Source organism: Lagenorhynchus albirostris, chromosome 5, assembly GCF_949774975.1.
Source record: "Lagenorhynchus albirostris chromosome 5, mLagAlb1.1, whole genome shotgun sequence".
Lineage (NCBI taxonomy): Eukaryota > Metazoa > Chordata > Mammalia > Artiodactyla > Delphinidae > Lagenorhynchus > Lagenorhynchus albirostris.
The window spans coordinates 46,582,793-46,726,971 of NC_083099.1; the positions used below are offsets into that span (position 1 = coordinate 46,582,793).

The 144,179-nt window shown below is 34.7% G+C and overlaps 1 pseudogene; it reads left to right on the forward strand.

Annotated features, from left to right (window-relative positions):
* The first annotated feature begins 6,867 nt into the window (after nt 1-6,867).
* Nucleotides 6,868-115,693, forward strand: LOC132520213 (dysbindin-like; annotated as a pseudogene).
* The last annotated feature ends 28,486 nt before the right edge of the window (nt 115,694-144,179 follow it).

Here is a 144,179-nt window from a genome sequence, read left to right on the forward strand (position 1 = left end):
AGAGGTGAAGTACCTCTTAGGAAAACATTTAGCCAGTAGCACAGCTAAGTCTAAATCGGACATCCTGACTCCTAGCACAGTAATCCTTTCTGCGGTTCCCTTTTTATTCAGGAACTTTCTATTATGGCTCTTCACATTGCCTAATTAAGATATATCTTAAAAGTTTGAAAAAGAAAGTAGGCAAATACCAATAAAACATGTACTCATTTTAACATCAAATAATCCAATACTTTGTGCAGTGTTATTGGCTTTTAACAGCCCAGTGAGATTCATTCTGCCACTTTATTCTTCAAAGTAATGTGTCCTAATTACATGTGAAATGTTACACTGCATTAGTATGAAGGTATAATCAATGAATGGCCAGTTCATTCAGTATTTTGAAGACTTTTGCAGAATGGAAGGTCATGCCTGATGAGAATACAATAGCAAGAGTGTCACCCAGTGCTTATAGCAATTCCACAGTAATTAGAGTATTACTTTTACTTAGATGCAGTGTTTTTTTGTTTTTTTGGTTTTTTTGCGGTATGCAGGCCTCTCACTGCTGTGGCCTCTCCCATTTCGGAGCATAGGCTCCGGACGCGCAGGCTCAGTGGCCATGGCTCATGGGCCCAGCCTCTCCGTGGCATGTGGGATCCTCCCGGACCGGGGCATGAACCCATGTCCCCTGCATCGGCAGGCAGACTGTCAACCACTGCGCCACCAGGGAAGCCCTAGGTGCAGTGTTTAACTGGGTTACTACCTAAAGTAAAACTTAATATCAAGCTGTTCTTGCTTTAAATATTTTATCAGCAACCCAATTCCTAACTGAAATGTAAGACCAGTACCTAACTATAAATGTCCTTTAAGTGTAGTCCATTTTATGAGTCTATTAGAGCAGTGAGTATACATCTTTCAACAAGTGATATTGTAAAACACAGCTAAAGAGGCATATAGTCAAATTTCTGAGAATTTTTTTCAACAAATACTTATCGTATATCTGAGCAGAGTGCTGAATACAGTGTGGTAGGAGAAGCAAATGAATGCTGTGACCAACAGGTTTAAAAAATACTAACAATAATAATAATAACATAAATGATACCACTTAATTGCATGAACAAGCTTTTTCCCTGGACATTATAATCTCAATTTTATAAATGTGCAAACTGAGATAAAGTTAAATTACCTGCTTAGTATCATTCAGCTATATGAATGTACATGATTTTAACTCGTTTATTTGCCAGAAAAGTATTCTGCATTTATGTCAAATTTGAGAACAACTGGTTCCTGCTCTCAAAGCTTTCATTACTTAATGATAGATGGAACTCACAATTAACAACACAACTAGGTACCTTTAGGAGAATATATACAGGTTTAAACACAATGATTAGCGGGCTCTATAGAGTTAGCATTTAAATTTGACTTTAGCAAATGTAGCATGAGTCCCAGATAGGGTAATATTTGACCCTGGATTTGCATGGACAAACAAAAAGTTAGGTTACTTCAGTGATATTGAAGGCTGTGAGTAAAGACAAGTCAAGAAAGACCCTGGCATGTCCAGGTGTTAACAAGCAGTTTGGTACCTACAAAATACAAAATACGTAAAGAATAGCAGAAGAAGAGGGTTCAGTATCAAGAGATAAGATTATATGAACTTATAAGAGGAAATCTTATGAAGTACTCAACTTGCCATGCTAAGACATTTTAAAGTTTTTCTACTGGCAATAAGAAGAAACATAAAAAATGAACAGTGAGGGAATGGTCTCAGGTGAAATGGCATGTGGAGTGACTGAAATCAAGGGAGTCATTTGGGAGGATATTGTAAGGATTTAACTGCAGTTAGATACACTTCTCCACATATCTAATGAGTAAGTATGTATCCAGAATCATTCTATAAACTGGATGGTTAATACTACTTATGGTAATGACATCCATTTTGATATCACTCTATAGCCTAAATTTATCTCATATACTACCATATTCAATGCTAGGGGTGGGAGACATGAAAAAGGCAATGCAGGTATTCTATCAGCGTTCTAAGATGCAGAATTTGTATTAGAAAAATAAAGATACCTGCTCAGACTCATACGAGCAATAACTGAAGAAAACAAAAGGAGAGCTTGAGGCTCCTAACCCTATTCGTCATGTCTTACAGCAAGCTCTAAGTAACAAAGGCAAATGATATCAAATTTTAATCTGCATAAATTAACACCATACTAACAGTTAATGGAATAATTATTTATTGCTAGCACAAATGAATCACTGATGAGAAAAGCTACCCATCCTTAATCAAATCTAAAACCTTGCAGAGAACACAGAAATCAACATAATAATTACTAAAACTAGTAATTCCTCTTTAGCTACTACTTAATTTTAAAAATCATAGTAATTTACATCTTTAATTTATACCCCTTCATCCACAATGCAACAGAACACATTGAGGTAAAATGTCTTGTTTTAAATGCTATAAATTACTTGAAATCTTGTCAAAAGTATGAGTCCAGTTCTTATAATTTCTTTGGATGCAGTCTTGGTAGCAAGATTTTTGGAAATAGACTTCAAAAACTCTGAAATCAAAGTTTTACTGAGTAAAGAGGGCTTATGAAAGAACAAGAAGAGGATGAAGGATTTATAGCACAGCTTCCCCACATAACCTCACAAAATAAAATCAAGGAGACTTTTCTGTCAAAGGGAATGGATATGGTTCAATCATGATAAAGCTTTCAAATGTATCTCTAGACACACCTAGATCAAAATGACAAATGGCTGAGCATTCACCACTGTAGAGTTTCCCAATTTTTTATGCATGGATATATAGAAAAATGAAAACTCTCAGCAACTTGGAAAAAGAAAGACTGGCAGACAAATTGACAATATGAGGGGGAATCTCTTATTAATGATAAGATATGGCATCCAAATCTGAAAAACCTAACTGAAATTGAACTTACAGCATGTACCACAATTGCTTCATGAGAAGACACTAAGGAAAAAGTTAGAAAGTTGTTTCATTCTTATATCTATTACCCACCATCTGCTGACCCAGAAATTTGGGGCACAGAATGCTCAGAGAAGATGGCATTTACTTCCTCACATAGGGAATTGACTTATAAGTTAAGATTATCCCTCCCTTCAACCTCTGAAATTCCATATTCTCCACATTCACGGTGTATTTTAAAAGTAGGGTAGGTAGTTGTAAATATCACAAGTCACACGCTGAAATTAGGAACTGACTGGTGGTAGCATTGTATATTTAGAGATGTCCAGTCATGAAGTGGGAGAGAATTATGACTTTGTGTACCCACAAAAGAACTTGAAAGTCAGGCAAACAGAATAAAAGGAAGACACCAGTAGAAAAGAATAAAAAAATTAAAGTGCTAAAATCAAGGAATTGTGCTAGAAGTTTGGCATTTCTTGAGTTCATTTGTAGCTGGAGAATTGAAAAACAAAGTTAAAAAGTCCAGAGAAAACCATAATTCAAAAAGACACATGTACCCCAACATTCACTGCAGCACTATTTACAATAGCCCGGACACGGAGACAACCTAAATGCCCATCAACAGAGGAATGGATAAAGATGTGGGACATGTATAAAATGGAATACAACTCAGCCATAAAAAGGAACGAAATTGGGTCCTTTGTATAGACGTGGATGGACCTAGAGATTATCATAGAGTGAAGTAGGTATGAAAGAGAGAAACAAATATCGTATATCAATGCATATATGTGGAATCCGAAAAAATTGGTATAGACAATCTTATTTACAAAGCAGAAATAGAGACACAGACGTAAAGAACAAACATATGGATGCTAAGGGGAAAAGGGAGGGGGTGGGATGAACTGGGAGATTGGGATTGACATACATACACTATTGATACTATGTATAAAATAGATAACTAATGAGAACCTACTGTATAGCACAGGGAACTCTACTCAATGGTCTGTGGTGACCTAACTGGGAAGGAAATCCAAAAAAGAGGGGATATATGTATATATTATAGCTGATTCACTTTGCTGTACAGTGGAAACTAACACAACATTGTAAAGCAACTATACTCCAATAAAAATTAAAAAACAAAACAAAACAAAACCTTGTTAGGAGGTTGAAAGGTAAACAGGTACTCCCTATTATTGGATAATCTTGTAGTCTTTTTTCTTTAATAGATAACAAGAATGTGCTTCAATGCATAACATCTAAAATCACCAGGAGAAAGCTGGCTAATATTAAAAAGCAAGAAAATATTAAATACTCAATAGAAGAAATAAGGAAAAATGTCATGGAAATGACAAATCTATTCAAATCTATACTAAAAAGAGTAAAGAGCAGAATTAATCCAATCAACACAAAAAACAAACTAAGAACAAAACAAAAGAAACAACAAAAAATGCAGTAAACCACTAAAACAACTCATCAGTTGTTGAGCAAGTTTGAAGAAAAGCTCTTAGAATGGAAAAGAAAGGACAAAGAAATGAACATTATGAGAGACAGAATATTATCATTATAGATAATTGGGAACAAAAATCCAAGATGTGAATATTGAAAATAACAAATCATATTACACAGAAACTAAGCTACTTGTGTACAGGAGAGACATACAGAGTCAGGCAAAAACAATAACAACAGCAACTGTGCAGGCAAATCTTAAATATTAATAAGTATATTGTCTACTAAAAAGCAGCAACCAACTATATAAAATGCCCAAAGTTTTAAACAAAAGTACTACCCTTAAACAATATCTCCTTTGCAACTAGTAAGTAGATAAATGTGTCCCTGAGATGTAATGCATAGCATAGTGATTATAGTCAATGATACTGTATTATAAACTTCAAAGTTTCTGAGAGACTAGAATTTAATTGTTCTCACCACCAAAAAAGTTATAATTATGTGACGTTAGAGGTGTCAGATAACTCTATGGTGATAATTGTATTGCAATATATAAATGTATCAAACCAAGATATTGCACATCATAAACTTACAGAATGTAGTATGTCCATTATATCTGAATAAGAAAATAATAAAAAAATAAAATTACTAGACATGCAAAGAAACAGAAAACTCTGTCCCACCTTGAGCAGGAAAAACCAATAAATAAAAACTTAATTTCAAGAAGACTCAGATTTTGAATTTAGCAGTAAAAGACTTCAAGGAAGCTAATATAAATGCATTACAGTAACACAAGAATGAGGCAAAAATAAATAAACAAATGTTAAACTTATTTGAAAAGGAGTTTTAAAAAACTATATTCAAAACGCATTACTGTATATGTAGAAAATACTAAAACAATTACAAAATTCTACTAGAATTAACTAGATTTAGTAAATTTGTAGAATAGGAAATAAATTTACAACAATTAATTTATTTATATATACTTGAAGTGAGTATTCCAAAATAAATTATAATTAATGTTTTTTAACCATTCATAGTATCATTAAAAGAAAATAAGAATAATTTTAGCAAAGATGTGCAAGTCCTATACACTAAAATCTACAAAATATTACTGAAAATAATTAAGGAAGGCCTAAGCAAATGGCAAACTACATTCTTTTCATGATTTGTAAGACTTGGTTTTGTTAAAGTGATAATTCTCCCCAAAGTGATTTATACATATAACACTATCCCAAACAAAATCTCAGCAGCCCTTTTAAAGAACCTGACTAGCTTATTCCCAATTTTTATAAATAAAAAAATTGACATTACAAAAGGCAACATAAATTTTAAAATTAAAAAACAAAGTTAAGGAGTTGTAGTACATTATTGTTATACTGTAATCAGGACAGTATGGTATTGTCACAAGCATAGATATTAAATATATAAGTTATTGGAACAGAAAGGAGTGTTTGCATGGGCCCACATGGTGACCCACACATATATGGATTCAATTTGATTTTATTAAAGTGACAAGATAATTCAATGGGAAAAGTACGGTCTTTCCAACAAAAGATACTGAAGTAACTGTATACTCATGTGGAAAAAAATAAATAACCTTCGGGCTTCCCTGGTGGCACAGTGGTTGAGAGTCCGCCTGCCGCTGCAGGGGACACGGTTTCGTGCCCCGGTCTGGGAAGATCCCACATGCCGCGGAGCAGCTGGGCCCGTGAGCCATGGCCGCTGAACCTGCGCGTCCGGAGCCTGTGCTCCGCAACGGGAGAGGCCACAACAGTGAGATGACACATATAAAAAGTAATTTCAAACGGATTATACAGATTTGTATATAAGAGCTAAAGTCAGAAATATCTAAAAGAAAACTTGGGGGAAAAACATGACCTTAGGTTAGCAAATATTTCTTTGATAGAACAGAAAATACACAAAACTTAAAGGAAAAAAATGACAAATTAACCTTTGTCAAAATTAACTTTTGGCCATCTGAAGGCACTATTCAGAAAATGAAGAGAGGGACAGACAAGGGACAGGGATTTCCTTGCCTCTGAGACGTCCGGGTTCTCGGCTCGGCGGCGTGACTCGGCGCTCCGCGAGCTGTAGTTCCGCGGGACGTACTGGGCGCTCTCAGCTTGCACGACGCGCATGCGCTCAGTGCGCCAGGAAACGGCGGCGACGGCGCGCTTTTCTGTTTTTCCTAGTGGAGCTCTGGGATCCTGGCTTTCCCGCAAATGCAGCCCCTCACTCCCACCCCTCCCGCGTTTGGCTCCCTGCATGGGGGTCGGGGTTCATCTGTGACCGCCTCATGAGGAAATGGTGACAGTTGGCACCCCAACAACTTGGAGCTTCGCTGGCCTCCAGGCCGCATGACTGGCCTCACCTGTACACCTGGAGCCAGTCGGCCCAGTGGCCCGTTCCTGCTCAGCAGCAGCAGTTTGGCTGGGCTCAGCTGCTCCAGCTGCTACTGCTTCTCGAAGCGCTCCAGTTCTTCATGACCTTTGGACGAGCGAGTTCAAATGCAACAGCATGAGCATGATGGAGAGCTGAGAAGAAGGTGCAGCAGTGAGGTGCGTCCATTAGGCTGTGGCTTCCTCACCACTGGTTGGGGTCTGTGTCCTGGGACCCCTGGGCACCCCGAATCACGGCTGTCCCAGCACGGAGGAAGTGGCAATGGCTTCAGCTGTCGTGCTGCAACCCCGTGAACCCCATGCCCCAAGCCTAGAACACCTCACCAAAGGGTAACCCAGGCCAGATGAGGCAGGCAAAGGGGAGCACCTACCAGCTACCCACCCTTGTTCTGTGGCAGCCCCTCCAATTGACATGACACAGATGCACCCCAAGGGGTAGATGCTGCCGGCCCTTGGGTGGTTAGGGGAGGGTTTGGGACCATGGGGGGCCCCAGAAAGACCAGGGGTAGGGTGCCATTTTTCTCTGCTGCTTGGCACCCATCTACGTCCCAATCCAAGCTTCCTCCTGCAGAAGGTCACTTTTGTAAGCTCTTCCCATGGTAACTACAGGGCTGGATCCTACCCCACCTCCAGAAGGGCCTGGGGGTCAGGGATAGCACCCATATACTCCCTTCCCCAGTGAGGCTGGCCTCGTGTTCAGCAGGTCCTGCCAGCTTGTCCCCATGAATCCTGGGAACCATCAACCCACTACTGATACTATTGCACTAAGTTTTTCTTTGACCACAACCTGTTGGTTTGCTTCTTAAAATCTACAACCATCACTTCTCATGTCTCATCCTGAGCATAGGCAGTACCCTGAGGACATAGCATGATCTTCCCATTGGGAGATGGTACAGGAAAGCATGGTCTGGCTGGGAACCTAAGGACCCACAGGATCTTCCTAGTTAGACCTGAAAGCTCTTCTGTGAAGCTGCCCTGGGCGCGGTACAGCTGTCCCCTAGCCTGTGCTGCCTGGCCTTGCCCTACCAGTGTCAGCATTACTGTCCTTTCCTCTGAGACCAGGGCTACAGAAACAGGTCCTGACCATACCCTATTCCTGGGAGTTGAGTAGCTTGCTGGGACCCCAGTTAAATCTGTCTCCAACATTCCCCACATGTACTTTCCCCCATATGCTCAACTGTAAATATTACTCCCTTTCCAGAAACAAATTCCAAGGAAGCAAGACCTAAGTACTTACCAGGGATCCATCTTGGGTCAGAATGCAAGCCTCAACTCCTTCAGGGAGACACACCATGGTCAGCCTGGCCAGGAACTTGATGAGGCGCAGAGACGCTGGCCCAGCTGGCAAGAAGCTGAGTAAGTACAAGGAGTTTGTTATTCAGCACCTAAAACATGCATCTGCTTAGGCCACTGGCACTAGGAGGCAGAGGCAGGGCTCTGCACTTTCCTCTTGTAGCACTGTCCAGTTGCCACACTGATCCACACTTCTCTGTGCAGCAGATATGTGTGGAGCCCTGCTTAGTATCAGGTCCAGGGATTCCTACCTCCAATTCTCCAGCCCTTTCCTCAGCCCCACCCATCTGCCACCCAGCTCAGTGACCCCTCTGTAAACCTGGCAAGTCACTCAATCTCTCAAAGCCTCTAAGCCCAGTTTCTTCATCTGTAAAATGGATAAATGTAGGAAACTCACTGAGGTCAGCCCCTGGCTGTGATCACTGTGGTCTCAATCACCACTGCTTACTACAGGAGCTGTAGAATGTTGAGGAGATGCCACTAAAACACAAACAGCACAGGGCTCAACACATGACACATAGTGTGAGGTCTTTAGCTTGACTTGTTAAAACACATTGTCACCATAAACCCTAAGAAATGTAAACACTCACAAAGAAAAAAAAGAGAGAGAAGGAAATCAAAACAGAATACTACCAGAAAATTAGCATGAAAGCAGTGATGGAGAAAATGAGGGACAAAAAGGTATAAGACATACAGAAAACAAATAGCAAAATGGCAGAAGTACTTCCTTATCAGTAATTACTTCAAAAGTAGATGGATTAATCTTGCCAGTCAAAAAGCAGAGATTGACAGAATGGATAAAAGACATGATCCAACTACACACTGTCTATAAAAGACTCACTTTGGACTCATACAAGTTGAAGGTGAAAGGATAGAAGAAATAGCCCGTGAAAAATAGTAATCTAAAGAGAGCTGGGGTGGCTATACTAATATCAGACAAAATACACTGTAAATAAAAAGTTATAGGAGGACCTTCGAGATGGCAGAGGAGTAAGATGTGGAGATCACCTTTCTCCCCACAAATACATCAAAAATGCATCTACATGTGGAACAATTCCTACAGAACACCTACTGAATGCTGGAAGAAGACCTCAGACCTCCCAAAAAGGCAAGAAACTCCCCATGTACCTGGGTAGGGCAAAAGAAAAAAAAAAAAAAACAGAGACAAAAGAATAGGGATGGGACCTACACCTCTGGGAGGGAGCTGTGAAGGAGGAAAAGTTTTCACACACTAGGAAGCCCCTTCGTGGGTGGAGACGGGGTGTGGGCGGGGGGAAAGCTTCGGAGCCATAGAGGAGAGCACAGCCACAGGGGTGCGGAGGGCAAAGCGGAGAGATTCCCTCACAGAGGATCAGTGCCAACCAGCACTCACCAGCCCGAGAGGCTTGTCTGCTCACCCGCCGGCCAGAACAGGTTGGGGCTGGGAGCTGAGGCTCCGGCTTTGGAGGTCAGATCCCAGGTAGAGGGCTGGGGTGGACTGCGTGAACACAGCCTGAAGGGGGTACTGCCACAGCTAGCCGGGAGGGGGTCCAGGAAAATGTCTGGAGCTGCCGAAGAGGCAAGAAACCATTGTTTTGGGACGCGAGGAGAGGGGATTCAGAGCACCGCCTAAATGAACTCCAGAGATGGGCACGAGCCGCGGCTATCAGCGGGGATATCAGAGACGGGCGGGGCATGAAACGCTAAGGCTGCTGCTGCCGCCACCAAGAAGCCTGTGTGCAAGCACAGGGCACAATCCACACCTTCACTCCCCGGGATCCTGTGCAGCCTGCCAGCGCCAGGGTCCTGTGATCCAGGGACAACTTCCCCAGGAGAACACACAGCGTGCCTCAGGCTGTTGCAACATCACGCCGGCCTCTGCTGTGGCAGGCTCGCCCTGCATTCCGTACCCCTCCCCGCGCCTCCCCCCCCACCCCCGACCCCAGCCTGAGTGAGCCAGAGCCCCCTAATCAGGCACTCCTTTAACTCCATCCTGTCTGGGTGAAGAACAGACGCCCTCAGGTGACCTACACGCAGAGTCAGGGCCAAATCCAAAGCTGAACCCCAGGAGCTGTATGAACAAAGAAGAGACAGGGAAGTTTCTCCTAGCAGCTTCAGGAGCTGCAGATTAAATCTTCACAACCAACCTGATGGACCCTGCACCTGTGTAATACCTGAATAGACAATGAATCATCCTAAAACTGAGGCAGTGGACTAACAACCTGACTTTACACATAAAGCAATTAGAGAAAGAAGAACAAAACCCCCCAAAGTTAGCAGAAGGAAAGAAATCACAAAGATCAGATCAGAAAGAAATGAAAAACAAATGAAGGAAACAGTAGTAAAGATCAATAAAACTAAAAGCTGGTTCTTTGAGAAGATAAACAAAATTGATAAACCGTTACCCAGACTCATCAAGAATAAAAGGGAGAAGACTCAAATCAACAGAATTAGAAATGAAAAAGGAGAAGTAACAACTGACACTGTAGAAATACAAAGCATCATGAGAGATTACTACAAGCAACTCTATGCCAATAAAATGGACAGCCTGGAAGAAATGGACAAATTCTTAGAAAAGCAGAACCTTCCAAGAATGACCCAGGAAGAAATACGAAATATAAACAGACCAATCACAAGCACTGAAATTGAAACTGTGATTAAAAATCTTCCAACGAACAAAATCCCAGGACCAGATGGCTTCACAGGCGAATTCTATGAAACATTTGGAGAACAGCTAACACCTATCCTTCTCAAACTCTTCCAAAATATAGCAGAGGGAGGAACACTCCCAAACTTATTCTATGAGGCCACCATCACCCTGATACGAAAACCAGACAAGGATGTTGCAAAACAAGAAAACTACAGGCCAACATCACTGATGAACGTAGATGCAAAAATCCTCAACAAAATACTAACAAACAGAATCCAGTAGCACATTAAAAGGATCATACACCATGATCAAGTGGGGTTTATCCCAGGAATGCAAGGATTCTTCAATATACGCAAATCAATCAATGTGATACACCATATTAACAAATTGAAGGATAAAAACCATATGATCATCTCAGTAGATGCAGAAAAAGCTTTCAACAAAATTCAACACTCATTTATGACAAAAACCCTCCAGAAAGTAAGCATAGAGGAAACTTACCTCAACATAATAAAGGCCATATATGACAAACCCACAGCCAACATCATTCTCAATGGTGAAAAAGTGAAACCATTTCCTCTAAGATCAGGAACAAGACAAGGCTGCCCACTGTCACCACTATTATTCAAAATAGTTTTGGAAGTTTTAGCCACAGCAGTCAAAGAAGAAAAAGAAAAAAGAAATCCAAATGGAAAAGAAGACATAAAACTGTCACTGTTTGCAAATGACATGATACTATACATAGAGAATCCTTTAGATGCTACCAGAAAACTACTAGAGCTAATCAATGAATTTGGTAAAGTAGCAGGATACAAAATTAATGCACAGAAATCTCTTGCATTCCTAAACAATAGTGATGAAAAACCTGAAAGAGAAATGAAGGAAACACTCCCATTTACCATTGCAACTAAAAGAATAAAATACCCAGGAATAAACCTACCTCAGGAGACAAAAGACCTGTATGCAGAAAACTATAAGGCACTGATGAAAGAAATTAAAGGTGATACAAACAGATGGAGAGATATACCATGTTCTTGGATTGGAAGAATCAACACTGTGATAATTACTACACAGCCCAAAGCAATCTACATTTTCAATGCAATCCCTAACAAACTACTAGTGATAGTATGATAGGAATGATAGGAACTAGGATTTTATAAAACTGTCTAGTAATCTACAAAATATTAAGGTAAAAATAATTAAACCACTGGAGAGCCAAACCACACATCTGGGCACTAACATCATTCACTGGATACCTTGTTCCTGGACTCTGCAAACATGATCACCACCAACTGTGTGACAAGATACCCTCTTCATGAACAGCAGTGTCAGGACACATACATTCAGGCCCCTTTTGTCACATCTGACTCTGATATTACCCTGCACCCTGAAGAATGTTCCATTGTAAAGAAACTCTTAATCTCTGTTTTAGTTGCTCTATGATCCACAGTGATGTCCTCAACCAAGGTAGTTTTAGTTGCTCATGCCATAACCACGTGCCCCGTTCAGTTATCAGTTGAATTCTGAAGGCTAAAATAAACATTGCCAACATCTATTGAGTACTGGGTGCCAAAGACTGTGCTAAGATTTTTAATTTGTATTAGCTGATTCAACAAAAAAATGAATATATGAACTATATATCATTGTTATCCCCATTTTACAGATGAGAGAATGATGCATAAAATTTAAGATTCTTTATAAATAAAGTAAGGAGTAGAAGTTATAATTCATAATTCAAATCCAAGCAGTTGAATACTTGATCCAGCAATGCTAAGGCTTCATAGGCTTTCAATTAATCCCACGGTAACATGAAATGACAATGTCCCAAAATTTTATCCTCAGTGCACTGAATCCCCAGGCCCATTATGCCAGTTCTAAGTTGAAACTTTTAGTAAAATGACACATCTAATTATCAAACTGAGGCTCTCTTACAGAAATAAAGATACACTGAAATGTCCTCAAGGACAGCTTCTTAAACAACATCTAGAACTGTATCCTTTAGTTTTATTTATTTTTAAATTATTTGTTATTTTGCTGTAACAAACGGGTCTCCATTTATTGATAAAAATACAAATGCTTCCCACTTCTTTTTCACAATTTGACAGATAAACTTATCTGAATTTATGAATCAAGGCCAAGATCACTCTAATGTTTTTTAAAGTCCAATGGGAGAGCAGAGAACGGTCAAAGCTTACGCCTGCCCCTCTCTCTCCATAATACATGGTCTCCTTTGTTTCTCTCATCTGTGCTGCTGTACTGGCCTGGTGTGTAGGGGATAGAATTTTTTGCCACTAAGAAAGGAGAAGGGTCAGGAATGGCTACCAGTGCAATCTATTCTAGAAAATCAGTCTTAGACCTGATAGAGAGGAAGTTCCTCACAAAGCAGTGTCATCGTTGAGATCAAGACTTAGTAAGTAACCATATCCAGAGAAGAAGCAGCCTGAATGAAACAGCAGGAACATGTGTAGAGGACTGTTAAACATCCTGAATTCTATCTGAGTCATAAAAATATTTTGGAAGAATTAAGGCAACAGCTTAACGAGGGACTTGCTAATTCAGATCCAGGTTGTTAAAACAGTCAAACCATAGAACAGAACAGTGTTATTTTGTTTTGTTTTGTTTAAATTTTCTTGTTTTGAACAAAACATGCAAAACAGCTTTGTTTTCAGCATTTTTATAAACACCATCTACCTTTGTTTTTATATTTCCTATGCTACTTTTACAGGTGTGTGAGAATTCTGTCTTATTTGTTCTTCAGTACATTGCCAATCCTTTCATTATTTGTTTGTATAACTTAATCATGTGAATTTTCAGGAGAGCCACACAAATTGATACATTGTCTCTCAATCCACCTCTCCATCCATTAATTAATTTAATTGGTAAAAGTTAGACACTTATGTTTCAGACACCTTGATAGGTAAGCAGAGGTAGTGAATAAAAGAGATTCCATCTTTATGCTTAGGAAGTTTACAGTTGAGGGCATCTGATGTTAAACAAATAATCAAACAATAAATAATTACAATTGTGGTGGAAGAACTATGATGGAAAAATCCACTGAATATGAATGTTTATTAAAGGGTTTCCAAGGAAAATCTGTTAAGGAAAAGATTTGAAAAATTATAAGAAAGCATAAGTTTTGAAGGAGAAAACAAGTATTTCAGGGGTAACATAAAGACCCTAGAGTAAGAACAGGCATGGTATGCTCAATAAACTGAGAGACAAATGTGAATAAAGAGTTCATTATTCTCACTAGCCATGTAAAGACTATCTCCACCTAAACCTGCCAGAAATAGCATACAGCCAGCAGGAGAGTAATAGCTCCCTTATCTAAGATGCTTCTGAAAAGAGTCAATATCTCCACTAAGAGTTATGGTCATGAACATTAGAGAGAGAGAGAGAGGAAGACAGCGAGACAGAGAGAGAGAGAGAGCTCAACCCTCGAAGAGCTCTTTACTGTTCATTGAGGACTGGCCAGTTTAAACAGTTATCATTTATGCCTAAGTCCCCAAGACTTGACTTCTCTGCTAGTTTCCCAGACTTCCCTACGTATACCCCTATACTAGAAACAAAAGGAGGTGGGGAAAGAGGAAAACTGGAACCTAGAATTGAAAACCAAGTCTATCACATCAGAGGTTAAAATGCACGTCTATCACATCAAATTTCTACTTACTCAATTCCTAACACTGTATCTTGCCTCTGGTGATTTTACATTCTTTGCACAGGATTTTCATCAGTGCACATTAAAAACAATTTCTGACTAGCATCTCATAATGCTGCAGTTCACCAAACTTTCCTCCTTGATTTGTTAACCCATTTTCTATCATACCTGCAAACTCATGTTATTCCCTGAATCTGATTTTAATTATCATATAATACTTTTATTCTTCTCTTTCCTTTATTCCTCTCTTCATTCCTGTCTCCTTTCCTCATTATTTCTTCTGTCCTTCACTCCTTTTTAACCATAAACATTTATTACATAAAAAATATGTCAAGTCCTTGTGGTATTGAATGTGGACCACCAATTGTCTTTTCAAACTCTGAAGCAGGTACTCTTCTTACTTAAATATTTCCTTCTCCTTAGCCTCCAAAGGCTAATTTCCCCTTTGATGAGAGTCACCAGCATAGGGGGTCTGGGGTCTGTGCTTATATAGTCACAATTTATTTTAGGTATGGCCATATCAATATGGGATTTTTATTATTCCTGTTTTCCATGTTTGTTTTACTTGTCAGAATAGGGCCAAGAAAATCTGTACTCCTTAAAATTTTTCTATCTGTCAGAGAATCAAATTCTTAGAAAATCTGTAATTAATTAACAGATATAAACTAGCAGAAGCCCTGAATTTCAAAACTTTTTACATATATAAAATATTACTATACTAATTACATAATCTATATCAAGTATTGGATAGGTGGTCTGACATCTATTTGCACTATAATATAATTTATTTCTCTTCCTCTTGTCCGCTATATCTCCCCCCCCCATTCTCCCTTTCTCTCTCTTACTGACTTCAAAATGTTCTTTATGTTGCCTCTAAGATCCGTCTCTCTTGCTTCAATTACAAGGCTACTTGGCCTCTTCATCTACCTCTTCTTTTATTTCAAATTATGTCTCTTCTTGGCTCTGTTTCAATTGTTAGGTTTTCTTGTTTGTTTGTTTTTCCGGTACGCGGGCCTCTCACTGTTGTGGCCTCTCCCGTTGCGGAGCACAGGCTCCTGACGCGCAGGCTCAGCGGCCATGGCTCACCGGCCCAGACGCTCCGTGGCATGTGGGATCTTCCCGGCCCAGGGCACGAACCCGTGTCCCCTGCGTCGGCAGGCGGACTCAACCGCTGCGCCACCAGGGAAGCCCATTTGTTAGGTTTTTGATAATTTTCAAATCATTGATTTCATGGTTTATAACCTGTGGTTAAAAATCTCATTTTTCAGTGTATAAGCTAAGTATTAGCTCATTTTCCTAGTTTTAGGTTCTCTGAACTAGTAGTAAGCTTTTCCATTGTCACTCTTTTGTATAAACTCTAGCAAATATCATTTGAATATCATAAATTATCTCATAGTTGTATGTGAAAATTCTTTCTCATTCATGTGTAGTTTTAGTTAAAAATATAATTCTATTCTTACTAGTCTTAAATGAATATATATTAATAGTATTTATATGATGGAAATTTGATATATAGATAATAAATTAATATTTGTTAGGTTTTTTGAAATGACTAATCACTTCTCTCTTGAAGGGGAAAAACGTGTCTATAGTAAATAATACTGAGTAAAAGCAGTGACTTGCACATACATTGAAAGAAGTGGAAAGAATTTGTAATAAGGAGATAAGACTATGAATAAAGTAATATAATAACAAAATAAAGAGATAAAGTAATACATGGGTATATTAATTTCCTACTGTAGCTAAAACAAATTGCCACACATTTCCATAGGGAAACACAAATTTATTACCTTTAGTTCTGGAGGTCAGAAGTCCAAAATCAGTCTTACTAGACTAAAATCAAGGTGTCACTAGAGCTGGTTCTTTCTTGAGGCTCTAGGACATTCCTTTTTCTTTGCTTTTTCAAGATTCTAGAGGCTGCCAATTTCACTAGCTAGTGGCCACCAATTTCACTAGCTAGTGGCCACATTACTCTAACCTCTGCTTCCATCAGATTTACTTTTCTTCACTTTGACCTTCTTATAGGGATCCTGTAATTTTACTGGGCCCATCTACATAAATCAGAATAATCTCCTTGTCTCGAGATGCTTAATTAAATCATATATGCAAAGTATCTTTCAGTATGTAAGGACAAATATTTATAGGTTCCAGGGATTAGGACATCGGAACACTTGTGGAGCCATTATTCTACAATAATATATGGGAAATATTTTTAAAAATTAAAAGCAAAATTCAAATGTTAAGTTTTAGTATTTTCATGTCAAGTGACCAAAGAATCACAAGTATGATACAGACCCCAAAGAGTAATTTCCATAGTTTTCTTTAACTTGATATTATGTTCACTTCTATTTGACCTTCACAGAAATTCTAGTAATATGTGTGACAAATACCATGATTTCCACTCTCTAGAAGAGGAAATAGATACAGTGTATTCTCGTCACTTGCTTAAGTAGCATGTATAATTAGAGACAAATTTAGGGCTAAAATCCAAATTCCTAAAACTTAGTCAAGTGTATTTCCTATTATTGTCAATATTTTTTCTTAAAAGAAAAAAAAAATCAACCACTGTAAGGATAGGAAGAATGTCTAAAGAGTCTAATCCCAATTGCACTAGTTCTTCAAGTCAGAAAGTATGTCATTTTCATCCTTGTAACCACAGGAGTACACACAGTGACTAACACATAGTAGGTGCTTAAAGTATGCTAGAGAATAATAATGGACTGAGAATTTAGATTAATAACATGAGTTTATTTGTAATTTTCCCTATATATTTGATTTATTTAGTACAGATATACAATGTTTAGTGCAACTAAAATATTATTTTTAAGGGGAAATATTAATACGTACTCATGGATATTTTACTTTGCTTTTCTGGTTGGACACCTTCCTATACATTTATTTCCTGCTGACAGCAAAACATGAAAAATCAAAGTCAGAGTAAAACAAGGCAAAAAGTAAATAAACCCTACTATGTACTCCAGGTTTAGCTGAGATTCTGTAACATTAGCTGCACCTTCACCCAGTAGTTATCATGGACAGTTCCTTCAAAGATTCTCTATATTCACCTGGTGTAATTGGTTTGTGTTGAAAATAAAATCAATGCAAATCTTGGACTTTCATCATAGAACAAAATGTTCAGTGAACCAATTTCTTCACTTTGCCTGTGATTTTCACTGCAGGTAACAAAGACCCATTTAAGGGTGTGTTATCTGTTTCCCCCATGAAATTCTGTTCCAATCTATAGTATATTGTATGACTTTGTTTCCTAGAGTCCCTATGTTTTAAATAGGGACTCTAGGAAACGCCTTCAGCACCTCCTCTCATTATAGCATAGTGTACTTTCTTATTTCTCTGATTTGGGCGTTGGCCATGAGACTTGGTTTGGCCAGTGGATTAGGAGTGGTTGTTGTATTTTCAGAACCTGTAAATGTGCTTGTGTAGTTTGACCTGGCCCTTGCACTACCACTATTCTAGAAGAGAACATGTCTTGGTTAGCCACTAACCAAGGAAGATAAAAAATACATGACAGACGTGAGCTCCACCCACAGGCTGGATCTAAGCTGAATGTAACCACTGCTTGAGGTAGAACTGCCCATTCAAGCCCAGCTGACATTACCCAAGCTTTCTTCCAATCCACACACCTGTGAACATGAGAATAAATGTTTGCTGTAATAAACCACTGAATTTTGAGTGATTTTTAACAGCATTTTTGTTTCAAAAACTGACTTATAACCTTTCCAAATTAAGCTCGAAGTTCACCCAGTCTGGCTAGTTGATTCCTATCCCCATCCCTCTCCCTCTTTTCATAACCTGTGGCTCTCACTTCTGTTATAGCAAAGCCACATATTTGCTTTTAAGTTTCTTCCTTAAAATGTTTAAGGAAAGAGCTGACATTTAGAGATAATTTGAATGTTAACTGTATTGGAAGATCTATTTTTTGCACTCCTTTTCTTTAATGAAAGGCTAAACACTACCTAAATAATGAATTAATTTTCAGGCTATGACTGTGTGGTATGCAACATCTTACTGAATATATTACCTTTTTGCTATTGGTTACAAAGTAGAGTGCACTTTTGATTTAGAATGCCTTTCTTCTCCTTATCTTTTGAACTTTCTATCTTCCTGCTCCATAAGTGAGCTAATGTAGACAAATGAGAAATATTGGTTGAACGTGAATGTTATACTTTTATTTCACCATCTTCTAGTCCTTGCTCAGACTTTGCACTGTGTAAAATAGCCATAATTAAAAATCTCAATCATTTGAAGTCATACATTATTTTATTACATTGATTATTGCTTTTTAATGATTACTATCAAGTTTCCATTAAATTCCTTTATATTCACTGTTATAAGTCTACTGATTATATATGTTGACTTCTTCTGTGAAGAGTTTTCTGTTTACTAGAGCAGAATATGCCCATGTTTTGCTGGTGATTCTCTAATGAGGACTAGCAAAGTCATATGCAAACCATTTATTTCTCAGACAGCATTTATATTTTTGTCACAAAAATATTAACCCCCTTTCAATATTATAGCTATTACTTTACTCCTAAAGGGCTCATATCTAATGTCCACCAAATGCTAGTTTTGAGGCCATTAATCCTTAACTGTCTGATTCAGAGATACTAATTCTCTCAAATATGTTTGTTAAATCGCGATAATATAACTTATTCATGCAGTAGGTCCTAATTGTTTCTAGAAGATTCGAGGTAAAGGAAGGATCTTATTGTTCATGTTTCAATTTCACACATAATCTCTGTGAAACGGTTAGATTATCGTATACTGAAAAATCCTCCCACTAATCAAGCATGAGAAGCCAAAAAATATATACTGCACAGATGGGCAGTTAATTTCTTTCCCATTGAGCTTGCAATGTGCTCCATGATTTTGCAACAGCTGTGATGAGAATGGTGGATATCCCCAATCTATGCTTCATTTAACTTCAGGAACTCTAAGAGAGTGCATTGTGTAGGAAATAAAACTGTATTTTTAAGCAATGGAGCTTGTTGTCCTGAAGGAGCATTTCATTTTTAACAGCTGAAGTTTTAGCACAAATGTTGATAATTGTATATTTCTTTTTTCTGACAACTTTATCTTCTGACAACTTAGATTGTATTTCATCACTAAACACATACTGTCGACTTAGTCCTAGACACACTAGAAAATCAATGGGATCTTGATGCAGTAAATGGAAGAATTGTACAGTAAATATTGTGTTTCAATTGTTTACCACTGAAGTTTAGTTTTCAAAGACATTGATAATGCCATATTACATTTGTATAGCACTTTTTGTATTCAAAAGCATTCTCCTGTCAAATGGGAATAAAAATGCCTATCCTACCCTCTTCACAGAGCTGATGATATGATTACATGACATAAAAGAAATAAAATACTTTCTAAAGTATGGGTTTATCATTGTCATCATGCCTGAGGAAAATTTTAGTCAGTAAAAAGTGCAGAGGCTTGGAAACAAGAACTGGATTTCACTTCTGGTTCCACTACTTACAATATGTATAAAACTTGGTAATTTCCTTACTTTTACACTGAGCCTCAGTTTTTTTGATGTGTAAAAATTTTGAATAATTATAAATTAACAGATAAGGGGTGTGTGTGTGTGTGTGTGTATACACGCTTGAAAATTACAGGAGTTTATATATGGAAAATGCATAGTTCAGTGTTGAGTTAATGTATGTCATTTAAAATTTTTAGATACCATAAAAGCCATTATTTTAAAAGTATCAACTGTGGATAGACTGGTAGAAGACACATTTTAACAACAGATATTAAGGGCCTACATCAAATCCAAGAAAGAAGAGGAAATATAATGGCTGAAGGAAATCTTGTGTCCCTTGTCCTCCATTTAGTATGCCTAAGTGGTATATTTAGTATTTCTGCTTAGACAGAGCCATTTGATGGTCATATTTCTGGTGGATCTGTAACTGCTAGATTATATATCATAGATCATAATCCCTTTAGAAACAATCCTTGTTAAATTTCTAGAGGTAACTCAAAACTCCTCCATAGCATCCTCTTCCAATCTCCAAGAATTGGTCAAGTCACTTCATCCCCAGAGAGTAAAAGCGTTATTCAGGTTTTAGAATAATAAAATGAGTAACCATGACAATGGGTAATATTGGTATACTGAGTTAAAATTTCGAATATACATAGTTATGGTCCCTTTTGAGACTTTCTCCAATATAACTAAAGTAGTAAAAATTAATGGCTATTTTCTGTGATTTCCTTTTTTTTGAGACTTCTTTTGCTGTTGCATTTTTCTTCCTATGTAATGGAGTAGAAATAACAGTAAGGTTAATTTTTCCAAAGAAGGTGCTCATTAATTTATTGTGCTCCCTTAATTGGAATCAGTTTCCTTTCCTGCTTTCTCACTTCCACGAGTCTCAAGGGGACATAAACCCAAGGCTCTTTAGAAAGAAAGCCCTACCATCTTTTCTTTCATGTATTTCTCTCTCTCTCTCCCATTCATATGTCATAATATGGATGCTGTTGTATAGGACATCCTTCTTTACCTGATGCCCCAGGCTCAAAGGCTCACAGTTCTGTGGTTCATGAGCTAAACCATCTACTCTGGTGCAGAGGATATGCTTGAATCAATCATTGTATCCTCTCCCTGTTCTCTATTTAACATTCAAGTTTTAGACTTTACTATTTTCTTTTTTTTTTACTTAAATTGACAAAAATTTAATAGAAATATTATTCTGGCTGCCACTCCACCCTTATGACAACTCATTATGGTTAGAAAGTTTAGAGAATAGAGTTATTCTGTACAGTATTTCTAATACAATCCCTGGAGGTATTTAAAACTAGCCTAGATGAAGTATTACAAAGTATATTGAAGAAAATAATTTTGCACAGGCAGGGAGATTTATTTAGATTCAATACATCTTTCTTTTTTCCTATCATTGCTCCTAATTTTTAAAGGACCATTGTACAAATTATAATGTGCCTATTATTTTCTTTTTTAAAAATTTTTATTGGCGTATGGTAGCTTTACAATGTTGTATTAGTAGACTTTATTATTTTTTTACTACCTGATGTACCTTACCTTTTATTTCTTTACCTGTTTAATGTCTATCTCCTCTTCCTCCACTAGAATATTAACTCCATGTAGGCAGGGGTTTTTATAGGTTTTTTTTCCTGTTGCTTGGAGGAAATGGCAGGTGCAAAATAAATACTTGATGTACAAATAAGTCAGTACATAAATAGAAAACCTGTTTTGACTTTAAAGAAAAGACGTATTTCCAGACTTTGGCTTTCCTAGTACAGCAGAAAGGTGCCATGTTCATATTCCAGCTCAGCATGATAGAGCTCTACCACAGGAGTAAGCCAAATCTTAGCTAATAATAAATTATTGCTTTGCTTTCTTTGTGATTGTTTTTCTCAGGATCCTCACAGCTTATGCTACTGAGAACAACTAGGCAAGAGATCAAGATAATACTGCCTTGGTATTACTGCCTAAAAGTACATCAATCCATCATTTTCAAAAATAGCATGGTTTTCCTAATAATAAGAGAAATTATAATAATTCTATAAAACAAAAAATGTAAAAGTATAGAAAAAGGACACATACTCCTAAAACAGGGGAAAAATACAATAAAATTGTAGTACTTTTTATTTTAGGCATTTTTCCTAGGTGTATTTTTATTTTCTATGTTAAATTAGGTTCATTGTCTTTGTTAATGGAATCGTTTCTGCCATGATATCAGGAGTGTTGTCCCCTAGTATATGCTATATAAAACATGAATTCTAATGTTTGTATAGGGCACCAGATTATCAACCATATTGCCACATTTAGCTACTTCCCTAACATTGGGAAATTGTTTTGTTTTGTTTTTCTGTTTTGTGCTCTCATTTCAGTTTGCTATCAGTGTTTGATTAGAAATTATTTAGTAAAAACCCTTTGATTTTACAGAGAAGACAAATTAGATCCATGGATGTTTAAGTTAATTACCCAAGCATCATACATTAAGACTCAGAATTTGAACTCAAGCTCTAAATTCTTATTTCAGTACTCTAAAGAAATGCACATGGTTATTAAAAAATAAGTTGCATTACTTATTTTAAGCCTTAAGTTGTGCTCTGGATTTTTGACGTTAAACCAGATGGAATTATGGTAGAAACCTGTTATAACTGTTAGAGGAGTTGTGAGTCATAATTTTTTTCACACCAAGATCTTAATTTATTTCAATGAAAATTTACAATGAAGCAAGTATTTATAAAATTATATCTAAAGTAAATCAATAATAAAAGACTACCCAAAAGTGGTGAAGGGGGTGGCTTAAGCATAGGCAAATGGCCCTGGATGTCTGGGAATGAAGGAAGAGGCCACAGTGTAGAAGAAGAGGGAAAGAAAGGCTGTGGACACCATATTCATCCCTTTTTGGTTCCTCCAGCAATGTATTCACTAAGGTATTACCCTGTTATATGAAATAGATCAAAACAAAAGGATGGGGAAAAAAATAACCACATTCATTAAAAAATGGCCTCAGTTTTCAAGCTCAATGTCATTTATAGTAATAGTTTGTGTTTTGGGGCTTCCCTGGTGGTGCAGTGGTTGAGAGTCTGCCTGCCGGTGCAGGGGACACGGGTTCGTGCCCTGGTCTGGGAAGTTGCCACGGAGCGGCTAGGCCCGTGAGCCATGGCTGCTAAGCCTGCGCGTCTGGAGCCTGTGCTCCGCAACGGGAGAGGCCACAGTGGTGAGAGGCCCGCGTACCAAAAAAAAATACATATATATATATGTGTTTTGTAATAATGCATTATATATATACATATTTATGCATGTATGAATGTGTGTGTATATATTTCACAGTGTTAAACTCACACACATATAAATGCGTGTTCCCCAAAACAACTTTCTAGGTTTAAAAATACTGATTTAGATTGAATTAAATTTTTATTTTAATAGCATTAAAATATTTTAATTCCACTGTATATTACTTGATAAAATTTAATAGGAAGTGCTAATGAAAAGAGGGATTCTAGGTAATGTATTATAAATAATAATTTAAAAACACTAAATACTAAGAACACTAAATACTAAGATGTTCTTGTGTTTATTGTGTTTGAAAATGATTACAGTTTAAACTACTAGTTCTTTTAATTAATTTTAAATTATTATGAAACCCCATAGATATTCTTATGATATCCTTATTACTATCAAGTGAGTATCTCTAGATGGATATTGTAACAGTATTTACCAAAGGAACTAATGCAAATAACATCTTAATTTTTAAATGCTGCTGGTATATTTTTAATTTTACTTAAACCTAAACAAGCCTAAAATTAAATTGAAAGTGGTCTTCAAAGCCAAGCAGGTGTTCTGGTCAATAGCTCAATTTTATTGAAATTCAGTGAAAACTAATTAAACATTTCAAAAAGAAACCCTCCCCTATGAGAGCTTCACTTTTCTGTGAAGCCTTTTTGGAACTCCCATATTCAGAGTTGGAAAAACTAAACACCTGCTTTTAAGGGACTCATAAATGTTTAATCCTGGTGAATAGATTACTCCAGTGAGATCCAGACAAACAGAGCAGATCAAGTAAACATGAAAACAAAATACTCCCTACTCCAGAGACATTTCCTTATGCTGCCTTCCTTCAGTCATTCTATTTTTCTATTTATTAAAATTTGTATTTTCTATTGCTCATGATTATATATGTATGTATGTATATTCTTGCAAAATTATGTACATGTATGTTAGATATAAATAAGAATATTTGATATGACTTTTGATTACTTTCTTAATCTGTTAATAATTTACATATAACATATTAATAAAAATTGTATCCACAGTTAATTTCAAGTTCTTTTAATACTTGGAGTTAATCCTAGGAAAACCATGTTTTCTAAGTATAACATATATTACTTGCTTTAAATAATGAATTCTTAGAATATATCTGAAATATGCATAAGTTACCTTTGGAAAGGGGAAGAGTCATACACTCAATGGGTTATTCTGTTTATCTGACCACAGATCCCCTTTGCTTTGAACAGAACTAACATGAATCATGTAAAAATTGTAAAAAGTTAATGTAACTTACAGGTTTGGAGGATAAAGAGAATCTGTATGAAATATTAGATAGATGCATACATACATAGATAACAGATAAACATTCTACTTAGATATAAACAGTACAATTTAAATCAATAATATTATTGTGTGCTGTTTTTAATTTACAACCAGTTCTTCAATCCAATAATTCTATAAGCTGCTAAGTTAGGCAGTGCAAATAAAAATTGAAAACAAAAATACAATTGAACAAATACTTAATTCTTCAGTGGTCTAGTATGACATTTACTCTAAGTGTGCACTTGAAGACATTCTGCCAGTTTTTCAATATCTCTTCTACTGTATTTGAGTATTTGAGTGGATTTTAGGTTCTTCGTTGGCAAAGACATAAATAAGACATTTAACATCTTTTCCACACCTTAAATATGGTGTCCTATTTGGGTTGTGTAACCGAATCTAATTATACAGTTACTCTGCTCACTCAGTGGAAAACTAGGGCTTGGGAGAGCAAATATAGGATGGAATAAGGTGGTACAGAGGTGTCTAAACCAGAGAAACCTCAAAACCAACAGAAATTAAGACAGCAAAAAATAATGCCTGATTTTTTTTCCCTCACACTGCAAATTCTGTCAATCCTAACCTCCAAATATATATTATATTTGTTTCTTTTCACATCTACCATGAATACCTCCAGAATATGTCACCATTTCTCACATTTGATTACAGCTCTAGCCTCCTTACTGTCCTACCTTTCTTCTTTTTTCTACTCTTGCCTATACTCTACTATGCACAGGAGAGCTAGCGTGAACCCCCCCACCAAAAAAAATATATATATCTATATATAGGTATAATAATACCTACTGACAGACATAGCAACATGGATGAATTCAAAGGCATTATGCTGATTGAGAGAAGTCAGTTTCAAAAGATTATATATTATATGATTCCATTTATATGACATACTGGAGAAGCCAAAACTACAGTGACAAAAAATATTCAGTGTTTGCCAGAGGTTAGCGGTAGAAAGAGGATACGACTTCAAAGGAGCAGGACAAGAGAGTTTTTGGGGCACTGGGATCATTCTATGTCCTGATTGTAGTGGTAATTACACAAATCTATACATGTGCTAAAGTTGTACACCAAGAAGATTCAAATTTTCTATTAATTTAAAAAATAAAATTAATTAATTATTAGTTCTAGTTTTTCAGTTGGCCAAATATAATTTTGTATTCCTGAATAAATTATTCAACGTCTCCAGCCAGCGTTTCTTCATAAATGAAAAGAGAACAATACTGTTATTTTTAAAGGACTGCTACCTCTAAAATATAAAATGTCTCACTATCATATCCTTCTGTCTTGTTTAGGGTTATTTATTCAGTAAGTATAGAGAGACGCATTATTTGTTTCTCAGGAGAGTTCAATTGATCTAGTCATTTCTGTTAATGCAGTCTATGCAGTACCTTGTTTTTGTCAGGGAACCAATTTTGTTGGAATCCCCACAGTTTTATATACCACAGTGGGTGTTCTGCAGATGATACATACAAATTACAAGTTAACATAATTGCTAAATCTCTTTCTATAAAAATATAATGATGACAGACTAAAATAATCTAATTGTATTTTTTAACGTGAAGGTGATATGCTTAAATAAGCAATTACAAAATAAGTCAAGGAGCCCTCCTAAAATGTAATAGGCTATACAGAATCATATTTTCTGAATTCAAGTCAAGTATAATAAAATATCCGGACTTTTAAAACAAATTATTGGCAATGCAGACATAAAATCCCTTTTCAAAATAGTGATCCTCAGGTGTCATACATCTGAATTTAGATAGATACCTGACATGTTTATTCAGTCTTCTTGCAATCAAAAGGAACCATGTGCCTCTTACTGATTTAATATGAGTGTAGAATATCTCTGCAGTGAAGGGTGATTATTCTATTTCTTTTATGAGTATGAAAGTCTCATAACTCATAGACAACACAAAATGCCTAAGGAGTTTGTGAGTTATTAAGGTCAGCCATGGGAATAAAGAAGATAATCACTTTTTACCAGTGAAATATTCAATTTATTTTATGAGAAAACTTTTTTATTGATTACCACTTCAAGAATCGCAGAAACTAATAAAGAACCCAGAGGACTTTTCTGTCCATCTGTCCATATCATTCCCAGACCTATGGGACTGTGTCCTTGTTGTTTTAGAGATGGTCACACACTGAAACAATAGCAGAGAAGAATAATGATTTCTTTCAGTTAATTTTGTAATTTTTTTAAAAAATATTTAAACATAAAATAACTGTTCTCTGCCTTACTTAATAATTTATTTTCAGAGAGTAGGAAAAAAAATTTTGTTTTGGTATGGCCCCAGTCAGTGTGAAATAGGGATGTAGTTTTTCGGCTTTCTAAAATAGGCTTTCTTTGAAAACCAAAGGCCCTAAAACACAAAAATCAAGGACTACTAAGTAATTTTTGACTCCAGTATCTAAAGTGCATTTTTTAAAATGAGAACTTCATTTTGATAAGATATGTTTGCATATTCGCCAAACAAAATTCTAAAGCTGTGAATACAGTAAAAATATTGAGCAGGATGAAAGGATCTTAGACCTCCTGAATAGCAAATGATGTAGTATGTGTGAGAAAATGTGTGTGTATGTTTGTCCTCCACGCACTTATAATGTTGAGTATTTAAACTTTATGACAAGAAAGAATGATATGGGGAAATATTTAGGTAATCTCAAAACTCAGTGTCCTTTGTATCTTATTGCTTATGAGGATGACTGTTTTGTTTTTCTTGTGTTCACTCATTAATTGTTGATTCATTCAACTTTTATTCATTAATTTCTTAGAAAGGTCTCAATTTTATTGAAAAAACTTCTCTCCTATAAGGTTTTACACCCTGGAAACAGTTATATTCTCTATCAATTTTTCAACAACTCTAATTTTATTTCCTCAAATATTTGAAGACAAATATCATTTCCTCAAATTTATCTATTACATAGTCAAAGCCACAAGGTCAAGAGTTCCTTATTTAACTTAGCTTGAAGTTCCTTCATTATTCTACTTACGTTTTTCTTTTTTAATTTAGTTTTTCTTGCAATGATATTTAAAAATTGAAGTTTCTGTGTGACATGGACATACAGTAGGTGTAAAATTCACAAACAAAATGTCAGATGCAACATGCACATTGTCAAAAGAATTGGAGAGAGCTTGTTTTGGGAGTCTTGAAGACTCTTAAACACCTTCCCTTACTTGAAGAATAATAAGAGAAGGTTGTGAAAACATTCATTTGTTAAGAATTAGCCATAAAAAGAATGAAATTTTTCCATTTGTGACAACATGGATGGACTTGGAGAGTATTATGCTTAGTGAAATAAGTCAGACAGAGAAAGATACTGTATGATATTACTTATATCTGGAATCTAAAAAATAAACCAGTGAGTATAACAGAAAAGAAACAGACTTACAGATATAGAGAACAAACTACTGGTTACCAGTGGGAGAGGGAAAAGGGGAGGAGCAAGATAGGGTTCGGGAATTAAGAAGTACAAACTACTATGTATAAAATAAATAAGCTGCAAGAATGTATTGAACAGTACAGGGAATATAGCCAATATTTTATAATAACTATAAATGGAGTATAATCTTTAAAAATGGTGGGGCTTCCCTGGTGGCACAGTGGTTGAGAGTCCGCCTGCCAATGCAGGGGACACAGGTTCGTGGCCCGGTCCGGGAAGATCCCACATGCCGCGGAGCGGCTGGGCCCATGAGCCATGGCCACTGAGCTTGCGCGTCCGGAGCCTGTGCTCCGCAACAGGAGAGGCCACAACAATGAGAGGCCTGCGTACCACAAAAACAAAAACAAAAACAACAACCAAAAAAATGGTGAATCACTATGTTGTATACCTGCAACATATAATATTGTAAATACCTCAAAAAAAAAAAAGAATAAATGAAGTTAAGTTTTGCATACTGCTGCCACTTGGAGAGGAGAAGAGAGGTCAGCAGAATGAGACTTGTGAGCCAAGAGAAGTCTTGGAACTGAGAAAAGAAATATTTGCAGCCACATGTAGCAAGGACTCACTCTCTTGGGTAAAAACAACCATTAGTGGGAAGTGCCTGGTGATGGGGATTTTTATCTCAAAAAGTCCCTAAAAATACCCTGAAAGAAAAGCCAGCTTTAAACAGCAATATCCTAGAAGACCCCAAGACAGATTTTGAGGGTCCTAGTTCAAACAAGAATTCTGCCCTGTTTCACTCCTCCTTTCCCATATTCCTGCTCCAAAGTGGTGAAGCAATATACTTCATACGTTTCATATGTTCCCTACTTGTAACTTTATTTTGATAGGTTTCTTTAATTTCAAATTATATATCCTTTTATGAAGGGATGACATACTTTCAGAATTCTTGACTATTTGTTTTAGTCATTATTTCATTTGTTTGCCATTATAAGTGTTTCTAAATGTTCTCGTTTGGAAAAATCTGGGGGTTCATGATTTTATCTTCCTCTGTCTTCTGTCTTCTGAAGTCTAATGTTAAGGAAAATAGACCTAGAAATAGCTTACATTTTCTTTTGGCTATGTTCTAGGTCATCTGTTTGCTTTACTTGGTAAATTTTATGGGACTAAAACACATTGAAATTGCATACACAAGCTCTTTTAGCAAAGTTCACTTCTCTTATGTTTTATTTGTTCTCTTCTTAATGACAGTCTCTTCCTTTCATGGGTCTATCTTATTAGTATCTCTTTATGAGTCCTAAAACTTATACTATGTTCTTTTTATTACAAATAATGCTAATTATGTGTTTTAGGTGTTAATAATTTATTTTTTAAATTCTATGAAATCATTGTTGTTTTCCCCTTAATGTCTATTCTAGGCATTATCAGATATGCTTTTATTTTATTCTACTATGTTATCTTTCATTTTTTAAGCAACAGATTATTCTTTTTAACCGGTGTAATTATTAAATAGTTTCTGCCTAAAATTAAATATGTTCTTCTTCTATCTGTTGTATCTTTCAGCTGTTCTTTCCTATCTCATCCAAATATTTTTCCAAAATATTTGTGTTGTTTTAAATGTTTTGTTTATTTCCCTGTTTATCTTTTCATGATAGCAGTACTATCATGGATCCTTATAAATAAATGTGTGTACAGGGGCTTTCTTTTAAAGATTTGATTGCACTGATTAGGAAAAAATAAATAATAAAAATACCAAATATATTTATTTACTAATAGTGCAATTTTGAAAAAGATAAAGCATCTTTTAAATTATCAGAAAATTTGCAGTAATGTGCTGTTGTCTAATATTAATATCATGTAAAATATATAAGAAAATATGCCAGTAAAACATAACAGCATAGTTTTGACCCCAAAATTCAGGTACATATGTTCCTCTTGGAAGAATCTCCTACTCTTGACAACAGAGTAGGAACTGACTGATCTGGGAGACAGTGGCCCAATTGTTCTGTTTCTTTAGGTGATATCTTGAAAATTAGATGACCCCTCAGTTTATCTGGAGTCATCCATTAAGGTGAGCATTTCCTATTAGTAACATTGAATTTCAAGGGGAATTCTGTCTACAACATTCATCACAAGCCACACTTATTTCTAAGTGATATGGCTGGTGTATAAGTGGTTCTCAGGAATGAGAAAATAAAGTGTATAGCTATAGCTGATAATAAGTGCATATTCTTGGCTACTATGGCCCCAGTTAAAAGGTTTTTCATTAAGTACCTGTGGATTTAGGCTTAAAGTAGTTCTTCTCTTCTCTAAAGGCTCAGAAATTACTTAAAATCTTTAATTAAATAGGGGATTTTGATTATTGATTCAGAAGCAAATCTGATACTTATCCTTTTTACAATATGTTTAGAATGGTGACTTTTGAACCTCTTAACTCTGGCACATTAAAAATACACTTTCTACATCATGACACTACACACATACACACACACACACACACACACACACACATGAAATGCATAAAACCTATGCTCTACTCTGTTATTTCTCTTTTAGTCTGTTTCATTTGGAATAATAATAATGGATCTCACAAACTAAATCTATTTTGTGACCCATAATAAGTGACAAACAACAAATTTAGAACAATACTTCAAAAGGCCCACAACCACAATAATTTGAGTTTGGCCAACATCAACTAATCAAAATAAAAGTCTGGGTGGGAGGGAGGGAGACGCAAGAGGGAAGACATATGGGAACATATGTTTATGTATGACTGATTCGCTTTGTTATAAAGCAGAAACTAACACACCATTGTAAAGCAATTATACCCCAATAAAGATGTTAAAAAAAAAAAGTCTGTGAAGCCAAAGATTCTTATATTCAAATATAGGTTTCATTACTAGATTGGGACAAGACCTCCTCTAACAGAGATAGAGAATGGGGGAAGTATTCGTAAAAGTCCTTTATTGCCAAATCCTAAAATAATCTATAATTAAAACTCAGAGAACAAACTAGATATTCCCTTCAGGGCTATAATTGCAGAGAGATACTTCAAAGTGAATACTTCAGACTTGGTTTAGACTAAAGTTACATTTAACATTGAATAGTAACACTTAAATCTGGTATCAGAAAGGTAACCAGGTATTTGCCTTTTATAAAACTTTACCCACTAATGTATCAATTACTGAAAAATATATGCAAAATCAGTGTTTGTTGATTATTTATATTATGAATTTATTAATGATACATTATAGATTAAATTATGTCTTCCCCAAATTCATATGTTGAAGTTCTAACCCTCAGTACCTCAGACTATGACTGAATTTGAAGAGAAGGTATTTAAAATGGTAATTATGGTTAAATAAGGGTGTTATGGTGGGGCCCTAATCCAATCTGACTGCTGTCCTTATAAGAAGAGAACATTTAGGCAAACAGAGAGACACTATAGCTGCACATTAACAGAGGAAATATCACATGAGGACAGCCGGAAGGTGACCATCTACACACCAAGGAGAAAGGCCTCAGAAGAAACTAAACCTCTCAACACCTTAATCTTGGACTTCTGGCCTTCAGAACTGTGAAAAAATAAATCTCTGTGGTTTAAGCCATCCAGTCTGTGGTATTCTAGCAAACTAATACAATATGTTTCTTGGGGAAAAAAAGCAAAATGAACTGCGCTAAGTGTTTTCTCTCTTTTATTGTTTCACACTAGTAGAAAATCGAACATTAGATCTATAAAACCAAAATCTCAGTCACTTTATTTCATTTGATGCCAGGTGCCTAAAATGTCATAGTGGTGCCTAGAAGATAATCAGAAATAAGTAAGTTATGAATAAGTAGTATTGCTAGACAAACTTAAAATGATAGCAGATTTCACAAAGTGCAGATGGGGAGGAAAATAAAACGAAACCATAAAATAAACAACCCAATATTCTTTGTTTTCTAATGGCTTCACCTCAACAATAACAAAAAAATTTGTCTTGTCATTAAATCTCAGAGGTCTTAAGAAAGCATCTGAGATGTCATACAGGTGTGGTTTTAGGTAGGTTATTTGACTGCACCATGACCCATTTTTCTCATGTTCCAAACATTCGTGTAACAGAAATACCTACCTCATAACATTGTCTTGTACATGGAAAGTTAGTGCACATAAAGCACTTATGTTTGTGTTTGCCGCAAAGTAAATGACAAAAAATGTTAAATGTTGAATGTTGAAAAATCAGAAATATTGGTTCTGATTATAAAAATTGTTATTTTTTACACATGCACATAGCAGAATATTTTTCCACAAACTATAATGTTCCCTGAAATCTAAGTAATGAATAAAATTCATAAAAATAATATTAATAAGACCAATAAAATAAAGTAAAATAAAAGCATCAAGAGAAAATGAATCTAGAAACAAATAAAACAAACAAACAAAAAAGAATTAGCAAAAATCTACATATGAAGAAGAATGGGAGAGAAGAAAATGTTTCTTCCTGTGAATAATCTATAAATAATTTACAAATACACAATAATGATTGCTCACCTTTTAGACAGACAAAAGAAAACCCATCTTAGACTTATGAATTTTCTGGTAAGATATATGGTTTCAAATATTCAAATTAATTACCACAATATCAAGCAATAGTCACAGTTTACCAGATAAGGCTGTCTTTGCCAACCATATTGAATATTCAAGCTCAGTTTCACAAACAGCCCACATTCAATTCACATGTACTATGTGTTACGCAGGGCTTGGAGGAGAGGAAAGGCATGCCGAATTAAAATGTCAACATTTGTTTTTGATGAAATGACATATATTTCTTTTCTAACTTAATTTGTATTCTTTGACTTTTAAAATTGTTCTTGGCTATAAATATGTGGCATTTCAGGGGCTATTCCAATTGACATTACATAAGTTCTTATAATAGACGTTTCATAGGTAATTTAGCTTCTTGATCCACCTTCCCCTCTCTTGACTCTTAATAGTGGTTATTTCCAAAACTCAACTCTTGGAACTTTCTCTTCTCTCCTTGCAGAATTACCCAGGCTCACAATCTGAGCTTTATATGGCTGCCTACATAGTTTAAATCTCTGCCTTTTTTGCCAATTGATTTATAAGCTGCATCACTCAGCTTTCTATGTGGTAGCTAACTAACAATCCCTTAAAACTCAATATGTCACAAATGAAGAGTATTTCTTTCCTCAATAAACACTTCCCTCCTCTTATTTCAGTTTCTGTTGGCTGCATCCCCAGTCTTCCAATCACCTCAGTTTGAAACCAGAAAGTAATCTTTTAGTCATTGTTTTCCTTCAGGTCCTGTATTTGTCCAACTTCTGAAAATCTACGTCTCAGTTCCCTTCTCCTTTGTCTTCACTACTATGATTCTACCCTGGGATATTACCTCTTTACAGTCCGACTACAGAAAGGGTCACTTCACTGATACCTTAGTTTCTAGGCTTTGATCTTTTCAATACATCCTCCTTGCTATTGCCAGAGTAATTAGACTATTTAGTTATGTCACTTACTTCTTTAAAATTTACAAAGCCTCTCTCTTCTTTTAAAATGCATTTATGTTTAATAAATAAATGATATATATATTTAAGGTATACAGCATGATGATTTGATATAAAAATACACAGTGAAATGATTACTACAGTCAAGCTAATTAACATATCCATCTCAGCACATAGTTACCTTTTTTGTGTGGGTTGCAAGCACCTGAAACCTACAATCTTAACAAATTTCTGGTATTCAACACAGTATTATTAACTATAGTCATTCTGTATATTAGCTCTCTAGATTTATTCATCCTATGTGACTTTGTACCCTTTGACCAATATCTCCCCATTTTCTGTACCCTCTGGACCCTTGTAATGACCTTTTTATTTTCTGCTTCAATGTATTCAACCTTCTAGATTTCACATAGAAGTGAGATAATGCACTATTTTTCTTTCTGTGTCTGGCTTTTCACTTAGGATTATGTCCTCCGAGTTTGTATGTACTTTTAGGAAATGAAATCAGTACCTCAAAGAGATACCGGCACTCCTATGTTCATTGCAGCATTGTTCGTAGTAGCCAAGATGTGGGAATAACATAAGTGCCCCTCCATGGATGAATCGATAAGTAAATTGTGGTATAATAAAGATATAGATAGATAAATATAAATATTACTCTACCTTAAAAAGAAGAAAATCCTGCCTTTTATGACAACAAAAATATTTCCTCTCTCTGAATTCTAAAGCCTCCAATCGTCTTGACTATCCCACTTGTATTCTTCTATATGCTCCTACTTGCACTCACTCATTCTTGATTCCAGTCTTATGGCTGGCCTTGGCCTGGAATGATTTCCCATTTTATTCTATCCAAATCCTACTAATTCTTTAAGATCTACTTTCTAATATTTCCCCTTGAGAATGTAACACTTGTTGAGTTTTCTTACCTCTCACTTTCACAACACTTGCTGACTGCATCAAGTGCTTAGGCTCTAACCTCTTGAGTTGTTTGTTGCTACTGGCACACTGAACACAGAATATTAAATTGGGAAGAAACTGTGACAAAGACCAGTCCAGATTTTTTATGTTACAATTAAGAATCCTGGACTTTGCTACATTTAATATTTGAAAACTTCTTGAAGGTAGGATGAATGTTATATCATTCTTCTGTATTCTAACCCCCTCCATCCATGCACTTAGTCCAGTGCCAAGACTCCATTAGGTACTAATTAATTCTGTCATCCAACTGTATTATGTGACTTCAATTCTGTCTTAGAAGCTGAATTTTAAGCTTTTTGATGTTCTATAATTCTTCTGTATTCTAGGACATATCTATTTGAGTTAAGGCTATATGAGGTACTAATATTTCTGGACATCATGTAATTTTTCTCTCCTTTATGTATACATAAATATAATATATATGAATTTATATTATAGACATACATATTCTCCCATATTACTGATGTGGACACTAGTCATTGACATGGCTGGTATGTGGTGAAGCCATGTTTAAGATAGGTCAGATATCAGAGACTCCCCAGATAACGTCCATGTTATATTTCCTCTTAGGTACTTAAAAACAGTGGCTAAATAAATATATGTACTTCAGTTAGGTTGATTATGTAGCTGGTATTTAAGTTCTTTGTGATACTAAAATAATTTCATTGGATCCATTCTATGATGAAAGCTATTCTAGTGTGAATCCCAATAAATAAGGCATGTATTGAGCAAATATTAATTAAGTACTATTTATGAGCCGGGCACTAAGCTTGTACTAAGAAATAAAATGATTCTCAGATGGTGCTTTTATAGGCATGTGACATCTTCCCTCCTTTGACACAAAGCACACAGGATATGTTTGGTAGTGTGGTGACAGGTCTTTGAAGACAGGTACATTAACCAACTGGATTCTAAGACAAAAGTACCTCGATTTTGTATGACAATATGGACAGAGTCTTGATACAAATAGGTGAGTTGGTATAGTGTCAAAATGATAGGAGAGCTCTCTACTGAAAAGAAAAGAATAAAGAAGAGAAGAGAGAAGCAAAAAGAAAAGAAAACCCTTTATCTGCAACTCTGATGTCCTGAAGCCTAGTGAGAGACCCATTGTTTATTTTTACGACTTAGCTTTTAGTGTACAAAATTCCAGTATGACTTGCATGTTAATTTGTATATTTTTGTATAATTTAATTTATATCAGTCATCACTGTATCATTTGCTGGCTGGTACAGTTCTGCAGTTTCCTTGAATGCCAATCCTGCATCCTCTGATTTATGTAGGCAAAACGACTAGATTGGAGTGAGTGAGAGATTAGAATATGATGTTATTTCTTTCACTTTGTAGTTTTGTTCTTTTACTGAAATTCCATATCAAACGCTAAGTAGTTGCACAGATAATTTATAATAATAGCTGTCACTAACATGATGTTTACTCTGTGCCAGTCACTGTTCTACAAAATTTACACCTGTAATTCTTTCAAATAGCATTAAACCCTATGATATGTGTGCTAATATTATTTTTTATTTTTTAGATGAGGTTAATTAGCTGATCCAAGACGACATAACCAGGAAATGGCAGTGCCAATATTTGAATACAGTCAGCCTGGCTTTTACATTTTTGTTCCTAATTACCATGTTTTACCCACTCTTAGGAGTTTGACAGAAAGTGACAATATACGTGTTTTTGATTACTTATTTTCTACATCATGACGTTTGAATTTAATACTAAATACATTCTGACAGTACGGCTCACTAATATTTTTATTTGAGTGATAGAAAAAAATAAATGATTGGAGAATTCTTTAAAGATAGACCAGCACAAATAAGGAGCTAAACAATCGCCAATAAATGTCACAATTAGGATGTCATGTGAGTAAATTTCTGAAAATTAGATTTGATAACTTTGCTTTATGAGGATGGAAAGGGAGACTGAACACAGCATATCTTTCCATCTGTTTGTGCTATCTTCAACTTCTTTCATCAGTGTCTTATAGTTTTCTGAGTACAGGTCTTTTACCTCCTTAGGTGGGTTTTTTCCTAGGTATCTTATTCTATTCAATATCCTAGGTATCTTATTCTTTCTGATGTTAATATAAATGAGATTGTTTTCTTTACTTCTCTTTCTGATAGTTTATTTTTAGTGTATAGAAACACAACAGGTTTCTGTATATTAATTTTGTATCCTGCAACTTTACTGAATTAATTGATGAGCTGTATTGCTTTTAAATTGGACTTTCCTGGTGGTGCAGTGGTTAAGAATCCACCTGCCAGAGCTTCCCTGGTGGCTCAGTGGCTGTGGGTCTGCCTGCCGATGCAGGGACACGGGTTCGTGCCCCGGTCTGGGAAGATCCCACATGCCGTGGAGCGGCTGGGCCCGTGAGCCATGGCCACTGAGCCTGCACGTTCATGTGCTCCGCAACGGCAGAGGCCACAAGAGTGAGAGGCCTGCGTACAGCAAAAAAAGAAACCAACAGAATCCACCTGCCAGTGCAGGGCACATGGGTTTGAGCCCTGGTCCAGGAAGATCCCACATGCTGTGGAGCAACTCAGCCTGTGTGCCACAACTACCAAGCCTGCACTCTAGAGCCAATGAGCCAAAACTACTGAGCCCACGTACCACAACTACTGAAGCCTGTGCACCTAGAGCCCATGCTCCACAACAGGAGAAGCCACCACAATGTGGAGCCCATGCACCGCAACAAGGAGTAGACCCTGCTCACCACAACTAGAGAAAGCCCGTTTGCAGCAATGAAAACCCAACGCAGCCAAAATTAAATAAATAAATAAATAATTTTTAAAAATTTTTGTAGGAATTTTTAACTGGTAAGATAAAAATATAGGCAAGTTTAGATCACTGGAATAATCAAAATTACTCCTTCCAAGAGTGGAGAATGGTAATAAAGCATGTTTAATGTTGAAATATTTGAAAAAAGGGACCCAGAATGAGGTTTAGCATCAGACACAGCATATATCAGAGAAATAAACACGGAGAACAAGGTGGAAAACAAGGTGACCTAAAATGGAGAACAAGGTGACCTAAAATGAGGAAAAATTTTTCATTTGATTTTGAAGTTTGGATTGAAAATCATAAAGACCTCTGGAAGAACCCTCAGGAAGATGTTTCTGATCAGTGAAATGTGAAAGAAAAGGAAATATATATGTATACACACATACACATACCCATACGTACACACATTTTATACATTTAAGGTAAGGTGACTGTGTTGGATGATTTGATGTGTCAACTTGGCTAGGCCATCAAACACAGCTTTTGGTCAAACACCAGTCTAGATGTTGCTGTCGTGGTATTTTTTTGAGATGTGATTATCATTTAAATCAGTAGGCTTTGAGTTAAGCAGATTACCCTCCATAGTGTGGGTGGGCCTCATCCAATCAGTTGAAGTCTGAGGTCTCCAAGAAAGAATAATTTCTGCCAGAAGACTGTCTTCAGACTTCAGCTGCAACATTAACTCTTCCCTGAGTCTCCAGTCTACCCTACAGATTTTGGTCTTGCCAGTCCCCATGATGGTTTGTGTCAAAATAAAATAAATCTCTTAATATATTATATTTACACATTCTATTTCTCTTACTATATTATATTTACACATTCTATTGCTTCTGTTTCTCTGAAGAACCTTGACTAATACAAAGACCACTGTGGGTTTTTTTTTATAAGAAGACCACCCAAAATATTTTACTACAGTAGGAAAGGTTAGAGTCTCTACAAAAATCAATCTATGTATTACTCCAGATTCTGATGTGGCTCTAGCAGAAGTTTGTGGTGTTACCTAACTGCCACTGCTGTTCCTACAGATCCCTAGGCCCCATGGGAAGCACAGACTGACAAAGAGGTACGCACTGAAGTATTTATGCATTGGCAGACAGTGCGTAGCAGAGGCTGGCTTCTGCATCAGTCACCTGGAGGGGACTGGTGACAGGTACTTGTGGAAGTGCAAGGCAGATAATGGCAAATGTAATCAAATGGGATAGGAAGGGGAAGGGGGAAAGAAAATGCGGTTAGAAACAAGACATATGCTTCTCTACCACTTATAGCCCCCGTGGGATTTTGTCAGGCACAATAGTTCAAGGGGCAGCTATGAAGTTGCCCTATGAAATTGAGCTTGTTTGGAAACTGTAGCTAGCTTAGAAAAACATCTCCTTGTACTTGCTCTCCTTTCTCCCTCATTTTATATCCCTTTTATCCCTCACTTTTGCTTCCTTGCAATTATACTACTCAATTAACTGTTAGCACATACACTTTTGCCTCACATCAATTTATTTTGTATGGGACTCAGGCTAAGATAGGGCCCGTGGGAATTGTACAATATTTTGTCTGAGTAAACTCACAATTCCACACTTTAGTAAGAAATAAAGATGTACCTGTGCTGCATCTGAGGTAAATGCCATAAACATTAAAGTGTTTAAATGTTAATTACAGCAGGTTGGTAGGCTCAAATGAATATAATGAATTCAAGAATAAGATGTGTCATTTATTATTAAGAAAATACAAATAAAATGGTGTTGTTTGAACTACGATTCTTTTGAACCAAAAGTATCAATTAATGTGTACGTCTTAGGTGGTGCATTCTTAAAGCTAATATAATATGCAGTTGTGGAAAAATAAATAGATTTCAAAGGGTTTCTCTTTCATGTTGTTCTTATATTTTGATATTCTAGTTGAGAGCTAAATATAAAAATGCAATTCAAATTCCACTATCTCATTCTCCAGAAAAATTAACAGAACTTTTTGTGTGCATATCGCTTTATAATCTATGGTGATAATAACCTTTTGTTAGCATTCACTCTACTAGAAAACAAGTTTTTGGCAGATATTAGTGACAATTCCCAGAATAATTAGGTTATCCCTGGTGTTGAATAATTCCAATTTTCAGATCCATGCTCTGAAAAGATTTATAAGGGTTACTTATATTAACATATGAAAATGTAGAGAAAAAATTTGATTTTGATGAATAAAGGCAGTTTCAGAATTAAATCTCTAATAATATATATTAGGGTATCCCTGACCTAACCCATTACTAGGTCTCCTCTTTATCTTCCTATTCTACTCTCTCCATCCTTGCATAATGCTTTTCTGAATCATCTTGAGTCTTTTATAACTTTATTTTTAAAAAGCCTACTCTCTAGGAACCCTTTTTTTCCTACCTTTAATCCAGATTGAGGTTTCCCCATTTAGTTCCTCTGTTCAAGGTAGGTAAGTTCTCTGTATAATAACTAAAAGTTCTCAATTTTAAAATTTACTTTCTGAATAAACAGAGGATCAGAGAGGAGGTTATGCCCTCCTCCTGGGCTTTAACCTACCTGAGTGGTAGGATTAAAAACAAATTTAGAATCTTATTTTGGAATTTGAGGGCCAGGAACTTTTTAGGGCCAGAAACAAATCTTAGAGCTGTGAAATATTTTATTCTAACATAACTATGCATCTGCATTGAAACACAATGTATAATTCTACAGAATCCATGTTTGTTATGAAAAGATCATTTTATAGTAGATATAATTAGAAATCATTCTTCTAGTTGTTCACCATTTCTTATATAATTATTTTTCCTTCCCTTTATTATTTCTCTGAACCATATACCACCTTAGCATGATTAGTTTTGTTCCATCAAACAATTATCTCTAAAGATTCTCTTGAAAATATATTTAAAGAGCATGTTCTTTGAGGCTACAGAAAGACACATAATGATACAAGGTGTAAAGAGAAAAAAAGGCATAGGCAGGGTTAGATTGGGAAAACCTTGACTAGCAGTAAGAAATTTTGATTCTTTTCATATATAATAGAAAGAGGGAAAATTTAGGCTTTTGAGAAGAATGTGATATAATTAGATCTGAACTTGAGAAACTAACCTGGTGTCCATGCAATGGACTAGAATAGAGCATAGCAATGGAAGACTGAATGAGGAACTAAGAAATAGTTCAGATAAGGGACAGGGAGTGTTTGAACTGGAAGCAGGAGATAAAGATTTCCTATAGGATATGACCTCCACACTTCCTCCTCACAGAAAACAATTCAGTGTTTGGAGAACCTCTCTGCTGTCATGGCTGTGTTTATTAAACCAAACTGTGAAATTGGCAACATTTGCTTTTTGAGTTTTCCATATGGCTGCCTATCAATCCTCATCCCCTTGGTGATAAGATCTCTTATTTTTCCACACTATTAAATCCTGATCTCAGAAAGCATATGATAAGCTTAATTCATAAAAAATGGGTGAATAACAAATAATGTTTACTATATCACACTTGCCAGGGCTTTGTGAAATTTAAGAAGGAATATTTATGAACTGTTCATGAACTGTGGGGGTTACAGGCATCATCCAGCGTGAGAGGTGATTTTTGAGGGTATAGGGAGTCTCTAATATTTCCCCATAAGATTGCATCACATAGGTGACAGGTTATTATAGGTATGTGTAAGGTGTATCATACCAACACAAAGAATACAAAAAAAATAAAATAAAATAGGAATGGAAAGCTGGGTTTTCAAGTCACCTTAGGAGTTCAGAAATTTGGTTAACTTCTTTAGGCCCAAATGGCCCTGATCAGCAACATGTAATTCCTTAATCCCTTCCTACTTTGGAATTCTATGTTTAGATCTCTTCCTACTTTTAAAATTCTAAGTTTGTGAGCTATGATCCAACTATTAGAGATTTAGACTGAAGAATAAAGACTACTAATATTAAGGACACGAATATAAGTTATATATTAAAACAAAACTTGGTAGTTTACAAAAAAAGAACAGCCAAATTAGCCAACCGATTCCTGGGATGAGGGTAGATATTTACATATAAAATTATTGATAATTTAATATATTTATGATTAGACAGAAATTCCCAAATTATAAAGAATGTCAACTCCCAAATTCTAGGGGTAATTTTCTAGGGGTATCATGTTACTTTGTATCTTATAATAAAATACCCTACCACTTTCCCTTCCTAACTTTTCTTCAGAACACTTATCACTGTTTTAAAATATGTCTTTTTATCTCGTTATTACTTGCTTCTCCAGCTCTGCCATGATTTCCACAAAAAGGAGAGGATTAGTCCTTATTCTCCAGTGTATCCCTTATGCCTAAAACAAAGTCTGGCATTAATCAGCATTTGATATTTGTTGGATGAGTGTTACAAAATTGGAAACATGGGGAAACTATTCAAATAGTTTAATTATTGAAAGCTGAAAACTTTTGGAAATTATTATGACAGATATATCAGAAATTAGTAAATTTAAAATGGAAAGTATATTTTAATTCAACTTTTTAAAATATGAAATCTGCAAACATGACATACTCATTATGAGTTAAAACTACCCAGGAGGAAAAGAAAGGACCCCTGCAGGGTTCACAGAGAGCTAAATTACATTCATAAATGAAATCAGAATGAATTTTTATAATGTAAAGCAAGCTTGGTTAAGTCACTAAGGATAGGAAAATCACATTCCTACTATCTCTGGCAGCTACCTGCTATTTGTACTAAAGTTATAATGTAAGATTCCCTGAGTCTCAATTTCTTTATTCTAAAAATTGGATTGAAAGTCCTGTTTTGCCTAACTCACCAGGATCGAGATATTGCAGTATTCAATACAATAATATATTATAAAGATAAAAGGGCTATACAAAATATGTTTGAAAATTTTCACCTTAGAAAATCTAAAAATTATTTCATTCAAATAACCAAAAACAAATATATAACAAAAGTGTTTGAAATGTTAAGTTTTATGGAGGAGATATCAGTAGGTCGGGACGAGAGGAGACTGAAAACACTTGCCTTTAATGGAAACCTTTATAATATAATTTTGCAACTGGACTTGGAATTTTGTACTTTCAGTCCAGTTTCTCCTTAACTTCGTTGGGGAAATTAGAGAGCATTGTATTTAATCGTATGGGGAAATTAGAGAGCATTGTATTTAATCATATTTATCAATCAAGGCACAATAGATATTTAAACAAAAACTAAAAGGGACATATAAAACAATGTTACTTGTACTAAAATTTTTTAGACTTTTTCTACTTACTGAGAGTTAAACCAGGTACTGGCACATGTGTTCAGAATAATTTCCTAAGTTGATTCCCAGGCTTCTTGTTCTTTAGACTTATGGTGAGTTTGCTACCGACCTCTGAACATACTCCAAAATAATTAAAAATTTTGAAAAAAAAATGACACTGAAGTAGACAAATTTTCAAAATAATTCTTTTCTCTCTCTTTCCTCTTCTTTCTTCTCCCTTTTCTCCTCCTACTTCTTTCTCTTCTTCTTTTGATAAACTACCAATCCAAATTTTAGGTATGCATATCCATAACATTATGTGTCTTAGAGAAAGTATAATATATTATACATGTAGGACAATTTATGTCATAACATTTTCTTAAAACATTTGTGATGTGCTTAGAGCAAGGTCTTGTTGCTTATCTTGTAGATTTAGAAACCTATGATTCCCCAAATTTGTACCTGAAACTTTCCTAACATCTGATAAAACTGAAAATACGTAAACCATTGCTACTCTTTAATAGTATCTCTCTTCATTGTTTTTATTTGTTTGTTTTATACTAAGACCCATTCATAGCTAATTATGTGCCAGGCACTATTCTAAGCAGAGTAGGTCTCTTAGTTAATATGTATAACAAGCTGTTTTTTTCCCTGATTTTTTGAGATATAATTGAAATATAATACTGTGTGAATTTAATGTATGCAAGCTGTTGATTTGATACACTTATACATTGCAAAATGATTACTACCATAATGTTAGCTAACACAGGTTTTCCGTGCTTTCTGAAAGTAGAGTATTCCTTTGAAACCTTTCCTAAGCCGAAATGGCCTAAAGCAAAGGGTGTTCCCCTGCTTTCCAAAAGTTCCAGTCATGCCAATTTGCTTGTCCAAAATATCTGTATTAGTACAGTAATGGCTTTTTTCTTAAGTGGAAATCCTCTTCAGGTTTCTTTCAGTTAGTGAAAACAGGTACTGATGTAACTACTCTGCTGGCAACTTGCAAGTGTATAATACATTATTATTGACTATAATCACTATGCTGTACATTAGATTCCCCAGAAATTATTCATTTTATAACTTGACATTTGTTCTCTTTGATTAATGTCTCCCATTTTCTCCACCCTCCAGCCCCTGGTAACCACCATTCTAGTCTCCATATCTGTGAGTTCAGCTATTTTAGATTCCACATATAAGGGATATCATACAGTAGTTGTCTTTCTCTTATTTTACTTTTTGCACAACAGTTCTTGATGTAGATATATTACTATCCCATTTTCACAAAACATAAACTGAGTCACAGAGATATGATTATGAATGATCACAACAAAATTTTATCTTAAAATAATGTTAATAATTTATTAATTTTAATATTATTGTTTTATTCTACAAGCAGAAACTCTCTATTAAACCAAGGATGAAATTAATGACCATGCAAAATGGGTGTCAGGATAAGAACTGGTTGATTCGTGATAATTCCTATCCAGTAATTATAGCATTGAGATTACATATTTATGTCTATGTCTCTATATGTCTATATGTCTCTATATATATCTATTTGTCCTTCCATCTATCTGCTTTGGAGTCAGACTAAGTTTATATATTGAATGGTCCAAAGGGAAATGTATCTAACTTTTCTAAGTTTCAATTTCTTCATTTGCAAAGATAAAAAGAAGTAGAGGAAAATAAAGAATCAGGAAGAAGTAGAGGAAGGAAGAAGATGGAAAAGAAGAAGAAAATTATATGCCTTAAAGTGGTCATTCTCAACTGCAGTTGATTTTTTTTCCCCCTAGAGAACACTTGACAATGACTGGAGACATTTTTGGTTATCACAACTAGTGTGGGGGATGTACTAATGGCATGGAGGTAGAAGCCAGGATGATATTAGACATTCAACAACTTGCAGGACAGCACCCTGCAGCAAACAACTATCTTGTTCAAAATGTGAACAGTATCGAGGTTAAGAAACCCTGACTTAGACAGACATGTCATGAGGATTATAAGTTAACACACGTCGAAAAAATTTTAGTGACATATTGGAGCCAACTCACAGCAGCTTGTGAGAGCAGATTTTTCACATCTCTGACCAACTGCTATTGAGTGATATTTTATTGGTAGCTTGAAGTTGGCCATACTGGGGGTATTTACACCAAAACAATGGACAAACTACAAATCAGGGCCCTCCCCTGACCCAGCCCTGGCTCCAGAGAGCTGGTGGTTAAGCACTTACTAGCCACCATTGCTTAGCTACTGTTTATCATATTGCAACCACAATATAAATGTTAGCTATTGTTACTCTTACTCTTAAGCCCTCTCAATTCATCTGGGAAAAGCACTCTAGATTTTATTCTTCCCTTTCCCCATTGTATATCAATTGTTCAGTTTCCATTTCTCCTTAAGACCTGCCATTGACTTCTAAGTGCCCCTACTTTTAACCACTCCCTCCTCTATCTTTCACTCTTCAGTCATATTAATTATTATATAATGCAAATCTAATCCTACTACTCCCATATTTAATATTTTGCAATGCCTTGTCATTCCTTATGGTATAAATCTGAACTCCTTCATATAGCATATGCCTAGACCTTAGCTTTCAAAATCAAAAGCCAACCATTTCACTGTTTTTGTTCTGAGGAGTCACATTTTTTTATATGAAAGAAGAGAGCATAGAATTTTCCAAATACCTCCTAAATAAAAAGGAAGGTCACAACAGTTAATATGTCAAAATTTGGTTGCCTTGTATATAGCAATTTGAACATCTTTACGTTCTAAATTCTACAATGTGAATTATCTCTACTAAATGCTTTATATAATTTATATTTTTCAAACAGTACATTACAAAAGCCCAATAAATATTAAGTATAATAATTGGCATAGACAGAAAAATATTGGACAATGTGTTCATATGAAGCTCAAAATCATTTGGAACAAATTCTATTTAAACTACAGCATTATTATAAAATCTAAATACTTACAGGCATCAGCTAACATACAATTTATTTTGAGCAACATTCAACAGAAAACAAAGGAAAATATTTCCACTATGACTTTTATAAATGTTATGCCTTATGAATTCCCAGCCATATACTTAAGTCTACAAAAATAAAGACAGACTTTTAAAAAGTATTTTCCACCACAGGATTTCACTACTTAAAATTGCTATAATTAAGCTAAGCAGAGGAAGCCATGTGCAGCATTTCTAATAAATGTATCATTCTTCTCCACTAGAATATTTTTTGAATTAACTTTTTTAACCAAGCACATCGAAATTCAAAGCACAATAGGAAACTGTACCCTGACTGGTAACATAAATGTAAGAAATTATGTAGTGGCTATCACATGAGAAAGATACCAAAAGCCTGCACTAGCCCCTATTGGGAACTTATGATTTTCAATCATCAAACATTTAATTGAGCATCATAAAATGCCAGGGTGGAAAAACGAATACTACATGGCCTCTGCCCTTGAGGCTATCACAGGCTACAGAAAAGATGTCTTGTAAACTGGAAGAGAAAAAAAACGAATGGGCAATTTACAGAAGAGAAAACAGTAAATGACCAAGAAGATATGAAGTTAGTGGAAAATAAATTAAAAGCACAGTGAGATACTATGTCACATCCATTAAATTATGAAAAAATAAAATATCTAGCAACACCGAATGATGGCAAACATATGGAGCCATGGGAACTTTTATGCATTGTTAGTTGGATAAAATTGGAACACCACCTTGGAAAACAATTTGGCAGTATATAAAAATTAAGGTAAAATATGCATGTCCTAGATGCTAACAATTCCACTTCTTAGTGTGAGGCCTAGAGAAAGTAATGCACATATATGTACAAAGATATTAGAGCAACAGATTTTGTAACAGAAAAAAAAATTACAGACATCCAAAATGTCTGTTATCAGGATAACAATTAAATAAGTTACATCTATGCCATGCAAAGGTACCACAAGTTTCCTCATAAATATATACACCACAAATTTATTGAACCTCTTTTCCAAAAAAGTCAGTTGTAGAAGAAAGAGCACACAAACACACATGCATACACATATATTACATATATTAATACATATTAATACATACATAGAGAATATTAATTTAAAACTTTAAGAATGCAAATAATATATATATTATATATTTGTATATCTCTATATAGTTAAGGATATAAAATGTAATAAAAACATAAAATATCTATAAAAACAACAAATACCAATATTAAGATAGTGGTTAACTCTGAGAAGGCGGCTTCTATTTTACTGATAATATTTTGTTTCTTACAATAGCTTGTGTGAGCATGATTCTCTCATATTATTGTTTAAGCTTTTTGAATATCAGAAATATTTAATAGTACATGTTAAGTGTGAGTAATACAGTGGGAGCACAGAGAAGGAAATGACAAATTTGTTTGGAAAAGTTAAAGAGGACTTAACAGAGTGCAATTTTGGGCACTCTGTTAAAGAATAAGCAATGATTTTTCTAGACTGGAAGGAAAGGGTGCTGAAAAATAATTGAAGACAAGGAGAGAGAAGAGAATTAGCTAAGACTAAGAAGCATAAAGAATGAAATGTTTAGGAACCAATGAATACAAACTTCATTGGGTTATTTACCTAGAGGCCCTGGAACAGGAAATAGTGGTTAATGGTGAACCTGGACAATTAAGTAGAAAACATATTGATAGACGTCTAGAATAATATTTGACCAGCTATCTGGGTACCTAGCCAAGCTGATGTAGAAAATTTGTCATCACACCCAATAACTCAGCTTTTGGATTAGTCGTTGCAATTTAAATCATGAAAATTCATTTTAGTACCATATAGGTATAGTTGACTACTCAAAAGTTTTCCAGGAAATAACAATGTAGCACTTATCTGTGATGGACTTTAAACATTAATTTCAAAAAATATATAGATGTTTATTTGGGCGTGTTAATATTTCATGTCTGAAATATCTCATTTTGTCTGTAATTTCTATAAAAATCTAATTCATAAAATGAGATGGTAACTATACATATTTTAATCTGTAGCATTTGGAATGCTGTTAAAATATTCAATCTCTGACTCTTAATATTATCCCAACATATAAATAGTCACAATGTAGTGTACTCTATTATGTTGTTGTCAAATTGAGAAGTTCATTTTTCAGAATGCATAACTTTTGTATTTTTTTCTAATATTTGTGCTCCAGTGTCATTGAAATTTAAAAGAAATGGTTGAAATTTAGAAGAAATGGTATGGCCAATTTTTGTTTGCTTATTTATTTATTATACTGCATCAAATAAGTGATTTATATAGTCAGATTTATAGTAGAAAGAAAAATGAATCAGAGAACTAGGTGTGGATTCTAGGTATGGCTAAGCAACCGGTATATGTGTGACTTTAGAAGAGTGGTTTAATTTCTTGGAGCCTAAATATCCTTATTTGTCCAACTGTAGAAAAGATTAGCTTAAATATATTGATAAATATATAAATATCAAAACATTATTTAAAGATATAAATACCTTATTATCAATTAAAATCAGATAATAGAAATCAAAGTATTTATAACCATAGTAGTAAATGATACTTTAGTGTATTAACACAATGTCTTTTATGCTTTTGGTAATTTCCTTTTGCCCCATAGCCTTTTCCCCAGCCAATTTATCGCTACATGCAGGATGGAATTCCACCCTAAAAAATCAGAAGAGAAAATGATTCTGTGGGAGGCACCACACCACAGCCAGAGGCAGCTGCAGCTGCTGCCCTCTTCCCTGCTGCCAACTCTCTGGTCCCTTCTGTGATTACCTCTCCAGTTGCTGGGAATGGGCGAGAAGGGGAGGAGGGTGAGAAACTCCCACCGACCCAAAGAGGTCCCCAAACTCCACGAGGACAGGAGCTCCTTTGTTCAGGACCTTGCCTTATGTGTCTCTTCATCTGGCTGTTGGAAAACAGCTGTCAGGCAAGGAGTCTCCTCCATTCTGCCTTATTGTAATTAACCAAAAATCTATTTCATGCAAGCCATCTCAGTTCATGATTCCTGGGAGAGCTGTGAAAAAAAGAGAACCTTGTTTTCATATTTACTGCTAATAAAGAAAATTAAGAATATGAATACTTTATGGTTGGCCTCTCAATATTTTGAGTTTATGAGTTTGAAAACAGAGTCAGGTTAAAGATGTGTTGGGACTTCAGCAGTGCCCCTTGGGTTATTAAGAATTCATCTGATGGAGCATGATGCAGTGAGGCCGGTTCCACAGAGGCACACAAAGCCAGATCACACAGGCCAGAACACCTGCTTCTCAGATGTTATAGGGAAGGACCTTCAAGATGGTGGAGGAATAAGATGTGGAGATCAACTTCCTCCCCACAAATACATCAAAAATACATATATATGTGGAAAATTACAGAACATCTACTGAACACTGAAAGAAGCCCTGAGACTTCCCAGAAGGCAAGAAACTCCCCACGTACCTGGCCGTGTGGCTGACAGGGTCTTGGTGCCCCAGCCAGGGGTCAGGCCTGAGGCTCTGAGGTGGGAGAGCTGAGTTCAAGACATTGGACCACCAGAGACCTCCCGGCCCCATATAATATCAATCAGCGAAAGCTCTCCCAGATATCTCCATCTCAAAGTTAAGACCTAACTCCACTCAACTTTGGAGTTGGAAAGAACCCATAAGGTTAACAGCTGATTTTTAAGCAAAAACTCTGTAAGCCAGAGGGGAGTGGCTGGACATATTAAAAGTGATGCAAGGGAAAAAACCTACAACCAAGATTACTCTACCCAGCAAGGATCTTATTCAGATTTGAAAGATAAATTAAAACATTTACAGACAAGCAAAAGCTAAGAGAATTCGGCACCACCAAACCAGCTTTACAACAAATGCTAAAGGAACTTCTCTAGGTAGGAAACACAAAAGAAGGAAAAGACCTACAAAAACAAACCCAAACAATTAAGAAAATGGTAATAGGAGCATAGATATTGATAATTACCTTAACTGTAAATGGATTAAATACTCCAACCAAAAGACATAGACTGGCTGAATGGATACAAAAACAAGACATATATATATATATATATATATATATATATATATATATATATATATATGCTGTCTACAAGAGATGCACTTCAGGCCTAGGGGCACATACAGACTGAAAGTGAGGGGATGGAAAAAGATATTCCATGCAAATTGAAATCAAAAGAAAGCTGGAGAGCCAGTTCTCATATCAAACAAAATAGACTAAAAGAAAGACTATTACAAGAGGTAAAGAAGGACATTACATAATGATCATGGGATCAATCCAAGAAAATATAACTATTGTAAATATTTATGCATACAACATAGGAGCACCTCAATACATAAGGCAAATGCTAACAGCCATAAAAGGGGAAATCAACAGTAACACAATAATAGTAGGGAATTTTAACACCCCATTTTCACCAATGGAGAGATCATCGAAAATGAAAATACATAAGGAAACACAAGCATTAAATGACACATTAAACAAGATGGACTTAATTGATATTTATAGGACATTCCATACAAAAAAACAGAATACACATCCTTCGCAAGTGCTCATGGAACATTCTCCAGGATAGATCATATCTTGGGTCACAAATCAAGCCGTGGTAAATTAAAGAAAATTGAAATCATATCAAGTATCATTTCTGACCACAGCGCTACAAGACTAGATATCAATTACAGGAAAAAAAAACTGTAAAAAATACAAACACATGGAGGCTAAACAATACACTATGGAATAACCAAGAGATCACTGAAGAAATCAAAGAGGAAATAAAAAAATACCTAGAAACAAATGACAATGAAAACACAACAACCCAAAACCTATGGGATGCAACAAAAGCAGTTCTAAGAGGGAAGTTTACAGCAATACAATCTTACCTCAAAAAACAAGAAACATCTCAAATAAAAAACCTAAGCTTACACCTAAAGCAATTAGAGAAAGAAAGACAAAAACACCCCAAAGTTAGCAGAAGGAAAGAAATCATAAAGATCAGATCAGAAATATATGAAAAAGAAATGAAGGAAATGATAGCAAAGATCAATAAAACTAAAAGCTTGTTCTTTGAGAAGATAAACAAAATTGATAAACCATTAGCCAGACTTATCAAGCAAAAAGGGAAAAGACTCAAATCAATAGAATTAGAAATGAAAAGGAGAAGTAACAACTGACACTGCAGAAATACAAAGGATCATGAGAGATTACTACAAGCAACTATATGCCAGTAAAATGGACAACCTGGGAGAAATGGACAAATTCTTAGAAAAGCAGAACCATCTGAGACTGAACCAAGAAGAAATAGGAAATATAAACAGACCAATCAGAAGCACTGAAACTGAAATTGTGATTAAAAATCTTCCAACAAAAACTGCCAGGACCAGATGGCTTCACAGGCGATTTCTATCAAACATTAGAGAAGAGCTAACACCTATCTCTCTCAAACTCTTCCAAAATATAGCAGAGGGAGGAACACTCCCAAACTGACTCTACGAGGCCACCATCACCCTCATACAAAAACCAGACAAAGATGTCACAAAAAAAGAAAACTACAGGCCAATATCACTGATGAATATAGATGCAAAAATCCTCAACAAAATACTAGCAAACAGAATCCAACAGCACATTAAAAGGTTCATACACCATGATCAAGTGGTGTTTATCCCAGCAATGCAAGGATTCTTAAATATACACAAATCAATCCATGTGATAAACCATATTAAAAAATGAAGGAGAAACACCATATGATCATCTCAATGGATGCAGGAAAAGCTTTTGACAAAATTCAACACAAATTTATGATAAAAACCCTCCAGAAAGTGGGCATAGAGGGAACTTACCTCAACATAATAAAGGCCATATATGACAAACCCACAGCCAACATCGTTCTCAATGGTGAAAACTGAAACCATTTCCACTAAGATCAGGAACAAGACAAGGTTCCCCACTCTCACCACTATTATTCAACATAGTTTTGGAAGTTTTAGCCACAAGTATCAGAGAAGAAAAAGGAATAAAAGGAATCCAAATTGGAAAAGAAGAAGTAAAACTGTCTCTGTTTGCAGATGACATGATACTATACATAGAGAATCCTAAAGATGCTACCAGAAAGCTACTAGAGCTAATCAATGAATTTGGTAAAGTAGCAGTTTACAAAATTAATGCACAGAAATCTCGTGCAGTTGTATATGATAATGATGAAAATTCTGAAAGAGAAATGAAGGAAACACTCCCATTTACCATTACAACAAAAAGATTAAACACCCAGGAATAAACCTACCTAAGGAGACAAAAGACCTGTATGCAGAAAATTATAAGACACTGATGAAAGAAATTAAAGATGATACAAACAGATGGAGAGATATACCATGTTCTTGGATTGGAAGAATCAACATTGTGAATATGACTATACTGCCCAAAGCAATCTACAATTCCAGTGCAATCCCTATCAAACTACAAATGGCATTTTTCACACAACTAGAACAAAAAATTTCACAGTTTGTATGGAAACACAAAAGACCCCGAACAGCCAAAGCAATCTTGAGAAAGAAATTGGAGCTATAGGAATCAGGCTCCCTGGCTTCAGACTATACTACAAAGCTACAGTAATCAGGACAGTATGGTACTGGCACATAAACAGAACTATAGATCAATGGAATAGGATAGAAAGCCCAGAGTTAAACCCATGCAATATGGTCACCTTATCTTTGATAAAGGATGCAAGAATATACAATGGAGAAAAGACAGCCTCTTCAGTAAGTGGTGCTGGGAAAACTGGACAGCTACATGTAAAAGAATGAAATTAGAACACTCCCTAACACCATACACAATAGTAAACTCAAAATGGATTAAAGACCTAAATGTAAGGCCAGACACTATCAAACTCTTAGAGGAAAGCATAGGCAGAACACTCTATGACATAAATCACAGCAAGATCCTTTTTGACCCACCTCCTAGAGAAATGGAAATAAAAACAAAAATAAACAAATGGGACCTAAGGAAACTTAATAGCTTTTGCACAGCAAAGGAAACCATAAACAAGACCAAAAGACAACTCTCAGAATGGGAGAAAATGTTTGCAAACGAAGCAACTGACAAAAGGTTAATCTCCAAAATATACAAGTAGCTCATGCAGCTCAATATCAAAAAAACAGACAATCCAATCCAAAAACGTACAGAAGACCTCAATGGACATTTCTCCAAGGAAAATATACAGATTGCCAACAAACACATGAATGGCTGCTCAACATCACTAATCATTAGAGAAATGCAAATCAAAACTCACACTGGTCAGAATGGCCATCATCAAAAAATCTACAAACAATAAATGCTAGAGGAGGTGTGGAGCAAAGGGAGCCCTCTTCCACTGTTCGTGGGAATGTATATTGATACAGCCACTATGGAGAACAGTATGGAGGTTCCTTAAAAAACTGAAAATAGAACTACCATATGACAAAGCAATCCCACTGCTGGGCATATACCCTGAGAAAACCATAATTCAAACTGAGTCATGTACCACAATGTTCATTGCAGCTCTATTTACAATAGCCAGGACAGGGAAGCAACCTAAGTGTCTAGCGACAGACAAATGGATAAAGAAGATGTGGCACATATATACAATGGAATATTACTCAGCCATAAAAAGAAATGAAATTGAGTTATTTGTAGTGAGGTGGATGGACCTAGAGTCTGTCATACAGAATGAAGTAAGTCAGAAAGAGAAAAACAAATACTGTATGCTAACACATATATATGGAATCTAAAAAAAAAAAAGAAATGGTTATGAAGAACCTAGGGGCAGGACAGGAATAAAGATGCAGACATGGAGAATGGACTTGACACGGGGTGGGGAAGGGTAAGCTGAGACAGAGTGAGAGAGTGGCATGAACATATATACACTACCAAATGTAAAATAGATAGGTAGTGGGAAGCAGCCACATACAACAGGGAGTTCAGCTCGGTGCTTTGTGACCACCTAGAAGGGTGGGATAGGGAGTGTGGGAGGTAGATGGAAGAGCCAGGGAATATGGGGATATATGTGTACATATAGCTGATTCACTTTGTTATACAGAAGACTTAACACAACATTAAAAAGCCATTAAACTCCAATAAAGATGTTGATAATAAATAAATAAAATAAATAAATCTCCCCAATTAAAAGAATAAAAAATGATTCTGAGTATAAAATACCTATGCTTTCATGTTGTTTTGTCCTGCAGCGTTACTTTTCAATCCTTGAGGGTAGTCGAGCATAAATTATATTCCATAAAATACTATGGATATTCAAGAATGCACCATGACGTAAGAGCCAGGTTTTTACCTTTCCCTGACACCATGATAGATATTCTCCTCTTGCCTCTCCAGATGCATTCTTCGTATTCTCCACGTGCTCTGTGTCTCAGACTCTGCACCATATTGAATGTATCAATGACTTCCCCTGCCCTCTGGAAGAATATCAGAGTCAAGGAAGAGAATACAGCGAGGGTATGTATTCTCCATTCCCTAGAGCCATATTGCTATTGATCAACATTGGTTGGCTGCATCCAGTGTCTGAAGTGCACAGCTCTTGGACCTTCCATCAGTTATCCTTTCCATACAGTTACTTTTTCTTATTTCCAAAAGCTATTATTTCCTTGGCTACTCTGAACTAGGGCTGCTAATATTTTACCATTGTTTTTAGTTCTGGGAATAGCAGCATCCTGTATTGGTCAAACCAGCCGCCGTTTGAAAATGTCTCTTTATTGAAGGCTCCTTAATTGCTGTATTTGAATGTGCCTTCTTTTCCTGCCAGAACACTGGTGCAGTTCCAAATGATTTAAATATTTATAGACTGTTGTTGGAGGATAAAAGGAGAGAAATAATCTAGGTGTAAATGTATTTTGGAAGACATTGCTCAAATAAATCCAGGCTCTTCCTTTGTGCTGAGTTTAATTCCACCCTGGAATTGGCCTGCTCTGTTTGCTGAATTACCTGCAGGGCACTGAATGCTAATCGAGGCACGAAACATATTGATTAAATAGTGTTGGTTGGTAGCCATAGGTCTATGGAGTTTGGAGATGGTTTGTATCAGCTTGTCAGCATTCTTCTATTGATAACAGTGAGATTGATGATTTGCACCTGATATCTGTGGGGTTTCTGGGACAATTTGCAGTTGGGTCTGATTAGGTAGAATATGCTTACATGACCATCAGAAACCTCAAGGGAGTCCCCATTTGGGGTTCTGTTTCTGAGGTATTTTGTATACATATAAGGGTCCTGATCTGAGAGGGAAAATCTGTTTGATAAACCCTACAGAAGCAGGGCAATTGTGGCTCCCACCTGGCTTCTTCGGACACTTTCCTATGAGGCATCCTTCATCTGTGATACATATCCTTACTTTAATGCTGTCATCATATTGTATCTTTTCCTGCAATAGACTATGAGTATGTAAGTATTTTTATTTTGGGTCATATGATTCTTCTTTATCAATCAAAACTTTCTAACTGACACTGTTAATGTAGCCTTGCTTTCTTCATGTTGCCTGAGAAGTTGGCACACCTCATTGCATTTATGGCATCCAGCATAGTTCAGAAGTCATAGGATAGAAACACTAGCAAGAGCCCTTTAGTCAGAGGGGTCTGAGAAAGTTTTGTTAGGTTTTTATGTACCAGTATGAGTAACATTATGTTTCAGTTGTGCCCAAGAAAGGTGTGGACATGGTGTTGACAACCAGGTTTAGAGAAGTCTTGTGACTGGGAGAAGGAGGCCTCAACAACACTTCATATGGTCTGGCTCTGTGAGACTTGGTGAGGATGGAGATGACTCAACATATGCCAGTGGGGTGAGGTGACTGTACCCAAAGAACTTATAATCTCACCCTCCAAGTAGGTTACTACCTAAGCCCCAGATCATAGAACTCACTATGGGGTGAAAGAGACCTGTTTTGACGGGAAACACATAATGGGTTGCGATTTTCATTACTGATTGAATAATGTTTCTCTATCATGTAATGTAATAAAGCTCATTTATAAATTAAGTTCTTTAATAGAAAAGTGAAGTTACATTTGTAATACCTGAGGTTATAGCCTGAGATTGATATCCATTTAGAATACTGACTTTTTTCCCCAGGCCACACAGAACACTCATAAATTAACAGCCTCCAGAGAATCTTACCCAGTACACCATATTTAACAAATATTTATTGAATATGTGGTAGGAAATGAATAATATTATGAACAAAATCCAAAAAGAGTCTTGTTGAAAATAACATGACAATCAAATCATTACAAATAAATGTATAATTTATTACTTAATAAATCTTCTGAATTATGAATACAAAGGACATGGTCCTAGGTATCTGTTTAAAGCATGGTCCTAGTATTGGAGGGGTGGGCCAATGAAGCTGTCTCTGCTGAAAAGACATTCGTGTTAAAGTGTGAAAGATCAAACGAAGATAAATAGGCAAGTTTGAATATACTAAGACAGGAAGGATATCTGTGAACGAAAAACATTAAATAGACAATAAGGTAATAGATGGGTGTTCCCACATACCTCTGAAAAGAAATCCTGATACTATCTCACCTGCAACTGAGAATCTCTACACTGAGGGTGTGTATGGGTGTGTGTGTATGTATTTTTGTGTGTGTAAATGTGTGTTTCAAAAACAACTGCAATTACAATTTAATTTCTTAACAAGAGTGGAAGAGGCTGTTTTTTTTAAACTTTGACTTTAGCCAAATGTTATAACTTAAGTCATACTAGAAAATGGTAAACTGCAGAGCTCATGCTCATCTAGAATGGAGAGTTACTAATAATAGCACTGTTGAATAATCAACCCAGGCTTAGGACGATACCAAGTATGATGTGCTAATAATGGTGCTAAAAACTACAACCGCGCAGGGAGGCGATTAACATCATGTCCCTTCTTTAATGATGAGGAAGCCAAATCTAATAAAGTTAACTCCTTAATATTCATCCAGTTTTTGAAAGTATTGATCTTCCACAATGAAACATATGATACCCATATGCATATTTATATTTATTGTGCTGTGTAAGTCTGAGATAGGAGCATTTATTTACTTTTACTAAACAGGGTAAGGAGTGAGTCTGTGTGGTATCCATGTTGTTTCTTCTCAGTGTGCAAATGCTGCTTTCTCCTTTTGTAAGAGGAACCTGATTGATGCACGTATGCTTCCTCGAGATCTCAACCCATGTGTTTCAAGGGAAACTGATTGATGTGTTCAAAACAGTCTAATCTAATCCTGGTAAATGCATTCCCCCTTGCAAGTATCTGACATACAAAAGGGCAGGCCTAAGCAAATTTGGTCAGTTAACCTGAGAAGAATTTGATACAGGCTTCATGGAAAGAAGCTTCCTTACCATTAAAATGCAACCTGAGGAAGACAGGCTCCCTCGCTCACAACTATGCATGAGCAAGCATAGCCCAAATAGCTGCTGCAGTTATGAAGGGTCCAGTCTTAGGATGTAGCAAACATGTTGGGGGCAGAGCAAAGCCAGGATTTTAACAAAACAATTTGTCCTTGCTTTAATCATCTACCTGCCTTCTCTTTAAGACTCTGTAAATTAACGAGTGTATATGTGTATGTGTGTGTGTGTGTGTGTGTGTGTGTGTGTGTGTGTGTGTGTTTTAAGTCAATTTAAGTTTTAATTTACTTCATTTATTTAACTAACTTACTAATAATGCAGGCAATGTCAAAAGTTAAAGAAACAGTATTTGGAAGAGAGTTTTCAAGCACACAGGAAAGGAAAAGGGATTTTAGGAAGATGAAAAGGATGGAAAGGAAAGAAAAGCATGGCAAGTGGCCTGGGACCAAAGGAGTTTCAGTATGATTAAAGCAGAAGTTAAAATTAGGATGGAGATATGTTAAAATTTAGAAAAATAGAAATAAAGTAGAAAAAAATACAAAAATATCAAATTGCTGCTTGGTTAGGGAATTCTAAGGAAAAGCATTTACAAATGCAAATATACATGTACTTTAATAACTATGTACATTTAAAGAGCAAGGAATAGAATAAAATCTAAAGAGTTATAGCAGTTATGAAAATAAAAAGGGAAATATGCATAAATTCCTATAAATAAACACAACACTAAATATTTTATGAGGGTGGATATATACCCAAGGACAGAATTGAAATATATTAGAGTGTGTGCCTTTGGTGAGAGAGGAAAATGATACTGGAGGTCAGGGATAATGTGGAAAAGAATATCTCTTTAGGATAGTGATTTTATTTCATTGGATATATACCCAGAATTGGAATTGTTGAATCATTTGATAGTCCTATCTTTAAATTTTTGAGGAAACTCCATACTGTTTTCCATATGGCTGTACCAACTTACATTGCCACCAATGGAGTACAAAAGTTCCTTTTTTTCACATCATCACCAATACTTTTTTTTTTTTTCACTTTTTGAAAATGACTGTCTACCAGGTGTGAGGTGATATCTCAATGTGGTTCTGATTTGCATTTCTCTGAAATACTAGTATGTTGAGCATCTTTTCATATACCTGTTGGCCGTTTGTATGTGTTTTGAAAAATGTCTATTTAGGTTCTTGCTGAATTTTTAAGCAGATTGCATTCTTTTTTTTTTTTTTTTGCTGTTGAGTAAATGTGTTCCTTATATATTTTGGATATTAACCCCTTATCTGATATATGGTTTGAAAATATTGTCTCCCATACCATAGGTTGCCTCTTCATTTTGTTGATTGCTTCTTTTGCTGTGCAGAAGCTTTATAGTTTGATGCTGTCGCATTTGTCTATTTTCACTTTTGTTGCCTGTGCTTTCAGTATCAAATTTTAAAAAAATTACCAAGACCAATGTCAAGGAGTTTGTCCCCTATGTTTCCTTCTAAAAGTTTTATAGTTTCAGGTCTTACGTTTAAGTCTTTACTTCATTTTAGGTTGGTTTTTGTGTATGATGTAAGATAAGGGTACAATGTAATTCTTTTCCATGTTGATATCCAGTTTTCCCAGCATCATTTTTGAAGATACTATTCTTTCTTCCCTCGGTATTCTTGGTTATCTTTGTTGAAGTTTAGTTGGCTGTATATGTGTGGGTTTATTTCTGGGCTCTCTATTCTGCTCCATTGATCCACGTGTCTGTTTTTCGCCAATACCGTACGCTTTTGATTACTATAGCTTTGTAATATAGTTTGAAATCATGAAGTGTGCTACCTCCAACTTTGTTCATCTTTCTCAAGATTCTCAAGATTAATTCTCAAGATTAATCTGGATATTCAGGGTATTTTGTGGTTCTATATGAATTTTAGGATTGTTTTTTGTACTTCTATGAAATATACCATTGGAATTTTGATAGGGATTGCTTTGACTTTACAGATCACTTGGGGTAGTATGGGTAATTTCAAATAATTTGTCTTTGAGTTTACAGATTCTTTCTTGTGCTTCATCAAGTCTGCTGTTGACACTCTACATTGCAATTTTAAAAATTTTCATTCATTTTATTCTTCAACCCCATAATTTCTGTTTGGTTCTTTGCTATGGTTTTAATTATACTTCTTTTAACAATTGTAAATGACTTACGTCTCTCCCTCTTTAAAATAGAATTATCTCAATGTTTTTCAATAGGCATTTATCCAGATGAGTTATGCATGTTTATCTACATTAATATACCCCAATTGAAAATATCATTTTTGAAATAATTGTTGAGCTTTCTTAAACTAAAAATAAGATAGTGCTCATAAAATAGATGCATTTGGTTCAGAGTCATACAAGTGCATTTTTTTCTGTAGGAAATATGACAATACTTGTGCTTTCATAGTAAAGGTTATTCTCTGAATTTAACAAGGCATTATTAAATATAAATCAACTTTACACTTTTTCAGAAGATGAAAATATGACAAAGTATTTTGTCCTATTAATCTAAAGAATGGAAAGATGTGGAACTTCATTCAGAACAGACTGAATTTGGGGGGAGAAACAAACATGTAAAATAAATAATTCAAATACAGTTCTCTAAATGATATATTAAAAGCAAGTACAAAATGCTGAGAGATGATATAGGAGATAAGAGTTAATAAATATGCTCATGTATATACATGTTCTTTCATAGGTTCAATTTCTTTCCAAGTTTAATTCTTCCTTAGAATGTGGTGAGTTGTAATCATCAAATCAAATTATTCCCAGTGTCCAAGCAGTTTCATTCATAACAACTCTCAATAGGTCATAAAGGTAATTTTGAAATTTAGAATTGGCTTACTATTTTATAATAAGATAACCTAAAATGTGTATAAAGCACATTATATATTATAGAATCTATAATTTTAGTCAATTACTATATTTAGTTGTCGACTTTAGTATTTTCAGAAGGAAGGGAAAGAAGTAAAGAAGTTGTAGTGGTGGTGGTAATGAGGGTATTATCATTGTATCTTACAACAAACACAAATCCTAGACATATACCATCTCGGGAAAGCAAAACTATGTTCTGTCCATGTTTGCAGTTTTCAGTCTAATGTTTCTCAACTTCAGTGCCTTTGCTTAAAAATCTTTTATCTCCCCTTTCTTGTCCCCATATCTATGTATTCAAGTTTTACTTATTTGTCAAGGCCTATTTCTCCTACAAGGCTTGCTAGATTGTACAAGTTAAAATTAATTACTCCTTTATAGCATTTTTAAATCCCAAGTGTGTATTAATACTATTAATTATAATCTGCAATGTGTTTTTTAGGGATCTTATCACATTCATCTTTGTAGTGCCCCATGGCCAACATGAGTCACAAATGTTCACTATAAATGGCTGTGACTAGTTTCAAGAATTCATTTTGCCGATGGTAAGAGATAATGACAAATTGTGATTAGATTTCAGATAGATTGCAAAAATATTTAAAAATAGAAATCAAATTAAATCAATCTCAGGTAGCATGATATAATGTGTAAAATAACATGGCTTTGGAACCATAGACCTTTACATTATAGACCTAGCTCACTAACTTATTTCTGTTATATAGGTCAAGCTATTACCCTTGAACTGTAGTGCCCTTCTTATTTGTATAATAGGGATAATATTATACAAATAACATTACATAATATTACATAACATTCACAGTAGGTCTCATAATTATAAATCATAAATGTGAATACCTGGAATAGCATCTCTTACAAATGCTCAAAAATTGGTGGCTAGTACCAGGAGAAGTAATCACAGTCAGTATTATCGGTCATCTAAAGACTGGCTAGACGAAAGCACCAATAAGTCTATCATATTGAAATTAAGATAACTATCAATCTGGTTAAGTCATCAACACAAGATATTTGTGGTAGTGTACTTATAAATCTAAATTAAGTGTCTGATAGAGCTTATGAAAAAGCTGCAAATAATAGACAGGTATAGCTCGATCAGATGTTTTGTGGTTTTAAGGTAATGAAATCGTTAAAATATGTAATCACAGTTGATATGAAGATGTATGCTATTAACTGACAATATGAGCTTGTTTCTCTTAATTGATAGAGCTAAAGTACTTAATTGTTTGGAAGCTATCCATGTTACTTTGTATAACTGGAAATGCAATTATATAAATATCCCAAATATCAGATACATGAATATATGTATCCACCTCTTTGAGTTCTACCTTATTTCTTTATTTGGGAAAAATTGTTTTATATCTCTGTGGGGTGTGTGTGTGTGTGTGTGTGTGTGTGTGTGTGTGTGAAAGAGAGAGAGAGAGAAAAGAAAGGAGAGAATGAGAAAATGTACCAGGTAGAAATAATTTTTTAAAATAATGAAATAAAATAAAATGAATTGCAGAGACTACATCAAAAAGTTATCACTAAGAAATAGAATATAATACTAATGGAAAACAACTGTTGTCTTTCCCTGAGATTTACATTTTGGGGGAACTTTTACAAAATATTCTCATAGGAATAGTTCTCAAAACATAATGCATACTTACTTAAAAACTACATAAGTATACTTAAAAATGCTCTGATTTTCAGAACTCATTTCTAAAGTAGTTGTTTTCTAAAAGCTCCTCTTGTGCTGTCAGAATGGAGTTAGCATTCACACTCTTACATTCAATTCCTCGGAAGCATAAATCCTTCCAAATGCAAGAGGATCCTAAAAATAGTCACTGGCCAGTAAGGATTAATCAGACTCTGCTCACGTTATCGTTATTTATATACCATTTTCCCAACTGAGCATCCCTACTGCCATAATGACCTGAACGCATGCAGTGCTCAGCTGCCAGAGGAGAGCTTACAAGCGGATTTTATTGCTTTAGACACAGTGAACAAAACAAGAGCCCATCAGCACAGGAACATTAGGATGCCAGAAGTCTGTTCCAATCATTTGCAATAGGAAATCACTCTACAGTATGAATATATATCAAACCTTGTGTATCTTTTTTCAAAGTCTATAACACCCAATAAACTATACCTTAGCAGCAGTGATAAATGCATTCTCCTGAATTGCAAATGATATTTCTTTTTTTTAATTGAAGTATAGTTGATGTACAATGTTGTGTTAGTTTTGTAAATGGTATCTTAATTTTATATTTAAGTTAAATTATCATCATTCCCCACAAATGGTTTTATAGTTAACCTCTTTGCCTTTTGGCACCACTGAAATTTGGGGGCATATTGAATTATCTTCTACCAAATAAAAACAATAACCTTCATATCTATGATACAGAATAGTACTTTTATTTTTTGGGTTGGGTTCCAGACCTTGTATAGAGTATTCCTATTCATATACCATAGTAATTTAATTTGTGTTCACTGTGAGTCATTGAATTAGACAGTTATTTATATCTTATTCATCTGTCCTTGAAAAATAAAAGGGTTTTTAAGTATGTATCTGTAGTATATCCATTCTAGAAGTCAAAGTAAAGATGGGATAATTATCTCTACTTCACAGATTTACATCTAAAGATTTTCCTCTTAGAAATTTCACATATGCCAATTTATAGTCAATATGGTTGATGATTTCATATTGTGAGACCCTTATCTTATGTAAAATATAACATATGTTTAATTCCATACCATACTAGGAGGCTGACAGAATTAGAAACTGTCAAAAAAAGTGTCATTGTAAGCAATTATTTTGATATCACTATGTATTTTCTTACAACATAAAATCTCAGATTGGCAAAATCTAAAATTCTTATTCATTGTCATAGCTTCATTGTAGATAATGAAACTATAATGAAATTTTAGTTATTTTGAATCAAACAGAACACCTATTGTGTTTAATTTTATGTTGATGACCAGCAAGAATCAAAAGCTTTCAATTTTTTTTTTTTTTTTGCGGTACGCGGTCCTCTCACTGTTGTGGCCTCTCCCATTGCGGAGCACAGGCTGCAGACGCGCAGGCTTAGCAGCCATGGCCCATGGGCCCAGCCGCTCCACGGCATGTAGGATCTTCCCGGACCGGGGCACGAACCCGCATCCCCTGCATCGGCAGGTGGACTCTCAACCACTGCACCACCAGGGAAGCCCAAAAGCTTTCAAATATTTGACAAAGCAATTGCAAATGAGTAAATCAAAAAATAAATTTTAAAAAGTCAACTTTCTTCCATTTTTGCATTGTCATGATGATAAACACCTCTACATATTTAATTCATGAAATTTGTCATTGTTCATAGCTTTTTTTCAGATAATAATGTGAAGTTGTTTACGTGAGCCTATTACCATAACTTGATCAATTTACTAATACAAATGCAAATAGTCTCATTTCTATCTTAATTATTTAATATTAAATTGCAAGAAATAACTGATAGAAATAAATATGGTGAATGGTATGGTCTGTTCAAATGCTTGTTTTCCTAATAAGGAGTGCAGCTCAAATAAACACATTGAGCATAAATCTGAGCGGTTGCAAATGATAGAGCAATACCTAATTGAGAAATACTCTGAGTCATGAATTGTCAGAGCATCTAGCAGAGTTCATGGCTTATAGCACGTGCTTAATAAAATATTCTTGCTGAATTAACAGTAAATTATAAACTGATGTTTAGAACACATTAGAGAAAATACTACATAAATACATTTAAGGGTCTTATGGACTTGTTGAATCAATTATAATACTGGAATTCTTTATAATTAATTAACATTTAAATATGTAAGTGTGTTTTGTTTTACCTTGGACTTTTTTTTTTTTTTTTTTGCGGTACGTGGGCCTCTCACTGTTGCGGCCTCTCCCACTGCGGAGCACAGGCTCCGGATGCGCAGGCTCAGCGGCCTTGGCTTACGGGCCTAGCTGCTCCGCGGGACGTGGGATCTTCCCGGACCGGGGCACGAACCCGTGTCCCCTGCATTGACAGGCGGACTCTCAACCACTGCATCACCAGGGAAGCCCTTACCTTGGACTTTTAATAGCATTAAACCAATTTAAAACAGTTCAAAATAATTTAGAGTAAAATAATATTTGGAAGTATTCTCTTAGGCAACAAAATTGTACTGTACTAGATGCAGAGATGGAAGTGATGGTGTGATTTAGGGAATGGGCAACGAATGTCAGGCAAAGTGAAGTTTGGGTGGAGGGTGCCCAAATCAATAGAATTAAAGGGCCAAAGAATAAAATCATTTGTAAAACCCAATATGCAATTGATTTTAACATTCAGTTTAGAAGATGGTGTTACCACAGGTAGATGATAGTTAAATACATTTTCTCACTGTGATCTTGTGTCATGTTGACCAGGACTCTTGGGCATTTCTCTTTTAAAAATCTTGGGTGATCCAGGAGAAAGACCTGAATAGCCTATCATTGCAGAAAATATCAGATGTTAATTGGATAAATAACAGAGTAGCTATAGTTTAAAAACAGATTAATGATTTTGTCTAAAAAAATAAGATGAACTATTGTATGCAAAACCCCTAATGGAAAAAAATGGTGAAACGATTATATAATCTGTAGGAACTATAAAACAGAGATATTCTCCTGTGGAAACATTAATGAATGTCATTTTACCATCAGCGTTTGGTGAGTGATAGGTAAAAGAGATAGAATGAAATTATAAAAAATATTAAATTAATCCAAAGAGGTTAGAAAAAAGAGGAAAAAGGAACTAAAGCATATGGGATTAATACAAAGGAAATGTCAAAAGAACAGACCTAAACTGAAAACTATAACATATACATAATAACGTTAAATATAGAGTATCCAAACACCCCAATAAATGGCAGAAATTGTCAGATTGGAGCAAAAAGGAAGGCACGACTCTATGCTACCTACTAGAAACCTACTTTAAATATAAATAAATAGATTAAAAGTAAAAGGATACAAAATGACACATGCCCACACTAATTGAAAGAAAAAGTTGGAGTGACTACATTAATATCAAACAAAGTAGGTTTCAGATTATAAAATAATGACAAAAGCACTAAAGAATCATTTCATAATGTTAAAGTATTCAATTTATCAAAAATTATCTTCCTGAATGTATTCTATATACATAATGGAAATTAACCATAAATAACTTGAATGCATACCTTGCCTCATATATAAATTCAAATGGAAATTCAAAATGGATCATAGACATGTCTACCTAAAAGTATAGAACTCCAACAATAAAATGAGAAAATATCTATTACTTTCAGTGACCAAGATTTTTTAGTTTCAGTACCAAAAACGCAATCCAAAATAGGAAAAAATTATAAATTTTGAATTTCATCATTGAAAGACATTTTTGATTTTAAATGATGTCAAATGAAAGAAAAGACAAATAATATTCATAGAATGATAGAAAATATTCATAGAATGATAGAAAGTATCATTCATAGAATGATAGAAACTTTGATCCATAATATACAAAATTTCTGAAAAAAATCAGTAAAGGAACCAGAAAGCTCAAAAATGAGAAAAGTATTTGATATTTAGATGTCAAATGATATCCTATTTGGATGTCAAGTGATATTTGGGTCTCATAAAAGTTCTTTCAGAGATGCTCTACAAATTCTTGTTAGGATAATGTAAAATAAAGCCACAATAGGATACACGAAAACACCTATTAGAATATTTATAATTAAACGGATTGACCATATTAAGTAATGGTTGAGAATTGGAGAAACTGCTCCAATTGGAGAATACGCTCCATGCTTATAAAATGGTGGTAGGAAATATAAAATTACACACTTTGGAAAATAGTTTGTAGTTTCTTTAAAAGTCCATTATTGTCCACACAAAAAACTGCTCAAGGGTGTTTATAGCAGTTTTATTCATAATTGCCCAAACTTGGAAGCAACCAAATGTCATTCAGTAAGTAGGTAAAGAGATAGCCTGTGGAATATCCATAAAATGGAATATTATTAAGCAATAAAACGGAATGAGCTATAAAGCATGAAATGACGTGGAGGAAATTTAAATGCATGCTAAGTAAAATAAGCCTATCTGAATATGCTACATACTGTGTCATTCCAACACTGTGACATTCTGGAAAAGGCAAATCTATGGAGACAGTAAAAAGATCAGTGGTTACCAGGGATTAGGGGGAGAGAGAGATGAAGAAGTGGAGCACAGAGGATTTTTAGGGCAGTGAAAATACTCTGTATGATTCTATAATGGTGGGTATATGTCATTATACATTTGTCCAAATCTATAGAATGTGCAACACTAAGAGTGAACCCGAATGTAAACTAAAGGCTTTGGGTGAAAAAGATATGTCAATGTAGATTCGTCAGTTGTAACAAATGTACTGCTTTGGTGGCGACTCTTGATAACAGGAAAGGCTATGTTTGTTTGGGGGCGGGAAGTATACGGGAAATCTCTGTACTTTCTACTCAGTTTTGCTGTGAACGTAAAATTGCTCTAAATATTAAAAAAAAAACACTTTTGCATGTTTTCCTGCCTAAAAAGGCTGACTGAAAAAAAATTTAAAGCCAATGTTAGTGGTAAAATAAATAGATCAGCAATTATCTTTGGAAATTGTCCTGCTTCTCTGTAACCTTGGGCAAGTCACTTACTCTTCTCAGATATTGAGGTTTTGTTTTTTTTAGTTTTTTTCCCTTTGTAAAATGAGGGCTTAGGAATCTGTGATCATCAAGAGTTGTTCTTGCTTTAAATTCTAGAACCCCATGGTCTTGTCTCTTTTTGTAATGTTTCCCTTGCTCATCTGATTCATAACAGATGATAATTCCTATGAAAGCAAGCAGGCATAAAGCTGACTCCTCATTTTAAATCTAAGATTAAAACACGACTAGACACTGAAAAAGAAAGTCAGTCACTGATCTGCTATTAGACCTAGCCATTCCATTTCTAGATATTTATTTATCTGGAAAAATGAAAGCTTCTATCTACGCAAAGACTTTTGCACAGATGTTTATAGAAGCCTATTTTTCTGTTATAGCCCCAAACTGGAAACAACTCAAATAGCCATAAGTAGTATGACAGATAAACAAATTGTGGCAAATCTGACAGATGAATTATACTGTTTGGCAATATAGAGGAGGAGACTGTTAATACAACAGTATGGATGAAGCTCAAAACAATTACGGTGAGTGAAAGAATCCAGATGAAAAGAATGTATATTATAGGATTGCATTTATATAAAATCTTATACATGCAATCTAATGTATATTAACAGAAAGCAGACCACTGACTACAAGAGGTCAACTGTGGAAAAGGGCAGGAAGGAAGGATTAAAATAAGGCATGAGGAACCTTTTGGGGGTGATGGATATGTTTATTATCTTGATTGAGGTGATAGTTCACAGTTATATGCATATGTCAAAACATCAAATTTTACACTTTTTCCATGTGGACTTTATAGTATGTCAGTTTTACATCAATAAAGCTGTTACAAAGTAAGTGTAATTCATTCCAAAAGAAAGAAAGCTGAGATAATTCATTACAACAAATATATTTCTGAGGGTTGAACTACTGGCTAACGCATGGCATAAAAATGAGTAATTTAAATTGGAAGAATCAGTGAAACTCCTGAATAATAAATTATGAGAAGATATAGAAGTCAAAGAAATGTGCTACTGATAAAAAATAGAGCCAACAACTTAGTGGAATTCATAGCCCCAAATAATCCTTAATATACTTACTATACATATAAACTTAATTTATGACAAGATGATTTACAAATCAATGAAGAAAGGAAGAATTATTCAACAAATGATGTTCAGATAAGATGCTAACACTTGGAAAAATAAATCAATATAGATGCTCAGATCAATTTCAAATTTTATGTAATTAAAATATAATAAATATCAAAAACTGCCTAAAAGTAGAAGAAAATAACTTTTATCAAATATACGAAATCATTAGAAATTGTTGAAGGAAAGAGAAAAGAGGTAAAGAGAAATTCTCTTGTCTACATGAAAATAAAAAACTATTCATCAAAGAAGAAATACCTAAAAAAATGGCTAAAAATGAAACAGGAAAATATATTTGTAATAAATGATTTAAAAGGATATTTCAGTGAATTTGTCTGTATTTTGTGATAGAGCTTAACCAATGACTTAGGCCTAAGATTGAGGGCATGAGGGCAATCCATCTTCCAGGCCATATGTATCCATTCACAGATGAATATATTTCTCCAGCCAACCCAAGGAATCATCTTCAGGAAGTATGCTACAACGACTTTCTAAGAAATGGTCTGAGTTTGATGGTATAATTGACTCTGTGGATCATGGAATCCAGAGCTGCTGAGGGCCATTTTTAGTACCACAAAGAGAGAGACTGGTTGAAAATGAACAACATAAAAATAAGACTACATTTGAAAGATAAAATGGAAGATTCTTAAAATATTGTTTGAACATTTGAATCTTTGTCTGGAATTTTTAAATGCCTGGCCCTTCTGGCTCTATGAATTGGTAAGTTCTATTTTAGCTTCAGTCGAGAAACTTTTTGTCATTTGAAAATAACAGTTATGAATCATACTAATACCATATTTTAAAAATGAAGAACTCATACAAATCAATGAGTAGAAATCCCCTTAATGAATATATGATGAACAGATAATACATGCACACTCATATACACTTCTGTTTATCAATCAATTGAAAAACTGTTGAAATTCATTTGCAATTGAATCTAGAAAACTACACCAAATTTCTTAATTGAGGTATAAATGAAATACAACATTATATAACTTTCAAGTGTACAAGATACTGATTTGATATTTGTATACACTGCGAAATGATCACCGAAATAAGTCTAGTTAACATCCATTACCATTCATAGTTATAAATTTTCTATTTTTGTTTTGATGAGGACTTTTAAGATCTATTCTCTTAGTAACTTTCAAATATGCAGTGCAGAATTATTAACTATAATCACCATGCTGCACATTACATTGCCATGACTTATTTATAACTGGAAGTTTGTACATTTGACCTCATTTTGTATATCAAATCTTAACTGATTAAAATAATATTTGTTTTAGTCATGATTTGGACTGCAATTTGGAAAGTCCTTGAAAAGGAAAGCTAGGCTCTGCTGCCCCTGGAGCAGATGGAAGGCTGCTGCTTGCTGTAATCATCTGATGAGTTGCTTACTCATATGCCTGGGACCTGGACTAGGAAGCTTTAGAGTTGGGCCTCCTTGACCATTTCTTTCTGTCTCTGTGCAGTCTTTCCTTGCATCTGTCCAACACGGAATCTTTAAGGTAGCAGGGGTTTTTTGTTTTGTTTTGTTTCGTTTTGTTTTTTATGCATTAGCTCATCTATCCTGAGGTGAAACTGCATTGTCTTTTAGGATCTAGAACTCAGCAGCTATGCAGTATCGCTTCTGCTGCATTCTATTCATTGTCAGTTTCAAATACAATAGCAGGTTCAAGGGAGAGGAAATGGACTCTACCTTTTGAGAGAGTGACAAGTTTCTGAAAGATCATGTGAGACTACAAATGCTCTTATGGTCATTTTTGGAAAATATAATGTACCACAAGTAGATCAGTGCTAGAAGCTTTCACTATAAAATCCTCCCAGAGATTCTCTCCTCCCAAAACACGTTGATACATTTCCTTTATGACATGGTCTTATCACTGAATGAATGTGATTTTAGTAATTTTACATGTATCTGTCTCTCCAGATAGACCCTATGTTTCTTGACAATAAAGACCATATCTCATTCATTTATATGTGCACATGTATGACAATAGTTGGTGATTATATCTGTATCTATCTGCCATATTGTGGCACTCAGTAAATGTACCTTGTGATGGATTAACTATAATTGAACTAAGGTACTACTAGTGCTATGGGTCTTATTTCATTTCCTCTGGGTGCAAGAGTTAGTAGATTGGTAGAGTTAGTGTGCCATGTTGGGTCCTATAAGAAGTAGAAGCATGGAGAGAATTAAACATGAATGGGATTTATTAAGGTTAATATCTAGGAAAGGTGAAGAGGAGAAGGATCAGGGGTTGGCAAGAAAACTTTCAACGAACACCTGATAGCTGTGAAACAAGAAGGGGAAGAAAGGGAGAGTAGATAGTAGGAAGCACTTTAGACTACAGCTATAGTACTTCTAGTACCTTTGCCATGCTTAGACATTGGCAGCCCAGAGAGAATGTGGCTACAATGAATTCAAAAGAAATATATAGAAGCTGGAGGCTGTTGTCTATAGTTCTCAGATCAGTTTCTCACTTGAAGGGAGATCTGGGTGGCACACTTATTAGCCTGTATAGCTGACTTCTTACACCTCTTGAGCTGCATCAATCCTCCACATTTTTTTTAGCAGAGATTTCTCCAGGTTTTCTGTAGCCTGTCATCTGAGGAGAAACTTAGAAGAAGGAAATTAGCTGGACAAGTTATGGCTAATGTCACTAGTGATGGTCTCAAGGCTGCAAATGTTAATCATCTTCTTCCCCGCACTATTCATTCTAAATCCCCCTTATTCAGAGCTATCACCTCTGTAGGTCTTTATTAATACTTTCCTGGTAATGTGACCCAAACTTTTATTCACTAACCCTCTGAGCCTTAGATAATATTATGCTTCTAAAGGCCAGGGTTGCTGTATTTGTTTACTCACCGTAGCTATTAGGCAAGAGAGAATCAAATGGCAAACAGGTAAATCACTGGGGTTCTATACTTTCTGGCTCCAACTGTGTCAAAACAGTAGGCTTCTCCTGTTGATCAGAGTCAATTATTCCTGCCAAAGTGGTGACTCTTCCCACCCACTCATCAATGGATTCAAAGAATTCAAAGTGCCCAGGTAGCAGCTATAATATACATTTCAATAGGACACTTGCTATGTCCCCTGACAAGAGTGTGGCCTTTATGGAAACCAGCACTCCTAATCATTCAGAGCTTAGAGTTTCAGGGACAGGAGACTAAAGTTCTCTAGTAGGAGGTCATGGGTAGGGATGATAAGTGGGGTCTGCTCTTTCTTCCTATTTTGGTTGCCAGAATCATGTATTCTTCCTTTCAGGAATGCATACTAAGGCCCTGCTTTTAGCATATATAATGTACCCTAGAGGATGGCAACCTCTCCTTTTTGAGTATTTCCTCTGGTACTTGAGTATATTCTCTGGCTAACGCTACAGTTTTGTCTCCCGTAGGTCATTCCAATGATTTATCAGGCTGATTACTTCTTGATAGTGTGTCATATGTAAGGTCTATAAGATTCTATGGCTATGGGTCAAACACTTGGTAGGGACCCATTCAGTGTTGCTAGATGAAACTCTGCAAATAAGAAAAGGAAACCCATACCCAGAAAAGGTATCAGTCCCTGTGAGGATGAACCCCTGGCTCTTCTAGTGGGGAAGAGGCCCAAAGAGATCAACGTGCAACCAAGTGGCTGGTTATTCTCCTTGAGGAATAGTGCCATAGTGGGGGAATCTGTATTGATCTCTGCCAGACTAAACATTCATATGAGGCGATAGCTAGACTGACCTTGGTAAGGAGGAGTCTATGCTTTGGGGTCCAAATATAGCCTCTATATCTGCCACTGTGGTCATTCCATTCCTGTGGCCATCATTCCATTATGGCTAATAACAAAGGCTGGCTGCTACTGATTAGCCAGTTCATTTTTGTATTCTTGGTTTTCCAGTGTGTCTTCCATGGTGGATATTTTCTGGTGGGCATTAACATTAATACATAAATGCTCACACTTTTTGTCTAATCCCATATGTCCATATACATGATTCTATTCCACCTCTTTGTCTCAGATCTTCTAGTCATTGTTATTCCAGAACCTGACCAGCAGTCTATGTTGTGAGCCACTGCCCAGAATTCTGTATATATTCTTACCTCAGACCACTTCACCTCTCACAGAAGTGGATGATCAGTGCACTTCTTGAAACTTTTCATTCATTGAATGAACTTTTTGTTCAATGCTAAGATTTTACCTCAGTATTACCTCTCAAGGAAAACCCTGAATGCTCCTGTAATGTAGCTGCCATCCATTTTTCAGCTACATGCACCCACTGAGCAGACTTATCAACATAGCTCAAGATTTTCTTCCACATTCAGCTAGTTAAATGGGAACCACCCCCCTTCTTTGTAGCCATATATGTAAGCTAAGGACCCTTTTTTATACCATGGAGTTTCATGCAAGTCTGAGCTACTTGCTTGTATTGTTTACTCATGCTCTTTGGTCTTCTTTGGGCTTGGTACTATATGTACCATTTCCATCATATGATGGACTAATGCTGAGTTGGTCCATATTTATGTCTTGGTAGGTCCAACAGAATTTAGCTCATAATGAGCAGTTCCAAATGAATGGTCACTTAGTAACCCAGAGTCAAACATTTGTCTCTATCAGAACTACTAACATACTAAAACCTATTTCTTGAAAGGTGTAATACTCCAGTACAGGTGGCATGGCTTTGTTCCAAAGGTCCAGTGGCTCACATTGTGATTCTGCCACTGGGTCTGGCCATACATTCCATACTGGGTCATATCCCACCAATGATACCTCTAACAACATAAGGTCTCCAATTGTGTAGCCCAAAGGGGTAAGGCTATTTGCATTGTACCCTAACTTAGAGAAGAGCCCTTTCTTACATTTGACCCCACTGAAATCAGGCAGACTTCCATGTCACAGAGAACAGGGGCAGTTGCAGTATCCCTAGCTGTAAAATGTATTACCTCCAAAATGTAAAGAGGCTTATCATTCGCTGTGGCTCCTTTGCAGTAGGTGATGCAAAATGCAGCAAAGTGACTTTTACTTTGGAGGGAATTTCTTGCTGTATTCTGTCTGATGTATCCTTAAATATTTTACAGAGGTTGCAGATCCTTCAATCTTCAAAAGGGTTATCTGTCACTGTATAGAGTGCATGTAGCTTAAAAAAGCCTTCAGCAGGCTAGCTATCTCATGTTTATCCGGCTTGATCAACATGATGCTATTGATATAATGATTCAGAGTGATATTCTATGGGATTTCCAGATGGTCTAGAGCACTTTGAACAGAGGACAGGAGATATAACATAGGCCTGGGGCAAAACTGTAAATGAATATTGTTGTACAGTCCAAGTGGGTATGGAATGATTTGGAACTTCTTCTCTGTTGAGATAAAAATAAATGTATTTTCCAAATCAACAGCTGTATACCATGCATCTGAGGTCTTATTAATCTATGACAACAATAAATATGTCCAGAATGGCAGCTGCAACAGTGCCTACTATTTGTTTGAGTTGCAATGGCCACCAAGATCTATCAGATTTTGGCAGAGGACACACTGATGAATTGAATGGAATTACATTGGGACCACAGAGTTTGAATACTTTAGAACCTCAAGGATTGCACCGTTATTTACCATTACTCACTCTCTACCCCCATTCCTTCATGAGATGCATTGTTGTTTTGACTTACTCTCTTGCCTGATAGTGAACAATTTCAGAGGTTTTTATTTGGTCTTTCCCTCTATTACAGCTTTACCCTGTAGGTGAAGGACTTAAATTGCTAAGGATGTCAGTTCCAATTATAACACTCAGGGGCTGGGGAAATAATCACACAAGTTTAGTTAATATTTCACTTAATACCTGGCCCCTGCATACCTCCACTTAAATATGGGGCCTTTATGCACTTCAGGTTTCTAGGTATAAATATCAATTATGACCCTATATCCAACAGTCCTCAAATATCTGCGTGTTTGCTTTCATGTGGTTTTCAGTCACCTGAGTAAATATCCATAGGCTCTTTGGGGGAAGAACTGGAGGAATCATTTCAGTACATACTGACTGAAGTCAACAAGTTCTAGATATGAAAATTGGTTCATGTCTGGGAACTGAGAAAGGGATCATAAGTATTTTTGGGGAAACCACCTTCAAATTCCTACTGTTCCATTCATGCTTTCTTCTGAGTATAGATATTGAAGAGCATCTTCATTCCCTGCTTGATTTACCCCAGTAATGTTGTGTTCTATTAACTAACTTAACTCCTTCTCAGTAAAGGTCTCTTTACCATTCTCCAACCTTGTTGATCTTTTCAGCAATTTGTGGCTCTCTGGCATCAGGTGGTTAAGGAACAACACCTGGCCTCCATTATTCTGAAGACCCATTCTTTCCTTTATATTAACACACAAGCTCTGTGGCTACATCTACCATTAGCTCCAGCCTGTGGAGGACAGCCTCCTCTCAGCGATGCTAGTGTCCCTTTCACCACTGCAGTTATTAAATCTTTGACTAAATGTGAGTTCTCTGGGCCTTCCTGTGGCACATGCTCTTTTGTGGGTCCTCTGGTCTTACATTACATAATTATTTTATACGCATGCCCCTTAAGCCTTTTTATTCCTTTATCTAGCATCTGCCAAGGTAACTCAGGTACTTCAACCTCACTAGGGGTCATCACTTTTTCTAGGTTTTATAAGTGCCACCCTAGCAGCTCATTTGCATAATCCCTAGGGTCCTTGCCAGGGAGTTAAATATTCTGTTCCATAAAAGTGCCCCTAAGTCAATGAATTTTTGCTTATTTAGTTCCTATTCCAGGTCCCTTGAAATACAGCAGTAGAGGCCAGTGGTGCTACTTAACCACTGTAAAAATCAGCAAGGTCAGAGGAACAGCCAAGAGGGCTTTACTGACAGGAATTTGATGAGTTAGTTAATAAAACATAGTGTTGCTAGGGACAAAATCCAATACCGGGAATACTCCCTTGGCTCCTGTTGTTACATGCTAGCTAATTTTTACAGCTCCTTTGGGTTGTAATCTCTTTTCTCTATATTGAAGTTAGCATATTGCCAGCTTGGTTATGCCGAGATTTAACTGTAATTATCCGCCTGGGACAGCTCCTGAGGGGAATGCCTATTAGTCCACAGTATCTCCTCAAGCAAGGGAAGTGCAAGTTCTTAATACATTAGATGGGCCACCTCTACAAGCACCGAGTGTTCAGAGAAGTTTGAGGAGCCCCGGTGATCAGGGGAACCCATCTTGATGTCTTCATTCCTTGTTTCCATGTCTTAGGTAAGAGACCTTCCTTGGCTAGGAATTCAGTCATCTCTGGATCTCTATGGAGACAACTAAAGATCTGAGTATAATATCTGCATGGCTACCATACTGGATAATAGTATAATAAAAGATTTTTTTCTTGGTTCAGGTGCATTCATGTTGAAGAACCAATATCATTTACCTTACAAATTTATATGCCCTCAAAAAAATGCACTGATCCATGTTTCTAGGGTTTATGCAAAAAATCAGAATTGGTAAGCATTGGTGAATTTAAATTTGCAAATTATTTGCCCCAGTAATTTTTCCCCTTCTCCCCAGAGAAGATCAAGATTCCCCAAGACATATGTTTAATTTATCTACTGACATTTGATTAGAGGGAAAACAGAATTTAGACTAAAAGTTTAATTTTTCAGAAGACCACATTAAATAGATGAAGTAAAATAATACCTTCATATTAGAGTTTCATTTTAAAAATTATGTTTTGTCTTCATTCTCCAGTGACGTAAGTTTCATTTATTAGAAATGATTTATATGAACTGGTTAACCACTTCTTGGTAGAAATTAGGAGTATTTTGAGATTGAAACTTGGAATGCTTACTGATATTTTGTATGCGAAACTTTCTGAGAGATTAAAGTTTCTATAATTTTCTCCTTTCTTTGGAAGAAAATAAGCGCCCTTTAATTACAGAAGTTCCCATTGGTTTATTCTTTAATTGTCTATAATATTAATAAATAAACTATATAAATGATTAATATAATTGGATGATACATTTTAAAAGTAGAAAATAAACAAATTTGAAATACTATAGCTAGCAGAGAAAACTGTATTCTTAAATGAACTATTTGATACTAACTATAAATATAATTCAATTTTAAAGATTCAAAAACTGAACATTTCTTAAACAGAATGGTGTAAAATGAAAAATATAGGAACTAAGAGAAAAAATGAATCAGAAAACCTGAATGAATTGGGCTCCATTAATCCATCAATTTGATAGCTTTCTCTGGGAGCCTTGGATTTCATTCCCTTATTCTATCACACTAGAGATGGCTAATTAGATTTTAGTAGAGAAAACCTATACCTTGTCTATTATAAAACAAATATAATATACATATATATTCTTTTATTTCTAAAAATATTTATCTAAAAATTGATCCTATATCTAGTACAAGACGTGATAGGGCATGGGAAAACCAGATTTTTACTAATTAAGCAATAACAATTTCCTCCAATAATATGAAGTATAAAATAAATTTCTATTTATTCAGTGAAACATGAAATGAAACCTCCCCACCTCATCCACATATAGATAACATTTCTTTGTTTAAGATGATTTTCTGTAATGTCAATCACATTCTGGATAAAGTGAAAAAGACAAGATTTAGATGGATGAAAAACATGACTTTTACATATATTCATCTCTAAGATTGCTTTGTGTTCGTGTATTATAGTGTTCATTTCTATTCTATATTGACATAGTTCTATAAGTTTATGAAAACTATGTTACAATCAAAATACAAATTGTGTTATATTTTTGAAATTTTAAGTTAATTTCCATGATAACACAGGTGAAAACAGAATTTGGTTTGCTGTTACATTGTTCAGCTAATATCAATCTCTGATCCAAAGAAAAAAAGGATCATAAGAAATAATGGTTGTTGTCATTATAAAAATGTCAAATGCATGTGGGATTACTTGACTTTTTAGAACCTTCTAAATTATTTGCAGAATCTCCCATTTACAAGCCATTTTGTGTGTATATATATATATATATATATATATATATATACACACACATACATATGTATGTGTATACATATATTTCTCTCTTCATGCAAATGTTTCAAGGCTGATGGCTTACCAGAAGAGTCATAGAAAATGAAATGGTAAAACAAAAATAGAAAATGATAGTCAAAGAAGAAAAAGCAAAGGTACCAAGCATGCATCTTAATGCCCTTTTTATACATGAGCTTCAGATGTCCCAGAGTTTCATAGAAAACAAGGCACAACAGGAAAACATAAGCAGTTATCTAGTTGTCATTGTTGGAAAAGATGATGAATGCCAATTCTTTAGGAGAAAAGCTCTCTATCACTAAAATTATGAACAATATCTCTCATCTGCAGCATTATAAAAAGGAAAATTGTATAAGAATATAATATATTCTTAATATTTCCAGAAATTTTAAGTCCTTTTCACTTAGTATTTTTGTCTTCTATCAATATTAGATCAATGTTGAGGGAATGACATCAGTATGTAAATGAATAAGGACATGCCTTCTCTTAATCTTTATTAATCTATTGTTGGAGCTTACAGAAACTTAAGGCCCAGAAAACTTATATTTCCATAAATACCAGTTATGTAATTTTATTGAGTGAAGGACCTAGAATACTAAGATGAATTAAATATTTCAGGCTACATAGAAAGTCAGTGATGGACCATAGTGTCTGCTAGAAAGACACATATGACTTTACTGACTTGGTTGCACTTAGTTACACACCTTTCTTACAATCACAGACCTGTAGGAAATTTACTTGATTCACTTTGAAATTCTGTAATTTGTCCTTAAATCACAGATATAGACATATGAAAGGAGGTGATGGTCGTAATGAAGAGATAGGTACAGCATGAGGGATGAGAAGGATGGAAGGAGTGAAGGATTAAAAATAGGGAAAAAATAGTCAACAAAATAAAGGAAGGGTCAAAATGAATGAAGGTCAAGAAAAAAGAAGTAGATCTTGACAGGAAGAAAAGAGACAAACCTAGTAACATCAAAGAAAGGGACAATATGATACAGATTTTACTCACCACTGCACTTATAGCATGGGACAAACTCTGAGTAAATTTTGTATCCTGAACTTTCTAATATACCTAATTCACTGAAACAGCAGAAACAGATCCAAAATAACTTCAGCTATTGCAATTACCTGAATTAAATATAAAATAAATATGTTTGGTACATTTGATGCATTAGAAGATAAGACTAAAATTGTAAGCTTGGGAGAAGAATATTTGAAGAAAAGCTTAATGAAATGAAAATATAATAGGGTAGTTCAAATTTCAACCTCAATGATGGATCAGCTAGCAGATTAAACACAGCTAAAGAAACAAAAACTGAAAAACATAAATTGTATAAAATGTAGTCTAGGTAGACAGATGGAAAATATGAGAGGTTAAATAGTATGAAGGATAGTATGAGATAGCTGAACACATACCTGATTAAGCAGGAATATAGAGAATGGGAAAGAAGAGATGCTCAAAAGTGGCTGATTTTTTTCATTTTTGTTAAAAGACAATAACCCCCAAATCCAGAGGCAACCCAAGGATTTAAGGCATACCATGTTGGCATCTAGGGACAAAAGAAGGTGTATATATCCTCATGGTGGAAAGAGTGATTGATCATTTGTACAGTCTTTTTCTGTTGCCTGCTCAATCCACTGTGAGTCCATTTCCTGGATTCATTTCAATGCTTTCTATTGCTGCTTCTCCTAATAAAAACTATTTACAGTTAATGTATGGTCTCTTATCTGGATGTAGTCAGGGCCCACTATCTTCCAGTCTGTCCCCTGCACTTCTCCCTGGTTCTGCAAATACCAGATTCTTAGCTATGTCCTCTATATGGTCTTTGCCTAAACTATACATTCCACAGATTCTAATTCAAGGTCTCTTCACTCAACTACACCACCCTTTGAAGGTCAGGGCTGTCTCCCAAATCTCAGCTATGTTTGACCTTCCTCCCTAGAACCTTTGGATCCCTTCCGTGCCACATAGGACTCGAAGAAAGGTGAGGTACCATAATCTCTGAACCAATCCCTGCCTACTTGTATTCTGCTTCTATTTCTACAATGCCAAAATTACACTATATTCATGTGGGTTCCCAGGATTCCAACAGAAAATACTTCCTGAGTCTCCTGATTCCAACAGAAAATACCTCCTCAGTCTCCTCTGCTTGCCTTTGCACTCATTCTATTTGGCTTCCATTCTCTCATAGACCACCTTCGGCATCGCTCAAGGTCTAGAGTGGCAGAGAATGTGCATACATGAGGTAATGGGTTAAAGCTCCATGATTTAGTCCTATTGTTAAAGGTTGCAAAGAAGGGGAAAAGAAGCTGATTTCCAAAAGAGGAAAGAAACATAAAGAGGAATGTGACAACTACTTTCCCTATGAGCAAAAAAAATTCCATGAGCACACACTTCTTTCTTTCTTATTTAAATGTGTATTTTACAAAGCTTGCTTTTAATTTAAAGCCAATAAAAATAACTTTCAAATTATCAGAATTTTCATAAAGTGTATGTACAATAATTGTTTCCTTATGACTTACTCATTAATATGGTATAAATTAAGACAAATATTTTGTAAGGGAAAGAAGAAAAAGAGATACTTTAATTAATTCAAAAAATTTTACTATGTAATCATTACATTTGATTGGGTTCTTAATAAGTAACAAGCAATGTTCATATATTTATGATGTTTTCACTAATTTATGAAATGGCATCTTATTTATATGATATAAAATTTAATGGCAATCCATTATTGATCTCAAAAAGGGCAGGACAATAATATTTTATGTTATCTAAAGACTACAATATTTTAATAATAGATGCATAATAATTTACATATTATTAAATAAAATATAAGGTCTATCTGTTATTATAAAGAATCAAGTTGAATTAAATCCTATTACATCATTTTATCAGAAAACTAAGATATAATTATTAAGAAAAACTTGTGACATAATGATTCAAAGATATTAGAAATTAGCCCCTTGGAAAATCTATGAAATTTATAATTATTTTAAATGCTATCTATTAACCTTCATAAGCAGCAACTATTTTGCATATATCAAAATATCTTCATTTTTCAAACATGTTAAGGTCATTATTAGGCAAAAGACATTCCAAACCCAAACAACTTCATCAGTCTCATGAAAATCACATATTTTTGTTATTAAAGCTATAATCCCAGAATCCTGACTTGGCTTTGAGGTAAATATTCATCATTTTCCCATTTAATATTTTATTTTAATGAAAAATTCCTGTGATGTGGGAAATATATCAAATTCCAGATAGTGTGAAGGGGATATAATACAAATCATATATATTTAGAACTTATTTAGAACTTGTCACTGAAAAGAAATAATAAAACCTGATCAGATTTTCAGCAAATTTATGACAATGTTGGAGAGTCCTACAATTTCAGATATGATCCTCTTCTAACAGCATTAGCAACAAATCTCAGTAATGTTTTATCAATTCTCAATAAATGGATACTTTACAAAAAGGCCTCTCCCTACTACAAATTATGGTTACTTTTAATTGGGAGTGGGCCATTGTGAGCAAGAATGTGGAAAGGGGAAGGCGGACTGGATAAGAGGATACAGAAGAGAATTAAGTACAATTTTGTGTTATCCCAGAAGCCTTGGAGAAGAAGCGCGTTCACACCTTCTGCTTGTAGTGCAGTGTGGAACGTTTAGGCAACGTGGGCTGGTTCTTTGCGGGAAGGTGGGCGCCCTGGTGCTTGGCCAGCCGCGGCGTTGCAAGCCTTGGGGAGCTGCAGATTTGGTCTTTTTTCACTGATATAAGAGCTCGGGGGCGGGCCGCGCAGCGCCCTGACCCATCCTCACCATGTTGGTGCTGTTTGAAACGTCTGTTGGCTACGTCATCTTTAAGGTAGGTGGTAGATTGAGCCGTTGCAGGTGGAAGGTGGGTGTTGGGTAGGAGAGGAGAGAGAAAGACGTAAGGAGAGGAAGACGGTGCTCAGGATCGCGTGGGTGCCTTTTCTGTCCCCCTGCTCTGAAAGGAACGGGGAGGCTTTGGGCCTGGGAGGCGCATGTTTCGGTGAACACGTGGCCGCGCCGTTTGGGGCACTGGGTTCAGTAAGAGGATTTGGCCCATTTAGAGAGGTAGGCAGGAGACGTTTTAGAATTTTACAGGTTCTGATAGAAGTTTGGGTTTTGTTCTGAGAGTTTTGAGGAATGATTGAAAGGTTTTAACAGAGGAATGACCTGATCTAACTCTGTCTTTTTCACCTCTGTGGCCTCTCCTGTTGCGGAGCACAGGCTCCGGACGTGCAGGCTCAGCGGCCATGGCTCACGGGCCCAGCCGCTCCGCGGCATGTGGGATCTTCCCGGACCGGGGCACGAACCTGTGTCCCCTGCATCAGCAGGCGGACTCTCAACCACTGCACCACCAGGGAAGCCCTAACTCTGTCTTTTAATGAAGTTGTTTTGCTCTGTGCAGAATAGATTACGGGGAATGGGGTGCAAGAAGGGAAGAAGGATATTTTTGCATTAATCTAAACGAGATGAAGTTGCTTGGGTTAAGGCTGGCATGGAGGGAAAGAAATATCCGGAGAAAATTAGAAGGTAGAACTGACAGGATTGGCTGGTTGATGAATGCGAGGTTCTGGTTTAAGTAAGTGGATTTGTGGTGGTAGGGAAGGGAAGAGAAGGTTTAGGGATTTGGGGGCTGGGAATGGGGAGGATACTAAAGAATTGCAGTTTGGGCTGTGTGAAGCTTTCGATGTCTGTTAGACGTGGAAATACAGTGGTCATTTCAAATTTGAAGCCCAGGGGAGAAATCTGAGCTGGATATAACCAATTTGAGTTTGGTTTTTTTTAATCGGGAAAGTTTGAAATTAAGTTCAAGTTTATCAGCAAGGAAATAATTGAGCAATGGGACATTTGTGTAATAGGGTGCTGTTGAGATGTTAGGAAGCATGAGGTAAATTGAGTTCTATCTACGTGTCAGGGACTCTTGCGTTCAACGAATATAGCAACGAAAAACAAATTTTTCATATGTACTGACAAGTCAAAAAATTCTAGATAAACTATATATAGTGTGATTCTAGTTATAAATCAAAAACCTATGTGGTATGGGTGCAGAGAGTCAGGAAGGGTATGTACCAAAATGTTTATTTGGGAAAGTTTTTCATTTTATTTTCCAAGTTTCTCTTTTGACGTTTGAAAATATACTTCTATTTGCATGTTACATTAAATACTTGTTATTTTTAAGAAAACCAATAAGATAATTAAAAACCAAAAGGTGTCTTTATTCCTGCTATGGGGAGGGGGAAGGGTAAACGGTGACAAAGCGATAAAGAGGCATGGACATATATACACTACGAAAAGTAAGGTAGCTAGCTAGTGGGAAGCAGCCGCATAGCACAGGGAGATCAGCTCGGTGCTTTGTGACCGCCTGGAGGGGTGGGATAGGGAGGGTGGGAGGGAGGGAGACGCAAGCGGGAAGAGATATGGGAATATATGTATATATATAACTGATTCATTTTGTTGTGAAGCTGAAACTAACATACCATTGTAAAGCAATTATACTCCAATAAAGATGTTAAAAAAAAAAAAACCAAAAGGTGATTTTGCTCATTTTTCCTCTCATTAGAGTTGTCTGAGATTGTAGTATTAGCAATTTTAAGGGAATAAAAGGGTTTAGAGCCAGGGAATGGGTCTATTAGATTTTCCACAACTTTTTGCAGTCTTTTCTAAATTTTTTTTCTAATATTTATTTATTTATTTGGTTGCGGCAGGTCTTAGTTACAGCAGGCAAGCTCCTTAGTTGTGGCTCTCAGGCTCCTTAGTTGTGGCATGTGAACTCTTGGTTGCGGAATGCATGTGGGATCTAGTTCCCTGACGAACGATTGAACTCAGGCCCCCTGCATTGGGAGTGCAGAGCCTTAACTACTGCGCCACCAGGGAGGCCCCTCTAAATTCTTAAATAGAATTCTGCACATTCTCTTAGCCAGCGAAGTCTGTCATATTTTGAATCAGTGTCTGTGGATGAATTTCATCCAAATTGATGTTATGTATACTGTTCTGACCTGGATGCTAAGAGGAGAGGGGTAACTTTGCACTGTCCAGTGATTGCTTCTAATAGTGGGGAGGAGTTAGTTTAGCAATTGTATGGTTTCTAGACCTGGGTCATAAAGTATAAAGTCATATGATGAATTATTGATTTCTACTAATAAAGAGTTTCTCCATTAAAAAAAAAGAAAATACAATTTTGTGACTGATATTTTATTATTAACATCTCCATAAATGAAAAGATCATGTATTTTTTTTCTTTATAGTAATTAAATGACAGACTGGAGTTCTATCTGTTACAGAGTTTCACAGCAGTTGTGATTCAATCTGAGGAGATACTTGCTTGTATATGGGAAAGGACCTTTTGTAACCTGAGTAATTCCATTAGGTGACTGTACTTTGAGACTAACGTATATGTAATAGCCTCGGTTTCTTTCTATTCTTTTCACTCACAAAAACACTGAAAATATTCTACATAAAAAAAAAAATTAAAAGTCGATTTCTCAGCCTGTAAATCTAGAGGCTCATATCAATTAGCTCATATATTTGAAAATTCAAAGCGTGATTTATGGCCATAAATTCTCATGAGAGTCTTTATGTGATCTTATTATTTAATACTTAAGCTATTTCTTTTTATTAAAAGATATAAAAATAGCCATAATTACATATTTATATGCTATGGAAATATTTAAATTTGACATATCTATGTAGCTATATTGAGAAATATGCAGACAAAAGAAATAGCTTGAAAATTAAAGTTTTTTTAAGTCAAATTGTGTATTAAATCAGTAGAATGTAAGCACTAAAGTAAACAACAACAGAAAAATAATAGCATTTATATTGCATGAAGACCCATGTGGATAAAATGGTGACACTGAGGATGAAATGCCTATTTTCTCTAATACCATCATCTCTTCCCTTTCGGCTCTCCTCTCTCCCCTTCCCTTCTCTCTCTCTCTCTCTTTCTACCTATTTTCTACCATAAATAGAGATTTATGTTAAACACATCTACTTTAAATTTCAGTTCTAATTTTTAATTTAAAACATTATGAATGGGCTTTCCTGGTGGCGCAGTGGTTGAGAGTCCTCCTGCCGATGCAGGGGACACGGGTTCGTGCCCCGGTTCGGGAAGATCCCACATGCCGCGGAGTGGCTGGGCCCGTGAGTCATGGCCGCTGAGCCTGCGCGTCCAGAGCCTGTGCTCCGCAACGGGAGAGGCCACAACGGTGAGAGGCCCACGTACCGCAAAAAAACAAACAAAAAAAACCATTATGAATTAATTGTATGTGTAGCCTCAAATGAAGCATATTTAATATACAGCTTGTTGGTGTTTGTATGCTCAGATTTCCAATAGATAGGTAGATGGTATTATAGGTTTAATTGATTGTGTGCTCTGTGACTGGTGCTTTACATTCTCAAAGTCTGGAAACTAATACTCAGAACTGAAGCTTTGTTACCATTCACCTTACACTTATACAGTCACACGAAGACTTCCCCTCCAGGAATATATCTGCTCTGACTACATAACAAATACCTGGATCTAATGTTTAAATCACAATATTTAATTCCTTCCTCCGGGAAATTCTGACTTAATAAATCTGAGAGTTTCTCTAAATTTGTTTTCATTTTGTTCCTCACACCCAAGAAATTCTGTTAAAAGTTTCAGGTTTGGGAACTCAAACAAATGTCAACCAACCAGAGTTGGTACTTCCTGCCCCTCCTTCAGAATCTACGAAACTAGTTCACCCTCACCTTGCTGACAATGATACCGTATCATTTAGATTTCTTTGCTTCCAAGCCACAAGACTGATTCTTGATAACTGAATCAAAAACCATAACTATACATTTTTTTGCCTGACGAGTATTGGCTGCAAATATGTGTGTGTACATCTGTACATGCACATAAGCATACTGTTCATAGTATTTCCTTATAGTCCTTTTTATTTCTGGAAGGTCAGTAATAGTGTTCCCTCTTTCATCCCTGAGTTTAAGAATTTAAGGCTTCTCTTTTTCCTGGTTAGTCTAGCTAAAGGTTTGTCCTTTTTTATCTCTTCAAATAACTACATATAGAGAGATAAAGACTGATATACATTTGTTAAATATAAATACATAATATCTATCTGTCATCTATCTTCTATGTATGTATGTATGTATCTATCTATCTAAAAGATTGGGGATTTGCAATCATTCACAGAGTCTACTAGAAGGATAAAGAGCAAGGCTCAGAGAGTTTATGAACTGTGATAATACTTGGTATCAATGTTATTTGGACAAAGAATACATGTTGATTTTTTAATCTCCCAAACTTGGACTGAAACCATCACTGAAACTAAAAAAATGTTTAGGCGACTGTATGGTAGTCTGTGAAAAGCATCATTAATGAATCCTTTTGAAACTTAGATGAAATAATAGCAACAGCATCATATTGTCAAAACATTTAACTTATGCATTAAAACGATTTAGAAAAACATTTTGATTAGTGTAAACTTTTACTTGACAAGGCTTGACTACAAATCGCACAGACCACTTTAGCAAAGTTAACTGAATTAAGCTATGAACTTTTTTGAAATCCAACATACTAATTTAATCTTTCTCTAACAGACTCCATCTTTTTTGACATTTGAAGCTTCCTGTAGGAAATAAAATGTTCTCCACTGGGAGTCATTAATTGGAGGATTTGAACAATAACCTATTTTATTAATATACTCTGCAGTATCATTTAAAATTATGTTTGGAAAATTTTTATTAGTGTTATTGGTGCATATATTGATTGTATAAAACTCCCATTTTGAAAACAGCTTAATTTTAACCTATGTAAATACAATTTCACATTCTACTTATTTGTGACAGGAAATAACTCCTGGCAGTAGTGGTCTTCATTAATGTCAATGGCCAAAAGACAAATACAGCCTACTGCCCTCTAAATCTCTTAGGCACACAGGCACGAAAAATAAATAAATAAATAAAATAAAGCAAAAACAAAGAAACGAAAAACTGGGGAAAATGTGAGTATATAAGTTAATAATAATTTAAAGGAAATTAATAAGTAACATTATTTCCTTTTACATTCCTCAAAGGACCTAAAAACATTTATTAGAATAACCTATTTTTTCTCTGTTTTAAATAATGCCTGTCATATTCTTTAATTCTTTTTAATCCTTAAATCATGGTATGCCTTTTTATTGGATTGCCTTCTTTTTTTCTTTTCTTGAATTGTAGGAGTTCTAACATTAACCAGTATAAGATCTCAAATGAATCTTATTAATACTAGATTTAATAGAGAATAATGGCTCATTGAAAAGATTAATTTTGTTTTCTGTGTTCAAATAAATTCTTTTTGGAGTCAAATTATTTTATTTAGAAAAATCTTATCACTTTTTATAAAGCTAAATTTAAGTGGTTAAGTGAAATGTTTAAATATATCAGGGAAAGTTGATGAAGATAGTTTTAATTTTTTTAAATGGAGCAATTTTTCCCCTAATTACCTTAGAAGTATTTCTTTTGTTCCTTAGCTTGATATCTCAAACCTTAAAATCTTTAAAACATGCTTATAGTTGGATTAAGATATCTAACTCCAAGACGTGCAAAATTACTATTTTGGGACTAATACTTCTATTCCCTTTCACCCACCCCAGAAAGTCATTAGTGATGAAAGTTGCTGTATTTATCTTTAACACATATTATAAAGGTTATTAATTTGCTTTCCCACCTGTTATATACATATGTGGTAATACAGAATAATATATATAGTCAAAAAAAATCCTTGCTTTTTGATCCAATACTGAACACTCACTGGGGTGATTAATATGCACTGACAAAGACTTCTTATTTTGTAATGAATATATGTATTTCTAAATTAAATTTTCTATCACACATGGAAAACTTTTGATAATTATGTTACACACATAGCCATATAAAAGCTACTGTGTTATTCCTATTTATATATTTAGTTCTCACTATTTCTTAGGCACAGATTAACTAGCAAATTCAGAAAAACCAGTTTCCCTTTTCTCCCTGTCTCCCTCGAGCTTAGTTATGACCAAATAACTAAGCCTTGGCCAGTGAATTATGAAGAGCAGTGATGCACGCCTCTTCCATGCCATTTCTATACGAAACTTGCCGCATGACTTCAACAGTCTCTTTGTCCTTCTCAGTCCTTGCTGAATTGAGGGTGACTCTCAAGGAAATTTTAGTAGCCAAATGTAAAAGCGTATTTTCTAACTCCTAAGTCACTAAACACCTAAAGGACTATGAAGCACAGTGACAGTTCTTACCATCAACAATCAGAACAGTGAAAAAGAAATAAACTTATATTGCATTAAACTATTATTTTGGGGTTATCTGTATAGGAACTTCTATTACCATAACTAATACAAATTCTAAATTATCATTAACTTATTTGCATCTACATTCCTTTGGTATCTTATGGTTTCCATGGACATTATTTTATTAGCCAATTAATCTAAAAATAAAGGTAAGTCATTTATGTTATGGCCTTATCTAAAAATAGAGATAGAAAGGACAGAATTGATTGTGAATATAATCATTGTTGAAATGGTGGGTGTAACCATTATTTTTCATTTACTCATACTTTGGAAAAATGGATTATAATAGAGGAAAACAAGAAAAACAAACCCGTATTTATCGAACATCTATTATGGGAAGCTACAGTGTGCCATTTGGTTTGCCTATTATCGTACATTGATTACCTCATTTCATTATCATAGGAGTCCACTTATATATGATAAACCTGAGGTTTAGAAACATAAAATAAATTGTAAATGGATGTGTTAGAACTAGAATTACAACCAAGTCCTAGTTATGTTATTATTGTTCTAAAATCTAAAAAGACAAAAGTTAAGGGTTCATAATACTCTTTTACTGTTATTTTATAAAATTTAAAATGTATTCTGGTGCTTTTACTTGTAAAATTTTCTTTTCTTTTATTTCCCTATTCTAAAAACACAAAAGAGTCATAGACATTTTTCCTTTTTTCATAATATTTGTAAAGTACCTTTCCTTTAAATATCTGCTGCTTTCTGCAAAGCTTGACTATTCTTAATTGCTGACTGCCATCATTCAGCTGATAAACTGTTTCAGCATCATCATTTGGTTTGGTAAGCATTTTTTATCTTTTCCGGATTGCAGAAAACATGGAATTTGTAAAGCTCATTTTGCAAAATGATACGTTCATGGGAATTTTAATTCACATTACTCATATTTATTTTGTATCTAGCACAAGGACCTGAGAACATACATTTCATATATTCTATAGATCAGGAGATATATTTTCAGTGATTATTTTAATAGTTATAATTAATATGCACATAGATAAAATATTCCATGTATGGAATATATATCATGGGAGATTCACTAAACAGAATATTGGAATTCAGTTTCAGTATCTGATTGCAGCTTAGCACTTAATTTTTAGTCAACCACCTATATCTATAGTTATTGTCTACATACAAGAGAAAGGACACTAGTAAATATTTATTTGACAGTAATTCTGAAATTCAGGTGGGTGCCCTAAGGACCTTCTTATTAGAGTCTATCCTTATCTTCCTACTCCAGCCTCTCCCCATTACCACTTAGAAACATTAGGTCATTCAGTAAATAAGGTAAATGCTTAAAAGCTTGACACGATCCATACTAATGACTTCAATTGCATATTGGAATCCACTTGAATTGATGTTTCCTTAGTGTTGATATTGCTCTACAAAACTTAGAGGCCCGGCTGCTGAATTTCCAAGTAGGTCATGTTTCTTCTCCATCTGTTTCAGATTCTCTGTCATAATTAGAAAACGAAGAGAGAAGAGCAGGCTCAGCAAATTGAATGAGCTAATTGAAAAGCAGATGTAGAGATGATTTTCCTTCATACATGTTACATGACCAAATTCTTTTAAAAAGTGCAATTGCTTGAATGAGAGTAAGAGTATAAGACAACAGATTGTTCAAACACATGATCTTGGATTTTTAGTTGTCTTTGACTATTTTGGAGAAAGTTTAAGGCAGTTTCATTCTCAGGAAGAATTTGCTTCCTATGTATTTAGACATAACTAAAAGTTATTACAGTGTCCAGAGATTACAACTACTTAAAAGTTGAGAAAAATTTAGCACAGGTTACACACCTTGAGAAAATGCTGTTTCGGAATAAACCAGTTTTCATAAATGTGGACTCATTCCATGTATGAAGAGACCAGCAACTAGATTAGAAACTTTCATTGAATCAAATAATTCAAGAAATATTTAATGAATAGAGTTTCATAGTGTACCTTTCAGTATATAGATATACATCTCCTTTTATTTCAGGAAAGTTTTCTTCTATTAACTAATTACCTGCCCTGAACTCTTGAGTTGGCTTTCCTTTGCAAAGATCCCAACTATACATGTTGCACCCTCTTTAATTATGCTTTGCATTTATTGCTTCCTTTCAGATCATTTATTTCTTTTAAATTTTAATAACACAATTTTCCTTTTCTATTTTCTAGTTTATTTATTGTGCTTTTTGTGGTGTATATTTTGATCTTATTTTTCTCCTGATTTAAACTTCATTTCTAAAATGAGTCTTATTTTTTAATACTTCTTGATTTTTATCAGTTCTCAAATTTTTCAACATCTGATCGAGATGTCTCAATCCCAAGACATCCTATTTCTGACTTTTTAAATTATTTTGAGGCCTATATAGGTTTTTTGGGGTTTTTTTTTAGTTTATTTCTAGTTTACAATTCTGGCCTGATGCATCTTTTTTTTTTAACATCTTTATTGGAGTATAATTGCTTTACAATGATGTATTAGCTTCTGCTTTATAACAAAGTGAATCAGCTGTACATATACCCCCATATCTCCTCCCTCTTGCGTCTCCCTCCCCCCTTACTAATTTATTTTATTTCATTTAAACATATTAGATAATGGTTTCATATTGTCTGTAGTCCCTATTTTCCTAATGACTTTATTTTATCATAAACAAAATTTGATTCACCTTCATTTATTCTCATAATAACCTTTTTGTTCCCCATATGTGAATAACTATAGTTCTCTGTGAAGAGGGTGGTAAAGCCAGGGTACTTTACAAAGTTTCACAATTTATTATTTCCTCATCTGTTATCATCATGAAGTAGTCAAAATGTGACCTGTGTAGCCACTTCATAGCTTTACATCCACTCAGAATATTTTTATTGTTTTATATATGCTTTCTTGTTTCCAGATATTCCTAAATCTCTATAGGTATTGCCTTTCAAGAAAGTGCTCTCAAATTTATAGGTTGTATTTTACTGTCACTGTACTTTCTTTCTGCCCCTTCTGCCTTCTAAATTAGCTTCCCTTTTCATTTTTCCCAGACTTTCTGCCTTGCTATATTTGAATTTTGCGTGCAGGGTGGATTTCTTTGCAAAAGAAATTTGTTGGATATTTCTGAGATTCTTTACATCTCTGACCACCACATCCCTGTTTGATCACTTGCTGACTCTGCAAGCATTTTTTTTTTGTTTTGGTTTGTTTTGTTTTGCCCTTACCCACAACTCCAGAACTATAATTTCTTTTTCTGGTACTTAAAATAATTCACGTACTCAATTTCTGCTTTTCTCACTCAGAGAATCCTCTCCTTTGGGGCATGAGTTACTTGTTGGAGGGTTCATTATTCCAAGCTCTTAACACTTGGTAGCATCTTCTCACCAGCTCTTGCACAAAGCTGCTGATGCTGCCCATATTCTGCTTTTTGGGATGGTAGTTTGGGCAAGCACCGCTAGATATAAGTAGTATTTTGTGTTGAGTAATTGTATAATAAAGGAGTCCCCATCTCATAACTTCTATTGTCTCTATAAATCGGAAAGCAGAGTATTCTTCTGAGAATGAGGGGAAGAGTTAGAAGTTTCAGACTGAAAAGAAAAAAATTGATTTAGTCACTGTAGAGAGAATGATCAGAGAGATGGTAACACTGCTTAGTCTTTCTAATGGCTTATTATTATTTGTTTTTCCACAAATTTATGGAAGAAACAATTTGTCTCTTAGTATGATTTTTTTCCTAGAAGTACTAGTTTGCTTAGATGCCAGTGTAGAGAATATCCAGAATTAGGCTCATCCAATATTGGGATTTTTTTAAACAAAGTTCGAAAAAATTTAGGCCAGCAAAGAATCTTTGTGAATTAGCAATCTAAGCTGGATAATGAGAAAATTAAAAATAAGAGGATAATTATAAATAATGTTAATGAAGTGGGAATAAGTAGAGAAATGGATTGCACATCTTGACAAGGTTGAAAAGAAGTCCCAGAGAAATAAGCAAACTGGGAGTAGCCAAGGGTTGGTTCAGAGTGGGATGACTGAATCATACTTGGAATTGGATTGACTTAATTTGTTGACAGGGTTCCAGGTGTGAGCGTGGTAATGACTGATTGAACTGGAAAAGATTAGAAGGTCAGTGGTTATGAATAGGCTAAGGACTTCACCAAATAGAGGGATTGATGGAATATTCAGCTGCTCATAGAAGTTGCACAGTAACATAGCAGGACTTGGAATTTAAGGAGAATAAACCTCATGCCAGTTGATGAACTGTTTGTAGCAGGAATACATGAGGGCAATCACAAGGATGTGAGAAGAACATGGGAGGTGTCTTAGTCCATTTGGGCTGCTATAACAAAACACCACAAACTGGGGAGCTCATATACAGCAGAAATTCATTTCTCATGGTTTTGGAGGCTGGAAGTCTAAGAAAAGCATACCAGCATGGTTAGGTTCTGGTGAAGGCCCGCTGTTGCATTGCAGACTTCTAATTGTGTCCTCCACACAGTGAAAGTGGCTACGGAGTTCTGTGGGATCACTTTTATAAAAGCATTAATCCCATTCATGAGAGTACCACCCTCATGACTTAATCACCTCCTAAAGGCCCCACCTACTAATACCATCACACATCACTTTTGGAGGTTAGGATTTCAACCTGGAAATTTTAGGGGGACACAAACATTCAGACCATGGCAGCAGGGTTTCTTTAAAACTTTGGAATTAACAATAATCTCTGAATACTATCTGCAGAGATAACAGAGAACACTGAAACAAACCCCAAAATCTCCAAAAAATCAGTCACTCAAGAAAATTATTGAACAGCCACCAGTCCAGTGATATTCTCAATAATGAGTCATTGAAAGAAAGAATGGAAGTAGAGAGAACTTTTAGATGAGAGATTAAAGTTATTAGAGGATTTCTTAGTTATGGTGCACAATTCTTGAGAGTACAATGAAAAAGTTTAGGATTCAGGTAATAAGAAAGATCAGAACACTTAGGGTGATAGAAGATAGGTGGTCAGGGCCATGCACACTTTAATATTAACTGGTACAGGCAGGAATAAGTGGTGTGGAGGACTTAGTCTGTTTTAGAAGAGTGGACCCTGAGCCATGTATCCAGAGGTTCTGCCCCAGTATAGAGTAATGAGTAATGATGTATTTTGAAATACATAGAGCATTTTACTAGTGCAGAGAACTATGTAAGCTTCAACAAGTTACTCAAAAGATGAGTTTTAGTGTCTTCATCTAAAAACATGACTATAATATCTATCATGAATAAAATCATATTAAAGCTTAATAATAAGTATTTATACTATTATTACCTGGTACTTAGAATGTGCTTAGTCTTTTTTAATTATGCCATCAGTTCTTTTTTGTCAATATTTCATATCTTTAGTTTAAGACTTAACTCAAATTATATGGAAATAGTAGGTTCTTTATGTGAAAAGGGATAGCGTTTTATTTTTTATGCAACTATTTATTTTCAATATTGTACCCTTCAGAGATTATAAATCTTGTTCATTATATATTTTAAAGGGGAAATCTATGTTGTAGCCTGAAAGACAGATCAAGGTGAACTTTCTGGATCATGAACTTAAGGTATTAATCAAAGTATATACTCAGAAACATGATAATTTAATTGCTCAAGACATTAAGTGTATGTATTGTCAAAACATTTGTGAGAGTGATTTTTAGGTCATGATACAATCAAACAATTCAAGGAAATTTTACTGATCTACTAATAAATATTAAACAGTATAGTCATGAGGCTGCATATAAAAAATAACAAATTTGTTTTCTAACTCAAATTTATTAACCCCCTTTGGCAGCTTAGTTAGGAATTTTCCAAGCAGAAATGCTAATATAAAATGTATTCGCTTTCGTACTGAAAACCACTCAGGGCCCTCTTGTAATGCCAGCATTAATTTTTAACAATACATTGGGGCTTCCCTGGTGGCGCGGTGGTTGAGAGTCCGCCTGCCGATGCGTGGGACACGGATTCGTGCCCCGGTCCGGGAGGATCCCGCGTGCCGCGGAGCGGCTGGGCCCGTGAGCCGTGGCCGCTGGGCCTGCGCGTCTGGAGCCTGTTCTCTGCAACGGGAGGGGCTACAACAGTGAGAGGCCCGCATACCGCAAAAAAAAAATCCCAAAAAAACCCAATGTATTGGCAGAATTTTCCACTATTGTGAGATGTGTAACAAATGATCCACAAATATTTTCCAACTTTAGCATACCTAGAGAAGTTTCAATACATTGATTCATAGATAATACAGATGCATATGTTACTTCACATTTCTTTGCATGATAACAGCATTTATTCACATGGCTTTGGAACAAAGGTACTATGAGTGAGAGGACGCTGTGGGAATACTGTTAGTATGAGAAACTGACCTTGATTTTACAATAACTCGTTTATTAGGGTGGAGGACCAGAGCAAATAATGCAGAAAAAATTTTACATGCCATAGCACAGATTTTCTCTTTAATTACCAGTTTTTCTCCCATGTTCATTGAGGCATTTCTCCCTCCAGAAAATTATAGTTTCTTTTATGCCTCAGTCGTCAGCAGATTTTAAAAATTCAGTTAATATCTAGTTGTTTGAAATATAACTGTTAACTTCCAATTTATTTTACTTCTTTGATATATTTTCTTCAAAAAAATCTCCATTGACTAAATCTTGAATGGACAGCTTTGTATTTGCCACCTTTAGATTACGGGAAACTTTCTATATTTGCATTTAGGCCTTATATACACACATGCGCGCGTGTGTGCACACACACACTTTTGAAGTCTAAGTTCATATTTATGAAGAATGGTTAGTCAATGTTGTGTCTGTTTAGATTAAAAAAATCTTATTGACAGACTAATTTGAGATACACTAAATTGCCAACACTACATAATAGCACCTACAATGGCTAAAACCATACAACAAAAGCACATAATATTGTAAAAATTCTAGGTGAGAAATCAGGAGAACATAGATCTTGATCTCGTTTTGCCAATTAACCATATGATCCTGAACAGTTTTTCATTCGTTTTGTTTGGGACCTCAGTTTTCAAATTGGCAAATGAGAAAGGTGGAATAGATGACCTCCAAGAGTGACTCAGTATCTGAAATATTTTAATCTTTATTGGGAAGTTGGTTTGACATATTGCACAGTCTCATCACTTCTTATTATAAGTTCCTCTGATTGTAAAAGACTTGGGTTACAAAATAAAAATCACTTTAAGATGTAAATGTATAAATATAAGTACATAGTATTATCCACTTCTTCAGGGAGGGAAAACTCAGTATACAGAAGTTAAAGTTGTTTAAAATTCTGGTTATTTTCATATGGATAAATAGTTGCGTATTAAAATTTTTATTCCCAAGTAATCTTGAAAGAGCCCACATGGACTTAGTCTAATAAAATTCTAGTCTCGCTCTCGGCCTTCAAGGTGGTGGAGAAGTAAAATGTGGAGATCACCTTCCTCCCCACAAATACATCAAAACTACATCTACATGTGGAACAACTCCTACAGAACACCTACTGAACGCTGGCAGAAGACCTCAGACTTCCCAAAAGGCAAGAAACTTCCCACATACGTGGGTAGGGCTAAAGAAAAAAGAATAAACAGAGACAAAAGAATAGGGACAGGACCTGCACGTTGGGGAGGGAGCTGTGAAGGAGGAAAAATTTCCACACACTAGGAAGCCCCTTCACTGGTGGAGACTGGGGTTGGGGGGGAAGCTTTGAAGCCATGGAGGAGAGTGCAGAAACGGGTTCAGAGAGCAAAGCAGAGAGATTCCCACAGAGAGGATCCATGCTGAGCAAAACTCACCAGCCTGAGAGGCTTGTCTGCTCACCCCCTGGGGGGGTGGTGGGGGCTGGGAGCTGAGGCTTGGGCTTCAGAGGTCAGATCCCAGGGAGAAGACTGGGGTTGGCTGTGTGAACACAGCCTGAAGGGGGCTAGTGCACAACAGCTAGCTGAGAGGGAGTCTGGAAAAAAGTCTGGACCTGCCTAAAAGGGAAGAGACCATTGTTTTGGGGTGTGTGAGGAGAGGGGATTCAGAGTACCACCTAAACGAGCTCCAGAGATGGGCACAAGCCGCAGCTATCAGCACGGACACCAGAGACAGGCATGAGACACTAAGGCTGCTGCTATGGCCACCAAGAGGCCTGTGTGGAAGCACAGGTCATTATCCACACCTCCCCTCCCGGGAGTCTGTGCAGCCCACCACTGACAGAGTCCCGTGATCCAGGGACAACTTCCCCGGGAGAACACATGGCGCACCTCAGGCTGTTGCAACGTCATGCCAGCCTCTGCCGCCACAGGCTTGCCCTGCATTTCATACCCCTCCCTCCCCCCCGACCTGAGTGAGCCAGAGCCCCCTAACCAGCCGTTCCTTTAACCCCCTCCTGTCTGGGAGGGGGCCAGACGCGCTCAGGCAACTTATACACAGAGGCGGGGCCAAATCAAAATTTGAACCCCAGGAGGTATGCGAGCAAAGAAGAGAAAGGGAAGTTTCCCCAGCAGCCTCAGGAGCAGCAGATTAAATCTCCACAATCAACTTGATGTACGCTGCATCTGTGGAATGCCTGAATAGACAACGAATCATCCCAAAATTGAGGCGGTGCACTTTGGGAGCAACTGTAGACTTGGGGTTTGCTTTCTGCATCTAATTTGTTTCTGGTTTTATGTTCATCATAGTTTAGTAGTAGAGCTTATTGTCATTGGTAGATTTGTTTATTGATTTGGTTGCTCTCTTTTATATATATATATATTTTTCCTTTTTCTCTTTTTGTGAGTGTATGCTTCTTAGTGTGATTTTGTCTATATAGCTTTGTTTTTGCCATTTGTCCTAGGGTTCTGACTGTCCCTTTTTTTTTTTTCTTAGTATAGTTTTTAGCGCTTCTTATCATTGGTGGATTTGTTTTACAGTTTGGTTGCTCTCTTCTTTCTTTCTCTCTTCCTTTTTTATTCCTTTTTTATTTTTAATAACTTTTTTCTATTTTAATAATTTTATTTTATTTATGTACTTTTTCTTTCTTTTTTTTTCCTCCCATTCTTCTGAGCCGTGTGGCTGACAGGGTCTTGGTGCTGTGGCCAGGTGCCAGGCCTGAGCCTCTGAGGTAGGAGAGCCAAGTTCAGGACACTGGACCACCAGAGACCTCCCAGCCCCACATGATATCAAATGGCAAAAGCTCTCCCAGAAAGCTCCATCTCAATGCTAAGACCCAGCTCCACTCAATGACTGGGCAAGCTACAGTGCTGGACACCCTATGCCAAACAACTAGTAAGACAGGAACACAACCCCACCCATTAGCAGAGAGGCTCCCTAAAATCATTATACCTTCACAGACACCCCAAAACATACCATAGGACGTGGTTCTGCCCACCAGAAAGACAAGATCCAGACTCATACACCAGAATACAGGCACCAGTCCCCTCCGCCAGGAAGCCTACACAACCCACTGAACCAACCTTACCCACTGGGAGCAGACACCAAAAACAACGGGAACTATGAACCTGCAGCCTGCGAAAAGGAGACCGCAAATGCAGTAAGTTAAGCAAAATGAGAAAACAGAGAAATACACAGCAGATGAAGGAGCAAGGTAAAAACCCACCAGACCAAACAAATGAAGAGGAAATAGGCAGTCTACCTGAAAAAGAATTCAGAGTAATGATAGTAAAGATGATCCAAAATCTTGGAAATAGAATGGAGAAAATACAAGAAACGTTTAACAAAGACCTAGAAGAACTAAAGAGCAAAAAAAACCAATGATGAACAATACAATAAATGAAATTAAACATTCTCCAGAAACAATCAATAGAAGAATAACTGAGGGAGAAGAACGGAGAAGTGACCTGGAATGTAAACTAGTGGAAATAACTACCACAGAGCAGAATAAAGAAAAAAGAATGAAAAGAACTGAGGACAATCTCAGAGACTTCTGGGACAATATTAAACACACCAAAATTTGAATTATAGGGGTCCCAGAAGAAGAAGAGAAAAAAAAAAAAAAAGACTGAGAAAATATGTGAAGAGATTATAGTTGAAAACTTCCCTAATAAGGATAAGGAAATAGTCAATCAAGTCCAGGAAGGGCAGAGAGTCCCATACAGAATAAATCCAAGGAGAAACATGCCTAGACACATAGTAGTCAAAATATCAAAAATTAAATAAAAAATGTTAAAAGCAGCAAGGGAAAAACAACAATTAATACAAGGGAATTCCCTTGTATTCCCATACAAAGGAATACCCATAAAGTTAACCTCTGATCTTTCAGCACAAACTCTGCAAGCCAGAAGGGAGTGGCAGGACATATTTAAAGTGATGAAAGTGAGAAAACTACAACCTAGATTACTCTACCCAGCAAGGATCTCATTCAGATTTGACAGAGAAATTAAAACCTTTACAGACAAGGAAAAGCTAAGAGAATTCAGCACCACCAAACCAACTTTACAACAAATGCTAAAGGAACTTCTCTAGGCAGGAAACACAAGAGAAGGAAGAGACTTACTATAACAAACCCAAAACAATTAAGAAAATTGTAATAGGAACAAATGTATCGATAACTCCCTTAAATGTAAATGGATTACATGCTCCAACCAAAGGACATAGACTGGCTGAATGGATACAAAAACAAGACGTGTATATATGTTGTCTACAAGAGACCCACTTCAGATCTAGAACACATACAGACTGAAAGTGAGGGGATGGAAAAAGATATTCCATGCAAATGGAAATCAAAAGAAAGCTGGAGTAGCAATTCTCATATCAAACAAAATAGAGTCTAAAATAAAGACTATTAAAAGAGAAAAAGAAGGACACTCCATAATGATCAAGGGATCAATCCAAGAAGAAGATATAACAAATGTAAATATATATGAACCCAACATAGTAGCACCTCAATACATAAGGCAAATGCTAACAGCCATAACAGGAGAAATCAACAGTAACACATTCATAGTAGGGGACTTTATCACCCCACTTTCACCAATGTACAGATCATCAAAAATGGAAATAAGGAAACACAAGCTTTGGAAATGATACATTAAACAAGATGGACTTAACTGATATTTATAGGGCATTCCATCCAAAAACAGCAGATTACAATTTCTTCTCAAGTGCTCATGGGATATTCTCCAGGATATATCATATCTTGGGTCACAAATCAAGCCTTGGCAAATTTAAGAAAATTGAAATTGTATCAAGTATCTTTTCTGACCACAACGCTATGAGACTAGATATTAATTACAGGAAAAAATCTATAAAAAATACAAACACATAGAGGCTAAACAATACACTACTAAATAACCAAGAGATGACTGAAGAAATCACAGAGGAAATCAAAAAATACGAGGAAATCAAAAAATACCTAGAAACAAATGACAATGAAAACACGATGACCAAAATCTATAGGATGCAGCAAAAGCAGTTCTAAGAGGGAAGTTTATAGCAATACATCCTACCTCAAGAAACAAGAAACATCTGAAATAAACAACCTAACCTTACACATAAAGCAATTAGAGAAAGAAGAACAAAAAAACCCCCAAAGTTAGCAGGAGAGAAATCATAAAGATCATATCAGAAAGAAATGAGAAAGAAATGAAGGAAACAGTAGCAAAGATCAATAAAACTAAAAGCTCGTTCTTTGAGAAAAAAAACAAAATTGATAAACCACTAGCCAGACTCATCAAGAAAAAAAGGGAAAAGACTCAAATTAATAGAATCAGAAATGAAAAAAACAAAAGAAGTAACAACTGACCCTGCAGAAATACAAAGGATCATGAGAGATTACTATAAGTTATTCTATGCCAATATAATGGACAACCTGGAAGAAATGGACAAATTCTTAGAAAACCACCACCTTCTGAGACTGAACCAGGAAGAAATAGAAAATATAAACAGACCAATCACAAGCACTGAAATTGAAACTGTGAATAAAAATCTTACAGCAAACAAAATCTCAGGGCCAGATGGCCTGACAGGCTAATTCTATCAAACATTAAGAGAAGAGCCAACACCTATTCTTCTCAAACTCTTCCAAAATATAGCAGAGGGAGGAACACTCCCAAGCTCATTCTATGAGGCCACCACCACCCTGATACAAAAGCAGACAAAGATGCCACAAAAAAAGAAAACTCCAGGCCAATATCACTGATAAAAATAGATGCAAAAATCCTCAACAAAATACTAGCAAACACAATCCAACAGCACATTAAAAGGGTCATACACCATGATAAAGTGGGGTTTATCCCAGGAATGCAAAGATTCTTCAGTATACACAAATCAATCAATGTGATAAACCATATTAACAAATTGAAGGAGAAAAACCATATGATCATCTCAATAGACGCAGAAAAAGCTTTCAACAAAATTCAACACCCATTTATGATAAAAACCTTCCAGAATGTTGGCATAGAGGGAACTTACCTCAACATAATAAAGGCCATACATGACAAACCCACAGCCAGTATCATTGTCAATGGTGAAAAACTGAAGCCATTTCCACTAAGATTGGGAACAAGACAAGGTTACCCACTCTCACCGTTATTATTCAACATAGTTTTGGTAGTTTTAGCCACAGCAATAAGAGAAGAAAACGAAATAAAAGGACTCCAAATCGGAAAAGAAGTAAAAATGTTACTGTTGGCAGATGACATGATGCTATATATAGAGAATCCTAAAGATGCTACCAGAACACTACTAGAGCTAATCAATGAATTTAGTAAAGTAGCAGGATACAAAATTAATGCACAGAAATCTCTTGCATTCCTATACACTAATGATAAAAAATCTGCAAGTGAAATCAAGAAAACACTCCCATTTACCATTGCAACCAAAAGAATAAAATACCCAGGAATAAACCTACCTAAGGAGACAAAAGACCTGTATGCAGAAAACTATAAGACACTGATGAAAGATGTTAAAGATGATACAAAGAGATCGAGATATATACCATGTTCTTGGATTGGAAGAATTAACATTGTGAAAATGACTCTACTACCCAAAGCAATCTACAGATTCAGTGCAATCCGTATCAAACTACCAATGGCATTTTTCACAGAACTAAAACAAAAAATTTCACAATTTGTATGGAAACACAAAAGACCCCGAATAGGCAAAGCAATCTTGTGGGGAAAAAAAGCAGAGCTGAAGAATCAGACTCCCTGACCCCAGACTACAGTAATCAGGATAAAGCTACAGTAATCAAGACAATATGGTACTGGCACAAAACCAGAAATATAGATCAATGGAACAGGATAGAAAGCCCAGAGATAAACCAATGCACCTATGATCAACTAATCTATGACAAAGGAGGCAAGGATATACTATGGAGAAAATACAGCCTTTTCAGTAAGTGGTGCTGGGTAAACTGGACAGCTACATGTAAAAGTATGAAAGTAAAACACTCCCTAACACCATACACAAAAATAAATTCCAAATGGATTAAAGACGTAAATGTAAGGCCAGACACTATAAAACTCTTAGAGGAAAATATAGGAAGGACACTCTGACATAAATCACAGCAAGATCTTTTTTGAACCACCTCCTAGAGTAATGGAAATAAAAACAAAAATAAATAAATGGGACCTAATGAAACTTCAAAGCTTTTGCACAGTGAAGGAAACTACAAATAAGATGGAAAGACAACCCTCAGAATGGGAGAAAATATTTGCAAATGAATAAATGGACAAAGGATTAATGTCCAAAATATATAAATAGCACATGCAGCTCAATATTAAAAACAATAAACTGCCCAATCTAAACATGGGCAGAAGACCTAAATAGACATTTCTCCAATGAAGACATACAGATGGCCAAGAGACAGATGAAAAGGTGCTCAATATCACTAATCATTAGAGAAATGCAAATCAAAACTACAATGAGGTGCTGAGAACTACAATCAAAACTACCTTACACCAGTTAGAATGGGCATAATCATAAAATTTACAAACAACAAATGCTGGAGAGGATGTGGAGAAAAGGGAACCCTCTTACACTGTTGTTAGGAATGTAAATTGATAGAGCCACTATGGAGAACAGTATGGAGGTTCCTTAAAAACTAAAAATAGAGATACCATATGACCCAGCAATCCCACTACTGGGCATATACCCAGAGGAAACCATAATTCAAAAAGACACATGTACCCCAATGTTCATTGCAGCACAATTTACAATAGCCAGGTCATGGAAGCAACTTAAATGCCCATTGACAGACGAATGGACAAAGAAGATGTGGTACATATATACAATGGAATATTACTCAGCCATAAAAAGGAATGAAATTGGGTCATTTGTAGAGATGTGAATGGACCTAGAGGATGTCTTTCAGAATGAAGTAAGTCAGAAAGAGAAAAACAAATGTCATATATTAATGCATATATGTGGAATGTAGAAAAATGGTACAGATGAGCTGCTTTGCAAGGCAGAAATAGAGACACAGATGTAGAGAACAAATGTTTGGTTGCCAAGGTGGAAAGCAGGGGTGGGGGTGGGGATGAATTTGGAGATTGGGATTGACATATATACACCAATATGTATAAAATATATAACTAATAAGAACCTTCTGTATACAAAAATAAAATTCAGACAAGAAGCCAACGGAAATGCACATGTACTATTCGTAAGAGTTAGTTTGGTGCACCCAATCTGAAGACAAATCTGTGAGTACTTAACCAAATATAATAAATTGTAATCTATGATCCAGAATTCCTATAACAGAAAAAAAGCATATGTATGTTCATAGGAGAGCATGTGTGAGGCTATTCATCTTAGCACTGTTGTGGTTATGAGGATTCTGAGGCAATTTAGAAACATTAAACATCTATCTTGAAAGCTCAATATATTTTTCATTTTCTTTTTATTTACTTTTCTTCTATTTTTTAAAACACTGTAAAACAAATAATCTGTAGCCTGTGGACACCTTTGGTAACCTACTCTAGTAATTTTTCATTTTCCTTCAAAACCTTATTTGTATTTAACTTTATATATGCTCTTGTATTCAAAACCATGTTCACCTATACTAACATATGTGAGTTGAGGCAGAGATCAGAGAAATACATTACAATAATATTTTATATAATATAAATCAACTATACTTCTATAAAAAGATTAAATAGATCACTGCTTTACTCTCTTTTTATACATATTTGTTTATTATACTATTACATATTATTTGTGGTATTGAATATGTAAATATTTTATCTTTTATTTTCTCAACTGTTAGCCACAAAGAACTTAAATTTCTTTCCTTTCTTCCTTTCCCATACTTTTCTTGCTTCATCTCCTCACTTTCATCTCTCCCGCACTTCTTGATCATTGTATTCTTTGAAAGTATCACTTCTTAAGGGGATACAAATCTATTACAATTTAGAAGGCGTTATTCAATGCCTTTATTGAAGTTACTAAAACAAACCCACAAAAAACAAACAACAAAAAAGAGATCCAGTTATATAATAGCCACTTTTGGAACCCTAGCAAAGAGAACTTTTGCTGAGGTGCAAGAAATGAACACAATTTGTTTACAGAACCTTCCCAGTATATCACATTCACTGTTACTTAAGTAAATAGATATTTCACAATAAATCAATTGTGAACTGGAATTAGATTGGTAAACTCTCTGCATATAAATGTATGAATTAAATAGAAGTTGCCCTACATGTAAGGTAACAACACAAGTATTTCCAAAGAGAAATAGAGAAAAAAGATTTTGCAAACATCTAGTTAATATAAAGGTCATTTTTTCTCCCTTTAAAAAAAATAAACTATACAAATCATCTAACACCTAATGCAATACAATGTAATTTTAAAATAGCTTAGGGGAGTAAATTATGTGTCAGAACTTTCTAAAAGTAACTAATCAAATTAGCTTTTAAAAATAACATAGGAATGATGATTATAATTCTGAATATCTCCAGAAGGTGAAAAATCAATATCATAAAATTTAAAAATTAATTTTCTTACTAAATTCAAGGAAATAATTTTTATTATATAACAGGAAATTATCACACACATACACATAAACCTACAGGAGACTGAGTGGAAATTAGTTCAGTTTATTGTATCAGCCAATCTTATCCATATGACCCCAAGTAATAGACTTTACTAATTGCACATTAGTTTATAGAAACCAGGAGAAACAAATCAAACCAATATTTTCATTTATGGATGGTTTTGTCTTATTTGTATATATCAATTAACAGAGGCTTTATACAAGTTGTCATTGGAAGGTAAATCAATTAAACATTTCCATAATCTACCAATTAGATCATGAAATTGATCATTATAATGATAATGCGATTTTGAGCATTTAGTTTCCAAAGACTATATTTTATACTTCATGTTTATTATTACACATAATAATTTTTGCTCATAGCAACCCTTAAATAGGGTTATGTTTTTATCCCCATGTTACAGATGGGAGAAATGGGATACAGCCCTTGCCTTGCTCATCATTATAGAAGGTCCATATGAATAGCCAATGTTTGAATCCTGGCCATATAAAAATACTATCTTGTGCTGTAATATAGGCCAATACACACTGGAAACCAATTTGGAAACAAGGTTGGCAATTCAATACCATGAAAATTGAAAACACATGTTCAACAGAGTTATATGCACATATACATAGAAACTTTATTTATAGTAGCCAAATATTGGAAAAAATACATGTCCTCAACAGAAGAATGGAAAAACAAATATGGTATATCTACACAGTTAAATACTACTCAGCAATAGTAGGAACAAACTACTGCTACATTCAATGTCATTTTACTGAATAAAAGAAGACAGAGAAAAGATTGTTCATCATATTATTACATTTCATAAAATTCTAGAATATGAAATCAATTCAATGGTGGCACAAATCTGATCAGATTTTGCCTGGGGTTGGAATAAAGAGAAGGATGCATTAATAGGGCCACAGGAACCTGCAGAGTTTGATAGAAATGTTTCGTACTTTGAATGTGATGGTGATTTAATATTTTATGAATATATTTAAAAAACACCAAGATGTATAATTTAAATATAGGCAGTTTATTGTACATAAATTAAACCTTATTAAATCTGTAAAAGGATTAAAGGGTTTAAGATTATATGCCATCTGACATCTGTGACACATTAAAAGTTTCAAATTTTCTCTTTATTTTCTTGAAACTTTTCATTTATTGGGAACAAGAGGTAATGGAGACACTGTGCATTTCATGGCTATTATAGTAAAATAACTAGGCCTTTGAATCACAAAGACTTGATTAAGTGTTTAATTCCAAGTGCCATGTTTCCCCAACAGAGGGGTTACACAAATCCACCAATAATTTGTCCTGCCACAGAAACATGGATGATATGGAAACAGGACTCACAGTGAGGATCTCTAATGCTCTGCTACAATATAGCTCAGAGCCTAGGCTGGTTATTCAAGGTATCACATACAGTGACAATAGATGAGTATAGACCCTGAAAAAATGCCAGCTTATTTAAGGGAAAGGAGAGTGAAAGAAATGTCTGTGATCAAATGGATGTAAATAGAATGCATGGGATGAGAAATCGGAGTTAGTTCTAACTGGTAAGAAATAAGGTGGTACTTCAGTGGAATTAGTAGCGAAGAATAATCACACTATGAGTAAGAGCATCTAAGTCATTGACTTCATATGGATCTGGCAAAAACAACAAAGATATAAAATTTAAGTGACCCGCCCCCAAACGGTGTACGAGGTTATCCTGGGTTAGTTATACAGTGAACATTTTACTCTAGAATAATTTAACTGAATCCTGATAGAAGTGTAGGATATACAGAGGAAAGGCATCTTCCAGGCAGATGAAAACATGGCTATCGACCTGAAGGCATAATACAGTGTAGTATATTTTGGAAGTTGATGTAGCCAGATAGTACTATATTTTGAGAAGTGAGAAAGAAAACAATGGGGTAAAGATCGCAAAAGAAGGAGTAAATCATAAGGAATCTTTTATTCCATTTCTAACTTAAGATCTATTTTGTGGTGAACAGAAACCGTTGATTGATTTTAAGCAGGGAAATAAAATAACTCAGTTTGCATTTTAGAGCACCTAGTTTTCAGTTGGGAAGAGACATTTGATGGGGCATTCCTGACCATGTGACTTTACATTATATTATACACTATGACACTAGATACTAATATCCAAGACACTGTGAGACCAGAAACTGCAGAGGTGAGGATAGTCTTTATATTAAGTTGAATATACAGAACCTGATGACAGATACATTTGAAAGAGGGGATAAAAGGTATAAGAGTAGTGTAAATTGCTTCAATAATTTCTGGTTTGAGCAACTTTTTAGTTTATGGTGTTGTATGTTAATATTGGAAATAGTGTGGACAAGCATTTTTCACATTCGGCATGTTTAGTTTCACATGTCTATGGGAGGGCTCAGATAAGATGTACAGTACTTAGGTATATATTTGTCTGGAACCCAGGATAGTTACCTGGACTAGAGATACAGATTTAGGAGGCTTCAGAGTATGACTAGTAAACCAAGGAATGGATGAAATCTTTGAGACAGGCATTTTAAATTGAGGAGACTGAGAGAGAGACAGAGAGACAAAGACAGAGAAAGAGACAGAGATACACAAAGAGGGAAAACAACAGGAGAGGGAAAGAGGAGAAGAGGAAACAGATGTGTGAATTGAAACGGAATGTTCATAATTAAACAATAAAAACTGTACAAAACTGGTTTTTCATAAGCAAAGTAGGAGAAAATTTCCATGAAGGTATGAATAATTGTTTACAATGTACAAAGAGCAAGTAAAACATAAAGATTGAAATAATTCACTAAAATGGGCAAATTTCAATGGTGAAAGATGCCAGATTAAAGTAGGCCGGATACTAACTAGAAAGTATGAGGCCATGATTTTCAGTTTGGCTTAGTCCTGTTTGATGTTGAGATATGAAGATGAAAAGAGGGGAGGGAAAATAAAACATAATCAGAAACTGGCACAGAGTAGAGACCAGAAATTTTACTTATCTAGTAGTTTAATTTTAAGTTCATAAGCATCCAGTATTTACTCACTACTAGGCATTTATCTTCACTGAAGACACAAATCAACTGACCACATTTTTCATCCTATTCAGTAGGAACTGCTTGAATAGAATCTGAATTAGTTTATCCAGTTTCAGGATCAAAAGTTCTCTGTTCAGGGAGGTGCTATAGAATGACAAAAAAACAAGAACTGAATTGGAAATGAGTAGGTAAGTTAAAAACAAGTCTCAGAAAACAGGTTTTATTATTTCTATTGAAAATAAAATAAAAAATACTCTAACTCATTATACTATCCTAGCCTTTCCTTATTTATCAACTTTATATTACAATTCTAGAACCAAAAACACATCATGAAAATAGGAAGAAAACTATATACAGAACCTCTAACATTTGATAAGAATTTATTAATATGATTTGCATCAATATATTGCTCTCTATTTCAAAAATTTTTTCCTTTTATAAGGGTCTTTCTTGTACTATCTCTTTGATCCTAAAGAAAAGTAATTAGAATACCATTTTGGGGGGGATTTTGTTTTAGGTGAAGTAATTGAAGTTTCAGGGGCCCCAGGGAGGTGATTAAGATCTTTTATTCTGGAGCTTGATGCTTGAAGATTATATAAGAACAATAAGGCTACAGACATTACTCATATAGACTCCTAATTTATTCAAGTTTGAGGGAAAAAAGAATGTAAGCAAAAATTATATTGGTATTCATCTTATCATGAATTTCCCAGTACACTCTCTTATTGATTTAATGATTCTTTGAAAATGGACATTTAAAGCAGGAAACAGAAAAGATACACTGTAAGAAGACTATGGAGGAGTTATATATGGGGGTGGGCATGAATCATGCTCACCATGTAGAAAAGTGCTTGCTGAGCCTTTGAAATACTCTGTGCAATTTGTTTATAAGAGGCATTTGCAAAATTATTATTTGCCTTGCTCTTGTGTCTACATTTGTGCTTGTGCCCTCCAAGTTATGATTTGCTATTAAAGATATTTTGATATATATTTTGTCTTAGAAAAATATGAATTTAAGTTTAGAATCAGTCCTCAGTATAGCCTATTTTTCTTCTGATATATTCCAACCTGTTAATTTAAGATGATGTTGAAAGAGGACTGGAATTATATTTAGGTTTTTCCCTTTCTGAATGTCACTTGTACCTCTTATTACATAAGCTTGGATAAGGCACTTGAGTGCTTTGATTATTCTTTTCTGTAATTTTGAGAATACAGTAGCTTTTTTAACTTTTTCTTTTATATTGGAATATATATAATATAGTTGATTAACAATGTTGTGTTAGTTTCAGGTGTACAACAAAGTGATTCACTTATACAGGTATCTATTCTTTTTTTGTAGCTTATAAACAACAGAAATTTATTTTTCACAGTTCTGAAGGCTAGAAGTCCAAGGTCAGGGTGCCAGCATGGTTGGATTTTAGTGAAGGCCCTTTTCTGGGTTGCAGACTGCCTATTTCTTGCCGTGTTCTCACCTGGTAGAAGGGGCTGGGGATGCCTATGGAGCCTCTTTTACAAGGCACTAATCCCATTCAGGAGGGCTCCACCCTCATGACTTAGACACTTCACACAGGCTATACCTCCTAATACCATCACCTTTGGGGATTAGAATTTCAACATATAAATTCTGTGGTGACATAAACATTCAGACCATAGCATCTTCTCATTGGTTCTGTGACATCAACATGTATCTATTCTTTTTCAAATTATTTTCCCAATTAGATTATTACAGAATATTGAGCAGAGTTCTAAATACTTCACTGGGCTATACTAAAAATCAGCTAATGAATGCATAATTAATGGAACATATAGCTGAAGCAACATGGTACAATGGTAAAGAATGCTGAAGAACCAAATTCTGTGTTTAAATACTGATTTTGCCACTTTTCAGCTGTGTATGCTTATCAAGTAACTTAGCCTCTCTCTGCCTCAGTTTCCTTATCTGTAAAATCAGTATGATAATAATAGTTCTGACCTCATGTGACTGTGAGAATAGAAGGAAATAATCTATCCAATGCTCTTAGAACTGTGTCTAGAGTATAGTAAGAATTATTCAAATATTTAATGATGATGATGGTGATGGTGATGATGATGATGATGATGACAATGTGCCAGGCACCAGGATACAGTGCTTAAGAAATCACAATCATTTTTTTCAGTAGGAAAGTTGAAGAGACACAGAATCTTAAAATTATAGTGCTGAAACTCTACTAATAAAACCTATGATATTTCTGAAATTTAACTCATAAAGCCTACTAATAAATTTAAACTTCCTCAAATGATTTGCATGCTAAATCATGTTGAGCCACTTTTAGGTGTTTTCTTTTGACAGAATCCCTAGGAGACTATGGGATGTGATGCAAAGGTCCAGGATCTGTCTCATCCAACCTTGTGCTGAGATCTCCTCATTGCTGAATAACATGTTTTCTTAGGTTTATTACAGGCTGAAATTTAATGCTCTAGTGATTCCTTTATGTATAATTCTACAATTGAGAATGCAATAATGATAATTATTGCTTTGCAAGCTACTAGTTTCATTGCAAATGTCATTACTTATAATAAATACAGGATAGCCAAAAGAAGTACTTTCTAAAATATTATGTAAAATTAAAATGAGCATATAATTCTTTTAAAATAATTAATCTTGAAATAGTAACATGTTTTATAAAAAAAGTTCCAAAATGAAAATTTTGGAATTATCTCTACATACATATTCCAAGAGGCAAACAAGTTCTCAAGGACCATTATTGAATGCTTATAGAATATTAAAAAATAAAAAGGAATATAAGTCAAAACAATATTTAACACAGTATTCTAAAAAATCATTTGTAGATTATGATATTATAAAGAAGAAAAAGAAAAAAGTTAACTATATCTCTTCTGGGGTATGTGTGACTCCCAGCTTGAATTTTTAAAAATTCTACTGAATACTCCAATTTTGTCAAAAACAAAACAACAACAAGAAACACACACACAAAACTACCACAGCACTCCCAAAGCTGTGCAGTGCTCCAGTGGCATATATTCTCACAGTTCACAAAGCATTTCCACAAACATTTCCTGGGATCCTCACAAAAAAACCCTGTGATTTAGGCAAAATATGTCTCTCAATATCTTTCCATACTCCTACATTTTCTCCAAATAGATTATGTGACAATTAGTGTCACTTCCATATCAGAAAAATAAACACATACAGCTACTTTGTGTTACATCTAAAGAATGGCTTAATTATAATATTGTGGGTCAAAGACTGAGTTTTCCTTTTTCTACAGAAAAGCAGTGTTCACTCTGCCAAACATTTAGAGTATAAAGCTTCAGCATCTATAAAATATGAACAAAAAATAATTACCTCAATTGTTGCAAAAATTCAATAACGTGCTTAGAAATTTTCACATAATAATCTGCAGACAATAAATGCCTCTACATCTTAGTGCTTTTCTTCTTTTCTGAAAAAACACTAAGAGATTTCATTTGTACAGTAGAAATGGCTTCATGATCAGGAAATTGGAATTAATATTCTACCACAGACTATCAGAATATGTTATTGAGTTTTTATTGCAAGTAAAATTCAAATAATACTACCTTCAGTGTTACTAACACAACTAGTAGTAAATATAATATTATCAGCAGAAATAATACTAATAATTATAATAATGACTAGATTTTATATAGTGCTTTTTTGTGTCTGATATTAGTCATTTCTATCTTCACGATAACCCTATATTATTATCCTATTTTAAATACAAAAAAACTAAGGGACTTGACTTGCCTAAGAGCAAAGTTCTGGTTACTAGTGAAGTTGAGATTTGAACCTATGAAATTTTCACCTTTAGGGCTCATGCTCTTTATAATTGTTCTATAGGTTATTTGTAATTTATAGAAGCTCTATAATAGAGTTATGATTATATTTTTAGAAAAATTGACTGCTTGGCTAAACATATGGAATTGCGTGCCAGTTTAAGCATTTTTCAGGCAGACGCAATGTGAAATAAACAAATACATTAAATAACATTCATATGAGCTTCTTTTTTGTTGTTGTTGTTTCCTATTTCCATGTAGTAGAAGTAGGATCTTATTTTTTGAAGAACAGAAATGTTAAAATTGACAAATAATTTGGAATAGATAATAGTGTGCCTTTTGAGTGCCTTAATTATGTAATGAACATTTGCTGTTTGTGCATATTCTACTTTATTTTACCACTTGAAAAAGCCAATAGATATAAATAATGTAATAATTGTGAGGAGTTTTGCATTTCTGGAGAGGACATTACAAATAAAATGATCAACACAATAATTCAAAATTGTGTGAGGCATAATATTTTCCAAATTTTTCATATTCTATTATGTAACTATTTCCAGTGTCTTTCAAGATAAGGAGAATCAATTTTTCTTGAAGATACAGATTAGGCAACTGCAAAGAAAAATTCAAGTGACCTTAAGGATTTTCTCCCCTTAGTCATTCTTACGCTGATTGTTCTAGCTTTCCACAGAAGGTAATAATATCTTTTGAATTACTGAACCATTAGTTCACTCTTAACCTTGATGAAAACTTCAAGAAATGTCTTATTACAAGAATAATTGTGAGGGAACATAAGGTGTTATTTTGGTTTGTACTTCATATTTTATATTATAACAGATATAGCATTAACATTAACAAATATGGCATTATTGATGTTGGAATTTTTTTATTTAAGCTCTTGGCAAGTTTCCATATTTTTATTATAAAAAGTACAAGCTTTTCTGAGAAAAACAAAAACATAAAGAAGCAGAAGAATTTTAAAATATGTTCTAACCAAGGTGGCTATCATGTAACACACAAGATAAAATAATGAACTTTACTGATTTTATTCTTGTTTCTAATTATTTATTCTAATATTTTCCAAGATGTTCATTTTATATTTTGAATACCGAATTTTAAATTTATAGAAATATATGTTTAAGTTATGAGTTTATGAATTTTTATGCAACTTGCATTTTTACTTAATTAATCCTGTAAATTTTTCCATATCAGTAAATATTCCTAAAAATAAAATTGATAGAGCTTGTTATTTCCAAAACTTAAGTGTCAAGCTACAGTTGCCCTTTAGATCTTCTGATTTTCACTCCCAGCTGCAGCTGTAAGGAGTCCCTCTCTTTACCTTGGTTAACGATGTGCTTCATCATCAATCTAAATATCTTAGTGTAGAAGAAAAAAATAATGAATTTGCCCCACTTCTTCATAGTTATTTTTGAATCATAATATAAAGCAAAAGTTACAAAATAAAGGTAATTATATTTCAGGTATTAGAAGTTCTTTAAATGAATATCTACAAAGTATTAATTTGGTATATACACCTTGCATTAAGAATTATTATAAATATTGTAACTATAATTTTAATACCAAGGATATTATAAACAAAACATTTAAGTGTATGCATATGTGTATATATGTATTTGCACATATGTATAGGATGAATATAGAGGCTATGTTTATTCCTAGTTGCATTAGATATGAACTCTCCCTTAATTTTACAAAAACTTATGTATAGATTTTTATGTGTATTCTTTTTTATTGGGATTTGACTTTTATAAACTATTGAAAAAACAAATAATTTGTTGATGAAGCAGAAATCTTGCTCTTTGTGGTGGAAATGGCCCTTTATCATATGTCATCATCTGATGAAGACAATTCTGTTAGATCTACTGTAATGGGAATTTCTCTTTAGTATGTGGTATGTTGAAGATCGAAAAAAAAAAAGTCTTGTCTAAGGTTCAACACTAATATGTGCTAGAACTTTGTCTGAATTCTATAAGTTTCAACCCAACATTTTATTTGCCATGTTCCACCAGAGTGAGAGTAGAGATGTTTTTTTTTTCACCACTCTATTCCATAAGCTCTTGAAGCTCATGATAGAGAGAGAGAGAGACAGACAGAGAGAGACAGAGAGAGACAGAGAGAGAGATAGAGGTAGAGATATAAGTAGAGAGATATATTAAATATTTAGTGTTAAAATCCACAAAGGAAACCATAAAATCCCTAACAAACTTATCATTTGATTTTGTTTGATAATTAAGCTGTGCTGGAGCTCTATATGGAGTTAATTTTGAGGCTGTGAATTTTCCTTTGGTGATAGCCCATAAGAGGACAAACTGTGGAATGGAGTATGAAATGAGGGAGGAGGACCACAGGGATGAGACCTAAGCACTCCAAAGCCTCAGAGGACTGCTTGCCAACTCCAAGAAACAGGAGAACTTGAGGGACCTTGACCTGCAGATTCTAGCGAGAAGCCTTTCTTTTCACTTTGGGCAGACCTTATGATTCTGTTTTAACTTCATGAACTAAAAAAGAATAGCATAGGTATGCAATCACATCTCTGTAAGAAAAATATTTTAAAAAGTAACATCAAGGTAGCAACATAATCATACTTAAAATTAACAGTAGGGCTTCCCTGGTGGTGCAGTGGTTGAGAGTCCGCCTGCCCATGCAAGGGACACGGGTTCGTGCCCCGGTCTGGGAAAATCCCACGTGCCTTGGAGCGGCTGGGCCTGTGAGCCATGGCCGCTGAGCCTGCGTGTCCGGAGCCTGTGCTCCGCAACGGGAGAGGCCTGCATACCGCAAAAAAAAAAAAAAAAAATTAACAGTAGTTACTTACTACCATCACATATTCACTCAGTATTCAAATTTTCAATTGGCTGATAATGTTTCTGAATCATAATCCAAATAAGATCCTCACATTAGTTGCTATGTCTCTTAAAGTCTGTTTTTAGCTATAGCCTCCACTTCTCTCTCTCTCCCTGCCACCTCTTATAATTCATTTGTTGAGGACACAGATTTACCTGTCCTTAGAGTTTTCTACTGTCTGGATAATGCTGATTGCATCCCCATGGTATGATTTAACATACCCCTCTGCCTTCTTTACATCCTGTAAATTCTTAGATCTAGAAGGCTTTTCCCTTTTGGACTATTATGCCATAAGGGCAGCTGTGTTCGTCCACAAAGAAAGTCATGAAGCACTACTGTCTCTTATTTTATCATAATAATAGTCATTGCTGATTAATATTAGGTATAGAAAAATAATATTTTAATTCTATAATTCTTTTTCATTTATTAAGTAGAATATTTCTATAAAAATTCATCTAATTTTCTGTATGTCTTGAATACACACACACACAACTTCTTTCTCATGACTTTTACCTTTTTAGACATTTTGGGGCTTTTTTACACTTTTATTTTCTAAATCCCATTTGTTGTTGTTGTTGTTGTTGTTGTTGTTGTTTTGTGGTTCGCGGGCCTCTCATTGTTGTGGCCTCTCCCGTTGCAGAGCACAGGCCCCGGACGCGCAGGCTCAGCGGCCATGGCTCACGGGCCTAGCCGCTCCGCGGCATGTGGGATCTTCCCGGACCGGGGCAGGAACCCGTGCCCCCTGCACCGGCAGGCGGACTCTCAACTACTGTGCCTCCAGGGAAGCCCTATGTTATGTTTTTGATTGCATATATTCTCCATTGGAAACCTTTGTCATTTAGCCTTCATTCCAGAGATTCTACTCTTTAATTCTCATTTCTTTAATTCATTCAATTCTGATTTTATATTCTTTTATTTGTCCATTTGTAGTCAGATTCTTTGTATTTCTGATTTGTGGTATTATTTCAATTCTGCAAATGCTTGTTTAATTACATTTAATTCAGGTCAGAATGTTGTCTTACACTTTTCTTTTTTGTTCTTAGCTTAGTTTAGAGAAATTTTTGCCTAAAAATATTATGTTTATGCTTTCTTTTATTATGGTAGCTCTGATGGGATCAGTGTTCATATTTTGTTGATGTTTTTAATTATTGTTTGATTTTTCTGGGACTAACAGCAGAAAAATTATATAAAGGTGAGGTTTGGTGGCATACTTCAATTCTTAGTTCAAGAGAAACCTTTCCTGCTGCTACAGTTTTCTTTCTTCAACAAATGGAAAGTAATAGAATCTCTTCTGTTCTAACACATTTTGATTCTTTGCTGTTTTCTAATTCTAGTAAGGTTTTGATTTTCAGCCATCTTTTTATTTCTGTTCACCACCAAGCCTCCAAAGAGTCCCTTCCTGAGGATCCTCCATTGCCTTCAGAGTTGTTGCTTGTATGACATTGCCGTCTTTGGTATCACATAATTTAAAGTCATTCTGTTTAATTCTCTATTAAATGTTCTCTGTGTTATCTTACCATGGTTAGGATCCTCTGCTTCTAAATATAAATATTATTAGATGTTATCTGTGGTCATCCCTACTAGAACCGTACAGCACTCTCCTGTGTTCATCACAATTGCCTGTTAACCTCCATTCAGGCGTGGGCTCCACTTAAGTACAGGCATTAAACACACTCTGTGGTCTTGGGTGGCTATGCACCATTAAAGTAAACTGAAGGAGTATTCTCTGTGTCCTAGTTATGCTGTTAATATTAACTATGCAAGATTTTCTTATCTAACTTTGTTGATCAGAAGTTTTTCCCTTGGAGGATGTGTAGAGATTCAAATTTAAAACGCTCCCATTATCCTTGAGGTACTTGGAAATTCTACAATAATATTTTGAATGGAACAAAGGTGCCAGAGTTTAGAAAGAATTCTAAATCACAAAGTCCTCCCAAGAAGGAAGACGATTGTAATTTATAAAAGCAAAGCGTTTATTCTTAGAATAATTCTTTCTCTCCTTCAGAGACCTTTGAATAGGCAGAATATGAAAAAGAGTATTCTAAGTGAATAGTGCACTGGAATCTAAGCATGATGAAACTAAAGAAGATAAAGGAGAACTGGGAATACTTTATTTCATCAAAAAGCAGAACTTGCATGAGTTAAAATGCCTTTAAAACATAGATAGCTTAAGTTTAAATAGCTTTAAAACATTTTTTAATATGTTGTTGAGAATAGGTATTATATTAGAATTAAAGAAATAAGAAAATATTGAGTTAGTTTATAACAATCTTTCTATAATTCTTCTTAACTAATATACTTCAGAAAGCTTTTCAACAACTGGAAAAATTGGCCCCAAAATATCCCATATTTGCCAAAGTGCTCTGCTGGACTAGAATTACTTAGCAGGTATGAAGATACATGGGCTGCACTTCACAGAAGAACCAAAGAATGTGCTGGTGCTAGAGAGCTGGTGGATAGCAAGGTGGTTATGCTTTCAGCACACTGGGAGAAAAAGAAGACAGAGCTAAGAGTTACAGGTGCATCCTCAGCAACTTCCAGGTTTAATACCAGATTTAGAATTTATGACAGCAAACCTGACATATTTAATGGCTAGTTTTTAGGAGATAAAAACCAGCTGCTGGGGCTTCCCTGGTGGTGCAGTGGTTAAGAATCCACCTGCCAATGTAGGGGACACGGATTCGACCCCTGGTCCGGGAAGATCCCACATGCCGCGGGGCAACTAAGCCCATGCACCACAACTACTGAGCCTGTGCTCTAGTACCACAACTACTGAAGCCCGTGGGCTTAGAGCCCGGGCTCTGCAACAAGAGAAGCCACCGTGGTGAGAAGCCCGTGCACCGCAATGAAAACCCCGTGCAACCAAAAATAAATAAATTAAATTAAAAATAAAAGAAAAAAACAGATAAGTTAACTGGGTAGGAAACACTTGTATTCTCTCAAGGATACCCCTTCCTCAGGCTCTCCAGATTTCAGGACTTTCATCTGAATTCCTCTCCAGTTTAAAAAAAAAAAAACACAAAAAAAACCCCACCTGCTGAATCTGGACATTTTATATGGGCAATAGAAAAATAAAATATAAGCAGTCCCAATAACTGGAAAATTACAGGAAAAATAAGAGGAATGAACTTGAAACCTTCAAAGTTGAACTAGATGTAGAGCACACCCAGAAGGTCTTGGAAATGGAGCGTACCCAGCAAATGAGGCTGAAGGAGCAGCAGAAGGTTTTTGAGGAGGCCGTCTCGCAGGACGTGGAATAGTACCTTTCCACAGGTTACCTGCAGATAGCTGAGAGGTGCGGCAGTTGGGGAGAAGGCCCCCTGGCAGCAGGGACTCTCCCTGGGTGTGCAGAGATAGTGTAATGCCATGCTCCCTAGAATGGAAGGGGCATGGAATAAAGTCCTCATAAGTCCTGTTCTATTGTTAGACCCCCAAAATCAAAGAGGATGCATCATGCCATATTTGTCTTGACATTGTTTTGCCTCATTCTATAGTTCTAGGCTTTAGTTGAAGATATTTAGAAAATGCAGAATATGTTAAAAAAAAGTTAAAAAGGCAAAGGAAATATACACATAATCCTACAGCACAGAATAATCCTTAATACTATTTTAGTGTAGCTCTTACCAGTTTGTGCATGTGAAAGAGGCAGTCTATTTGAGATTTTCTATTTATGTAATTGGTATAAAAATGTATATATACATCTGGCTTTGTATCTAAGTTTTCTTAACATTATATGGGAATCTTTCCTCCTATATTATTAACATTCTTGAAATGCTAAAAAAAAACATTATATCATTTCCATCTCTGTGTAAAAATTTTTATTTTTCATTTTGTAATAATTTTTGTATAATTTTGGATTAATTTTATTTATTAATAAATATATTAAAATAATCATACATATTCAGCATTTTTCTTTAAATTATTCTTTAATTTTTAATCACATATGTTCAGCATTTTTCTTTATCATGTTTCTAATTTTGAAATATTAAAATATTTATCTTCATTTTAATTAATTTAATTGTTTATTATTATTTTATTTATTTTATGAATTCCAAATAACATGCAGCATAGCACTATTATTGTTTTGGTATTCTGAGAAACATATATCTAAAACTTGCTTTATTATTTTCTTTCAGTATTTAAATCAATAAATAGGACATATGCTTTCTAACTTTAAATAGTAAAAAACAAATTTAAATAATCCAACAAAATTTTAAAAGAAAAATTAGACTACATGGGTGAGTTTCAAACATACAATAAACACTTGGAATAAATATAAGGACAAAAGAAACCACAATAAACGTGCAAGTGTTAAATAACAAGATTCAAAATAGACATACCTACAGTTTTATATAAAGCATATAAATGATGAATAATCAAAATATCCATGTATGTATACTTAAATTATACATACCTAAAGCTATCCCAAAAAGAACAAAAATAATGAAATTCATAGAAGTCACCAGGTAAATATTATTCAAAAGCAAGGAAGTGTAATAAAAAATAATGTAAGTTTAAAATTTATAGTGTAGCTCATATGCAGAAAATTTAACTTTCTTCCCAGACATATAATAAACTTAACTTAGTTAACAACTTCCATTTCTACCTGTGGTAGAAAAATTAGTCTTGCCAAATTCATTCTATTTTTTAAACAGTCTAATTTTGGATAAATATTCTTCCAAGTTTAGGGTTCAGTTCTCTAACCTTTTACCAGTCCAATTATTTGCAGTAGTTTATGTATTGTCCCAAGGGAGTACTGGAGAGTCACTCATCCACGTGCTTTACTCTTTCCTCTGGCCTCTACCTCTGTGTCACGGTTCCTGCCTGATCTCAGAGTTTTATGACCTGGAATAATGTCCACATGCATCAATACGAGCTCCATGCATGAAGTTCACGCTGTCTGCAAACTGTCTTTAGTCTTCTCCAGCTAGTCAAACCTCCTAGAATTTCTACTATCATTATAGTATTTTGGTCATTGAAATTTTGTTCTAAGATTCACATGTAGAGAAAGCCCTCAGCAATCACTATTCTGTGTTTCAGGAAACATTTCCAACATGGATATCTCCTAAGTGATTCAAAATCCTTTCTCCACATCATAAAAGTAAAACAAAATTCTCTTCTGCTTTCAGGTTTTCCTACAACTTCTCTGGACTTCTATTAAATTATCCTAATAATTTCCATCATTGGGTATAAATTCAGGGAGGTAATGTTTCTGGGCCCCTTTAAAGGACCTATCAGTTTTAAAACCCAAGTCATAATGACTTAGATTATCTTCTGCCATCTGGTTTTCAAAAGCACACTTATATTTGTGTGGAAAAATGCTTCTTCTGTCATCACATAGTTGTCCCTATTCTATAGACCCAGGAATAAACTATGGTGGTCCAGGTGCTTAAATCTCTAGCTCCTTGGAATCTAAAATTTCTCTCTTTCTCCATCAATGATTGGTCTTGCAAATGGAAACCTTGCTTTCATGGATCTTGTTCCTGCAAGGTGCTTAAACTATTATTAAAGATTTAATTGTCTGAGATTATATGTGTATGTCTGCAGGACATGTATCTCCACCACCATTCAGTGACTAAATACTATCATTTAGTCTGCTGGAATTTGCTGTTTATCCTCTTTATCATATATGCAGATTGGGAAAAAAGGAAATAGAGAATGCTCTGTGAGAAGTACTTACAGCTCAGTCATAGAAGTAGTATATATCACTTTCTTCTACATTCCATTGGCCATAACCTAGTTCTATGTATGGTTCAACTTCACTCCAAAAGGCACAGAAAATATATCCTGACTGTATTCCCAGGAAAAAGAGTACATTGGGTTTTATGCACATCGATTAATCTCTAGCAAAATCTAACATTTTGCTTACCAAATATGTATTTTACTCCCACTCTCTTATTTAGAATATATTTAACCACTTGCCAATGAAGAAAAACCACAGTTTCATCCAATTCCTACATATAATTTACATTCAAGGATTTCTAGAGGATATACAGTCTTCTCTGTCAGATGGCAACATGGATCCTTGTGGTTGGCCAACATAAGAACTAGAAACTTTTCTTCACACCACCACTCCTCAACAATCAAATAACAGTAATGAGGCAGGGAGAGATAACTATAGAGAAATTAATGTAATGGAAGAGTAAAAACTAGATTAGAGCAGTAAAGGTCACTAGCAATTCTTAAATCTTGCTGTCATGTATGAGTTTCATTTTAGGCTCTGATTCTACTCTCTGGAAGGAACTGCTGTGTCTGTTTTTCTCTGTTGCTCTTGATTCTGCTCATTTGGAGGTTACTACTCATGTACTGGCTTCTCTGGCTATATCTGAAATGAACATAGGCCAGTAGCCTCTCATTACTTATTGGGCAGCCTCCACATGCTACTCCACAATTGCTTAAGATGAACCGAAGAGTCACAGAATGTTTTAGACCAGTCTTATACTCTCCTTGACAATATGATTCTCTCCAAATTGAAGTCTTAAAAACAAAAACAAAAACAGCAAAACAAAAACAACAAAAAAACTAATCTGATTTTTGCTGCAGGGTATTAATAAGTTTTAGTGTGCCTCTACCACTCAAAAACTTCTTCAAGCTTATCTCTTTTAGTTCTAGAAATGACAAAATTTCCAAACTTTTATGCCCCAAACTGTAGGTCTTCTTCTATTCCCTTTCTTTTAAGTGACCAATTTTTCCTGAATTTATATATATTTTGTAATGCTTTATGAACGGCAGTCTGTAGTAACCAGTGCACAAATCCTTATGTTGATTAGTTTTCAAACGTTTAAAAAATTCTAGAAAACCCTGTTGATTTTTAGTGCAATTTAATTCTACTCAGAAAAAAAAAATCTTTATTTCAAAGCTTTTAAATGTTTGAGACTTACTTTATGACCTAGAATATGTTATATTTTTGGAATGTGGACCATATTTACTCAAAAAAAGTGGTTTGGTAGTTGTGTTTAAAAGTATAAATTATGTCAAGTTGATTAATGTTGTTTGCTAATTTATATATATTTATTGACTATTTTGTCCACTTGCTCTATTATTTATTGAGAAAATAGTGTGTTAAAAATATCCAACTATAATTTTGAATCTGTTTATTTCTCCTTTTATATATTTAAACTCTTGCTTTATGTATTTCAAAGATGTCTCATTCGGCTCATACAAATTTAGGATTCTTATGCTCTTTTGAATAATCCCCTTTTCACTATGAAGTTTTCCTCTTTTATCACTGATAACATTCTCTCATTGAAGTATATTTTGCTCTTAATATATTTTTTACCATTTTTGGCTAGTGTTTTCAATTTTTTTTTTTCTTATCCATCTTATTACTTTCAAAATTTCTGTATTTTTACATATAATGTATGTCCACTGCAAATGCACCACATTTATTTTTAATGCAGTGTGGTGATATTTATCTTTTACTTGGAGTGTTGAGTTCAGTTATATTTAGTATGAGAGCTGATATAATTGAGTACTTTTGTATTCAATTTATATTTGGGGGACTTCCCTGGTGGTCCAGTGGTAAAGAATCTGCCTTGCAATTCAGGGGACGTGGGTTCGATCCCTGATCAGGGACCTAAGATCCCACATGCCACGGGGTAACTAAGCCAGGGTGCCACAACTACTGAGCTCATGCGCCTCAATGAGAGAGCACACGTGCTGCAAACTACAGAGCCCACATGCTCTGTAGACTGTGCGCCACAACTAGAGAAGAGAAAGCCAGCAGGCAGAAAACTAGAGAGAAACCCCATGCCACAACGAAGAGCCCATGCCACAATGAAAGATCCTACATGCTGCAACTAAGACCCAATGCAGCCAAAAATAATAAAATTTTTTAAAATTTATATTTGGTATCATGATCCTGAAGCCAAAACTGGGCATGGAAAATAAATGCATTTACACTAAATTTTAAATATGAATACAATTATACAAAAAATCATACCGAAATTGTACATTAAACATCATGAGCAAGTAGACTTTATTTCATGAATTCAAGAATGGTACATTGGGAAATTCCCCCAAATTAAAGGATGATTAGCATAATAAAATCTCAGTAAATAAAGAAAAGGCATATGATAACATTAAAAACATTTCTGATGCTTTCTTTGTAATTGCAAAATGGGAATATAAATGACTTAATATCTTTTAAAGAACCACAACAATATCATATTTAATAAAGAATTAATTGAAAGCATTCACACTAAAGTAAAAAATAAGAAAAGATGCTCCTATTTCCAATTAATGTTAACAGTTGGAAGCTCTATGAATTATCAGACAAAAAAACAAAAATTATACACATTTGAAAGAAAAAAATTATTATTTAAATAGACACGTTTAATGATAAGAATCTAATACGTTTTTCTGTTATAAAAGAGTTTAATGAGTATGACAAATGCGAAACACACACAAAATCAATGTTTTTGATACACTAGTAATAAAAAAATTTAAATACAATGAGAGCAGTATCTACTTTAATGTGTATGTTTTAAAACTAAAATTGGTCACTGTGTACTTGCATGGAAAAATTTCCTGTACATATTGTTAATTTAAGCAAACAAAGTGAAAATTTTAAAATGTTTAAATGCAAAATAATCTAAATTGCTTTAAAATTTCATTTTACTATTATCCTGTTTATTTAAAACACAAACAGTCAAAACAAAACTATATATATGTACATGTTTATAGAAAACAGAAAAATGATAAAAACAGTTAATTGTGTTTCCACTTGGGGATGAGAGTAGAATTTGGGGGAGGAAGTAGATCAAAAGATATATTTTTTAATGTTTATGAGAAATCATTGTGAAATTAAAATTATTTTAAGACATATTTCAGTATAGCAGCTTTGGTAAAATCTTCAATAAAAGGAGGAGATTTTCATAAGAGTTTTGAAAGCATTCTGATCTTTTAACAACTGGGTATTTTTACTGGCCAAATTTATCCTCAATTACCTGCATTATAATACATTTCTCTAGCAGCCAATAAAGTCTCACTACTCTCCTTTTCTTCTTCTGCCAAATTTTTGTTCTTTATACAGAATATTTTAGTTTTTCTTGATTCTTCCTCTGGCTTTCATGGTGTTCCATCTACTAATGGTTGGATGACATGAATTTGTAGCATATGCAAGTAGTTTTTTTTTTTTAGTGTATCCAATTCAGCAATATTCTCTATGGATAGAAATCACTCAAGCGAAAATTTTATGGTCCTTTTCAGCAAAAAAGCCCACTTCACATTCGGTCATAAAAGGTATTTTTCTTCTGATTATATAATTAAATAGGAAATTATAAACAGAGATATACTGATATAATAACCTAGTTAACCTTGTCTCTAATGGACAATCCTAAAATATGATCAATAAAGAAATTCACTAGTAAAATCTTTATCACCTGTTGAATACCCATGAGTTCCTATAAGTTAAACCATCACAGAGTCTATTTCTTTTGTTGGTGCCACACTTACCAAGTTGTTTTATTGTGATTTATTTTTCTTTACACATATTCACAATGTTTTGAAATTGATAGGTTTTTTGGAATGTATTTAATTCAATATTTTAATTTTTCACAAAGGGAAATGAAAGATTACATAGGATAAGCAACTTATCGATGATTAAATTGGCAGTTAATGATATGCATATATTTGAATTTAGTTCACATGCTTGGTACTGGTAAAATACCTCCATTTTATTTCTTTTTTTTTTGTGGCTGGGTGTATGTTCTTGTTAAAATGAAAATATCTTAATTAAATAAGAATTACAATATAATCTACATAAATCAGTCATGATCAAGGAATCACACTTGAAATTCATCTTGAAAGTCTGTGCATTGAAAAAATTTATGAATCAATTAAATTTATCTAAATATGAATCTTCCCAAAAGAGCATTACAGCAAAACATTTACAGGTTCACAGATCATTTCCACGAAAGCCTGTGAAGTCTGTAACTTGTTTAGTTCTGAATTTTAAAGCCTTTAGAAAGTTAGTCTGGGTAAAACATACAGTCCAGTGAAATCTGTTAGTGGTTTAGAGCAACAAATAAACTCATGGTCTTGAGAAACATAATTTACCGAGCCTCCAGGGAGACCACGCTCCTTCCAGTAAGTAACTCATTATTGTTCTCATGGCTCATGGGAAAGAGTTTAAAAGCTTATCTAATGCTACAACATGTTACTTACCCTTCAGATCTTCATCTGAACTTATAAATGAGCAAATGCACAGCATTAAAGACCCTGAGAAACCTGAAGGATTAAATAGATTAAACAGTGCTATTTTGGGCATATATTCTAGTCTTATTTTTCTGTAACAAATCATAAGTATCTGTTACTTTTCAATGTAAGAGTATTTTCAATTAATACATCAGTAGATATAATTAATTTTCAGTGTTATGGCAAACTAGCACACACATTTACATCTATATATTTATATATTAAAAAATATATATGATGCTAAAAGCCTGCAACCCTTTAGGTATTGTTTTCTTCCCTCAAATAGCACAAAAGTCATAAGTAGTCATTTTGCCAATGTGCTGTTTCTTACTTTTGAGTCACTGACTTTCATTAATGCTTCTCCCAGGTTTTCCAACAACTGTATTTATTTTGGTGTTTTATAACATGAAATGAGTTCAAAACTAAAGATTGTATTCTTGGAAATAATGTAACTGGATGTGTATCAAACTGTAGTTTCATCTTTGTGTGATTAATGTTTTCATTTGGGGCTATTAAACTCTTTTGGGGTTCGAGGTTGTTGAAATAATTTTTAACTGTAGCATGAACTAGTGTAGCTCAGCTTAGGAATTTTGCAAAGTGCATTTCTTCCCTTCCCTCTACTGCCAGATTCTGGGCATGGTATTTAATAACTATTAGACAGAATTGAATGGCAAGTTGCTTCCTACATTCTCACTCTACATTTCTGAAATCAAATTATGGTCTAAGTAAATATAGCAATCTGAATATTCAGACTAGGTAATGGTCAGTCAAGTCATAGTCTTATAAATGAGGCATTATTTATGAAGGCAGATAATATATATTTGAAGTTAATATTTTCATGTACTACTCTGGTTTATAGCAGAAATAAAAACAAAATAGGAGTACACCAGACTGAAAATATATCAACTGCCCTTCAGTTGTGGAGAAAATGACAAAATTTAACTACCCAATCTTTTAGGGGGCTAAAAGATTCCGTAACACCTGTTGTTTAAAAATCACTAAGGTTGGACCAATGTACTGTGTGACAATGAATAATGAAAAGTAACCAATTAGGGGCCAATGGAGAAAATATACTGAGAACAGAAAACACTGATTCACTGAGGAAACTCAGAGAGGAACAGAAAGAACCTCTGAAAAAAAGATCTTGCAAGACCCAGAAGAAAAGTTCAGAAAGCTGACATTCTCGGTAGGGTTCATGATTTCAATCTTTATGAAGCAGAAGCCAACACAACTAAAGAGTGGGGTGGGATGAAATAGGATATGGTGTAGTAAGGTAGTACTGACAGGTAACTAAATATTTAACACCAGGAATGAGAAAGACACATAATTTTAAAAATCAGAATCCATACCACAGTAAATGGAATAACTATTGTGGAAGTCACACATCTAAAGCTTTTCCCAAAACAAAAGCAAAAGTATAAAAATGCAAAATTCTTAGAGCAAATATAAAATAAATTTAATTATCAACTATGAAGGGAACAAAGCTAAAACAGTAGTAATCAAAGGCTTTGTACTAGTTTCTTATTGCTACCAATTACCAGAAACTTAGTGGCTTAAAACAACACAAATTTATTATCTTGCAGTCTGGATGTAAGAAATCCAAAATGGGGTTTTATGTGACTAAAATGAAGGTATTGGTAGGGCTGCATTCCTTCTGAAGGCTGTAGGGTAGAAGTCATCTCTTGCCTATTCCAGCTTCTAGAGGCCATCTACATCCCTTGGCTCATGGGCCCTTCTTACATCTTCAATGACAATAGTGTAACTTCTTCAAATCTCTCTCCTCTCTGAGCTCTGCTTTTGTCATCACATCTTCTCTAATTCTAACCCTTCTTTCTTCCTCTTATAAAGATTATTGAGATTATATTGTGTCAGCCTGGATAATTCATGATAATCTTCCCATTTTAAGACCCTTGACTTAATCACATCTTTAAGTCCACTTTGCCATGTAAGGTAACATATTTACAAATTTGGGGGATTAGGATATGGACATCTTTGGGAAGTAATTTTTCTACCTTCCACAAGGCAGAAGAAAAATTTCCAGTTTGGATTAATATAACTTCTGTGCAGATTATAAGAGCTCACAAAATTCCAGGCAACATAATTGAAAAGATATCCACAAATAGACATATAGTGGTGAAATGTTGGGGCTATAAGAATAATGATAAAAAAATTTTAAGCATTTTAAATTTGAAGGAAGAGAAAATAATGCACATTAGCTAAAAACATACCTGGCCTCTTAATTCTGTTGTATGTGAAAAAACAGAAGACAGTACAACTTTATCAAGCTGTCTATATTATTCTGTTACCAAAAGTAATGATTAATAGTGGCACTAGCTTAAATTATATCATTATCTATTACGAACCAATATTTCTAAAATACACCACTCAGGACATTTATTAATTTAGTGTCTTTCTTTGGTTTACTACCAACCTATGAATGTGATTGTCTTTTTCTCCATACCTTTCCATTCCCAGCTAGGACATATTGCTGAGAACTGTATAACCAGAAATAGATTCTGAACTGATAAAAAATACATAAAAAGTTATCTGAAACATGATTGGTAAGACTACCTTTGAAATAACTTTCACATTTATTTTGATATTTCATTTCTATATTTCTATTGCTTGTATCTTAAATCAATTGAAAAACAATAAATTTTAGATAGTACTTCAAGCAGAAAAAAATGAGGGAAGGCAAAGACAAAAGTTAAATTCCGTTTTCCATGTTACATTATTCTGTGGTTCCAAAGAATTATAGGGATACAGAGTCCAGACATCATCTTAGCTTCTAAGAGAGACAAACTCAGATGCTTAATACACCTTTGGACTCCATTCAGGTGGAGTAGAGTGTCCAAAGCCCTCTCTATTCTTTTACTTCAATTGTGAGTCATCATGTTCTGTAATAAGCTTTATGCTTATTAATGTGTTTTAATCACCTCATGGTTTTTTTTTCCACATTAACAAATTGATTCTACCATCCTTTTCAAAAACATCCGTGATCCAAAATAGACAGAGTGGTTGGAATAGCTAAGGTAGGAAATCGTTTCCATTCTCAGTACTTGTGTTTAATCTCATTTTGCTTAACTTGTATTTTGAGGTACAAAAAATAGAATAATTATATAAAAATATTAATGATTTTAACACTTGTAATGTTTTAAAAGTAACTGTGATCAATCATTTAAATTTGAAGATATATTTAGGATACTTGAGTTTCAATTAGACATAATTAAAGAAAAATTATAAACGCCAATTTCAGTGAGAAAAAAATTATTTTCTCACCTCAAAATCATCGTCTGAGAACTATGTAATAGAAATTTTACAAAGGATTAGTGGGGATCAAGCAATACATTTTGTGATTGTTCTAAAAGTAAGTTTACAGTGTATTTTACTGCCTTTTAGGTATTTGTGTGACATGTGACCATGTGATTTGTTGTTTGTGCCACTTACTTTTTGGGAACAAAAGTAATGTTAACTAGACAGGATGTTAGGACAATGAAAACGAGCCCAGATTTTCCCAGGAAAACTAACAGTTATGATTTTGTTACTTTTAACCCACCTAATTTTTAACCCTACCTAATATAGACCACGTATATGTGACTATATATAATATACACACATATATATGTGTGTGTATATATATATATCTTCAATCTCCTTTCCTTTCTTAGATTTAATCATTCTAATTAAAACATATATTTTTATTAATTTTCCTTCCCTTCCATTCCCTTCCCTCCCTCCCTCCCTTCCTTTCTCCTTCCCTCCCCCTTTTTCTTTTTCATTTCCTTCTTTAAAAAAAAAATCCTAAAGTAAAAATCTGTTCCTGAAATATGGAGAGTGTCCAATTTTTCTTGTGATATTTTTCCTATTTAATCTCATTCAACAGTTAACAATACGAGTTTTTGTAAAAGTTTAGCATATTGAGTATTTCACATTCTTTAGAAATACAAGCAATGCTACAAATAGCCTATTCATTTTACATATTTTTATATTAATATATAATATTTGTATCTTGAAAATTAAACAATAGTTTAGACTTGCATATTGTATCACTAAGGTCTTAAGTTTACCCAAAGGATAAGTCCTGAATAAAGATACAAGAGTGGGAATGTTAACATACTCATTTAATGTACACTAAAAGGCAAAAGTACTTAATTAATTGTTTTGCCTTCTCCACAAATCCATATTAGTAATTTTCTATGTTACTTGTATATCTTATAAATTTGCTCTTATACAGAAGTAAAAAATATTAGTAAACAAAATCAGCTATGAGGAGCCAAAGGCAGTTTGATGAAATTATGGACTTTAGTCATAGAGAATATTTTCATCTCTTAATCCCATTTGATTCTCCACACATCTCTACCCTACCACACACAGTTTTCATGAGGTTTATGGTCTATTTTCCAAGATTACAAACAAGATAGATATTTATAAGATTACAACCTACCAAAAGAAGAAGTGATGACTTTTAGCCTAGGAGCATATAGAAGTCTGTTAATTCTTTGGAGCAGGTGAACGGCATGTCCATTTGTATTTTTAAAAGTCCTTCTACCACTCATTTGAGCACTGATGGTTATGGAGTCAGATGAAGCCAGGTAGCACAGATAGCTGGCAATTACAGTTATCCAGGAAAAGTCAGGATGATCTGCAGTGGGGTGATGATGCTGGGAATGGAGAGAAGTATCTAATATTAAAACTGTAACATTGATACAACTGCTGAATTTTTCATTCAGGAATGAGCAAACCGGTTCCTAGATTTCTGGCTTGGGATACTGAGTAACATCTAGCATCTAGATACTGTTTCTAAAATAAATAATTTGGGGGATGAATCCATTTTTGGAATATTTGCATTGATTTCCCTCTCTTATTATAATTAATTCACAATCAATTATTTTTTCTCAGAATGACCTTTTTCTAACATTTGAATTATGTATATGTTTAAAAATTTAAAAATGAAATTAAAATATATAGAAAACATGACCCCTAAATTAAAAAAACAACAACAGAAATAAATGAATAAACTTTATATAAAGTTGGTGACATAACCACTTAGTGAAGAATACTTTAATTCTTTAAGATACAGTATTTTGACTATATTTCCCAGGAGGGATAAATTCTGAGAACCAAAAAAACAAAACAAACAAAAACCTGCAAAGAAATCTTAAACCAAAATTAACAACGTTATTATTATAATGTGAATTGTCAAATAAATAAAACTAATAATAAGTTATAGCAATGTTTTTAGAAACCAAAATTTAAAAAAATTCAAGTATAAAAATCAAAGTAGTTAAGCATACCATGTATTATAACCTCTGGACTGTAAATGTAATATGAACTTATAATTTATCTTTTATTTCTAAAAAACAAATAACACGAAAAATCTCTGTTTACTGAAAAACCTTGAAGCAATAACAAAACCACTCCTAAATGCCCAATCTGTGGTCTCTAAAAGCCCCAAAGAAACAAGAGAGTCTTGGGGGGCATGTAGAGTGCAATGTACAGGGCATAAAATGCACAAGATAAACTTTGTATAATCTGCAGTGTCAGAAAGTAATAATGCTATCATAGAATAATGGAGTTTTGACAAAAAAATACAGGGTCCATCTTGAAGGGGTTTGCATTGTCCACACATGAGACTATTTAAGTGCAATGAAGAAATTGACAGTAATGTGGTTGAAACACATAAATATATAACAATCCTTGACTTTATGATGATACAAAAAAACCTACTTGGTTGCCTTAGATAGGCAAAATCAATCTTAGTATTCTGAAAACTAATAAAGAAGAAAAAAATTAGGCATTTAGTCTGTGTTTCATGTACAAAATTTATTTTAGGATAGCTAAATTATTGATAAAGTTCTTCTTTAGAGAAGAATTCCAGCTAATAAATGCAGAAGAAATGATTGAATTGGGAAAATCACCGTTTTGTAAACCCTAATGACAATAGATGTAAGCAACAACCATCAATGGTCCCTACCTGTAGGTGAGAGACTTATAGGGAACTTTGTTGTAGATGGATCTGGCTGACGATACCTTTATCCACTTGTACTAGTTTTGTATCTATGCCATAACAAATACCATAAGTTTAGCAACTTAAAACGACACAAATTTAACATCTCACAATTCAATAGGTGAAAAGGCTGGGTTAACTTGACAGGTTGCTCTGCTCCAGATTTCAGGTCAAAATGAAGGTTTCAGCCAACCTGAGCTCTTAACTGGTAGGCTCTGGGAAGAATTTGCTCCCATACTCACTCAGGTTTTGACAGAAAGAAGTTCCTTGTAGCTGTAGTATTGAGGTCCCTTTCCCTTACTGGCTGTCAGCAAAGACTGCCCTTAGCTCCAAAAGACCCCAATTCACCAACAGTTATTAAGCACCTGCTGCAAACAGCTTTAGGCCTACAGTGAGAGAAGACGCTGTTTTCTGTTTATTGGGGGGATAAAATGAATATCAAAATAATAAAGAATAAAATGTTAATTGTAGTAAATGTCAGTTTAAAGGGAATATAACATCTTTAACGCCCTATTTCCAAACACATTGGGAGTTAGTGCTTCAACATACGAATTTGGGGGGGACACAATTCAGTACATAACAGCAACCATAATAATTGAGTAAAACTTCTGTAATACAGGTCTATTAATGAGAAGAATGGGAATACTTTTGCTTAATTAGTGTTTAAGTTTAGTGTTATCTACATCAATATCGACTGCAAACGTTCATCTGTTAGTGCTAGTCTGTAATGAGATTTCTTTTTTTTCATCTTTAAAAATATCTTTTCACACAGGTGATACATGTGACATTTGAAATGTTATTAAATTATTACTGTATCACTGAGATTTGTAAGGAAGGAAGAAAGGGAGGGAGAGATAAAGAAGGGAGGGGAGGAAGAAGGGAGGAAGCAGGCACAGAAGCAGAGCAGAACACTGTGTTTTTATCAAGCGATTTTCCTCCTGTCTGCTTTGCAAGCACCATTGAGTCTGCGTTGTTAGAACCACTAGCAGAGTAATGAAAAGTGAACACATTATCTAATATAATTAAATTACTACAAGTTAAATAGATGCTCTGGCTCCAAATGTATCATAAGTATAAATTAAGGCAGGTAATATGCAATAAATTTGATTAGAATTAGAATCTGAATTAATAAAAAGATATATTTCTAGTCAGATCCCAAATGTATATCTATGCATTGTCTCTGCCAGGTGATCATCCCAATGAATACACCTGGTTAAATGAATGTTTAAACAGTCTTCTACTTTTTTCTTTTTATCCCATTCCCTTTTATTTCTATGCTTTAAAAACTCACTGGTTTTTTAGTCTTATTTCTTTTTTATTTTTTTATCCACATCAGGTGAAGTGTTTTTATTCAACAGTTTATTTTTTGAGTCTAACCCCACTTTTCAACCTCCACAATTGAAAAGCTACAATAAGCTACAATATTTATCACAAGCACACTTAAAGTAGGGGTGATGAGAAAATGCAGGAAGTAATGTGGCTAAATATTTCATGAACTGATCATTTAGCCTTGAGTTTTATTGAAAGAAAATACATCAAGAAAGGGAAGCACAGAAAATGTGCAACTTTAGGACCCATTACCAACAGTTTATACTTTTAGTCAAACCAATATGTATCATACTACAAATGTTTTAATGGGTAATAATTTAAAAATTGTATGAAAAAAGTAATAAAAAATGCATGTGATTAAAATTTTTTCAAGTACACTGTTTTTGTTTTCAAAATTACAGTCAGTTTTTCAAGAACCAAATACATTTTATGGAAATTTGTGATTGTCCATTAACATAATCAATGAAATTCTTTTTAGCTTATTGTACTACACCAATAAAAGAGCTGAATTTATTTAATCAATATTTCAACGTTTGGGTTTCTTTTAGATGCTATTTTGAAAGAAATTATATTTTAGAGTTTTTAGAACATTTTAAAAAGTATTCTCACCTATTTAAATATATAATATTTAAATCTTGATGTATAAAAGAAATGATTTCTTAAAGTAATTCTACTGAAGTTAAGTTATCATGTATTTTACAATTCAGTACAACACATAGATTTCCCTGCAGGTTTATTTTATGACTTATAATAAAATTGTGAAACTATTTAGAGACAGAATTGGAAGAAACAACTACAAGTCATACTTTTTCATTTCAACAAGGGACATATAAAAACTTCCCACCACTGTCAGCATTTCTCTTTTCATGATATTTCATGGAGAAACTCATCTTCAGAGATGAAGATAAACTATCGCTGAGAATTATATTGATGAAAATTAAATGTAGACATTAGTTGCTTCATAAAAATATGATGCAAGATATTGTATAAGAGCATAATCCTTTGAAACATCAAACATAGCAATTTCTATTTCCACAGAAGAAAAATAATACAATAGGAAAATAGAAAACAGTTTGGCAGAATTTTAGATTTCTGAAACATAAAACATATCTTAATTAAATTTTAAAGTTATATTTATGATCTATCTATGTTGTGAACCATATTTAAAGCCATTCAGTCTAGATGTGACACAATGTTAATATCTCCTATACATTGTTTTTGCCAAGTGATCATCCCAGTGAATATATTGAGTGATTAAAAACTCAACATCTGTTAATACATTGCATTCTATCTTTTAAAAACATATTTTTACATAGTTACTATCATTAGAAAAAAATAAAGAAAATATTAGTTGGAAAATCTGAGAAATAATACACGTTTTCTATCTATAATAACAATCTGAAATCATAAATGCATGACTTTTTCTTTTATTCAGTCTTACAAAATCAATGAAGGATATAAAAATGGAAATAATATTCTATATCACAGCATTTTAGCATATTTATTTATTATCTACTAGCATTGTTCCTCTGATGGCTGATTCAGTTGCCAATATTAAGCTTATGAGACTGGAATTTCCATGAGAATTGCTGATATTCACATCTACATATTCAAGGGGAGTCAAATAAAATGAATTACTATTCAATGAAAGGAGAAGACAGTGAGTTAGACATTTATGACAATCTTGAGATCGAAAGTAATAGCGAAATAGGTAAGTGACACTGTAGTGTCTTGTCTATTTTTAAAAAGAGTCAAAAAAAAGGTCAAAAAATACATGTGGTAGGCAGAATCATGACCCCCTCAAAGATATCCACAACCTAATCATCAGAACCTGTAGATATGTTAAGTTTCATTGAAAAGGGGAATTACAGTCACAGATGGAATTAAAGTTACAAATCAGCTTACTCTAAAAAGATAAATAACACTGAATTAGCCAGATGGACACACTGAAATTGTAAGCATGCTTAGAATTGGAAGAGCGAGGTAGAAAGGGAAGTTAGTGATGAGATGTGAGGATTCAACCCTTTATTGATGATGATTTTGAAGACAGAGGAATAGGTTCATGAGCCAAGAAATGTGTATATCCTTTAAAAATTGAAAAAAAAAAAAAAAAGGATGGAAACAAATTCTCACATAGAGCATCCAGTAAGGAATATAGTTCTTCAACCATCTTGGTTTTAGTCCTGTGAGACTCATGTTGGACTTTTGACCTACAGACCTGTAAAGTACTAAATTTGTATTGTTTTAAGCCAATAAATATGTAGTATGTATATTTTTACAGCAGCACAACTAACACAATACTGTAGAGAAATTGTATGTTCTATTGTAATTAAGATTTGGGGCATTTTCAAAATAATATACTTTATTTCAAAATAATTTTTGAAAATATTAGTGGAAGAAGCTATTTTAATCCAAAATATTCAACTTATTTCACAAAAATAAACTAATTGATTATAACAGCCATCTTATTTTAAGTTTACATATTACCTGCATTTTCCTAGTAGATACATAGGTTAAGAAACTATGTCTACATTGCCTTTTTGAAAATACTCTGGTTTTCTAGATAACTTTATAATATTCTATTTATCTTTGTTTTTTCTACATTTTGATATTAATTTCTTAATAGTCATCATGATTAAACTTTATTGTTTTTCTTGAATGTGTAGAATGAAGTATTGCATCAATTTTAGAAAACAAATACATATTAATTGGAAATCCAATTAGACATGTTTCAGATTCTGACTGCTTCCTAGATGTGCTAGTCTTGCACATATATTTTCCCTCATTTTGCCTCTCCAAATTATTTCTGGGATTTTTTTTAACCTGATTATCAATTCAGTAATCTTTAGTTGTTTTTAATCTGTGTTTAATCTGCAGTTAATGTCCAATAATTTACTAACTTCAATTTTTCTATTTTTTTAGTTTTACAATTATATTTGATTAGTTTTCTCCTTAGTCTGCTATAGTTCCTCCTGCTTTGCTAATGTTTTTAATCTTTCCTTTTATCACCTTGAACATAATGACAGTCTTTTAAAAACCTGTATCTAATAATAGCAATATAAGGACTCCATTGTTATTCTATTTTCTGATGTTTCTGTTGCTTCTCCTTTATGATAATGCTGTCCCAGTGTGTCTGATTGCCTTTGTTGTGTGCTTGTTTTTGTTTATTGTTTTGTGGAAATAAACTGAAAGGTAGTTTCATTATATCGTACTCCTGATAATTCTTCCCTGATTCCCATCTGCAACTGACACTCACCTGCTGACATATGCAGTCCCATTACTCCACACACACACAAACACATACACACACACACACACACACACACACACACGGGATTGAATTTCTTAGGGCCACTTACATATGTTTAAGCTAAATCACTGTCCATATAAAAAAATACCAAATGATTAAAAGTTTTGAAAAATATAAGGCCTTTGAGAAAAATCAAAAGTGTTGCAATTATGTAGCTCGGAAGGGTTAATCCTAAAGAAAATTTAATGAGATTTCTAATGTATTTATAAAATCAAATATTTATGCCCACCTATTAACCTTCTTCTATAAAATATAGGACAATAAAGTACAATAAAATCATTTAGGCAAAAAAAAATGATTAAAAAATTGAGACATTTAAACAATTAAAAAAAGATAATATTCAATGTGCCTTTATTCAGAGTAGACAGGCACTTGTGTATATGTTTTAGTCCACAGAGAATTGTTGTAGAAAATTTTTCTCTGTGTCTATAGTGGACTCCAAGGAACCATTTTTAAGTTGATTAAAAAGGTGTTATTTTATTAACAATTACTATATTATTATATTAGTCATTAATCAATTGTTTTTTGTGAATTTTATAGACAAAGCTTTGTCTATCTTGGACTATAACAACCCATTAATCAAGATGTAGTAAAACAGCTATTTTGAAATTATTTTTTTTAAAAATCACCTTACTTCATAAAACTAATTGAACATTTTCGAGTGCATTTTATAGGCACAGATTTATAATCAGTGCAATGTAAAAAATGTGCAAATAAAAATAAGATATGATTGTCTCTCTGCATCTGAGGGTTTGGCATCCATGGATTCAACCAATGGCGGATCAAATTGCCACAGTTACAAAGATAATCATATTTAAACTGAAAATGCCTATAATCAGAAGAAATTGATCATCGAAATAACTGAAGATTATATTAAAATGCTATTTAGCTGTTTTGACCATTTAGAGAATTGTTAACTGATACACTTTGTTATAGAAATATTGTGAATACCTATAGCTAATTGTCCTAATGTCAATTTATATGTTTGTGTGGTTTGCACTGATGAATTTCTTTGAATTGAGTGAGTTCATACTCAGGTGGTCAAAAAATTGGACAGAATTTCACTATAGTGTTGAAGGTGAAGAAGAAAATCAGACCTGTGGCATTATTAGCTCACTGGTAAACAACAAACAGATCTGAAAATGTGTAAAGGAAAATAAGGAAAAGATAAGGAATATTAAATTTATATTTTATTTTTCATCAAGAGAGAGAATTGCAGCAACCAAATCCTCCCCCTACTCCTCCCTAGCTCAAAACTTTTGCTGAAAATCAAGGTCAAACCTTAAAAACACTTCACGGCTGGGAAACATTGTTTTTGCTTTGTGTATTGACATATGCTGTGCTAAGTCTTTTGGACCATATTTTAATTAAACATTTTAGTTGATGTCTTGCAGTGTTCAAAGCATTGTATTGGGTGACAATGAGAATATAAAGCTAAATATGACACAGTCCCTGACTTCAGGGTTTAAAATGTGAAAAAAATAAGACATAAGGACAAGTAGCATTGTATGCATTTTAAAAGAGATACCGACTAAAGTATAAAGTATATACAAAGTATAAAGATATGTGCCACAATCAGAATGTGGTAAGTCAATTATATAAATCCAGAAGACCTTAGTAAATCATAAGAGATAAAATTGTTATTTTCAATTGTTTCAGATATATTTATATCTTTGGACTTTGAAAAGTCGCTTTTCTATGACTGACAACTTCACATAATGGATATTTGTTATTTTGTTTTTAATGTTATAGTAGTTTCCAACAAAATAATTTGCCTATACTTGTTTACTATGCATTCTATTTTTATCTTTCCCAAGATTTACTCTTTGATCTTCCAAATTGCATTAATTTAGCCCTTTATACCTAAATCAATGCAAAAATCATATTTTGGAAAACTTTAAGCATCTAATAATTCATTTGAAATGGAGTTGAAAAAGAAGAGTTTACTTTCAGGAGAGATGAGAATAAGCATAAATAAATCTATTATGATACCACACCCATATATTCACCTTATTTTTGATAAAGGAGGCAAAATATTCATAGAGAAAAGACAGACTCTTCAATAAGTGGTACTGGGAAAAATGGATAGCTACATGTAAAAGAATGAAATGAGAACACTTCCTAACACCATATACAAAAATAAACTCAAAATGGATTAAAGACCTAGATGTAAGGCCAGACACTATAAAACTCTTAGAGGAAAACATAGGCAGAACACTCTTTGACATAAATCACAGCAAGATCCTTTTTGACCCACCTGCTAGAGTAAGGGAAATAAAAACAAAAATAAACAAATGGGACCTAATGAAACTTAAAAGCTTTTGCAAAGCAAAGGAAGCCATAAACAAGACAAAAAGACAACCCTCAGAATGGGAGAAAATATTTGCAAATGAAGCAACTGACAGGATTAGTCTCCAAAATATACAAGCAGCTCATGCAGCTCAGTATCACAAAAACAAACAACCCAATCCAAAAATGGACAGAAGACCTCAATAGACATTTCTCCAAAGAAGATATACCAATTGCCAACAAATACAAGAAAGAATGCTCAACATCACTAATTATTAGAGAAATGCAAATCAAAACTACAATGAGGTATCACCTCACACTGGTCAGAATGGCTATCATCAAAAAATCTACAAACAATAAATGCTGGAGAAGGTGTGGAGAAAAGGGAACCCTCTTGCACTGTTGGTGGGAATGTAAATTGATACAGCCACTATGGAGAACAGCATGGAGGTTCCTTACAAAAACTAAAAATAGAACTACCATACGACCCAGCGATCCCACTACTGGGCATATACCCTGAGAAAACCATAATTCAAAAAGAGTCATGTATGAAAATGTTCATTGCAGCTCTATTTACAATAGCCAGGACATGGAAGCAACCTAAGTGTCCATCAACAGATGACTGGATAAAGAAGATGTGGCACGTATATACAATGGAATATTACTCAGCCTTAAAACGGAACGAATTGAGTTATTTGTAGTGAAGTGGATGGATCTAGAATCTGTCATACAGAGTGAAGTTAAGTCAGAAAAACAAATACGATATGCTAACGCATATATATGGAATTTTAAAAAGCAGTACTGATGAACCTAGTGGCAGGGCAGGAGTAAAGACACAGACGTAGAGAACAGACTTGAGGACACAGGAGGGGAAGGGGAAGCTGGGATGAAGTGAGAGAGTAGCATTGACGTATATACACTACCAAATGTAAAATGGATGGCTAGTGGGAAGCTGCTGCATAGCACAGGGAGATTAGCTCGGTGCTTTGTGATGACCTAGGGGGATGGGATAGGGAGGATGGGAGGGAAGCTCTGGAGGGCAGGGATATAGGGATATATGTATATGTATAGCTGATTCACTTTGTTGTGCAGCAGAAACTAACACAACATTGTACAGCATTTATACTCCATTAAAAATGTGAAAAAAAAAAAGAATTTTATTCCTTAACATTATACACTAGGTCTTTTCCAATTTTCTCCTTGAGCTCTCTTCTTGGATTAATCTACTCCCACTATTTCAGGTACCATGTTTATGAATCACTTCTGAATGTTGGCTCTGACTTATTGAATTTCAAACCTTTATTTCAGGCTGGGCTGAACATATATGATGGGTGTTTCGACAACAGTACACACTCAGTATATCAAAAATCAAATGTTATTGGCTATCAAAAGCTGGTCTCCTTGGGTTCTCTTTCATGTTTAAAGTATCACCATCCTTTTAATTTCCCTAAATAGAAATATTGGACAATTGTAAACATTTCCCTTTCCTCAATAGAGACTTTGTCAGTCTCTATTTGAGCTTTTTGCTTTGAGCTGGTTTTCTGCCTTTCCAGTCTCCAAAAATTAATAAACAGAAACCTTAAGTAGACTTAGGAGACCAGAAGAGGACGCTCTCATGCCTTGTGAGGATAGCCGAGCCCAACAACAAGAAAAGACTCCTCTCCTTGCAAGAATTCAGGAAAAGAAAAGCCATGGACTCTGTTTACCATAGCCCCACCAACTTCCTTTCTTCCCTCTATATAAGTGTTCTTATTCCCTTGCTGTGTGGGGACTTGCGTGTGGCCCGCCATTGCCGCAGATCCCGTTTCAGTTCTCTGCTGATCCCAAATAAACCCATCTTTGCTGGAGAAATATCCAGCAGTCTATTTGTTTTGGGTCAACAAGTCTATCACACTGTTCTTCAGAAAAAGATTGAGCTATTCAGCATGCTCAAAAGGGAATTACCCAAATAAAACTCTTCACTGAGACTTCAAATGTAATGTCTTCTATGTCTGATTTTGACAGTCTCGTGTGCAAAATTTTATGCAGACATCCTGTGTCCCAGTTATACAGAAATAATGCCCATTCCCCAACCAATCCATCTATTTTTTTTTACCTCCATTCCCTTCTCTCGTACTTTTACCACTACTTGCAATGTTTGCTCTTCCTTTTCATTCTCCAGCTATTACAATATAAATTGGCCTCCAGATGTCATTCAGGGAATTGCTCAGCTTTCATAAAATATTTTTTAAGTAGTCAATAGGCATGTTGGTGTTTTAATTCATTTGTGTTTTTTGTTTCAATGTACATGGTACTTTATTTATTTGTGACTCTCCTCTACTAGACCATAAAGTCAGATAATTTTATTCCACACTTTTCCTCAATACACCATGCAATGCTTGCACATCATAAACATCAAACAAATGTTTAATGAAGTGAAATAAAATTAGAAAAAAAGCAGTAGACCTAATTATAAACTTTAATCGAAATAAATATAACCCTCCTAATTCAGGAAAGGCACACATGGAGCTGTGAGGGAGGAGGAGGACATCTGCTTTGGGAGTCAGACAACTTAAATAATATTTGGTAATCAGCGGGGTGACGTATGTTGCAACATGATTGCCCTCTCATTTTGGAACAAGTCTATATTTGTGATACCTTTCTAATATTAAAAAGATAAGTCAATGAGACTCTATCAAAACTATGCAGAAGTTGTTATGAGCACAGATTCTAATACATTTTGTATGTTTCAGTTGTGAAGGAATTCAATATCAGTATTTAAATATCTTTAACTGATACATAAAAATGGTAGCTACTCTTTTGGAATGTGTGGCTATGGATGCTTATAATAAAATTTTACCTTGATTTAAAAGAAGAAAGATCAGTGTATGCGACTGAAATGCTGACGCTCCAATGTGTACAATTTTTGGAAGTTAAGGTTCACAAAGCCTTATTTAGAAGTTTAGAGATTAAAAAATCTTTCATGTTTATTCTGTTAGAAATAACAATATAATGCTATTAATATTCTATTTCCTTTCAGCATAAATAATAAAATCTTTAATATATAAACATCCCCAGGTAAAAATTTGTTAAAATGAATAAAAATAATAGTATTTTTTAAAATTCCCATGTCTTTTTACTCTTAGTTAACTATCTTTATTCTTTTCTTTTCTTCATTTTCAAAACACTAATAAGAGAGGCTGGCCTCCATTTTCTTAAAGGTATATTATTCTTTATCCCCTTAATATATAGATCTCCCCAATCTGAGATTGACAAGAATCCTTAACTTGCTCAGGAAAAGAGAAAAATGTGCTTATTCCATGGGTATTATCAACATTACTTTTGCTTCTTCTGATGCACAATGGACCCTGGAGTCCTTGTTATGTCTTCTGATCACTTTTCCTTTAAGCTCACAAGTGGACTCATAGACATCAGGGTATCAGGCCCTCTGATTATGTTTCAAGTTTCTATTTTAGTTACTTACTTTCCTTCTGTCTCTATAATGAACCCTTAATGTTAAGATTAGAGTTTAGCAAGACTCCCATGTTAGTTAGCAGATTAAAATGGTGGTTCCGTCATAAATTTACATGTCCCTACTTACTGGTGGCAATCATTATTTTAATACTTTTTCAGACTCTATCTCTCCCTCTTTCTCTGTCCCACTTATGTTTTGCAAGGGCAAGAGGGTACAGGTTAAGTCTAGTTAGTTGTAGCATTGGGGTTTCTTTGCTCTTCAAACCTTTCCAAAATCCAGTTTGCAAGCCTAAGCTTTTGAATAGATTCTGTCGGATTTTTATTTAGGTAATGTCTGCTAGAAATACCCCTTTTCTTAATTAGCCACCCTAATGGGAAGGGATAGTAGCTGGGTTTTGTCTCAGTTGTATCTGATGAATTGCTTCACCCTCCCCAATTGAGCAATGTTTTTCTCATTTTCATTATGAGTCTGAGCTCCCTCTAGTACTCAAAAGATTTTCTGTAGGTGCCCAGCCTCATCATATCAATGGCACATTAAGGTAGGATGCTGGATTCTTCTTGCCTCAGCAGTTCCCTTTTAAGGAGCCTAAGGAAAGATAAGCTTAGTGAAGGTCTTGAAAGTCTGTGAATAGAAGTTGGGGCATTAACCACCTTGATAAGTCCCCATTTGCCCTACATGTCAGTGACATCATCCCTTCGAGTATTGTGTTTCCCTCCTTGTGAAGGTGAGCAGCTATTTCTTTTTACTCTACCTTTTTCCAACTTAATACCTAGAAGATTATAGTGGTGGGGTATTGAGAGTGAGGTAGTGTTTGTACTTAGTTCTGCTTGGGCAAACTTGGAGTCAAATACTGCCCTTAAATCAGCCACTGCTCACCCTGCTCTGAATGATACACCAGCTGAAACTAGGAATCCCTTTCCCATACTCTTGTAATCATTCTTTATATTTTAAGCATGCATCAACACACTTTCAGTTGTCCTCTGATGAGTATTGAGAAAGCTGACCCTCACATCTCAGTAGTTCGTTCTCACTTTGCCAAATCCCTGGTTTAAGGTGCTTAGGTATTCAGACAAATCTATTAGTCATCAAATAAATTTGGAAAACATCAAATACACAATATCACCATTTGGAGATTTACAATGCACATTAGCATCATAAATTCTCTAAACAAAACTGTGGTAGGGAGTTCTGCCTGTGTTTAACACAGCCTTTCTCAAAGTTATTAACCCTAGAATATTTTAGTTTCTAGGTAATATCCCATAAGACTAAGGTTCTATAGATCAAATTCTAAGAAATGCTGCTTTCTATTAGTAAATTGGGAGGCTCCTTATAATGGAAAGAAAAACTTGGAACACATAGGGAATAATTAAGACTATGGAAAGACAACACCACCAGCCCAATTCTTCTAGCCTGTCCTTTTTTTATTTTTATTTTTATTTTGGTGGGTATTGCCCTTGCTACTTCCCAGTAGACATCAAAATGATCAGAAAAATAAAAGAATTGATAACCGTGAGGCCCCAAATGGCAGTATCTTTGCTTCCCCAAGCCCAGATTGGGATTATTAAGAACAAAATAGACATTTAAAGGTTTGTTTTTAATTTTTTTGTTTGTTTGTTTATTTGTTTTTGGTTTTTTTGTTTTTGCGGTACGCGGACCTCTCACTGTTGTCGCCTCTCCCGTTGTGGAGCACAGGCTCCGGACGCGCAGGCTCAGCTGCCATGGCTCACGGGCCCAGCCACTCTGCAGCATGTGGGATCTTTCCAGAACCCACGTCCCCTGCATCGGCAGGCGGACTCTCAACCACTGCGCCACCAGGGAAGCCCAATTTTTTTTGTTTTTAAATACATCTAGTTTACTTCAAAATTCTTGCTATCCTTATGCAAACCATACAATATAAATACAGAATCTATAAAATATGGCAATGTTGTCAGAGGTCATCTTGTCTTTTTATTACAACTTTATTTTTTTGGGACAGTTTAAATTTTCACAGCAAAATTGAGGAGAAGGTATAGAAATTTCTCTTTATCCCTTGCCCCCATACATGCATAGCGCCTCCAATTATCAACATTCCCCACCATAGTGGTATATTTGTCACAACTGATGAATCTCCATTGACGGATCATAATTACCCAAAGTTCACAGTTTACATTATGATTCACTCTTGGCGTTGCACATTCTATGGGTTTGGACAAATGCATAATGGCACATATCCATCATTATGGTATCATATAGAGTATTTTCACTGCCCTAAAATTCCTCTGTGCTCCGTCTTTTCATCCCCTTCCACACTCCCTGTTTTGTCTTTTTAGTAGAAACTCAAAGTAAAAAAAATTGACTTGACCCTATCTATTTATCCAATACAGTACTGCCATGGCTGCTCATCAATGAAAGCATGATATTTTATTAATCAAATTACACCACAAAAATGTAAAATGCATGAGCTAGACATTAAAATTTCCAAGACAAAAGGACAAGCAATTTATCACTTTTAATATAATAATTTGTATGCTTTATAAACTCCCTTATCTCACATAGTAAAGTTACTCTTATCGAGTTTCTAAGCAATTGATCTGTAGCCTTCAGGTTTTATCCCATTATGTTATCTTAAACATCTCACATTAAGGTATTATCCTCTCTGGTGGTGGCTATTAGGTTCATCCCTTTATGGAATAATCCATTATAATGAACTACTGCTATCTTTTTACCTCCAACCCATAGACTTTCTGCTTTATGAACTCTACTTTGAAGCTAACACCTTCATTTTCTTTTCAGTTTTTTTTTTCCATGATCAAATTCTAAACTTCATTTAAGGTAGCAAGAAAGGACTAAGCTATTTTCATTAATATTTTCATTTTTCAGAATTGTTACTATTTCAAAGCAACTGAAATTTTGGACTATGACAATCTTGGAGGGGGTGGAGTGATAATTTTCCATTAATTTTGAATTTTAATTCCTGTCTTTTCAGATTTATGCCACATCTGTTTGCTGTTTCATCTTTGCAAAGTCTGGCTGGCCATGCTATAGATAGCATGCAATAAAGTGTGTATTATGAAAGACTAATGAAAAAGCGACCTTTGATTTAAGTAGTTATTAAAACAATAGTTATATAAGAGTTAAGGAGCTCAAAAGTATGCTTTGCAAGTTTTTCTGAAGTCATTACATGCCAATTTTGCCTTTTCAGATAAATTATCTCCCCCTATACATTTCAATTCAATTTAATCTATTAGACATTTATTTGATTAAAAACATCACTGAGTATTTTCATACATGTCATGCACTTTAATAGGTGCTGGGATATCAGAAATAATTGAGTCTCTTTGCTGCTTCTAAGGTCATCTAGGTTATGAAAAATAGATAGATGTGTAAATAAATACTTGTATTTTTTTTCTAAAACAGATACATAAATTTTATATGGGATCACTGAATAGGAAAGTCCAGTACCACTTTTCCACAGAAATAGTTACTAGAAGAGGTCACAGTAGACCTAAGCCTTGAAGAAAGCTTCTTCTTATTTGCAGTCTTCTACTTCATTTGAAAGATTTTGCAGAGTGTGGTCCCACCATAATATTACTTGTGTTGTATAGACACAGATGACATTCAGTAGAGACCTTAGATTATGTTTCAGAACATCTACAGATAATAAAAGACTACTCATTAGCAGCACAAAAGCAAACAACTTATGAAGCCAGTAAGAGGAGAAAAAACATTGGTTTTCTCTGAGTGTTTAAAATAAAAATCCCAGTTTTATACTTCACATTTTAAAATAACAACTGTATCCCTTCATTATTTTCAGACATTAAGCCCAAGAGTTAGTTTACTTTTCACTTAGAGAAGAAATTTTAATTTTCTATCAACATTATAATCTCAAGTATTAATACCTTCCATTGTTTAGTTTATATTTGGATGATGATTCAATTTTGATATTATGGCAGCTTCATCGATACACACAATACTTTTAAAAATAATATTCTATTCTTAAAGAATATTACTGTTTTATGGTAAAATTAGATATATCTTATTATAAGTTTAACTAAAAAGACATAAACACAACATATGTCTCATAATGTTGGTCTTTGGAAACAATATCTTTGAAGTAAATTCATGGACTTTTGTTCAGTGCTCAATTAGGTATTGTTCCTGAACACATTATGCTCATACATGGGTCTTTAGTATCTGTAGGTGTGCTCTTACATCTTTTGGAAAGTTCTCACCGTCAATCCATCAGCTAAAGCCCTGTCTATCTTTCAAGTTTCTGCTGAATAAAACTTCATTTGGAAGACCATGCACTTGGGCTGCTACTCTTTCCAGTGTTAATCACTGTCTCCATAATGCTGACTCTAAATCTTATTCATATTTCTCTCTTCTTCCACTTTGTACTGAAATTTGCCTACATAACTACTTCACCTTGGTTTGTATTTCTACTCCTTTCACTGGCACAATATTTTTACATAACAGGAGCACCAAAAAGGGAGTCACTATGAACAACCTAATTCAAAGTATATTTGAAACTACATCCCGCCTGTGTAATAACATGGATCTCTTGTATTGGGAGAAATGAGTGTGTTCCAACATTTCTCCCTCTCAATCTTCACGGCTATATATCAGTGCACTATCCTTCAGTATTCTGAGAGGTACTCAACCTGTGTCAGTGTTGGTGGGGAATAAATATGAAGCTTTGTATTTGGAGGGGTGGGAGAAGGATGAAGTACAGAGTACAAAGAAAAAAAGTCAAATATTAGAAGTATCGACCTGAGGATTGTTTAGAGTAGAGGCTCCTCTAACTAAATAACCAGACTTTGGTAAATAGCAGTCACCAATGTCTGTCTGTTTTTAATGTGATATTTGACTGCCCTAGCTTTATGCTTTCTGCTTGTTGAATCATAGAACTTAATTTTCTTGTTCTAATGTCATGCTTACAAAGCATCCTATTGATTCCAATTTGGCTTCTCGTGTCTTTTGTGTATAATGAAAAATATACGCTAGCCCGACAAACTGAATCTAGTTACATTAACAGTTACAGATTTTATAGTTAATTAATCTGTCTGCATTCTGTTTTATTATAAATGAAACAGAATTCTTGCTTGTGTAGTATGTGTGCATTGAAAACATGTAGTTGCTCTTATATACTTTGAGAAAGAGTTGCTGTTTATAGATGCTGTATAGAAAAACGTAATATAACTGAATTTACCAGAGTTTTAGTTCCCCATTGTTTAGGGACATTTGATCTCCTTATGTTTTTTCATCTCTTACTCTCACCTAAGA